Below are 144,179 nucleotides of genomic sequence, written 5' to 3'. Positions count from 1 at the left end.
ATAACATGTCATACAGTTAAATCTCATGACCAAAACACATAACCAGACCAAGATAATTATCACAAAGACAATCATCTTCTAAATACCCCTTTTTGGTGGGCCGGCATTGTGGCCTTAGACCCACCCCTACTGGAAGGTAACTCACCTCAATGTCGTGCAGTGTTTGAATTATCCTCGGCTCATAAGTCGACTCCCTTCGACTCCTCGATTGCTACACGACAACCTTCAAGTCAACACACAGCACGTGCAACCCTAAACAGGGTTAGTCCAAGTCCAGTCAAAGTCAACTTCAAGTTGACCCGACTCGCCGAGTTGGGCCATCAACTCGTCGAGTCCTTAACCCTTTACTCGTCCTTATCCACGTCTCGACTCGTCGAGTTTGGCATTGACTCGACGAGTTCCTCTCTTGTATGAACATCGCATGAAACTCATCCGACTCGCCGAGTTGTATGAACACTCATCGAGTCCACCTTCATCTGATGAACAAGTCCTATCCTCGACTCACCGAGTTGCATGAACAACTCGTCGATTTCATCTTCAATCATAAGAAGATTGCGTTGGACTCGCCGAGTATGTTCTAGTACTCATCGAGTCCCATGAACTCTAGGTCTAAAATTACATCCAATGCGTTGGGTCACTCTTTCTGTCCGGTTACAACCCTTCTAACAATCAACTGAGTTCTTCTGACCTTCAACAGATATGGGACTCAAAACCCTGGACTCGTCGAGTCCCAGGAACGGACTCGCCGAGTCGATCACGTCCATACTCTAAATCCTCGATTTTTGATGTACAACCTTTGATCAAAAGATAGATCCAAGCTTCTACAATCAATCTAGCTTGTAAAGTTACAAACTTTACGTGCATGCATGGGACTTTGAGCTCAAAAAGAGATAAAACAAGCTCTTAAGATGCATGGGACCTTTCATGGGTGCAAAAACAGTCCCCAACTGCCTTGTGACTCCCTTAATGATGTGATTCAGAAGCTATAACCCCCAACCATGTTTTCAATCATGGTTGGCCATAAAAATGGCTTATAAAAGCCCTAAACCTCCCCAAAAACGGATCTAACAAATGAAAGAGCAAGGTTACAGCTTTTTACCTTCAATGAATTGAAGAAGGTGCACAAACTCGGGTTCCCTTGGTCTTTACTTGCTTCCTCAAGCTTTTCTCCTTCCTTCTTAAAACCACAAGCACGAAAATCCACCAACAAGGCTTAGATTGCTTCAATAATTGCTAGGGTTTCAATGAGAGGTGTTCTGGGAGCATAAGGGATGTTGTGGCCGACATAACATTGTTTAAATAGGGTGCAAGCGCTCGGATTAGGGTTTTTTTCTAGACAGGGTCTACTCGTCGAGTCCGGGACCCGACTCCTCGAGTGCATCACTTAAATCCCGCGTCCCGTCCTGCTTCTACTTGGCGAGTTGATCCTTCAACTCGCCGAGTCCAAGTAAAAAATGCAAATTACTTAGAAAGAAATAGGTACCAAGACCCAGGTGCTACAAATTGTTTCGTATGTTCATCGACTATAGGGAGCTGAAAAAACTTACCGTCAAGAATCGTTACCTTCTACCCCGCATTGGCGACTTATTTAATCAACTTCAAGGAGTAAACTACTTCTCGAAGATAGATCTAAGATCCGGGTATCACCAGTTACGAGTGTTAGAGGAGTATGTCCCCAAGACAACCTTCCGAACTTGTTATGGTGTGTTATCCCCAATTTCACGGCCAAAAAAGACCGATTTGTTTATGCTTTGTTTTAAAATCAGAGTTATATTTTAAAGAAAACAGTTGTATAATTTGTCCTAAAAACAAAATATGATAACCATTTATCAAAATATTTCTCAAAAAGAATGTATTTTTATTAAATAATAAAACCTCGGGATGTGATGTTTCCATACAAATCAAAAACATAAACAATACAAAATAGACCTTACAACAGTCATTTATAACCACTGATTTATAATCCAAAATTTCTGGTCAAGTCCACCAACTTATACTCTTGTGCCATTACTTTTAATGCAAAGAAAACTGAGTGGGTCAGGCTTGGGAGCCTGGTGAGCATATAGGGTTTTCAACCCACAATAATATATTTATTATATTCAGTCATCAAACAATCAACCCAATTACCCATCCCCATTATCTTCTTTATTTCTTAAGGTTTTACCCTATGAATCGACTATACTTTGTTCATTCATTCCTAAGGATTTACCTAAGGAACTGCCACCAAGTCCATTTGCTACCACGGTTTATACAACAGGCATTACATTGCATAGTCACCAGGGTTCATACAATTGGCACTACGTCACATAGTCACCAAGCTTTACACAATAGGCACTACGTCTCATAGTCACCTGGGTTCACACAAAAGGCACGAATTCACATCATCACCAAGGTTTATAAAATAAACACGAAGTCGCATCGTCACGAAGGCTTACTTAATAGGCACGAAGTCACATCGTCACCATCTATTCCATCTACGCATGTTCTACCCAACATTTTTGTAGATATAAATACAAATACAATTTAAATCATTTAACACCCATATAAAAACATCAATTCCAAGTCCATCTCAAATAGATAATTAATATATAACACATAGCACGTATTTCATAGCTAATACTTTATATTTATGTGTTAGAAGAAAGTAACTATGCATTCACGCATATAAACAACAATATATATATACACATAACACGTATTTTATAAAATACTTCATATCTATGTATAAGATGAAAGTGACTATACACTCACATGATCAGAAGATGATCAGACAGCACTACTGTTGGATAAGGTGTCTAAGTCCATAACTATTTCGGGCTTGTACTTGACCCGACCCGGCATGGTCCATTTGGGTTGCATGGCACCATGCAATTGGATAGACTAAATGAGAGAAATAACACTTGGAGATTATTAATATATTATAAGTTCTAATATATTAATAATATTATTTAATTAGTTGATCAAAGAATTAATTTGGAATTAATTAAGTGATCAAAGGATAACTAATTAAATATATGGGTTGGTTATGTAAATCATCCATATCTTGTATAGTGGGCTAAAAGGCTCCATGGATTATCAAGTTGGGTTCTACCCATTGGATGCTCCATGGATGCTCCATGGGAGTTACAAACCCATGGGTCATGGAAATGAAGAGTCATGACACATTAGGGTTTACATGGTGTAACCCTAGATGTGCCAACACTATATAAGAATCATATTCTCCACCAAAATCGGCTAGACATAAGAAACTAGAGGGCTTGGCTGATTTTGAGAAGTGTGTGTTATCTCAAGAGTCTTTCCAAGAGCATTTGGTGTTGTGTGAAGCATTTGAGGCATCACACTTGGGGTGCTAGGCTCACAAGGTTTCAAGGAACTCAAGCAACTACAAGGTAAGTTATTCTATCTATGATTCAAGTTAAAATTGTTCCCCATGTATGCTAGATAGGAATATAACCGTGGAATTCAACTTTGCATGATAATTAGACAAACATAGATCCAAGGTTATTAGGGTTGCATGTACACTTAGGAAGTGTTAGAATGCTCAAAACCCATCAGTGGTATCAGAGCCTAGGCTTGTTTGTTTGTTATTTGTGCTTAAAAGTTGAAGAAAGTCGAAATTTCTGTTGTCTGACTGATGGACTCGGCGAGTCCATGGGGAGGACTCGTCGAGTTCATGTGTATCTTCAACCTACTCGGCGAGTAGGTTTATGCACTCGGCGAGTAGGGTCGACAGAGTGCAGAATTTCGACTTGAGTTGCTGGAAATGAATTAGAATCATTACCCTAAAATGTTTTGGTACTTGAAAACTTATTTTAGAAGGTGTAATGTCTTTTCTAACTCATTTACAACAACTAGTTATCAAAATTACAAAGATTAAATGTGATTTTGATTCTTGAAAGTGTTCATATTCATATTCTTGTTCTTATGATGTTTAGATGATCATAGGAATTATTTGTAACCTATGTGGTAGATTAATTCATGATCATAATGTGTTTTAATGGAGTCCATAACTTGTCCTCAAGTTATGGAAAACCAAAAGTCTCTTGGGTTAAAAAACCATTAAAAGAACACAAGAGTTAGGAAAACTGAAAAGTCCTCATTTTATTACTCTATTAAACTCATAAGTTACAAGAAATGAAAAGTTTTGAAAGTTTACAAAACTTGCCCTCAAGTTTTGGAACAAGTAAAGTTAAGTTAAAACTTTAGTTCCAACCCCTAGAATTTTAAAAGTTAAAATTCAACCCTTATACTTATATTATTATGATTTAATAATTATATATATATATATATATATATATATATATATATATATATATATATATATATATATATATATATATATATAAGAACAAAGTCGTCTTACCGCTAGTACGCCTCATTCACGAAGCTGGTCTATAAGGTGGGTATAAGGTTGTTGCCTATAAAATGGTGACTTAATGGGTGTCCACTCTCACCCACCGCTTGCTTGATCGGTGGAGGGTCGTTAGCCGAACGGGTAAGACAAGGACTTATTAATTCTCATTCAAAGTATGATGAATATTATAAAGTAACTAAATGTTTTATTAAATTCCCAATCTTAGTTACTTTAGGAAAAATGTGAATAAGGTGCTATTCCATGAAATTACACTTTACACTTTGATTAAGTCGTTGGTGGAGCGTGTGTGGTTAACCGGCACACTAACTTGGACTTAACAAGGTAGGTAAAGGGTGACTTAGGGTTTATTATAGTATCGATGGAGCGTGTGTGGTTAACCGGCACATCGATTGAGTGATAAACTTTAAGGGTACCAAGTGATTTGCATGGTTACTTCACACCTCGTTTTGTGATCTTCGGTATCCCAGTCACAAAACTTGGAGGGCACACTCGAGATTGAAACATGCCTTTGAAAAGTTCATTGAATCTCAAAGAATCTAGGAATTTCTAAGAACCATTCAAAAACCTAATACTAAAATATTGCGGTTTTCGTGGTGGAAATTGGTGAATCGTCATTCACCTACCTTTCAAATATGATATAGCTTAGATTACGACATACCTCTTCTAAGTTATATTATATTGTGATTGGATCCTAGCCTTAATACTACATTTGGGTGTTTTATTAAGGACTCTCTTATATCTAAACTAATCTTGTCCTCCTTCCTTCAGATGTCTTTCAACAATGCTTCTGGCTCTAATCCTAATGGCTCCTTTACCCTTATGAACCTGTGTGGGAAAGTCACCTTTGATGGATCCAACTTCAATGAGTGGATCAGAAACATCAGGATGATTACCCGCTACGAGGACAAAGAATATGTCCTTGACAAGGAGCTTAAGGAGATTGATGAGTCCACTGCAACTCCTCAGGAGATCGCTGAATTTCGGGCACATGAAAGGGATGCTACGAAAGTGGCGTGCATCATGACGGCCACGATGACAGCGGAACTCCAAAAGTCTTATGAGGATTTCTAACCTTATGACATGCACCAAGATTTGATGGAAAGATACCATCAAAGTGCAAGACAAGAGAGGTATGAAATCATCTGCTCCATGATAACAACCATGATGAAGGACGGGGAATCCGTCACGAGCCACATGCAGAAAATGCAAAGGTATGTGGATCGTTTGCTGAAGCTTAATGTGAACTTCCCGGAGGATCTTGCAATAGATATTATTTTGCATTCCTTACCATCGTGCTATGATCAATTCCGCATGACATATCACATGAACAAGGAAGAAGTCACCCTCAGCAAACTTCAGGGACTTCTCAAGACCGCAGAATCAGGTCTTAAGGGGAAGTCGGTTGCTATCACTCCTACTCAAAACTCTACTCCGGTTTTGGCAATTGGGAAGAATCGATGGAGGAAGAGAAAGAGATCTTCGAAGGGTACCAAGGCTCGGACCCTTGATGGCTCTTCTTCAAGTGGAACCAAGAAAGGTTTCATTACTCCTTCTTCTGACCCAAAAGAGGCTGAATGCTTCTATTGCCATGAAAAAGCTCACTGGAAGCGGAACTGCCCAAAATACCAGCAAGATGTGAAGGATGGGAAAGTTAAACCCAACCATGCAGGTATCTACACTATCATTTCTAATAACTCACCCCATTCTAATTCTTGGGTCCTTGATACCGGGTGTGGTATTCACATTTGTTGTGACTTGCAGGGACTAAGAAGAAGTGAGGATGTGGAGCAAGGAAGGATAAACTTGATCATGGGGAATAGGAAAGCTATACCTGTTACCAAGATTGGAGTTTATACTTTATCGCTAAGTAGTGGGTTTAGTTTAGATCTGAATAAGTGTTGTTATTCGCCATGAATGGCAAGAAATATTATTTCCTTTCATGCTTTGTACAAACAAGGGTTTACCTTTTCATTTAATAATGAAGTTGGTTCTATTGATGCTTTCTTTAATAATGTTCTTTATTTTAAAGCATTACCTTGTGATGGTGTGTATGAAGCTGTATCTGTTGTAGATAACTTAGGAAATAATGTTTTGTGTATTGATTCTACTAATAATAACTTGGATGAAGCATCATTATGGCATTGTCGTCTTGGACATATAAGCAAGAAGCGCATAGGCCAACTCCAAAAGGATGGAGTCTTGGAGTCGTTTGACCTAAAGTCAGATGATAGTTGCGAATCATGCTTACTTGGAAAAATGACAAAGTCACCCTTCACAGGTTCGTGTGAGAGGGGTGAAGGTTTGTTGGACCTTATACACACGGATGTGTGTGCACCATTCAAACATGCCACAAGGGATGCTAATCGTTATTATTTGACTTTTACTGATGATTATAGTAGATATGGATATATTTACTTGATCAAGCATAAGCCAGAGACTTTCGAGAGGTTTAAGGAATTTAAACAGGAAGTCGAGAATCAATTGGGCAGGAACATTAAGATGCTTCGATCCGATCGTGGTGGTGAGTATCTTAGTTCAGAGTTCCTCGACTATCTAAGGGAATGTGGGATAGTCTCACAATTGACACCTCCCAGGACACCATAGTTGAATGGTGTGGCTGAGAGGCGCAATCGAACCTTGTTAGATATGGTTCGTTCCATGATGAGTCGAGCTACGCTACCAATCCATTCTGGGGGTATGCCTTAGAGACTGCCGCCCATATTCTTAATCTAGTCCCTACAAAGAAAGTTGCCAAAACTCCTCACGAGATGTGGACTGGTAAAGTACCTAAACTAGACCACATCAAGATTTGGGGTTGCGAGGCTTTCGTGAGACGCGAGACTCATGATAAGCTCGAACCTCGAAGCGAGAGGTGTATTTTCATCGGTTACCCACAGCGATCCTTTGGTTACCTCTTCTACAGACCTAGTGACAATGTGGTCTTTGTAGCAAGAAGAGGAGTCTTTCGAGAGAGAATTTATAAGCCAAGGAGACAGTGGGAGGCAAATTGATCTTGAAGAAATTCAAGAATCAAGCGGTGAAGGAACTTCAAACTCTAGCCCTCAACCTGAGGAGGAAACTCCTGTTGAGCCAACTGACAAATCTGTACCTCTGAGACGTTCCACGAGAGTTAGGAGTGCACCTGAGCATTACTATGGATTCCATATTACTGCAGAAGGTGAGACACTTATTAGTGATGAAACACTAGTAAGTCAAGATGACCCTAACAGCTACGAGGAAGCCATGGCAGGCCCCGAGTCTGCTAAATGGAAAGAGGCTATGGATAGCGAGATACAATCCATGTATGACAATCAAGTTTGGAACTTGGTTGAAAATGTACCAGGTCGTAAGACAGTAGGGTGCAAATGGGTCTTCAAGAAGAAGACCGACATGGATGGTAATGTACACACTTATAAGGCTAGACTGGTTGCAAAGGGCTTCTCTCAAATTCCTGGAGTGGATTATGATGAGACCTTTTCTCCGGTAGCCAAGATTAAGTCTATTCGGGTTCTGTTAGCCATAGCTGCATTTCATGACTATGAAATATGGCAGATGGATGTCAAAACCGCTTTCCTTAATGGAAAGTTGGCTGAAGATGTTTACATGAGTCAGCCAGAGGGTTTTGTCAGCAACGAGTACCCTAATAGAGTGTGTAAGCTTGAGAAATCCATTTATGGATTGAAGCAAGCACCTCGCAGATGGAATCTTTGCTTTGATGAAAAGGTCAAGGAATTTGGCTTTTCTAGGAGTGAAGATGAATCTTGTGTGTATGTCAAGGCTAGTGGGAGTATAGTTAGCTTTCTGGTATTGTATGTGGATGACATACTACTCATAGGAAACGACATTCCAACCCTGCAGGAAGTAAAGTCCTGGCTTGGGAAGTGTTTCGCTATGAAGGACCTTGGTGAAGCTGCCTATATTCTAGGGATAAGAATCTTGAGAGATCGGAGTAAAAGACTAATTGGACTTAGTCAGAGTACCTACTTGGATAAGGTGCTGAAGAGATTCAGCATGCAGGATTCCAAGAAAGGAGAGTTACCCATCCAGAGTAACACCAGATTGAGTAAGACACAAAGCCCTAGCACTGAGGCTGAGATAGCAGAAATGAGTCGAACACCTTACGCTTCGGCTGTAGGATCGATCATGTATGCTATGACGTGTACTCGACCCGATGTAGCTTTTGCCTTGAGCATGGTTAGCAGGTATCAGGCGAACCCTGGCAAGGCACACTGGACTGCGGTAAAGAATATCCTCAAGTACCTACGGAGGACTAAGGACTGGGTTCTTACCCTCGGTGGGAGTGATGACTTGAGAGTTGTAGGGTATAGTGATGCTAGCTTCCAGACTGATAGGGATAATTTCCGCTCTCAGTCGGGTTGGGTCTTTACCCTAAACAGAGGAGCAATTTCTTGGAAGAGTTCCAAGCAAGAGACAGTGGCAGATTCTACTTGTGAATCAGAGTATATTGCAGCTAGTGAAGCAGCAAAGGAGGCGATATGGCTGAAGAACTTCATTGGAGACCTTGGAGTTGTACCAGCTATTAAAGAGCCAATGGAAATTTTCTGTGATAGTGAAAGTGTTGTTGCCTTAGCCAAGGAACCAAGGGATCATGGGAGATCCAGACACATCGACAGAAAATACCATTTCATCAGACATCGGATCGAAGAAGGACTCCTCGTGGCAAAGAGGGTATCATCGGATGAGAACCCAGCAGATCCCCTCACGAAGGGACTGAGTAGGGTTAAGCATCTTCAGCATGCTCGGAGCATAGGGCTGAAGGATGATATAAGTTTTAGTAGTTAGATAACCCGGAAATTTGTAAAGTGTAATTGACATTTGATGATGAATAAAAGGTGTTTTATTTATGAGTAAAGTGTTGCTATCTCTTGTCAATCGTTTACTATATTTCTTTTGCATGTTTTGACTTCCAGAATAATTTTTGTTTGGTATAACATATTATTCAAACCTCCACAGTCGGTCATATGTTGGAAGTAGATATGAATCAAGACTGTCGTGTTTGGTTGTAGAGGTCTAAGGTGTTGGACAAGGCTACAACAATCATGAGTGCTCATAAGTTCTGAGCATTGGACACAACCCACGCTCACTGGAATCACTTCATGGAATTTTATCTCGAGTGATCGTGAGACGGTAATATCATATAAGTCTTCAAACCTAGAGATATGATTTGTTACTTACAAGTTGGTTATGCATTGACTGTACGAAACCGCATTGGTAACTCGATGTTATAAAACGTACTTTTGTGTGTAATTCAATAAGTGGTAGAACAAACATATGAGTCGAAGTTTATCTGTTCCTTCTTGGATTAGAAGCTGGTATCTGGGCCCCTCGATGATTTTGTTTTGACCCATGTACCGGGCCCGGTCAGAACTAAGTTGATGTGTTCAATTAAGTTCTATGTCAAACAAATCGGAAATCGGGAAACAAATGTTGGACAATAAGCAAGACATGTTCCATGTATTTGTCCGGCTGATATCTAGAACAGAGGATTATATGATCACTTATCTTAAATGGCGTATCATTATCTTCTCAGTTCCGAGAGACCTTGAAAGAGCTACGATTGCCGGTCGGTTCCTGAAGTACTAGAGATATAGTTATTAGACTTATCCAAGTGGGAGACTGTTGGATAAGGTGTCTAAGTCCATAACTATTTCGGGCTTGTACTTGACCCGACCCGGCATGGTCCATTTGGGTTGCATGGCACCATGCAATTGGATAGACTAAATGAGAGAAATAACACTTGGAGATTATTAATATATTATAAGTTCTAATATATTAATAATATTATTTAATTAGTTGATCAAAGAATTAATTTGGAATTAATTAAGTGATCAAAGGATAACTAATTAAATATATGGGTTGGTTATGTAAATCATCCATATCTTGTATAGTGGGCTAAAAGGCTCCATGGATTATCAAGTTGGGTGCTACCCATTGGATGCTCCATGGATGCTCCATGGGAGTTACAAACCCATGGGTCATGGAAATGAAGAGTCATGACACATTAGGGTTTACATGGTGTAACCCTAGATGTGCCAACACTATATAAGAATCATATTCTCCACCAAAATCGGCTAGACATAAGAAACTAGAGGGCTTGGCTGATTTTGAGAAGTGTGTGTTATCTCAAGAGTCTTTCCAAGAGCATTTGGTGTTGTGTGAAGCATTTGAGGCATCACACTTGGGGTGCTAGGCTCACAAGGTTTCAAGGAACTCAAGCAACTACAAGGTAAGTTATTCTATCTATGATTCAAGTTAAAATTGTTCCCCATGTATGCTAGATAGGAATATAACCGTGGAATTCAACTTTGCATGATAATTAGACAAACATAGATCCAAGGTTATTAGGGTTGCATGTACACTTAGGAAGTGTTAGAATGCTCAAAACCCACCAACTACGACTTGTAGAAGTAGTAATCTTGGGTACATCTGGAAGATCTTCACAAAAACCAAACTCCTCGCGGGCAGGGCTTCGGCTCAGGAATCTCACGTCTCGAGATCTTTGGGACTTCGGAACTTGTATCGGGGCTCGGGAATGATACCGGGGCTTCGGGATATAATTGGCACACAATTCGAGGCAAAAACTAGAAAGAAGAAAGAAAATGAGCAAAGAAAATGGCTGATCTCAATTTCTAATTATAGGCTGCTGGGACTGGGATTATGCTGGGCGTAATCTTCGTTACGTTTGGCGTACGATTCAGATAAGATTTGGTATGCATGCCACGATGTTCAAAAATTCATAACTTTCGCATACAACCTCCGTTTTCGACATTCTTTATATCCACGAGTAGGTGAGATTATACTCTATAACTTTCATTTAGACTCCGTTGGCTAATTTTGAAGTTATTTTTATTATATTATTTTTAGTAGACCGGGACATGAAAACTCCGTTATAAATTCACAACTTCTTCATCCGACGTCCGTTTTAGTCTATCTTTTTACCGTTAGACTACTATCAACAAGATCTTCGATTCTCGTTTAGATTGTTTCGACTAAAAACCGCTCGATCTCAAATCGAGTATTCAGGCTGCATACCGCTAAGTCGAAACTTAGAAAAATCAAAACTTTCTTATACGAAGTCAGATTCGGACGTTCTTATTATGCACGCTCATGGTTTAACGAACTCTACAACTTTTGTTTAGATCGCTAAGGCTAAATATCAATCTAATGTAAATTCACTTTCTACGTCATTCAGCGTCGTGTTGGTTCTGTCGCGAAACTTCGACAGGTCATAACTTCTTTGTTATGACTTGGATTTCAGCGTTATTTATATGCACGGAAACCTTGTGACATATACTATAAATTTAGTTACGATTATTAATTCTAAATAACCTTCTATCAAAAAGTCATTTTTGACGCTTATCGTCTCTAAATTGACTAGCCCTAATCTATGGTTGTTACAATTATCACCCCCTTAGGATGATTACGTCCCGGAATCATCAACGAAATAGGGCCTATAAAATGATTCCAATCTTCTGACTTACGTCAGATGTTTCATCGAACTTGGTTCTCACGTAACAAACTAATCATAGTCGGACTCAGTTTGATATGACCACTAGGGTTGAAATAACAACCATCTTACTAGTCATTACCGAAACAATGGTAATGACATACATGAATAAAACGAGACCAATCACTATCTTCTTGGTAACCATGTGACTTTCCCTCATCCAAGTGTGAGTCCTAAGCTTTCGGTAGTATATGCATCTAATACCTTTCACACCTACTCATACTCGTCCCAAGTATTGTCTCTGTTAGGGTGCAAAGTCACTCTTGGATGTAGTGTTTTAGGCTTACTCTCTTGTATGTGTAAATGGGTTGAGTCTTTCCTATAAATAGGAAGTGAGTGACTCCCATTATGTAAGGAACACTTATGAGAGCATTAGTTTAGAGAGAGAAATATTGCAAGACCCATTTGTACTCTTTCTATGAAACTAATGAGAGCTTAAAAAGAATTATTTACTTCTTGTGTTCTTGATTTTACATGATGATTCACTAGATCTTTCTAATTCCGCACATGCCATCATAATCAACACCACTACAATTGGTATCAGAGCGGGTGTTCTTGAATCTCATCAAGAATTGATCCTTGATGGCTATTTTGATTTGGTGATTCTTTTTGTTCATTGATCTTTGTGTTTAGAGAGTGTTTTTGTGTTCTAGAAGTCGAATTTTTCTTTGATTTGATCCATAATTCGACTTTCTCTCTCTAGAATACTTGTTTGTATCGCTTTATCTCTCTAGAAAACCCATTCAAAATCACTTTCTCTCTCTAGAAATCCTCAAGTTTTTGTGATCATGGTGGGTTTTCCATATGATTCTTGGATTGTGATCGTTAAAGAGGTGAAATACAAAGTCAATGAAGATCAATTTTATGGGTTGTTGTTAAGCAAATTGATTTCATGGGGTAATTTGGTTTCTTATGGAGGTTTGAATGATGATCATGGAAGCTTGGTATTTCAACCAATTTGTAAGATTACATGGTTGAATAAAATTGCCTTGTCCATATTAGTTCGTAGTAGAAATCAAAAAGAAGGAGAAGAAAGAGATTCGTTCAATAAGAAATATGTTTCTCTTATTGAAGACCCAAATGATCTTCGTGCTCTTAAATTTCTTGAAGTTCTTGACAATGGAGTTCAATGTGATGTTCTTGATGTTCAAGAAAAAGGAGTTCAAGTTGATTCTCATGATGAAAAAGTTTTTTGCTCAATTGGAGTTCAAACTGATGATATTTTGTGTTCTTGTGATTTGTTTGAAGGAATGATTCCTTATCGAAAGCCGGTGATCCAAGAAAATCACAAGTATCAAACTTCAAAAGATTTGATTCAAACTCAAAATGTTCATGTTGTTGAAAGTGGGTTTGTTCATGGAGTCAAGTCTTCAAGATGCAAAAAGATGAGAAAGAAAAAGAAGAAGAGGATGAATCGGAAAAACAAGCGGGTTTATTCACAAAAATCGTCATATGTTGATAAGCCAAAATCCGTGAAGCAAATTTGGGTTCCAAAGCAACAATCTCCAAAGGTTGCATTGAAATTGAAGTCAAAACCCAAAAGTGTTGGTGGTTCTTTTGAAGATGTTCTTGGATCGACGAAGAACACGAAGAACGAGTTGTACATCTCGCATGGTGGGTGGTACAATGTTTGATTTGGAGATTTTCTCATTCCGACAAAAGAACCAAGATCTTCCAAATTTGATTCGTTGTTTGAAAGTGGATCTCGATTCGTCAAAAAGGTATATCAAATTCTCAAATGGATTCCAAAACATCCATGATTTCGATTCGTACTCTACGTTTTTCATTTTTGATCGATTTGCCTCATTGGATCTAATCCGTTTCACCCCATTGTTGATCCAATTATTTTTTTTAGATCAAAACCATATTCAACTCATTTTGTTTAAATCTAATATTCATCTAATTTGATTCAATTGGAAAGCCCAAGTTATAATTCTTTACTGTTCATATATTCGGTTATTTGAGCCCAGATGACGATCTATTTACTATTCGTTATCATACACATTTGACCGAGCCCAATCTACTTCTATTCATCTATTCGATTTCCCTGATCAAAAGAGTACATCTATTTTTTTTTCTTGTTCATCAATTCGATTATCATCTGTTTGGCTGAAAAGTCAAAATTGAATACGGAAGAATGAGTAATTGAGAAGCGAAGGACGGACAGTTGATGTCGTTTTTTAGTGAGGTTCGATTGATGATAGTCGATTTTGGGAAGGATAGTTTGGAATCGATGTTGGTGTGAAGAGTCAATGCAGAAAAGTCGAGTAAAAAAAAATCAAAATCAATCAGAGTCGACAGCAGTTGAAGTCGATTTCGACTATTACCTGTAATCATTTGGTAACATTGGATTTGAGTGTTCAAAGTCAAAATCGAATCGAATAGGAAGATAGATTTGATAATCAGTGCTTGGGATCGAACACTTTGAGGTTGAGCGTATCGTGTTTGAAATCACAATCGAAAGCTTTAATAGTCGAATGTGAGGTGTTTGAAAGCCGATTTGTTTCTAGGTGGGTGTATCGCATCTAATTTTGATGGTATCATTTAGAATCAAGCCTTAATTCAAGATGATTGAAGTTTTGATTGATGTAGTTGCTTGGAGTTGAAATCGAATGTCTTAAGATTGAAGATCCTTTACTGGTAGTCGAAGGTTTGAAGGCTTGATTGTTGAGTAATGAAAGTTTGATTTTGAGAAATTGATTTGGGAGTTCAATCGGTGAACGATTTGTTTACGAATCGTTGAAACGTTGTTGTCGATGATTGATGATGAACAGGTTTTGCTTTAAGAATGAAATACAGTTTGATAACGAACTGGAAAACGAAGTTCTTGATTTTGGATGTTGATAATCGGGTTTGAGATGATATCAATTTGTGATGTTGATGTCGTTTTTGATCGATTGTCAAGGATCGATGTTCGATTTTTGATTATTGGAGCCGATTTTCGAATGTGTGAAGACGATTTTGATCAATGCTAGTCTAATTTCGCATGTTTGAGAATCGCTTATTTGTGAAATCGAGTTCGCATATGGAGTCGATGATCTGTAAAAGAAAATTTTGATTTGGGTTAAACTATGCAAAGTGAATCAGGGTATTTGCTGTTGTTGAATGAACGAACGAAGCCTTGGTTTCAGATCGATGATTTGGTTTCACATGAACATTTGAATCTCCAATCGTAATCTGGGCTTCAGTTCGCATATGAAATAACCTGAATTCGCATATGGATTTTTTTTGTTCGCATATGGGTTTGCATTTCATTCGCATCCGCCATGATTGTTCAATTCGCATTTGTGTGAATGAAGTTTGCATATGAGATCAAAACAATTATGTTCGCATCTGTGATATGGGATAAAGATGCGAAGTGTGCGAAGAGCAAAAAATGCGAAGAATTTTACGTGCGAAGTCTTTTACTTGATTTGGGGAAGAACACAAAGAGTTTCAGTTTGCACCCCTGATTTTTCCACGAAATGACAAAAGTAGCCCAAATTCGCAAGTTTGAAGAGCATGCAGAAATTTTCAAAACGAGTACCTGCAGTTTCGCATTTTTGGCAACAAATACCCAACTTCGCAAAATGGGTAATATAAGCTGAAAAATTGCAGAATTTTCAGTTTTGGTCCCTATAGTTTGTGTGAATTAACGCTTTATGCCCGGTTTCGCAAATGGGCTAGAGTTTCGCATATTTGACTGTTTTTGGCGCAACGGGTCCCTGCAAGTTTCAGAAAGTGACAATTTCTACCCGGATTTTGAAAAATCTTGCAACTTTCACTCAAGAAGTCAAAATTTTTCATAAATTGGAAATATTTTGTGGCTTTTTAGTGATTGTTTTTCCGTGCAAGATTTTTGGTGATTCATTTTTGATACACATCAAGGGGGAGTTTTGTGAAGACTATTCCTCGGGCGCTTCTCATCCTTAGTGGGTTTATAATCATTTTTTGATTATAAAAAGGGGGAGAATGATGGGTATTCGAAGCTTCTCGGGTTTATCGAATATTCATTCGCGGATTTGAAGACCGGTGTTACTTCGAGGGAGAGTTTGGTCTTGATTGCGCTAGCTCGTTGGAGATTAAAGCCGGACATCCAATCCTAACTTTGAGGGGGAGAAAGTTAGGGTGCAAAGTCACTCTTGGATGTAGTGTTTTAGGCTTACTCTCTTGTATGTGTAAATGGGTTGAGTCTTTCCTATAAATAGGAAGTGAGTGACTCCCATTATGTATGGAACACTTATGAGAGCATTAGTTTAGAGAGAGAAATATTGCAAGACCCATTTGTACTCTTTCTATGAAACTAATGAGAGATTAAAAAGAATTATTTACTTCTTGTGTTCTTGATTTTACATGATGATTCACTAGATCTTTCTAATTCCGCACATGCCATCATAATCAACACCACTACAGTCTCTCAGTCGAAGCAAGTCACTATACAAAAATCACACAATCATTTAACACATCAGGTATTAAAACCATAAATATCACATGAATATCAAAAGCAGGGTTTATATTATAACTTGAAACTATTGCACAAAAATTCAAGTTCACCCTATACTATGCCTTTAATTGGCTACATCATAAGTTGATCCTAGGATATAAATTCCTCATCCTTGATTCTCTTCGTCGAGGATCATGTGGAATGCCCTTGGCTGTGGCGTTGCGTTTTTCTTTGGGCAGTCTCTAGAAATATGACCTTCCTCGTTCCATTCGTAGCACACCTTTTTGTTGGATGCGCACTTGTTGGCGTAATGCCCCGTCTTCCCACATTTGTAGCAAGTCATCTGCTCGCTACACTTCCTGAAGTGTTTCTTTTTACACTTCTCGCACCACTTAGCTTCATCTCTTCCTCCAGATTTCGAGAATTTGGTTTCTTTGTTGATTATTGAAGATCCTTCATGTTTCCTTTTCTCTCCAACTTTGGCTCTCTCCATACCCTTTTCTTTTATTTGGGTCTCAACATTTTTGGCTGCCCAGATGGTGGCTTTCAGAGTGGTTGCTTGCTTGACTATCGGAGCAAATTCCGCTGGTAATCAATTGGCAAACTTGTTGACTTTGGAAAGTTCAGTTCGAATTAGGTATGGAATATGCTTCATGTTCTCCGTAAAGCTTGTAGCGTATTTAGCGACACTCAATTTTCCCTTCTTCAGATTCTGGAACTCATTGTTGACTTCCAGAACATCCTGCTCAGAGCAGTATTGCATTTTCAGTTGCACCACAAATTCTTCCCAAGACATCTTGCTAGCTTCCCCCTTGGGCATCGAACCAGCTAGTAACTTCCACCAGCTCAGTACTCCATATTTTAACAGAGGAATTGCAAGAGTGGTCTTTTGTCTGTTGCTACACTCGCAACATTCAGACATTGTCTCCATCTCAGAGATCCAGTCCATGACTTGCACCGATGTCGGGTTCCCAGAAAGACACGGTGGTTTGGATGCCATTGAATCCTTGTACTTGCATCCATGTCCGTCATTTCCTCCATCCTGGTTGTTTCGGCGAACTATTGGTGGGTTGCCTTAACCAACGGTCCCACTGTAGTTCCCTCCTTCCGAATTCCCTCCTTTTACTTCAGGCTCTTCACGATTTTGTTGAAGAAACCGCCTGGTCTCCTCCAATTGACGATCCAACATTGCCTGCATCATTGCTTGTACACCAGCCATCGTCATTGGCTTAGGTGTTGCAGCTACAACAGGTATTTGCTCAATCACTGATGGTTGGTTCCTGTTCTCATTTGCGTTTCCAACTCCGCTTCTAGTTCTTGCCCTTCTTGATCAATACACCAAATAAGGTGAATTTAGATCCTCATTCACGATAGATACATATATCATCCTTATCAGTCCGAAATGTTTACATGCTAGTTCTAATATCGTAGGCATACACTTAGAATCCTAAACACATAAGGTTTCCTGATCCGGTCGGCAACAGACCATAAATCCGAACAAATAATATCATATATGGCAATATATAACATTTAGCACATAAAAGAATTTTAGGCAACTTTCCTAAAATATACTAGTGCTCGTGACTTAAAATATGGTAGACACTCATCTCACAATCATTGCTTAGCATTCTAAGTTTAAGTCTAGAAATCCTACAAATTTCCTAGTTCGCTTAAACGAATGCTCTGATACCAACTGTGACATCCCCAATTTCACGGCCAGAAAAGGCCGATTTGTTTACGCTTTGTTTTAAAATCAGAGTTATCTTTTAAAGAAAACAGTTGCGAAATTTGTCCCAAAAACAAAATATGATAACCCTTTATCAAAATATTTCTAAAAAAGAATGTATTTTTATTAAATAATAAAACCTCGGGATGTCATGTTCCGATACAGATGAAAGCATAAACAATATACAATAGACCTTACAACAGTCATTTATAACCACTGATTTATAATCCAAAATCTCTCGTCAAGTCCACCAACTTATACTCTTGTGCCATTACCTGTAATGCAAAGAAAACTGAGTGGGTCAGGCTTGGGAGCCTAGTGAGCATATAGGGTTTTCAACCCACAATAAGATATTTATTATATTCAGTCGTCAAACAATCAACCCAATTACCCATCCCCATTATCTTCTTTATTTCTTAAGGTTTTACCCTAAGAGTCGAATATACTTTCTTCATTCATTCCTAAGGATTTACCTAAGGAACTGGCACACAGTCCATTTGCTACCATGGTTTATACAACAGGCACTACATCGCACAGTCACCAGGGTTCATACAATTGGCACTACGTCTCATACTCACCAAGGTTTACACAATAGGCACTACGTTTCATAGTCACCTGGGTTCACACAAAAGGCACGAAGTCCCATCGTCACCAAGGTTTATCGAATAGGCACGAAGTCGCATCGTCACCAAGGCTTACTCAATAGGCACGAAGTCGCATCGTCATCAACTATTACATCTACCCATGTTCTACCCAACATTTTTGTAGATATAAATATAAACACAATTTAAATCATTTAACACCCGTATAAAAACATCAATTCCAAGTCCATCTCAAAAAGATAATTAATATATAACACATAGCACGTATTTCATAGCTAATACTTTATATTTATGTGTTAGAAGAAAGTAACTATGCACTCACGCATATAAACAATAATATATATATATATATATATATATATATATATATATATATATATATATATATATATATATATATATATATATATACATAACACGTATTTTATAAAATACTTCATATCTATGTGTAAGATGAAAGTGACTATACACTCACTTGATCAGAAGATGATCGGACAGCACTACGACTTGTAGAAGTAGTATTCTTGGGTAGATCTAGAAGATCTTCACAAAAACCGGGCTCCTCACGGGCAGAGCTTCGGCTCGGGAATCTCACTTCTTGGGATCTTCGGGACTTCGGAACTTGCTTCGGGGCTCGGGAATGATACCGGGGCTTCGAGATATAATTGGCACGTAAATCGAGGAAAAAACTAGAGAGGAAAAGAAAATGATCAAAGAAAATGGCTGATATCGGTTTCTATTTATAGGTTGTTGGGTCTGGGATTACGTTGGGCGTAATTTCCAAGTACGCTGGGCCTAATCTTGGTTACGATGGGCGTTCGCTCCGGATAAGCTTTGGTATGCGTGCCACGATCTTCAAAAATTCATAACTTTCGCATACCAACTCCGTTTTCGACATTGTTTATATCCACGCATAGGTGAGATTATGCTCTACAACTTTCATTTAGACTCCGTTGGCTAATTTTTGCTTTATTTTTATTATATTATTTTTAGTAGGCCGGGACAAGAAAACTTCGTTATCAATTCACAACTTCTTTATCCGACATCCGTTTTCGTCTGTATTTTTACCTTTGGACTACTCTCAACAAGATCTTCGATTATCATTTAGATTGTTTTGGCTAAAAACCACTCGATCTCAAATTGAGTATTCGGGCTGCATACCACTGAGTCGAAACTTCGACAGGTCATAACTTCTTCGTTATAACTCGGATTTCAACGTTCTATATATGCACGGAAACCTTGTGACATATACTACAACTTTAGTTAAGATTATTCATTCTAAATAACCTTCTATCAAAAAGTCATTTTTGACGCTTATCGTCTCTAAATTGACTAGCCCTAATCTACGGGTGTTACATATGGACACTACGAGTTTGTAGTGAAGCCGTTTGGATTAACCAACGCACCAGTTGTATTCATGGATCTAATGAATAGGGTGTGTCATCCTTACTTGGATCAGTTCGTCATTGTCTTTATTGATGACATACTTATCTACTCTCGAAGTACGGAGGATCATAGTCAACACCTACGAAGAGTCTTATAAACATTACAATCGGAGAAGCTTTATGCAAAGTTCTCTAAGTGCTAATTTTGGATTTAAAGAGTCAAATTCTTGGGCCACGTTGTTAGCGAAAAGGGAATTCACGTGGACCCTTCGAAAATCAAGGCCATTGAGAACCGGTCAGCACTAAAGACACCTACCAAAATTCGACAATTTCTAGGTCTCGCTGGCTACTATCGCAGGTTCATACAGAACTTCTTTAGCATCGCTAAACCGCTTACTACACTGACCCAGAAAGATGTGCCCTTTGACTGGGAAGAGAAAAAAGAAAAGGCATTCCAATCGCTGAATTGAGCCTTATACACCGCACAGATACTATCCCTCCCAGAAGGAATAGAAGACTTCGTAGTCTATTGCGATGCATCCAACCAAGGGCTCGAATGTGTTCTGATGCAACGAGGTAAGGTCATCGCCTATTCCTCAAGACAGCTGAAGACACACGAGGTCAACTACACCACACATGATCTTGATTTAGGAGCAGTTGTGTTTGCTCTGAAGATCTGGAGACACTACCTGTATGGTACAAAAAGCACTATCTTTACAGACCACAAGAGCCTACAACATATATTTGACCAGAAGGAGCTCAATATGAGATAACGACGGTGGGTCAAGCTACTCAGTGATTACGAATGCGAAATATGTTATCATCCCGGTAAGGCCAACGTAGTAGCTAATGCCCTGAGTTGGAAAGAATACTCTGGTCGTAGAGTCAAATCATTGACTATGACTATCCATTTGCACTTATCCACGCAAATCAAAGAGGCTCAACTCGAAGCCTTAAAACCTGAAAATATGGTGAGTGAAACCCTGAGAGGGATGGATAAGAACTTGGTGTTGGGTTTTGAGCATTCTAACACTTCCTAAGTGTACATGCAACCCTAAATACCTTGGATCTATGTTTTCTCTATTATACATGCAAATAAGAACTTCCAAGGTATTATCCTAATCTAGCATACAAAACAATGAATGTAACAAGATAGAATACATACCTCTTGATGTAGAAAGTCTTCATGAAGCTTGAGTGCCTAGTGCCCCAAGTGTGACACCTCAAATGGTTCACACAACACCAAATACACATGGAATGACTTGAGAGAAAACCCACACTTCATGAAATCGGCTAGCCCTTCTAGTACACCCACTAGTGCCGATTTTGGTGAATAATATGATGCTTATATAGTATGTTACAATTAGAGTTACACCATGTAAACCCTAATTGTCATGACCTTTCATTTCGATGACCCATGGGTTATGTAACCTCCATGGAGCATCCATGGACCATCCTATGGGTTTAACCCAACTTGATTATCCATGGAGCTTTGGCCCACTATATAAGTTATGGATGATTTGCACAATCAACCCATATATTTAATTAGTCTTCTTTTGATCACTTAATTAATCCTAGATTAATTCTTGATCAATACTAATTAAATACTATTATTCTTATTATTAATATACTAGAACTTATAATATATTAATAACCATAAGTGTCTTATTTCTCTCATTTAGTCTATCCAAGTGCATGATGCCATGCAATCCAAATGGACCATGTCGGGTCGGGTCAAGTCTTACCAATTATAGTTATGGACTTAGACATTAATCCAACAGTCTCCCACTTGGATAAGTCTAAAACTATTATTGCGTATGACTTCAAGAATCGACCGGCAATCCTAGCTCTCAAAATCTTATGTCGAACTCTGACCTTTTAGATGAACTCTGACCTTTGTCAGTGACTTGTCCAATAGATAAGGGATCATATATTCCTCCATTGTAGATATCATATGGACTGAGACATGGATTATAAACATTCTCTCTGTCCATTTGTTGTTTCCCGATTTCCGATTGATGACGACTGACTAATTGAACAAATCAAATCAGTCCTGGCCCGGCCGAGCACTTCCATTTGTCATCATCAAATCATCGAGGGGCCCACAGATATCGCTTTTATCCCGAAGGTAAAAGGAATGGATAAACTTCGACTCATATGGCTTGTTCTACTACTTGTTGAATCATACACAAAAGCACGTTTTATAGCACCGAGTTACCAAATGCGGTTTCGTGCAATCAATGTACTATCAACTCATAGTAACAACTCATATCTCTAGGTTTGTAGAATATAAGATATTATCGTCTCATGATCACTCGTGATAAAATCCATGAAGTGATTCCAATGAGCGCGGGTTGAATCCAATACTCAGAACTTATGAGCACTCATGAGTGTTGTAGCCTTGTCCAACACCTTAGACCTCTACAAGCCAACCCATGACAGTCTTAATTCATATCTACTTCCAACATATGACCGACTGTGGATGTTTTGAATAACTTAGTCATTCCAGAAGAATAACCCAGTTTATTCGGGAAGTCAAAACATGCAAAGTGAAACACAATAATAATTGAATCCAATATGGTCTCATAACTTATGAATATAAATAAAACACCTTTTATTTATCACCATATGATTACACATTATTCATTGTATACTGTTTCAGCTATCAACTTTATTCTTGAATTTAAAACAATAGTTGTCCCATGCTCCTAGCATGTACACTATGTTTTCTAAACACTAGTCATGCCATACACCAAGTATGCATACTATGTTTGTCTATGATATTTACTTTGTGAACTAGATCAATTGAACATTACTTCAATGATTCTTTTTTCACACTCCCAAATCCTTACTGCAAATGCAAGAATTCCAAATTCATGCCATTTACTGAAATCTGGTAGATTCTAAACTTATATGCATTGATCCTCTCGTAATGATTATGCACAAAGTCATAAAGACTTGGCAACAATCATTACAGAGTATTCCAAAGGAGATCACCTCCTTGGAAATATCCTTTTTGCATTAATTTTCCTTAATCTTACACAGATTGAAAATTCTAACTTTGAAACATTTCCAGATTCCATTTTGACTATCACTTCTGAACAAGAGTTGCCTCCTTACAGATGATGTCAATATGGTCTTTCCAGAATTATCACTATACTTCCAATTGTCCTTGAGTAACCAATCTTTGGTAAACCTTAGATTGTCCTCGACAATTGTTTAATCCTTTTAGTCATATCCAGTTCTAAACCTTTTCCCTTCTTAATGCCCCAAGCATTTGGAAAATTTTAGAACGGATGATTATAGCACATGTAATCGATCCTATATCCGAAGCATATGGGACACGATTCATGATGTCTTACATAAAGACTAAACCAATCTTTTGCTATAATATGTCCATTTCAATTTGCCAAGTTCTCATAATTCAGATTATGAAAAGGGATGCCGTAATCATAATCGAATTTTAGAACGCAAATAATGGACTCATATACAGAATTTCCTTATGTTGAGCCATTCCAACATGAAATTCATATATATATATATCCTTGACTAAATGATTAAAACCTCACGATCTAAGCTTATAGATTTGAGATGAAGTATAATTTCCTCTCCCTTAATTATAGCAAAACAACTCTTTCCCAGTTGAAACTTTTGTTTTCTATAATTAACATTGCTAGCTTGCAATACTTATCTTAATTATCATGCTCCCACTAACATGATGATTATTAGCATAACACTTATGCTCCCACTAGCTTTGACATGTACTCAGAAATCAGCTGGACTTCTAGAAATCAATACTTTAGTGACTTTCTTACCAAAGTTCAGGTTTCTGATACTAGATTGTTTTGATAAAACTTTATCAAAATCATACACCTTCCCTTAGATAGCACACTTGTGTATCTAAACAATTATGAAGAGGGATGCCGTAATCATAATGTTTAGACCTTTTTGCCACTTCTCATAAGTCCATATTAGTGTGCCGGTTAACCACACGCGCTCCACTAACGACTTTGAGAATGCAAATATCACAATTGCTATCTAGCTAAAATCTACTTAGTGAAAGTGTTTCCTCACCATCATTTTCATGAATCGGAGAGAAACCTTATGACACTTAGATTTAATGGTGTATGAGTTCCTACCCATATGAATTTGTCAAAACCATAATCACAAGACAAAGATAATGACATATCCAAAACCATATGGATTGAACTCAATCTTAACTTCTTGCCACCTGGCAGCTCAAGGGCCTGCCATTGCTTCCAAGTTGTTATGCAACAAACTGAGAAATCTAAGAACTCATATGCAAAGGCAACTTTAACTGGAATGGGCACAGAATATGTCAACACGATAGGTTATAAACCTCAAGTCGTGTGCTAGTGAAGAACTTCAGGTTCTATTCTTGATTAGTTCTTGAGACTTTCAAGACCTTTAAGACTCCCACTGTCCTCTTGACATATCAGACTTCCTTGTCAAACATCCAAGAGATAGTGCGGATTCTAATCAAGACAAACACTTCACACAATTGGCCTAAGTTGGTCTTTGTTTTATCCAAAACATCACAACTTACCAATTTCAAATGTACAAGAGTAGAAAACTTTTACTCTTACATTTGACAAGTGTTTTAAACCTTCTTTAAGACATGTCACTCAAGTTATTATCTTGGAGTATGACTCTAAGACTTGAATTGGAACGAAGTATGACTCATCTTCTTGATTTAACCACTTCAACAATTCAAGTTCCTCTTCTTAGTCATAAGAATGCACTAAGATTTTCCTTAGAGAACTAATTGTGCTATGGTTTCTTAATCATTAAGATGATCACAAAACAGATACTAAAGTACTCTCCCATCTTTTCAGATTTGAGAAACTTTTATCCTTCTGCCTAATTTGATTCTACTTATTCGCTCTGTCATACATTGGAACCTTTTTCCAATGTCTCAGAGTTACACTTAAGCTTGTAAGTATAATCATATTTACTGAACTTAAGTAAATCATGACGAATAGTCTTATCAAACTTTTGTGGTGGACTTGACCAGTGCACACGAATGTGTACTCGATCCCTTAGTCCTTTACTTGACTCACACATCCATGTGAACGAGTAATTAGTCTTGATTTTTCCAAAACTTGAAAGTTCTCATTCATCATACTATATAACTTGCACGATTCCAAGTTCTGGTCCAATTGAAACTTGGGTGATGAGAATCTTTCTTTATTTGGTAAATCTAGACATTACCACAAATGAAAGAATCAATTTCATATTTCCACTCTTGCCATTAATGGAATCATATAAGCAACAATTTTCCCTCAAATGCCATTGTAAGGATATTTTAAAATAAATAAAATCAAAAACTTCCTTTTATTTTAAAAACTTTGCGGAAAAACTTATCCTTACAATCCATATGAAAACTTGTTGTTATCTACTCCTTAGCAATATATCATAACTCCTAAGAAGTAGCTCAAGAATCCAATCTTCAAAAATGCGATAGAAATCCATCTACGCCATCTGATTCAGCATATTCTTTCTTTAAGTTTCTTCACTTTTCTTTGATTCTTAAAACATCACCATGTGACCCAGTCACATCATGTATCAAGAATCTCAGAATAGAAACTTAACAGAGTTAGATAGTGGAATTTACCTGAAGTAGAGTCAAACTTATTGACTTTAACATCCTTAGGTAAATTTGGCAGCTTCGCAACCAATGCCCCTTCCTTTGGCAATATAAACATATGGGCCCTTTGATAATGGTACACGGGACTATCACTGACTTAGTTTTTCTCTTTACCATTTGGTCAACCGAGTTGACTATGGCCGATCCCTTTCCATTGGAAACAGAATGCTTTACTGGATATCCAATGTCATCATTGTCAATGTCCATAAAGTTTTAGGAAGTTGATCTTAACAAATAGATAAGATCATTAAGGGTCTTGTCATAGTTTGTTTCATAGGTGTTCCAAAAGAACTCACTATGTGACTTAGAAAGTGATTGAACCACCAACTTTCTCAAGACTTTGACACCCAACTCTCCCGGCTTGTCAATATGTGACTACATCTCCAAGATGTGTTCACACCTAGACCTTGCCTTGCCAATAGGGCTTGAGTGACCTTAAACTTGTGGGTTAGGGAGAATAATTGGATGAGGTGAAAGAAGTATGATATCCCTGGGACATCATCTTCATTAGGAAACCTTGTTTCAAGAGATTTGGGAAGATCATAAATGTCTAAACCAGACATCTTTTGGGAGATATTCAAGATAGTTGATTAAAGTCCTTAATATGACACCCAATATGAAATATTAAGGCTAGGACCCAACAAACTATTTTATAACTTAGAAGAGGTATGCCGTAATCCAAGCTATAAAATATTTGAAGGTAGGTGAATGACGATTCACCAATTTCCACCAAGAGAAACGAAATGTATTATTTTTTAATTGGTTTTTGAAACTCCTAGATCTTTGAGATTCATTGAACTGTTCAATGGCATGTTTCAATCTCGAGTGTGCCCTTCAGGTTTTGTGACTGGGATGCCGAGGATCACAAAACAAGGTGTGAAGTAACCATGCAAATCACTTGGTACGCTTAATAAATTACCCCTCAATCGATGTGCCGGTTAGCCACACACGCTCCATTGATACTATGATAAATATTAAGTCACCCATTACCTACCTTGTTAAGTCCAAGATAGTGTGCCGGTTAACCACACACGCTCCACTAATGACTTAGACAAAGTGTAAAGTGTAATTTCATGGGTTAGCACCTTATTCACATTTTTCTAAGTAACAAAGATTGGGTATTATTAAGAGTTTAGTTACTTAGTATTATCATTAATACTTTTAATGAAGGGAGAATTCTAGTCCTGTCAAACCCGTTCGGCTAACGACCCTCCACCAGTCAAGCAAGCGGTGGGTGAGAGTGGACACCCATTAAGTTGCCATTTTATAGGCAACAACCTTATACCCACCTTATAGACCGGCTTCGTGAATGAGGCGTACTAGCGGTAAGACTGACTTTACTCTTATACATATATATATTATTAACTTATAATATTATAAAGTATAAGGGTTGAATTTTAACTTTTTAAAATCCTAAGGGCTAACTTGGAATTAAAGTATTCATAAGGAAAACTTTACAAATTCCAAAAACTTGAGGGCAAGTTTTGAAACTATTCAAAACTAATTAATTTCATAACTTATGTGTTTAAAGTAGTTTTAATCCAAAAACTCTTCAAGTTCCATAACTTGAGGACAAGTTATGGAAGACTTTAAACTAATAAAAGAACTAACTTTTCCTTTATTTTATAACTTATGGATTTAATTATGGTTACATATTTTTTCTTTTAATGAAGTGACTCTTGAACTTTCATAACTTGAGGACAAGTTATGGAGTCATAAAAAAATTATTCAATGACACAAGACTCTTCATTTTGTAACCATTGCCAACTTTATGAATATTATGAGTCTTTAATGTGACTTTTCATGTAACTTGAGGACAAGTTACACAAACACATTTTATACTCAACTCTTAGATTAAAATGGATTGAAAATAACTATTTCAATTAACTTTTCTATTAATCTAAGCAACTCATAAGAACAAGATAATTCAAATCAAACTTTTTCATGTAATTAGTCTAAACCTTAAACTAATACAAAACATGAATCTATTGACAATTATCTTTGAAAATGGATTAGCATGAACATTACCACATCAAAAACAAGTTTATAAGTTCAAAAACAACTTAGGGTAATGTTCCTAGTCAATTTCTAGCCAAAAAAACTCGAAAATATGCTGTCTGGGGGTCCAACTCGTCGAGTGCATGAACAAACTCGGCGAGTTGGATCGAATTGATCACTTTTAAGGCATGGACTCGCCGAGTCTCCTGATGGACTCGCCGAGTCTGATGGCCAGACAGCACCAGATTCGTTTTTTCAGCTTCTATTGCAGGTATAACAAGAAAACAAGCCTAGGCTCTGATACCACTGTTGGGTTTTGAGCATTCTAACACTTCCTAAGTGTACATGCAACCCTAAATACCTTGGATCTATGTTTTCTCTATTTTACATGCAAATAAGAACTTCCAAGGTATTATCCTAATCTAGCATACAAAACAATGAATGTAACAAGATAGAATACATACCTCTTGATGTAGAAAGTCTTCATGAAGCTTGAGTGCCTAGTGCCCCAAGTCTGACACCTAAAATGGTTCACACAACACCAAATACACATGGAATGACTTGAGAGAAAACCCACACTTCATGAAATCGGCTAGCCCTTCTAGTACACCCACTAGTGCCGATTTTGGTGAATAATATGATGCTTATATAGCATGTTACAATTAGAGTTACACCATGTAAACCCTAATTGTCATGACCTTTCATTTCCATGACCCATGGGTTATGTAACCTCCATGGAGCATCCATGGACCATCCTATGGGTTTAACCCAACTTGATTATCCATGGAGCTTTGGCCCACTATATAAGTTATGGATGATTTGCACAATCAACCCATATATTTAATTAGTCTTCTTTTGATCACTTAATTAATCCTAGATTAATTCTTGATCAATACTAATTAAATACTATTATTCTTATTATTAATATACTAGAACTTATAATATATTAATAACCATAAGTGTCTTATTTCTCTCATTTAGTCTATCCAAGTGCATGATGCCATGCAACCCAAATGGACCATGTCGGGTCGGGTCAAGTCTTACCAATTATAGTTATGGACTTAGACATTAATCCAACACTTGGAAGTCAAGGGTGGCGGAGACTTATATCACATGGACCGAATCTGGACACCGAAACACGGTGACTTTAGAGACTTGGTCATGACCGAAGCGTACAACACTCAATATTCCTTCCACCTAGGTTTGTATAAGATGTATCTGGATCTTAAAAAGTTATACTGGTGGCCTAACATGAAAACAGAGATTGCTACCTTCGTGAGTAAATGTCTTACTTGCGCCAAGGTCAAGGTCGAATACCAGAAGCCCTCAGGTTTAGTACAGCAACTAAAGATACCGGAATGGAAGTGGGAGCGGATCACCATGGACTTCATAACCAAGTTGCCCAAGACAACGGGTGGTGTCGATACCATTTGGGTAATCATTGATAGGTTAAAACAGTCCGCACACTTCCTGCCCATCAAGGAGACTAACAAGATGGAGAAACTTACAAAAACTTATATTCGGGAGATCGTACGACTACATGGTGTTCCAATATCTATTATCTCCGATAGAGATAGTAGATTCACTTCGAGGTTCTGGAAGTCGCTACAAAGTTCCCTAGGAACGAGGTTGGACATCAGTAGAGCCTACCATCCACAGACCGACAGACACTGTGAGGGAACTATCCAACCCTTGTAAGATATGTTACGAGCCTGTGTAATTGACTTTGGGAAGGCATGGGATACTCATTTACCCCTTGTCGAGTTTTCCTACAACAATAGTTATCACACGAACATCAAGGCTGCTCCATTCGAGGCCCTCTATGGCCGGAAGTGCAGATCCAATATGTGCTAGGCTGAGGTGGGTGACACGCAGTTAGCTAAAGGACGAGTTCTTGACATCACTCTCACAGGTCCAGAGATCATTCGAGAAATGATAGAGAAGATCGTTCAGATTCATGAACGAATGAAAGCCTCTAGAGACCGACAGAAAAGCTACGCAGACAAGAGAAGGAAACCCTTGGAATTTCAGGTGGGAGACCGCGTTCTTTTGAAAGTCTTAACCTAGAAGGGCTTGATATGCTTCAGAAAGCATGGAAAGCTAAATCCAAGATACATAGGGCCTTTTGAGATTCTCGCTAGAATCGGCCCTGTTGCTTACAAACTCAACCAACCTCGTGAGTTTAGTAACGTACATTCTACTTTCCACGTCTCGAACTTGAAAAAGTGTCTATACAACGAGACTCTCATAATCCCACTCGACGAGATCGAGATCAACGAGGGCCTCAACGTCGAGGAAAAACCTGTAAAGATCATGGACCGAGAGGTCAAGCAAATGAAGCAAAATTGTATCCCGATACAGAAGGTTCGTTGGAACGCCAAGCGAGAACCTGATGTCACTTGGGAGCGCGATGATCAAATGAAATTGAAATATCCTCAACTTTTCGCTTAGTTATTTGTAACGACTTAATTGCTTAAACTCTAATTTCCATACGAAATTCTCTCTAAAGGGGGGATGATGTGACAACCCGAAATTTCTATCTTGTACAACCATTCACTTCAATCAAAGTCAGACTTGTTCCTGCTAACTTTTAGTACTGTTTGGAGTCTGTTTATGTGTTCTAAATCCTAGTACCTTCAAGTGGTAATTATAGGAAGTATACTCTAGAGTTTGATGTGCATCATTCATGTCTCAAAACTCAAAGAATTGGAGTTTACGGCCATAAAATGGAGTTTATGACCGTAAACTCTATGGTATACATATGACACTTAATCATTTTTAGTCACTTTTACCATTTTAAGCCAAAGAACTCATTCTCTCTCAAGTAGCATCCGATTTTTTACTAAGATTTTCAATATTGTAAGTGTTTCTTCCCTTGATTTGTTGATATCCTTCAATATCTAGTGATTGTACATGATTTCATCCATGAAATCTCCTTATTTTGATAGATCTTCAGGTGTTCTTCATTTCACCAAGAACACACACTAGTGTTCTTGGACCTTAATCACCCTTACAAGCTTCTATATTGTAAGTACCTACGTCCTATACTTGAAAACATCAAGAACTCAAGAACAAAAGGTGTTTACGACCAAGGCAATCTCCTTGGGTCGTAAAACCTAATTGGAGGTGTTTATGGCTAGGCAGAGTGCAGACTTTCAATTATTGCTGCTGGAAATGGACTAGAAACATTACCCTAAACTGTTTTGGTGTTGTAAAACTTGTTTTAGATGGTGTAATGGTTGTTCTAATCCATTTACGATGGCTATTATCAATTTTTCATGATTATATGTTTTCATATGTTGTTGAAACTTTGATATGAATATTCATGTTTTGATGAGTTTTTGATAGATCATAGGAATTACTTGCTTAAATGTTTAATTCATGATCTTTATGTGTTTTAATGGAGTCCATAACTTGTCCTCAAGTTATGGATAACCAAAAGTCTCTTTGTGTTAAAAACCATTAAAAGAACACATAAGTTATAAAGTGAAGAGTCTTCATTTTAATAAGTCATAAGTTATGAATGTGAAAGGTTTTGTAAAGTTACAAAACTTGCCCTTCGATTTTGGAACATGTAAAGTCACTTAACAAACTTTAGTTCCAACCCCTAGATTTTTAAAAGTTAAAAATCAACCCTTATACTTTATAACATTATATGTTTTATATATATATATATATATATATATATATATATATATATATATATATATATATATATATATATATATGCGTGTGTGCATTAGAGCAAGTCGTCTTACCATTAGTAGGCCTCACTCATGAAGTCGGTCTATAAAGGGGGCATAAGGTTGCTGCCTATAGAATGGTAGCTTAATGGGTGTCCACTCTCACCCACTATAACATCCCGAAATTCAGGTACAGCTATTTAACCCTTCTCTTTTGTCAGGTTGTCAAGATTAGCCCTTGAGTGGAAGATATTGCAAATGAAAACGTTGGGCGTACTGGATAGTATGATGCGCGTCCTCATGTGCTTAAGTTGGATGCAGACTCGCCTAGGTACATTGGGCATACCCAAGGTTACACTGGGCATAGTGGGCCCATATACAAACCCTAATTGTGGCTTATGCACTATAAAAGGAATGCTAAGGCCTTATCCTCAGCCACCATTTCAGAGAGTGAAACCCTAAAAGAGCATTTCCTTTGTCCTAAAGCTTGTGTGTGAGTGTTTTGAGCTAAAGGTGCATTTGTGTGTTTGTGAAGAAGAAGGAGAGGAGCTTGTGGAGGCTAGGGTTTGAAGTTTAAGCTTAGATCTGAGTTCTTCAGAGGAAGGAGATTCACTTTGAGGTAAAAAGCTCATAACTTTCCTCTTTATTTTGGTTTGGTGTTTTATGGTCCATTTCTAGGGTTTAAGTCCCAAAGGTGGAGACTTTATGAACAAGAGGGGATCCATGGACCTAGATCTGTCCCATTTTGGTGTTATGTTTGATGTTGATCCATAAAAATCCCAACTTGGTCGTTGTTATGGAGTCATGCTTGAGTTATGAGCTTTTAAGTGATGGAGATTGAATGTTGTGGGTGTTGGTGACTTTTACAACCATGCAAAGGCTTAAAGTCCCAAACTTTATGGATTAAGAGGTTTAGGGGTTGTCAGATCTGAAATTTGGACATGGGTCTTAACCGTTTCAGACCCCAAAAGCTAAGGAGTCTGAAACTGGGAGTTACGTGGGGCATAATCCCAGTACGCGCAGCGTAGGAGGTCACGTTCCCCATTTCTGTGAGGTTGCCGGGTATAGCCAGCGTACAGGTTTGGTACGCACAGCGTAACCCGAACAGTTGACTTTTGGTTGACTTTTAGGGGTTAGTCAATGTTAGGGTCTTTGAGCCATGAGAGGGGTAAAATGGTCCTTTACCCTTCTGAGAGTGATAAGGGAGGGATTAGTCAAGCCTTGAGAGTTGTATTGATTACAGTGCTTACTCCATGTGATTAGGCGGAGGCTAGACCAGAGTTTACTGAGTTCGAGATTACCGAGTTACCCGAGGTGAGTCTTCTTACTATACTTTACCAAGAGTGGTAATTAGAGTTATATGACATAGTATCTTGTATGTTATTTATGTGATTGTGATACACTTCATTATTTCTATGTGATTCATGCCGTGTATGTTCCAGATCTTACAGAGTTAGAACCAGAAGGTTCACAGAGTTACAACCGGAAGGTTTACAGAGTTAGGACTACAGGGTCCATAAAGTTAGGACCGAAGGGTCCACAGAGTTATAGCCTCGAGTGGCTATTATGTGTTATATGTGGTATTTTCGGGAACTCACTAGGCATTTATGCTTACAGTGTGGTGTTATGTGTTTCAGGTACTACTGAGGATCGCAGGAAGGCGTCGGCATGATCAGTACACACATGAGGAGTTTTTATACATTATGATCTTGGGTTGTGTTTCTACGGATAGATATGTGATACAATGACATTTTTTTAAGATTTATGAATGAAAGTGTGTTTTTAAAATGTGAAAAATTGTTTGAAAATTTAGGTGTTACATGTTGGTATCATAGCCTTGGTTTGAGGGATTCAGGTCCACCTTCAGGCGTATCTGAACTCAAACTGAGGATTTGAGAGATTTTCAAAATAAAATCAGAAATTTTTTCTCAAGGAGTAAAAAGTTTTTGAAAAGAGCAGAGCAGAGCAGTGTGTACGATCAGCTAGCGCCCGAACGCTGATTTCCCAAAATACCCTTATATTATGTGCTATGAGATATGAGATAATTGTTGGGTTTTGAGCATTCTAACACTTCTAAGTGTACATGCAACCCTAAATACCTTCGATCTATGTTTTCTCTATTATACATGCAAATAAGAACTTCCAAGGTATTATCCTAATCTAGCATACAAAACAATGAGTGTAACAAGATAGAATACATACCTCTTTGATGTAGAAAGTCTTCATGAAGCTTGAGTGCCTAGTGCCCCAAGTGTAACACCTCAAATGGTTCACACAGCACCAAATACTCTTGGAATAACTTGAGAGAATTCTACACTCATGAAAATCAGCTAGCCCTTTTACTTCACACACTAGTGGCCGATTTTGGTCAAGAATAAGATGCTTATATAGTTAGGGTTACACCATGTAAACCCTAATTCACATGGCCTTTCATTTCCATGATCCATGGGTACAAATACACCATGGAGCATCCATGGACCATCCTATGGGTTTTTGCCCAACTTGATTATCCATGGAGCATTAGCCCACTATATAAGTATGGATGATTTAGATAATCAACCCATATATTTAATTAGTCTTCTTTTGATCACTTAATTAATCCTACATTAATTCTTGATCAATACTAATTAAATAATCTTATTATTCTTATTATTAATATACTAAAACTTATAATATTTTAATAACTATAAGTGTCTTATTTCTCTCATTATAGTCTATCCAAGTGCATGATGCCATGCAACCCAAATGGACCATGCCGGGTTGGGTCAAGTCTTACCAATTATAGTTATGGACTTAGACATTAATCCAACAGTCTCCCACTTAGATAAGTCTAAAACTCTTATTGCGTATGACTTCAAGAACCGACCGGCAATCGTAGCTCTCAAAAGCTTCTATCGAACTCTGACCTTGTAGATGAACTCTGACCTTTGTCAATGACTTGTCCATAAGATAAGGGATCATATATTCCTCCATTCTAGATATCATATGGACTGAGACATGGATTATAATCATTCTCTCTGTCCATTTGTTGTTTCCCGATTTCCGATTTATGACGACTGACTAATTGAACAAGTCAAATCAGTCCTGGCCCGGCCGAGCACTTCCATTTGTCATCATCAAATCACCGAGGGGCCCACAGATATCGCTTTTATCCCGAAGGTAAAAGGAATTGATAAACTTCGACTCATATGGCTTGTTCTACTACTTGTTGAATCATACACAAAGACACATTTTATAGCACCGAGTTACCAAATGCGTTTTCGTGCAATCAATGTACAACCAACTCATAGTAACAACTCATATCTCTAGGTTTGAAGAATATAAGATATTATCGTCTCATGATCACTCGTGATAAAATCCATGAACTGATTCCAATGAGTGCGGGTTGAATCCAACACTCAGAACTTATGAGCACTCATGAGTGTTGTAGCCCTTTGTCCAACACCTTAGACCTCTGCAAGCCAACCCATGACAGTCTTAATTCATATCTACTTCCAACATATGACCGACTGTGGATGGTTTGAATAACTTAGTCATTCCGGAAGAATAACCTAGTTTATTCAGGAAGTCAAAACATCCAAAGTGAAACACAATAATAATTGAATCCAATATGGTATCAAACCCTATGAACATAAATAAAACACCTTTTATTTATCACCATATGATTACACATTATTCATTGTATACTGTTTCAGCTATCAACTTTATTCTTGAATTTAAAACAATAGTTGTCCCATGCTCCAAGCATGTACACTATGTTTTCTAAACACTAGTTATGCCATACACCAAGCATGCATACTATGTTTGTCTATGATCTTTACTTTGTGAACTAGATCAACTGAACATAACTTCAATGACTCTCTTTTCACACTCCCAAATCCTGACTGCAAATGCAAGAATTCCAAATTCATGCCATTTACTGAAATCTGTTAGATTCTAAACTTATATGCATTGATCGTCTTGTAATGATTATGCACAAAGTCAGAAAGACTTGACAGAAATCATTACAGAGTATTCCAAAGGAGATCAACTCCTTGGAAACATCCTTCTTGCATTAAGTTTCCTAATCTTAAACAGATTGAAAATTCTAACTTTGAAACATTTCCAGATTCCATTTTGACTATCACTTCTGAACAAGAGTTGCCTCCTTACAGATTATGTCAATATGGTCCTTCCAGAATTATCACTATACTTCCAACTGTCATTGAGCACCCAGTCTTTAGTAAACCTTAGATTATCCTCGACAATTCTTTAATCCTTTTTGTCATATCCAGTTCTAAACCTTTTCCCTTCTTAATGCCCCAGGCATTTGGAAAATTTTAGAAAGGATGAATATAGCACATGTAATCGATCCTATATCCGAATCATATGGGACACGATTCATGATGTCTCACATAAAGACTAAACCAATCTTTTGCTATAATATGTCCATTTCAATTTGCCAAGTTCTCATAATTCAGATTATGAAAAGGGATGCTGTAATCATAATCGAATTTTAGAACTCAAATAATGGACTCATATACAACATGAAATTCATATATATCCTTGACTAAATGATTAAAACCTCACGATCTAAGCTTATAGATTTGAGATGAAGTATAATTTCCTCTCCCTTAGTTATAGCAAAATAACTCTTTCCCAATTGAAACTTTTGTTTTCTATAATTAACATTGCTAACTTGCAATACTTATGATAATTATCATGCTCCCACTAACATGATGATTATTAGCATAACACTTATGCTCCCACTAGCTTTGACATGTACTCAGAAATCAGCTGGACTTCTAGAAATCAATACTTCATTGACTTTCTTACCAAAGTTCAGATTTCTGATACTAGATTGTTTTGATAAAACTTTATCAAAGTCATACACCTTCCCTTAGATAGCGCACTTGTGTGTCTAAACAATTATGAAGAGGGATGCCGTAATCATAATGGTTAGAGCTTTTTGCCACTTCTCACAAGTCCAGGTTAGTGTGTCGGTAACCCACACACGCTCCACTAATGACTTTGAGAATGCAAATATCACAATTGATATCTAGCTAAAATGTACTTAGTGAAAGTGTTTCCTCACCATCATTTTCATGAATCGGAGAGAAACCTTATGCCACTTAGATTTTTATGGTGTATGTGTTCTTATCCATGTGAATTGTCAAAACCATAGTCACAAGACAAGGATAATGACAAATCCAAACTCATATGGATTGAACTCAATCTTAACTTGTTGCCACCTGGCAGCTCAAGGGCCTGCCATTGCTTCCAAGTTGTTGTGCAACACATTGAGAACTCTAAGAACTCATACGCAAAGCCAACTTTAGCTGGAATGGGCACAGAATATGTCAACACGATAGGTTATAAACCTCAAGTCGTGTGAAGAACTTCAGGTTTTATTCTTGATTAGTTCTTGAAACTTTCAAGACCTTTAAGACTCCCACTGTCGTCTTGACCTATAATACTCCCTTGTCAAACATCCAAGAGATAGTGTGGATTCTAACCAAGACAAACACTTCAACCAATTGGCCTAAGTTGGTCTTTGTTTTATCCAAAACATCAAAACTTACCAATTCCAAATGTACAAGAGTAGAAAACTTTTACTCTTACATTTGAAAAGTGTTTTAAACCTTCTTTAAGACATGTCACTCAAGTTACAATCTTGAAGTATGACTCTAAGACTTGTATTGGAACGAAGTATGACTCATTTTCTTGATTTAACCATTTCAACAATTCAAGATCCCTCTTCTTAGTCATAATAATGCACTAACATTTCCTTAGAGAACTAATTGTGCTATGGTTTCTTAATCATTAAGATGATCACAAAACTGATACTAAAGTACTCTCCCATCTTTTCAGATTTGAGAAACTTTTATCCTTCTGCCTAATTTGATTCTTCTTATTCTCTTTGCCATACATTGGAACCTTTTCCAATGTCTCAGAATTACACTTAAGCTTGTAAGTATAACCATATTTACTGAGCTTTAGTAAATTATGACGAATAATCTTATCGATCCCTTAGTCCATTACACAAGTAATTAGTGTTAATTTTCCAATACTTGAAAGTTCTCATTCATCATGCTATACAACTTGCATGATTCCAAGTTCCGGTCCAATTGAAACTTGGGTGATGAGAATCTTACCTTATTTGGTAAGTTTAGACATTACCACAAATGAAAGAATCAATTTAATACTTCCACTCTTGCTATTAATGGAATCTTATAAGCAACAATTTTCCTCAAATGCCATTGTAAGGATATATTAAAATACATAAAATCAAAAATTCTCTTTTATTTTAAAACATTGCGGAAAACTTATCCTACAATCCATATGAAAACTTGTTGTTATCTATTCCTAAGCAATATCTCATAACTCCTAAGAAGCAGCTCAAGAATCTGATCTTCAAACTACACGATAGAAATCCATCTATGCGATCAGATTCAACATATTCTTTCTTTAAGTTTCTTCACTTTTTCTTTGATTCTTAAAACATCACCATGTGAACCAGTCACATCATGTATCAAGAATCTCATAATAGAAACTTAACACAGTTAGATAGTGGACTTTACCGGAAGTAGAGTCAAACTTATTGACTTTAACATCCTTAGGTAAATTTGGCAGATTCATAACCAATGTCCCTTCCTTTGGCAATATAAACATATGGACCCTTTGATAATGGTACACGGGACTATCTCAGACTTAGCTCTTCTCTTTACCATTTGGTCAACCGAGTTAACTATGGCCGATCCCTTTCCATTGGGAAGAGAATGCTTTCCTGGATTTCCTGTGTCACTATTGTCAATGTCCATCAAGTTTTAAGGAAGTTGATCTTAACAAATAGATCAGATCACTAAGGGTCTTGTCATACTCTGTTTCATAGGTTTTCCAAAAGAACTCACTATGTGACTTAGAAAGTAGTTGAACTACCAACTTTCTCAAGACTTTGACACCCAACTCCCCCGGCTTGTCAATATATGACTACATCTCCAAGATGTGATCACACCTAGACCTTGCCTTGCCAATAGGGCTTGAGTGACCTTGAACTTGTGGGTTAGGGAGAATAATTAGAGGAGGTGAAAGAAGTATGATTTCCATGGGACATCATCTTCATTTAGGAAAGCTAGTTTCAAGAGATTTGGGAAGATCATAAATGTCTAAACTAGACATGTTTTGGGAGACATTCAAGATAGTTGATCTTAAGTCCTTAATATGACACCCAATATGAAATATTAAGGCTAGGACCCAACAAACTAGTTTATAACATAGAAGAGGTATGCTGTAATCCAAGCTATAAAATATTTGAAGGTAGGTGAATGACGATTCACCAATTTCCACCAAGATAAACGAAATGTATTATTAGGTTTTAATTGGTTTTGAAACTCCTAGATATTTGAGATTCATTGAACTGTTCAATGTCATGTTTCAATCTCGAGTGTGCCCTTCAGGTTTTGTGACTGGGATGCCGAGGATCACAAAACGAGGTGTGAAGTAACCATGCAAATTACTTGGTACCCTTCAGTGTTTACCCCTCAATCGATGTGCCGGTTAACCACACACGCTCCATCGATAATATGATAAATATTAAGTCACCCTTTACCTACCTTGTTAAGTCCAGGTTAGTGTGTCGGTTAAGCACACACGCTCCACTAACCGACTTAAACAAAGTGCAAAGTGTAATTTCATGGATTAGCATCTTATTCACATTTTCCTAAGTAACTAAGATTGGGTATTATTAAGAGTTTAGTTACTTAGTATTTATCATTAATACTTTTAATGAAGGGAGAATTCTAGTCCTGTCAAATCACGTTCGGCTAACGACCCTCCACCAGTCAAGCAAGCAGTGGGTGAGAGTGGACACCCATTAAGTTGCCATTTTATAGGCAACAACCTTATACCCACCTTATAGACCGGCTTCGTGAATGAGGCGTACTAGCGGTAAGACTGACTTTACTCTTATACATATATATATATATATATATATATATATATATATATATATATATATATATATTATTAACTTATAATATTATAAAGTATAAGGGATGAATTTTAACTTTTAAAATTCTAAGGGCTAACTTGGAATTAAAGTATTCATAAGAGAAAACTTTACAAATTCCAAAACTTGAGGGCAAGTTTTGAAACTATTCAAAACTAATTAATTCCATGATATATGTGTTTAAAGTAGTTTTAATCCAAAAACTCTTCCAGTTCCATAACTTGAGGACAAGTTATGGAAGACTTTAAACTAATAAAAGAATTAGTTTTCTTTATTTTATAACTTATAGAATTAATTAAGGTTACACTTTATTTATTTATTTATTAATGAAGTGACTCTTGAACCTCCATAACTTAAGGACAAGACACTTCATCTTTTGTAACCATTGCCAACTTTTATGAGTTTTATGACACTTAAATGTGACATTTCATATAACTTGAGGACAAGTTACAAAAACACATTTTAGAATCAACTCTTAGATTAATTTGGATTGAAAACAACTATTTCACTCAACTTTCTATTAATCTAAGCAACTCATAAGAACAAGATAATTCAAATCAAACTTTTTCATGTAATTAGTCTAAACCTTAAACTAATACAAAACATAAATCTATTGACAATTATCTTTGAAATTGGATTAGCATTAACATTACCACATCAAAAGCAATTTTATAAGTTCAAAAACATCTTAGGGTAATGTTCCTAGTCCAATTCTAGCCAAAAAAGTCGAATTTATGCTGTCTGGGGGTCCAACTCGTCGAGTGCACGAACCAACTCGGCGAGTTGGATGCTTTTTACCTTGGACTCGGCAAGTCCATTCATGGATTCGGCGAGTCAGCTTGGCAGACAGCATCAAAACTCGTTTTTTCAGCCCCTTTTGCAAGTATAACAAGAAAACAAGCCTAGGCTCTAATACCTGTAACAGCCCGGAATTTCAAATATTGATATAACTATGATTTTGGGGGTGTTTTAAGAGGGGACTCGGCGAGTTGGTGCCTAGACTCGCCGAGTAGGATCGCAGACCGGGTCGAGGGTTTGCGACTGGACTCGACGAGTCCAGATATGGACTCGGCGAGTCTGCGCTGATTGGCGAAAACCCTAACCGTTCAGGTTTGGGACGTATAAGAGGCACTTATTGGCCGTCATTGTTCATTTTAGCCTTCTGAGAAGAACCCTAAATCGATTGGGTGCATCTGGAGCAAAGTTTAAGGGCCATTGTTGATCTTGGAAGGGTTGTGGTGCAAGGAAGAGAAGGGCTTGGCTAAAGGAACAGCAAGGGAGTCACGTTCTGAGGGTTTGGGGACACAGAGGGCACATTATTCAGGTAAGAATTCGAATTATGCTCTGCTATGTTGATGTGTCATAGAATTAGGGTTTATGGAACCCCTTTGTGATTAGATTAAGTGTTACCCTAGTACCCTAAACGACTATAACCTTGTATTAGGACCTTAGAGGTCCAGAAGGTCCCATGCTTGTGTATTTCGGGACAATACTTATCTCAGGAAGCAGTTTGATCGACTGCATGGCATGGACTCGACGAGTCCGATGAACAGACTCGGCGAGTAGCTTGAAGAATAACTGGGACTCGTCGAGTTGTACTTTAGACTCGGCGAGTTGAGTCGGGGTGGCCCCGCGATTCTTCCAGGAGGAACTCATCGAGTAAAAAGGGGATACTCGACGTGTAGAAAAGGAATCCGAAGGAATCGGTGAGTCAAGGGTGAGTGGACTCAGAGTCGTTGAACTCGGCGAGTCTTGGGGTGACTCGGCGAGTTAGGTCGCGGGTTAAGTGAAGTTCTGAGTATGGGGACTCGGCGAGTCATAGGGTTGACTCGGCGAGTAGGGTCAGTCAGGGGTTGACTTTGACCTTGTCTTTGACCAAGGATTGACCCGTGGTTCCAGAGGTATCTTGGTAATTGTTGTTATTGTTTGAGTTCAGTGCATTGGTGACTGTCCAGAGGTGGAGATCGTATCAGTGATCGGAGCAGCTTGAGCTATCTGTTCAGTCGGCAGTTTCAAGGTGAGTTATCCTCACTATATCGCTAGGGTTTATGGCACTAAGGCCGACCCTTTTATCAGATGGAAATCCGGGTAGTTGTCATTACATGTTATGGGCTGGAAGGCATTGCTATGTGGACCGGAAGGTCATGGCCTGGAAAGGCGTATGTATGCATTTAGTATGTTGACTGATTCATAGAGTAATGTTATGATAGTGACCGGCTAGACCGGTATCTTGTTAGAGTAATACTATGATATGTAATATGTTGATCGAGTGTTTTCTATGAACTGCTATATGATTATTCGTTATGTTGTATATGCATTTTATGTTTATGGGCCGGAAGGCAATATATGTTATGGGCCGGAAGGCAATATGTTATGGGCCGGAAGGCAATATGTTATGGACCGGAAGGTCAGGGCCTGGAAAGGCGTATATGTGGTTGGTATTCTGGGGGTATCTCACTAAGCTTTCGGGCTTACAGTTGTGGTTATATGTTTCAGGTTCTCAAGAGTATGTGGCAAGGCAAAGGCGTGATCGTACCGTTCCACGCGTTGGTGTTTTATGATATGAACCTGGGAAATTACTCTGTTTAATAATGTATTGAAAACCTTTTTGCAACAATGTTAATAAAATGGGTGAGTTTGAAAAGTTTTAATTGTTTTGAAATTCAGGATGTTACAAGTTGGTATCAGAGCCTTGGTTTGAGTGAATTGGGGAAACATTTGTGTGACTCCAGTCTCAAATCGAGGAGGATTTTAAAAAGAGAAATTAAAATGAGAAATTAAAATGGTTTTCAAATTAAGTAAAAGGAGGACGCGGAGGTACGATCAGTCAGAGCCAGTAAGTAACCCCAAGATACCATACATGATATTTATTATTTGAGCTTGATAGAACAGCATGCTAGAGTTAGGCTAGGGATCTTCAGGAATTCATGATAATGTAGCCTGATATATGATGCCTGTAGCCTAGGGTCCCCTATGGGATGTTCTCAGTGTTTCTCTAGTGGTGAGGGTTGATAGTTGTTATGCACGTTCCCTAGGGTATTGTGGTAGTACTTCATACAAATATGGGTAGGTGTGGAAGGTAGTATGGGCCCGTACTACTGAAAGCACAGGACCCATACGCGTATCAGGGAAACCATGGTCTCTGGGGTAGGGCTGCAAGAGTTGGATCCCAGGATTTTGGGAAGTGTCTGAGATTGGTAGGGTGTCTTCATTATGGAGATCTCGAGGCATGATGATAGTGGATCCGGACCAGGATCGGGAGCCGGAGAGCGAGTTCCGGGTGGATCGGTGCCGTCGAAGGTTATCGATCGGACGAGCATGAGCGAGCGGGATGCGAGGATTCGTGAGATCCTGCGTGATGGGGTTGCTGCATTGTTTCGGGCTGAGTTGCCGGAGTTTTTTGGGTCGATCAAGACCGCCATGATTGAGTATTTCGATGAGCGATATGCGGCTCTCGCAGAGACGGTTGCCGCGGCAGCTACAGCGGCTGTAGCAGCGGCAAGGGGAGGAGCTAGTCGGGGTTTTCAGTATCGGGACTTCTATTATACGAAGCCTCCCACATTCGATAGGGTTCAGGACCCGATTGTTGCTATGAGATGGTTATCAGACGTGGAGGGGTATTTCTCCACGAGTTTATGCCCTGCTGATCAGAGGGTGAGGTGTGCTCTGAATCTGTTGAGGCTAGGAGCGAAGGATTGGTGGAGATTGACTACGAGGTCATTTTCCGATGCGCAGAGGGCTGCGGTTTCATGGGATCAATTCAGAGAGACGTTCAGTACTCGCTATGTTCCGTGGGATGAAAAGGAGAGATTGGCTCGGGAGTTCCTTGAGCTGAAGCAGGATTTGGAGTCGGTGACTGAGATCACCAGGATGTTTATTGAGAGGGCGATGTTTTGCCCTGAGTTCGCTTCGGAGCAGGCTCAGATGTCCCGATATCTAAGTATGCTCAAGGGGGATATCAGACAGTTCGTGTCTGCGCAGAGGTGCGAGACTTGTTGGTGTTGCAGGAGGCCGCCATGCGACGTGAGTTAGAGGTTGAGTTGCAGTTGCATGAGCTGAGGCAGGCTCCGATGCAGTCGCAGCCAGCACCGGAACGGTCCAGTACCGTTGATGTTAGAGTGGGGGATCGGAGCGGCCACACTTGTGGGAAGTGTGGGAGGGGTCACACCGGAGTTGCTGGTCCGGTGGTGCATGCCGCAAGTGCGGAAAAGAGGGGCACTATGCGCGGGACTGTCGACAGTCAGTGCCGATTCGGGATTCGAGGATTTGATATCATTGTCAGCAGGTTGGACATTTGAGGGTCAACTGTCCACAGCTTCCTGCAGGACCGGTGCAGGCTCTAGCACCGGCCACCTTGAGGAATTCAGGAGGAGGACAGGATGGAGCGGAGCCCCAAAGGCTCAGGATCGTGCTTATTAGTTTGCGGCAGAGGGAGACAGAGCAGTGCCGGAGGTAGCTGCGGGTATGATGCTTTCTTGATGTCTTGATTGTCTTGTGTTGATTGTGGCGTATTGTTGGTGCTGGTATCTCGTGTGGATTTCGATGCGGTATTCGTTGTTTTGCGGGTTTGGCATGGTTATGGATTGGTGCTTCAGGTTTTCGCTTTGGCATTCGTTGTTTCCCTGATGGTTTGGTATGGTTATAGTTTGGTGTTTTGGTGCCGGTAGCCTTGTGCGGTTTTCGATGCGGTATTCATCCTTTGGCAGGTTGTGGGTTTGGTTACGGGTTATTGTTGGGAATTCCGCTGGTTATCATTCGTGAGGGTTGTTAGTGGGGATGCGGCACCGGGTTGAATGTCAGGCAGCATCTGCAGTCGTAGAGTGGATAATTGGAAGACCAGATTCTTTTGAGTGGATTGATCAGGGAGGAGATGTGTTTTGCTGAGGGTTGCTTATGCTTGTAGGAAGCAGTCAGTGCGTAAATGTCCTCTTTGTGCAAGGTTTTTCTGAAAGGTCGTTAATGACGATCGGTGGCAGTTAGTCGGTGCTTTAGTGGGGGAGAATTGGAGAATTCTCCGGGAGATCATTGAGTATGTGAGGGTGCTTAGCTACCGGGATTCAGCAGTGTTTGTTAGCTCAGAGTATAGGCCGACGAGAGCGAGTGTCGGGTATGCGGGGCGGGATACAGACCTAGGGCATTTGATTGTGGAGGCCTGAGAGAAGGCCGGGATCAAGTTTGAGTAAGTAACCGGGGTTATGCGATCAGAGTATTTGTATGTTTGAGGTACGTGATGGGTTGTACTGCATTAATCCCACGGGATTATGTTGTGCATGATTCTAGAGCTGGAACCGGAAGGTTCCCAGAGTTAGAACCTAAGGGTTCGCAGAGTTTGGGTGTACGGACCCATAGAGATATATCCTCGAGTGGCTAGTATGTGTTATGAGAGTCGGTTCAGTCATGCTGGAGGCTCTGTTGGTATTGCTGGATCAGTCTGAGATTGCGGATCGTGTATGTTGCAGTGTAATTGCCTTGGAAGGTCTGGCCCCGGGTTTAGTGATCTTGTTTAGCTGAGGCAGTGATTTTGATGAGTGGAGAGAGTGCATGGGATTGAGAGCCCCTGCAATGAGAACCAGAGTATGTGAATAGCGGTTACGTAAAAAGGGTGGTGTCGCTTGGGGCAAGCACCATGGCACCGGTTGGAGTGGCATTATGGCCAAGAGAGTCCCTTGGAAGGAAAAGAGAAAGGTGTGAAACTCCGAAGGGAGTGCAAATTCACGAGAATGGAAGCCGCAGAGCGGAGTTATGGTTAGAGTGTTTCGAGTATGCCTTCGAGCATCGTGTTCGCGGCAGCGAAGTAGGAACCCATCCGGTTTGGGATGCCTGTTGAGGCTCAGAAGAGATGCAGGGAGAGAGAGAATCTTAAATTCTCAGTGTGATTCTGATCAGAGCGTAGGGTGGATGTAGTGGTTCATGTTGGGAGATGTTCGAGGATATCATCAGTGTATCGGGCCTTTCAACCTGCGGGTGTTGGGACTAGCTCAGTATGTGTATGTGATGGCAAGAGGAGAACTTGTGAGAGTTGCTCTGAGAGTGAGAATGGATCTCTCAGTCAGTCCGGAATGGACGAAGTGGGCTTTGGATCAGGGATCCGGTGGTTCATGCTTTTCTAACCTTTTGGGTCGAGTGATTGTTGAGATTTAGAGCAGAGTGGCATCTTGGGTAATTCTCGGTTCCAGAGAGTGATGTGCAGTACAGAGGTCGTGCTTCAGTCGACAGAGCAGGTTCAGCAGATTAGACAGAGGTTATTTACCGCCCAGAGCCGACAGGAAAGTTATGCAGACAGACGCCGGTCCGAGCTTGAGTTTCAGGTCGGTGACTTCGTATTCCTGCAGGCCTCTCCTTGGAGAGGAGTGATTCGATTCAGGATGAGGGGCAAGTTGGGGCCCCGGTATGTCGGACCTTTTCATGTGATTGTGGGGGTAGGCCGGGTGGTCTATCGTTTGGTGTTGCCCACGAAATTGGGACAAATCCACGATATTTTCATGTGTCGCAATTGAGGAAGTATATAGCCGATGAGTCGGCAGTGGTTCCATTAGAAGACATTCAGGTGGATGCGAGCCTGAATTATGCCGAGAAGCCAGTGGTCATCGGAGAACGGAAGATCGAGGTTCTGAGGAATAAGGAAATACCTCTGGATTAGTTCAGTGGCAGCACCGGAGGGGATCGGAAGTGCTGTGATCTGGAACGTGATATGTGGGAGCAGCATCCGGGGCTATTTTCAGAGTGAGACTTCGAGGGCGAAGTCTAGTTCTAGTGGGGGAGAGTTGTAACAGCCCGGAATTTCAAATATTGATATAACTATGATTTTGGGGGTGTTTTAAGAGGGGACTCGGCGAGTTGGAGCCTAGACTCGCCGAGTAGGATCGCAGACCGGGTCGAGGGTTCGCGACTGGACTCGACGAGTCCATATATGGACTCGGCGAGTCTGCGCTGATTGGCGAAAACCCTAACCGTTCAGGTTTGGGACGTATAAGAGGCACTTATTGGCCGTCATTGTTCATTTTAGCCTTCTGAGAAGAACCCTAAATCGATTGGGTGCATCTGGAGCAAAGTTTAAGGGCCATTGTTGATCTTGGAAGGATTGTGGTGCAAGGAAGAGAAGGGCTTGGCTAAAGGAACAGCAAGGGAGTCACGTTCTGAGGGTTTGGGGACACAGAGGGCACATTATTCAGGTAAGAATTCGAATTATGCTCTGCTATGTTGATGTGTCATAGAATTAGGGTTTATGGAACCCCTTTGTGATTAGATTAAGTGTTACCCTAGTCCCCTAAACGACTATAACCCTGTATTAGGACCTTAGAGGTCCAGAAGGTCCCATGCTTGTGTATTTCGGGACAATACTTATCTCAGGAAGCAGTTTGATCGACTGCATGGCATGGACTCGACGAGTCCGATGAACAGACTCGGCGAGTAGCTTGAAGAATAACTGGGACTCGTCGAGTTGTTCTTCAGACTCGGCGAGTTGAGTCGGGGTGGCCCCGCGATTCTTCCAGGAGGAACTCGTCGAGTAAAAAGGGGATACTCGACGTGTAGAAAAGGAATCTGAAGGAATCGGTGAGTCAAGGGCGAGTGGACTCAGAGTCGTTGAACTCGGCGAGTCTTGGGATGACTCGGCGAGTTAGGTCGCGGGTTAAGTGAAGTTCTGAGTATGGGGACTCGACGAGTCATAGGGTTGACTCGGCGAGTAGGGTCAGTCAGGGGTTGACTTTGACCTTGTCTTTGACCAAGGATTGACCCGTGGTTCCAGAGGTATCTTGGTAATTGTTGTTATTGTTTGAGTTCAGTGCATTGGTGACTGTCCAGAGGTGGAGATCGTATCAGTGATCGGAGCAGCTTGAGCTATCTGTTCAGTCGGCAGTTTCAAGGTGAGTTATCCTCACTATATCGCTAGGGTTTATGGCACTAAGGCCGACCCTTTTATCGGATGGAAATCCGGGTAGTTGTCATTACATGTTATGGGCCGGAAGGCATTGCTATGTGGACCGGAAGGTCATGGCCTGGAAAGGCGTATGTATGCATTTAGTATGTTGACTGATTCATAGAGTAATGTTATGATAGTGACCGGCTAGACCGGTATCTTGTTAGAGTAATACTATGATATGTAATCTGTTGATCGAGTGTTGCCGGAAGGCAATATATGTTATGGGCCGGAAGGCAATATGTTATGGGCCGGAAGGCAATATGTTATGGACCGGAAGGTCAGGGCCTGGAAAGGCGTATATGTGGTTGGTATTCTGGGGGTATCTCACTAAGCTTTCGGGCTTACAGTTGTGGTTTTATGTTTCAGGTTCTCAAGAGTATGTGGCAAGGCAAAGGCGTGATCGTACCGTTCCACGCGTTGGTGTTTTATGATATGAACCTGGGAAATTACTCTGTTTAATAATGTATTGAAAACCTTTTTGCAACAATGTTAATAAAATGGGTGATTTTGAAAAGTTTTAATTGTTTTGAAATTCAGGATGTTACAATACCACTGTTGGGTTTTGAGCATTCTAACACTCCTAAGTGTACATGCAACCCTAAATACCTTGGATCTATGTTTTCTCTATTATACATGCAAATAAGAACTTCCAAGGTATTATCCTAATCTAGCATACAAAACAATGAGTGTAACAAGATAGAATACATACACTACTTGATGTAGAAAGTCTTCATGAAGCTTGAGTGCCTAGTGCCCCAAGTGTGACACCTCAAATGGTTCACACAACACCAAATACTCTTGGAATAACTTGAGATAATTCTACACTAATGAAAATCGGCTAGCCCTTTTACTCCACACACTAGTGGCCGATTTTGGTCAAGAATAAGATGCTTATATAGTTAGGATTACACCATGTAAACCGTAATTGACATGGCCTTTCATTTCCATGATCCATGGGTACAAATACACCATGGAGCATCCATGGACCATCCTATGGGTTTTTGCCCAACTTGACTATCCATGGAGCATTAGCCCACTATATAAGTATGGATGATTTACATAATCAACCCATATATTTAATTAGTCGTCTTTTGATCACTTAATTAATCCTAGATTAATTCCTGATCAATACTAATTAAATAATCTTATTATTCTTATTATTAATATACTAGAACTTATAATATATTAATAACCATAAGTGTCTTATTTCTCTCATTATAGTCTATCCAAGTGCATGATGCCATGCAACCCAAATGGACCATGCCGGGTCGGGTCAAGTCTTACCAATTATAGTTATGGACTTAGACATTAATCCAACAATAATATGTTATGCATGCTAGAGTAGGCTACGTATTCTTATTAGGACTAGAGTGGCCTGATTTGTGATGCCTTAGCCTAGGGGTTTTGCTCCTAGGGGATGCTTGAGAGTGAATAGATAGCAGCGAGGAGCTTATGAGAGATCTACTAGAGAGTAGACTATGCATAGTGAGAGTAGAGTACATGGGATTTGGGATCCAAGGAGGAGGACTTGGGGTGAAGACCGATGCGGTGTGGACGGTAGTATTGGGCCCGTACTACTGACGACACCGAAGCAGTGGGCAAACCAAGTAACAATCCTTGGGGTACCAGGGAACGAGTAGGGTTGAGTTATTGAGTCCGAGTATGCTCGAGAGAGTCTATGATATTGTATGTTGTATTTCATAGACATCATGGTTGGGGTACGCCACACACCTAAGAGCAGTGGTGTTAGTGATGAGGAGATCCGCAGATTGATTCATGAGGAGATGGCTACGGCCATCCAAGCCGAGATACCAGAGATGTTTGGGTCTATCAAGACCACCCTAATCGAGACTTTTGATGAGCGTTATGCTTCTCTTACCGATGTTGTTTTTGCTGCGGCCACCACAACTGTCGCTGCTGCGAGGCCACAAGGGGGGGTGACTCGTTGCTGTACCGAGAGTTCAGCAACACGATGCCACCAGAGTTTGATGGGATGCAGGATCCGATCGCTGCGATGAGATGGATTTCTGGTATTGAAGGATGCTTCTATACGTGTTCTTGTCCGGAGCATCTGAGAGTTCAGTTCGCGCTGAGCCAACTTCACTTGGGGTGAAGGACTTGTGGAAGTTTCTGACAGCACACTATTCTTCGGTAGAGCTTGTTGCGGTGACCTGGGAGAGGTTCACCGCTATGTTTCGTCATCAGTACGTTCCCCTGGTGGAAAGGAATGTTTGGCCCAGGATTTCTTGACCCTCAAGCAGGGTACCGAGTCTGTAACAGTGATCACCAGCATGTTCCGTGAGAGGGAGATGTTTTGCCCTGAGCACGTGTCTTCCGAGCAGGCACACGTGAGTCGGTATTTGAGCATTCTGAAGAGAGACATGTTGCGTTTTGAGCATTCTAACACTCCTAAGTGTACATGCAACCCTAAATACCTTGGATCTATGTTCTCTCTATTATACATGCAAATAAGAACTTCCAAGGTATTATCCTAATCTAGCATACAAAACAATGAGTGTAACAAGATAGAATACATACACTACTTGATGTAGAAAGTCTTCATTAAGCTTGAGTGCCTAGTGCCCCAAGTGTGACACCTCAAATGGTTCACACAACACCAAATACTCTTGGAATAACTTGAGATAATTCTACACTAATGAAAATCGGCCATCCCTTTTACTCCACACACTAGTGGCCGATTTTGGTCAAGAATAAGATGCTTATATAGTTAGGGTTACACCATGTAAACCGTAATTGACATGGCCTTTCATTTCCATGATCCATGGGTACGAATACACCATGGAGCATCCATGGACCATCCTATGGGTTTTTGCCCAACTTGATTATCCATGGAGCATTAGCCCACTATATAAGTATGGATGATTTACATAATCAACCCATATATTTAATTAGTATTCTTTTGATCACTTGATTAGTACTAGATTAATTCTTGATCAATACAAATTAAATAATCTTATTATTCTTATTATTAATATAGTAGAACTTATAATATATTAATACCATAAGTGTCTTATTTCTCTCATTATAGTCTATCCAGGTGCATGATGCCATGCAACCCAAATGGACCATGTCGGGTCGGGTCAAGTCTTACCAATTATAGTTATGGACTTAGACATTAATCCAACAGTCTCCCACTTGGATAAGTCTAAAACTATTATTGCGTATGACTTCAAGAATCGACAGGCAATCCTAGCTCTCAAAATCTTATGTCGAACTCTGACCTTGTAGATGAACTCTGACCTTTGTCAATGACTTGTCCATTAGATAAGGGATCATATATTCCTCCATTCTAGATATCATATGGACTGAGACATGGATTATAATCATTCTCTCTGTCCATTTGTTGTTTCCCGATTTCCGATTTATGACGACTGACTAATTGAACAAATCAAATCAGTCCTGGCCCGGCCGAGCACTTCCATTTGTCATCATCAAATCATCGAGGGGCCCACAGATATCACTTTTATCCCGAAGGTAAAAGGAATGGATAAACTTCGACTCATATGGCTTTTTCTACTACTTGTTGAATCATACACAAAGACATGTTTTATAGCACCGAGTTACCAAATGCGTTTTCGTGCAATCAATGTACAACCAACTCATAGTAACAACTCATATCTCTAGGTTTGAAGAATATAAGATATTATCGTCTCATGATCACTCGTGAGAAAATCCATGAAGTGATTCCAATGAGCGCGGGTTGAATCCAATACTCAGAACTTACGAGCACTCATGAGTGTTGTAGCCCTTTGTCCAACACCTTAGACCTCTACAAGCCAACCCATGACAGTCTTAATTCATATCTACTTCCAACATATGACCGACTGTGGATGGTTTGAATAACTTAGTCATTCCGGAAGAATAACCTAGTTTAATCGGGAAGTCAAAACATGCAAAGTGAAACACAATAATAATTGAATCCAATATGGTATCAAACCGTATGAACATAAATAAAACACCTTTTATTTATCACCATATGATTACACATTATTCATTGTATACTGTTTCAGCTATCAACTTTATTATTGAATTTAAAACAATAGTTGTCCCATGCTCCAAGCATGTACACTATGTTTTCTAAACACTAGTCATGCCACACACCAAGTATGCATACTATGTTTGTCTATGATCTTTACTTTGTGAACTAGATCAACTGAACATAACTTCAATGACTCTCTTTTCACACTCCCAAATCCTTACTGCAAATGCAAGAATTCCATATTCATGCCATTTACTGAAATCTGTTAGATTCTAAACTTATATGCATTGATCGTCTTGTAATGATTATGCACAAATTCAGAAAGACTTGACAGCAATCATTACAGAGTATTCCAAAGGAGATCAGCTCCTTGGAAACATCCTTCTTGCATTAACTTTCCTAATCTTAAACAGATTGAAAATTCTAACTTTGAAACATTTCCAGATTCCATTTTGACTATCACTTCTGAACAAGAGTTGCCTCCTTACAGACTATGTCAATATGGTCCTTCCAGAATTATCACTATACTTCCAACTGTCCTTGAGCACCCAATCTTTAGTAAAACTTAGATTGTCCTCGACAATTGTTTAATCCTTTTAGTCATATCCAGTTCTAAACCTTTTCCCTTCTTAATGCCCTAGGCATTTGGAAAATTTTAGAAAGGATGAATATAGCACATGTAATCCATCCTATATCCGAAGCATATGGGACACGATTTATGATGTCTCACATAAAGACTAAACCAGTCTTTTGCTATACTATGTCCATTTCAATTTGCCAAGTTCTCATAATTGAGATTATGAAAAGGGATGTCGTAATCATAATCGAATTTTAGAACGCAAATAATGGACTCATATACAAAATTTCCTTATGTTGAGCCATTCCAACATGAAATTCATATATACTTGACTAAATGATTAAAACCTCACGATCTAAGCTTATAGATTTGAGATGATGTATAATTTCCTCTCCCTTAATTATAGCAAAACAAGTCTTTCCCAATTGAAACTTTTTTTTTTCTATAATTAACATTGCTAACTTACAATACTTATGATAATTATCATGCTCCCACTAACATGATGATTATTAGCATAACACTTATGCTCCCACTAGCTTTGACATGTACTCAGAAATCAGCTGGACTTCTAGAAATCAATACTTCATTGACTTTCTTACCCAAGTTCAGATTTCTGATACTAGATTGTTTTGATACAACCTTATCAAAGTCATACACCTTCCCATAGATAGCGCACTTGTGTGTCTAAACAATTATGAAGAGGGATGCCGTAATCATAATGGTTAGACCTTTTTGCCACTTCTCACAAGTCCAGGTTAGTGTGCCGGTAAACCACACACGCTCCACTAACGACTTTGAGAATGCAAATATCACAATTGCTATCTAGCTAAAATCTACTTAGTGAAAGTGTTTCCTCACCATCATTTTCATGAATCGGAGAGAAACCTTATGACACTTAGATTTTTATGGTGTATGTGTTCTTATCCATGTGAATTGTCAAAACCATAGTCACAAGACAAGGATAATGACAAATCCAAACTCATATGGATTGAACTCAATCTTAACTTCTTGACACCTGGCACCTCAAGGGCCTGCCATTGCTTCCAACTTGTTGTGCAACACATTGAGAACTCTAAGAACTCACACGCAAAGCCAACTTTAGCTGGAATGGGCACAAAATATGTCAACACGATAGGTTATAAACCTCAAGTCGTGTGTTAGTGAAGAACTTCAGGTTTTATTCTTGATTAGTTCTTGAAACTTTCAAGACCTTTAAGACTCCTACTGTCGTCTTGACCTATAAGACTCCCTTGTCAAACATCCAAGAGATAGTGTGGATTCTAACCAAGACAAACACTTCAACCAATTGGCCTAAGTTGGTCTTTGTTTTATCCAAAACATCACAACTTACCAATTCCAAATGTACAAGAGTAGAAAACTTTTACTCTTACATTTGAAAAGTGTTTTAAACCTTCTTTAAGACGTGTCACTCAAGTTACAATCTTGGAGTATGACTCTAAGACTTGTATTGGAACGAAGTATGACTCATTTTCTTGATTTAACCATTTCAACAATTCAAGATCCCTCTTCTTAGTCATAATAATGCACTAAGATTTCCTTAGAGAACTAATTGTGCTATGGTTTCTTAATCATTAAGATGATCACAAAACTGATACTAAAGTACTCTCCCATCTTTTCAGATTTGAGAAACTTTTATCCTTCTGCCTAATTTGATTCTTCTTATTCACTCTGCCATACATTGGAACATTTTCCAATGTCTCGGAATTACAGTTAAGCTTGTAAGTATAACCATATTTACTGAGCTTTAGTAAATTATGACGAATAATCTTATCGATCTTTTGTGGTGGACTTGACCAGTGCACAAGATTGTGTACTCGATCCCTTAGTCCATTACACAAGTAATTAGTCTTAATTTTCCAATACTTGAAAGTTCTCATTCATCATGCTATACAACTTGCATGATTCCAAGTTCCGGTCCAATTGAAACTTGGGTGATGAGAATCTTACCTTATTTGGTAAATTTAGACATTACCACAAATGAAAGAATCAATTTAATACTTCCACTCTTGCTATTAATGGAATCTTATAAGCAACATTTTTCCTCAAATGCCATTGTAAGGATATTTTAAAATACATAAAATCAAAAATTCTCTTTTATTTTAAAACTTTGCGGAAAACTTATCCTTACAATCCATATGAAAACTTGTTGTTATCTATTCCTAAGCAATATCTGATAACTCCTAAGAAGCAGCTCAAGAATCCGATCTTCAAACTACGCGATAGAAATCCATCTATGCGATCAGATTCAACATATTCTTTCTTTAAGTTTCTTCACTTTTTCTTTGATTCTTAAAACATCACCATGTGACCCAGTCACATCATGTATCAAGAATCTCATAATAGAAACTTAACAGAGTTAGATAGTGGACTTTACCTGAAGTAGAGTCCAACTTATTAACCTTAACATCCTTAGGTAAATTTGGCAGATTCGTAACCAATGTCCCTTCCTTTGGCAATATAAACATATGGACCCTTTGATAATGGTACGCGGGACTATCTCAGACTTAGCTCTTCTCTTTACCATTTGGTCAACCGAGTTGGCTATGGCCGATCCCTTTCCATTGGGAAGAGAATGCTTTCCTGGATTTCCTGTTTCACTATTGTGAATGTCCATCAAGTTTTAAGGAAGTTTATCTTAACAAATAGATAAGATCACTAAGGGTCTTGTCATAGTCTGTTTCATAGGTGTTCCAAAAGAACTCACTATATGACTTAGAAAGTAGTTGAACTACCAACTTTCTCAAGACTTTGACACCCAACTCCCCCGGCTTGTCAATATGTGACTACATCTCCAAGATGTGATCACACCTAGACCTTGCCTTGCCAATAGGGCTTGAGTGACCTTGAACTTGTGGGTTAGGGAGAATAATTAGAGGAGGTGAAAGAAGTATGATTTCCATGGGACATCATCTTCATTTAGGAAAGCTTGTTTCAAGAGATTTGGGAAGATCATAAATGTCTAAACCAAACATGTTTTGGGAGACATTCAAGATAGTGGATCTTAAGTCCTTAATATGACACCCAATATGAAATATTAAGGCTAGGACCCAACAAACTATTTTATAACTTAGAAGAGGTATGCCGTAATCCAAGCTATAAAATATTTGAAGGTAGGTGAATGACGATTCACCGATTTCCACCAAGATAAACGAAATGTATTATTAGGTTTTAATTGGTTTTGAAACTCCTAGATCTTTGAGATTCATTGAACTGTTCAATGGCATGTTTCAATATCGAGTGTGCCCTTCATGTTTTGTGACTGGGATGCCGAGGATCACAAAACAAGGTGTGAAGTAACCATGCAAATTACTTGGTACCCTTAAGTGTTTACCCCTCAATCGATGTGCCAGTTCACCACACACGCTCCATCGATACTATGATAAATATTAAGTCACCCTTTACTTACCTTGTTAAGTCCAGGTTAGTGTGCCGGTTAACCACACACGCTCCACTAACCGACTTAAACAAAGTGCAAAGTGTAATTTCATGGATTAGCACCTTATTCACATTTTCCTAAGTAACTAAGATTGGGTATTATTAAGAGTTTAGCTACTTAGTATTTATCATTAATACTTTTAATGAAGGGAGAATTCTATTCCTGTCAAACCCGTTCGGCTAACGACCCTCCACCAGTCAAGCAAGTGGTGGGTGAGAGTGGACACCCATTATGTTGTCATTTTATAGGCAACAACCTTATACCCACCTTATAGACCGGCTTCGTGAATGAGGCGTACTAGCGGTAAGACTGACTTTACTCTTATACATATATATATTATTAACTTATAATATTATAAAGTATAAGGGATGAATTTTAACTTTTAAAATTCTACGGGCTAACTTGGAATTAAAGTATTCATAAGAGAAAACTTTACAAATTCTAAAACTTGAGGGCAAGTTTTGAAACTATACAAAACTAATTAATTCCATGATTTATGTGTTTAAAGTAGTTTTAATCCAAAAACTCTTCAAGTTCCATAACTTGAGGACAAGTTATGGAAGACTTTAAACTAATAAAAGAATTACTTTTCTTTATTTTATAACTTATGGAATTAATTAATATTACACTTTATTTATTTATTTATTAATGAAGTGACTCTTGAACCTCCATAACTTAAGGACAAGACTCTTCATCTTTTGTAACCATTGCCAACTTTTATGAGTTTTATGAAACTTAAATGTGACTTTTCATATAACTTGACGACAAGTTACAAAAACACATTTTAGAATCAACTCTTAGATTAATTTGGATTGAAAACAACTATTTCACTCAACTTTCTATTAATCTAAGCAACTCATAAGAACAAGATAATTCAAATCAAACTTTTTCATGTAATTAGTCTAAACCTTAAACTAATACAAAACATAAATATATTGACAATTATCTTTGAAATTGGATTAGCATGAACATTACCACATCAAAAACAAGTTTATAAGTTCAAAAACATCTTAGGGTAATGTTCCTAGTCTAATTGTAGCCAAAAAAGTCGAATTTATGGTGTATGGGGGTCCAACTCGTCGAGTGCACGAACCAACTCGGCGAGTTGGATGCTTTTTGCCTTGGACTCGGCGAGTCTGCTGGGCAGACAGCATCAAAACTCGATTTTTCAGCTCCATTTGCAAGTATAAGAAGAAAACAAGACTAGGCACTGATACCACTGTTGGGTTTTGAACATTTTAACACTCCTAAGTGTACATGCAACCCTAAATACCTTGGATCTATGTTTTCTCTATTATACATGCAAATAAGAACTTCCAAGGTATTATCCTAATCTAGCATACAAAACAATGAGTGTAACAAGATAGAATACATACCTCTTTGATGTAGAAAGTCTTCATGAAGCTTGAGTGCCTAGTGCCCCAAGTGTGACACCTCAAATGGTTCACACAACACCAAATACTCTTGGAATAACTTGAGAGAATTCTACACTCATGAAAATCGGCTAGCCCTTTTACTCCACACACTAGTGGCCGATTTTGGTCAAGAATAAGATGCTTATATACTTAGGGTTACACCATGTAAACCCTAATTGAAATGGCCTTTCATTTCCATGATCCATGGGTACAAATACACCATGGAGCATCCATGGACCATCCTATGGGTTTTTACCCAACTTGATTATCCATGGAGCATTAGCCCACTATATAAGTATGGATGATTTACATAATCAACCCATATATTTAATTAGTCTTCTTTTGATCACTTAATTAATCCTAGATTAATTCTTGATAAATACTAATTAAATAATCTTATTATTCTTATTATTAATATACTAGAAGTTATAATATATTAATAACCATAAGTGTCTTATTTCTCTCATTATAGTCTATCCAAGTGCATGATGCCATGCAACCCAAATGGACCATGCCGGGTCGGGTCAAGTCTTACCAATTATAGTTATGGACTTAGACATTAATCCAACAATAATATGTTATGGATGCTAGAGTAGGCTTGGTATTCTTATTAGGACTAGAGTGGCCTGATTTGTGATGCCTTAGCCTAGGGGTTTTGCTCCTAGGAGATGCTTGAGAGTGAATAGATAGCAGCGAGGAGCTTATGAGAGATCTACTAGAGAGTAGACTATGCATAGTGAGAGTAGAGTACATGGGATTTGGGATCCAAGGAGGAGGACTTGGGGTGAAGACCGATGCGGTGTGGACGGTAGTATTGGGCGCGTACTACTGACGACACCGAAGCAGTGGGCAAACCAAGTAACAATCCTTGGGGTACCAGGGAACGAGTAGGGTTGAGTTATTGAGTCCGAGTAAGCTCGAGCGAGTCTATGATATTATATGTTGTATTTCATAGACATCATGGTTGGGGTACGCCACACACCTAAGAGTAGTGGTGCTAGTGATGAGGAGATCCGCAGATTGATTCATGAGGAGATGGCTACGGCCATCCAAGCCGAGATACCAGAGATGTTTGGGTCTATCAAGACCACCCTGGTCGAGACTTTTGACGAGCGTTATGCTTCTCTTACCGATGTTGCTGTTGCTGCGGCCACCACAACCGCCGCTGCTGCGAGGCCACAAGGGGGTGACTCGTTGCTGTACCAAGAGTTCAGCAACACCATGCCACCAGAGTTAGATGGGATGCAGGATCCGATCGCTGCGCTGAGATGGATTTCTGGTATTGAAGGATGCTTCTATACGTGTTCTTGTCCGGAGCATATGAGAGTTCAGTTCGCACTGAGCCAACTTCACTTGGGGCGAAGGACTTGTGGAAGTTTGTGACAGCACACTATTCTTCGGTAGAGCTTGTTGCGGTGACCTAGGAGAGGTTCACCGCTATGTTTCGTCATGAGTACATTCCCCTGGTGGAAAGGAATGTTTGGCCCAGGAGTTCTTGACCCTCAAGCAGGGTACCGAGTCTATAACAGTGATCACCAGCATGTTCCATGAGAGGGAGATGTTTTGCCCTGAGCACGTGTCTTCCGAGCAGGCACACGTGAGTCGGTATTTGAGCATTTTGAAGAGAGACATGTTGGATTTTGAGCATTCTAACACTCCTAAGTGTACATGCAACCCTAAATACCTTGGATCTATGTTTTCTCTATTATACATGCAAATAAGAACTTCCAAGGTATTATCCTAATCTAGCATACAAAACAATGAGTGTAACAAGATAGAATACATACCTCTTTGATGTAGAAAGTCTTCATGAAGCTTGAGTGCCTAGTGCCCCAAGTGTGACACCTCAAATGGTGCACACAACACCAAATACTCTTGGAATAACTTGAGATAATTCTACACTCATGAAAATCGGCTAGCCCTTTTACTCCACACACTAGTGGCCGATTTTGGTCAAGAATAAGATGCTTATATAGTTAGGGTTACACCATGTAAACCCTAATTGACATGGCCTTTCATTTCCATGATCCATGGGTACAAATACACCATGGAGCATCCATGGACCATCCTATGGGTTTTTGCCCAACTTGATTATCCATGGAGCATTAGCCCACTATATAAGTATGGATGATTTACATAATCAACCCATATATTTAATTAGTCTTCTTTTGATCACTTAATTAATCCTAGATTAATTCCTGATCAATACTAATTAAATAATCTTATTATTCTTATTATTAATATACTAGAACTTATAATATATTAATAACCATAAGTGTCTTATTTCTCTCATTATAGTCTATCCAAGTGCATGATGCCATGCAACCTAAATGGACCATGCCGGGTCGGGTCAAGTCTTACCAATTATAGTTATGGACATAGACATTAATCCAACAATAATATGTTATGCATGCTAGAGTAGGCTAGGTATTCTTATTAGGACTAGAGTGGCCTGATTTGTGATGCCTTAGCCTAGGGGTTTTGCTCCTAGGGGATGCTTGAGAGTGAATAGATAGCAGCGAGGAGCTTATGAGAGATCTACTAGAGAGTAGACTATGCATAGTGAGAGTAGAGTACATGGGATTTGGGATCCAAGGAGGAGGACATGGGGTGAAGACCGATGCGGTGTGGACGGTAGTATTAGGCCCGTACTACTGACGACACCGAAGCAGTGGGCAAACCAAGTAACAATCCTTGGGGTACCAGGGAACGAGTAGGGTTGAGTTATTGAGTCCGAGTATGCTCGAGAGAGTCTATGATATTATATGTTGTATTTCATTGACATCATGGTTGGGGTACGCCACACACCTAAGAGCAGTGGTGTTAGTGATGAGGAGATCCGCAGATTGATTCATGAGGAGATGGCTACGGCCATCCAAGCCGAGATACCAGAGATGTTTGGGTCTATCAAGACCACCCTGATCGAGACTTTTGACGAGCGTTATGCTTCTCTTACCGATGTTGCTGTTGCTGCGGCCACCACAACCGCCGCTGCTGCGAGGCCACAAGGGGGTGACTCGTTGCTGTACCGAGAGTTCAGCAACACGATGCCACCAGAGTTTGATGGGATGCAGGATCCGATCGCTGCGCTGAGATGGATTTCTGGTATTGAAGGATGCTTCTATACGTGTTCTTTTCCGGAGCATCTGAGAGGTCAGTTCGCGCTGAGCCAACTTCACTTGGGGCGAAGGACTTGTGGAAGTTTCTGACAGCACACTATTCTTCGGTAGAGCTTGTTGCGGTGACCTGGGAGAGGTTCACCGCTATGTTTCGTCATGAGTACGTTCCCCTGGTGGAAAGGAATGTTTGGCCATGGAGTTCTAGACCCTCAAGCAGGGTACCGAGTCTGTAATAGTGATCACCAGGATGTTCCATGAGAGGGAGATGTTTTTCCCTGAGCACGTGTCTTCCGAGCAGGCACATGTGAGTCGGTATTTGAGCATTCTGAAGAGAGACATGTTGGGTTTTCAGCATTCTAAAACTCTTAAGTGAACATGCAACCCTAAATACCTTGGATCTATGTTTTCTCTATTATACATGCAAATAAGAACTTCCAAGGTATTATCTTAATCTAGCATACAAAACAATGAGTGTAACAAGATAGAATACATACCTCTTTGATGTAGAAAGTCTTCATGAAGCTTGACTGCCTAGTGCCACAAGTGTGACACCTCAAATGGTTCACACAACACCAAATACTCTTGGAATAACTTGAGAGAATTCTACACTCATGAAAATCGGCTAGCGCTTTTACTCCACACACTAGTGGCCGATTTTGGTCAAGAATAAGATGCTTATATAGTTAGGGTTACACCATGTAAACCCTAATTGACATGGCCTTTCATTTCCATGATCCATGGGTACAAATACACCATGGAGCATCCATGGACCATCCTATCGGTTTTTGCCCAACTTGATTATCCATGGAGCATTAGCCCACTATATAAGTATGGATGATTTACATAATCAACCCATATATTTAATTAGTCTTCTTTTGTTCACTTAATTAATCCTAGATTAATTATTGATCAATACTAATTAAATAATCTTATTATTCTTATTATTAATATACTAGAACTTATAATATATTAATAACCATAAGTGTCTTATTTCTCTCATTATAGTCTATCCAAGTGCATGATGCGATGCAACCCAAATGGACCATGCCGGGTCGGGTCAAGTCTTACCAATTATAGTTATGGACTTAGACATTAATCCAACAGTCTCCCACTTGGATAAGTCTAAAACTATTATTGCGTATGACTTCAAGAACCGACCGGCAATCGTAGCTCTCAAAAGCTTCTGTCGAACTCTGACCTTGTAGATGAACTCTGACCTTTGTCAATGACTTGTCCATTAGATAAGGGATCATATATTCCTCCATTCTAGATATCATATGGACTGAGACATGGATTACAATCATTCTCTCTGTGCATTTGTTGTTTCCCGATTTCCGATTTATGACGACTGACTAATTGAACAAATCAAATCAGTCCTGGCCCGGCCGAGCACTTCCATTTGTCATCATCAAATCATCGAGGTGCCCACGGGTATCGCTTTTATCCCGAAGGTAAAAGGAATGGATAAACTTCGACTCATATGGCTTGTTCTACTACTTGTTGAATCATACACAAAGACACGTTTTATAGCACCGAGTTACCAAATGCATTTTCGTGCAATCAATGTACAACCAACTCATAGGAACAACTCATATCTCTAGGTTTGAAGAAGATAAGATATTATCGTCTCATGATCACTCGTGATAAATTCCATGAAGTGATTCCAATGAGCGCGGGTTGAATCCAATACTCAGAACTTATGAGCACTCATGAGTGTTGTAGCCCTTTGTCCAACACCTTAGACCTCTACAAGCCAACCCATGACAATCTTAATTCATATCTACTTCCAACATATGACCGACTGTGGATGGTTTGAATAACTTAGTCATTCCGGAAGAATAACCTAGTTTATTCGGGAAGTCAAAACATGCAAAGTGAAACACAATAATAATTGAATCCAATATGGTATCAAACCCTATGAACATAAATAAAACACCTTTTATTTATCACCATATTATTACACATTATTCATTGTATACTGTTTCAGCTATCAACTTTATTCTTGAATTTAAAACAATAGTTGTCCCATGCTCCAAGCATGTACACTATGTTTTCTAAATACTAGTCATGCCACACACCAAGTATGCATACTATGTTTGTCTATGATCTTTACTTTGTGAACTAGATCAACTGAACATAACTTCAATGACTCTCTTTTCACACTCCCAAATCCTTACTGCAAATGCAAGAATTCCAAATTCATGCCATTTACTGAAATCTGTTAGATTCTAAACTTATATGCATTGATCGTCTTGTAATGATTATGCACAAAGTCAGAAAGACTTGACAGCATTCATTACAGAGTATTCCAAAGGAGATCAGCTCCTTGGAAACATGCTTCTTGCATTAAGTTTCCTAATCTTAAACAGATTGAAAATTATAACTTTGAAACATTTCCAGATTCCATTTTGACTATCACTTCTGAACAAGAGTTGCCTCCTTACAGACTATGTCAATATGGTCCTTCCAGAATTATCACTATACTTCCAACTGTCTTTGAGCACCCAATCTTTAGTAAACCTTAGATTGTCCTCGACAATTGTTTAATCCTTTTAGTCATATCCAGTTCTAAACCTTTTCCCTTCTTAATGCCCCAGGCATTTGGAGAATTTTAGAAAGGATGAATATAGCACATGTAATCGATCCTATATCCGCAACATATGGGACACGATTCATGGTGTCTCACATAAAGACTAAACCAGTCTTTTGCTATAATATGTCCATTTCAATTTGCCAAGTTCTCATAATTCAGATTAAGAAAAGGGATGCCGTAATCATAATCGAATTTTAGAACGCAAATAATGGACTCATATACAAAATTTCCTTATGTTGAGCCATTCCAACATGAAATTCATATATATCCTTGACTAAATGATTAAAACCTCACGATCTAAGCTTATAGATTTGAGATGAAGTATAATTTCCCCTCCCTTAATTATAGCAAAACAACTCTTTCCCAATTGAAACTTTTGTTTTCTATAATTAACATTGCTAACTTGCAATACTTATGATAATTATCATGCTCACACTAACATGATGATTATTAGCATAACACTTATGCTCCCACTAGCTTTGACATGTACTCAGAAATCAGCTAGACTTCTAGAAATCAATACTTCATTGACTTTCTCACCAAAGTTCAAATTTCTAATACTAGATTGTTTTGATAAAACTTTATCAAAGTCATACACCTTCCCTTAGATAGCGCACTTGTGTGTCTAAACAATTATGAAGAGGGATGCCGTAATCATAATGGTTAGACCTTTTTTCCACTTCTCACAAGTCCAGGTTAGTGTGCCGGTAAACCACACACGCTCCACTAACGACTTTGAGAATGCAAATATCACAATTGCTATCTAGCTAAAATCTACTTAGTGAAAGTGTTTCCTCACCATCATTTTCATGAATCGGATAGAAACCTTATGACACTTAGATTTTTATGGTGTATGTGTTCTTATCCATGTGAATTGTCAAAACCATAGTCACAAGACAAGGATAATGACAAATCCAAACTCATATGGATTGAACTCAATCTTAACTTCTTGCCACCTGGCAGCTCAAGGGCCCGCCATTGCTTCCAAGTTGTAGTGCAACACATTAAGAATTCTAAGAACTCACACGCAAAGCCAACTTCAGCTAGAATGGGCACAGAATAGGTCAACACGATAGGTTATAAACCTCAAGTCGTGTGCTAGTGAAGAACTTCAGGTTTTATTCTTGATTAGTTCTTGAAACTTTCAAGACCTTTAAGACTCCCACTGTCGTCTTGACCTATAAGACTCCCTTGTCAAACATCCACGAGATAGTGTGGATTCTAACCAAGACAAACACTTCAACCAATTGGCCTAAGTTGGTCTTTGTTTTATCCAAAACATCACAACTTACCAATTCCAAATATACAAGAGTAGAAAACTTGAACTCTTACATTTGAAAAGTGTTTTAAACCTTCTTTAAGACATGTCACTCAAGTTACAATCTTGGAGTATGACTCTAAGACTTGTATTGGAACGATGTATGACTCATTTTCTTGATTTAACCATTTCAACAATTCAAGATCCCTCTTCTTAGTCATAATAATGCACTAAGATTTCCTTAGAGAACTAATTGTGCTATGGTTTCTTAATCATTAAGATGATCACAAAACTGATACTAAAGTACTCTCCCATCTTTTCAGATTTGAGAAACTTTTATCCTTCTGCCTAATTTGATTCTTCTTATTCGCTCTGCCATACATTGGAACCTTTTCCAATGTCTTAGAATTACACTTAAGCTTGTAAGTATAACCATATTTACTGAGCTTTAGTAAATTATGACGAATAATCTTATCGATCTTTTGTGGTGGACTTGACCAGTGCACAAGATTGTGTACTCGATCTCTTAGTCCATTACACAAGTAATTAGTCTTAATTTTCCAATACTAGAAAGTTCTCATTCATCATGTTATACAACTTGCATGATTCCAAGTTCCGGTCCAATTGAAACTTCGGTGATGAGAATCTTACCTTATTTGGTAAATTTAGACATTACCACAAATGAAAGAATCAATTTAATACTTCCACTCTTGCTATTAATGGAATCTTATAAGCAACAATTTTCCTCAAATGCCATTGTAAGGATATTTTAAAATACATAAAATCAAAAATTCTCTTTTATTTTAAAACTTTGCGGAAAACTTATCCTTACAATCCAAATGAAAACTTGTTGTTATCTATTCCTAAGCAATATCTCATAACTCCTAAGAAGCAGCTCAAGAATCCGATTTCAAACTACACGATAGAAATCCATCTATGCGATCAGATTCAGCATATTCTTTCATTAAGTTTCTTCACTTTTTCTTTGATTCTTAAAATATCACCATGTGACCCAGTCACATCATGTATCAAGAATCTCATAATAGAAACTTAACAGAGTTCGATAGTGGACTTTACCTGAAGTAGAGTCAAACTTATTGACTTTAACATCCTTAGGTAAATTTGGCATATTCGTAACCAATGTCCCTTCCTTTGGCAATATAAACATATGGACCCTTTGATAATGGTACACGGGACTATCTCAGACTTAGCTCTTCTCTTTACCATTTGGTCAACCGAGTTGACTATGGCCGATCCCTTTCCATTGGGAAGAGAATGCTTTCCTGGATTTCCTGTGTCACTATTGTCAATGTCCATTAAGTTTTAAGGAAGTTGATCTTAGCAAATAGATAAGATCACTAAGGGTCTTGTCATAGTCTGTTTCATAGGTGTTCCAAAAGAACTCACTATGTGACTTAGAAAGTAGTTGAACTACCAACTTTCTCAAGACTTTGACACCCAACTCCCCCGGCTTGTCAATATGTGACTACATCTCCAAGATGTGATCACACCTAGACCTTGCCTTGCCAATAGGGCTTGATTGACCTTGAACTTGTGGGTTAGGGAGAATAATTAGAGGAGGTGAAAGAAGTATGATTTCCATGGGACATCATCTTCATTTAGGAAAGCTTGTTTCAAGAGATTTGGGAAGATCATAAATGTCTAAAACAAACATGTTTTGGGAGACATTCAAGATAGTTGATCTTAAGTCCTTAATATGACACCCAATATGAAATATTAAGGCTAGGACCCAACAAACTATTTTATAACTTAGAAGAGGTATGCCGTAACCCAAGCTACAAAATATTTGAAGGTAGGTGAATGACGATTCACCAATTTCCACCAAGATAAACGAAATGTATTATTAGGTTTTAATTGGTTTTGAAACTCCTAGATCTTTGAGATTCATTGAACTGTTCAATGGCATGTTTCAATCTTGAGTGTGCGCTTCAGGTTTTGTGACTGGGATGCCGAGGATCACAAAACAAGGTGTGAAGTAACCATGCAAATTACTTGGTACCCTTAAGTGTTTACCCCTCAATCGATGTGCCGGTTAACCACACACGCTCCATCGATACTATGATAAATATTAAGTCACCCTTTACCTACCTTGTTAAGTCCAGGTTAGTGTGCCGGATAACCACACACGCTCCACTAACCGACTTAGACAAAGTGTAAATTGTAATTTCATGGATTAGCACCTTATTCACATTTTCCTAAGTAACTAAGATCGGGTATTATTAAGAGTTTAGTTACTTAGTATTTATCATTAATACTTTTAACGAAGGGAGAATTATAGTCCTTTCAAACCCGTTCGGCTAACGACCCTCCACCAGTCAAGCAAGCGGTGGGTGAGAGTGGACACCCATTAAGTTGCCATTTTATAGGCAACAACCTTATACCCACCTTATAGACTGGCTTCGTGAATGAGGCATACTAGCGGTAAGACTGACTTTACTCTTATACATATATATATATATATTATTAACTTATAATATTATAAAGTATAAGGGATGAATTTTAACTCTTTAAAATTCTAAGGGCTAACTTGGAATTAAAGTATTCATAAGAGAAAACTTTACAAATTCGAAAACTTGAGGGCAAGTTTTGAAACTATTCAAAACTAATTAATTCCATGATTTATGTGTTTAAAGTAGTTTTAATACAAAAACTCTTCAAGTTCCATAACTTGAGGACAAGTTATGGAAGACTTTAAACTAATAAAAGAATTAACTTTTTCATTTATTTTATAACTTATGGAATTAAATAAGGTTACACTTTATTTATTTATTTATTAATGAAGTGACTCTTGAACCTCCATAACTTAAGCACAAGACTCTTCATCTTTTGTAACCATTGCCCACTTTTATGAGTTTTATGAAACTTAAATGTGACTTTTCATATAACTTGAGGACAAGTTACAAAAACACATTTTAGAATCAACTCTTAGATTAATTTGGATTGAAAACAACTATTTCACTCAACTTTCTATTAATCTAAGCAACTCATAAGAACAAGATAATTCAAATCAAACTTTTTCATGTAATTAGTCTAAACCTTAAACTAATACAAAACATGAATCTATTGACAATTATCTTTGAAATTGGATTAGCATGAACATTACCACATCAAAAACAAGTTTATAAGTTCAAAAACATCTTAGGGTAATGTTCCTAGTCCGATTCTTGCCAAAAAAAGTCGAATTTATGCTGTCTGGGGGTCCAACTCGTCGAGTGCACGAACCAACTCGGCGAGTTGGATGCTTTTTGCCTTGGACTCGGCGAGTCCATTCATGGACTCGGCGAGTCTGCTGGGCAGACAGTATCAAACCTCGTTTTTTCAGCCCCTTTTGCAAGTATAACAAGAAAACAAGCCTTGGCTCTGATACCACTGTTGGGTTTTGAGCATTCTAACACTCCTAAGTGTACATGCAACCCTAAATACCTTGGATCTATGTTTTCTCTATTATACATGCAAATAAGAACTTCCAAGGTATTATCCTAATCTAGCATACAAAACAATGAGTGTAACAAGATAGAATACATACCTCTTTGATGTAGAAAGTCTTCATGAAGCTTGAGTGCCTAGTACCCCAAGTGTGACACCTCAAATGGTTCACACAACACCAAATACTCTTGGAATAACTTGAGAGAATTCTACACTCATGAAAATCGGCTAGCCCTTTTACTCCACACACTAGTGGCCGATTTTGGTCAAGAATAAGATGCTTATATAGTTAGGGTTACACCATGTAAACCCTAATTGACATGGCCTTTCATTTCCATGATCCATGGGTACAAATACACCATGGAGCATCCATGGACCATCCTATGGGTTTTTGCCCAACTTGATTATCCATGGAGCATTAGCCCACTATATAAGTATGGATGATTTACATAATAAACCCATATATTTAATTAGTCTTCTTTTGATCACTTAATTAATCCTAGATTAATTCTTGATCAATACTAATTAAATAATCTTATTATTCTTATTATTAATATACTAGAACTTATAATATATTAATAACCATAAGTGTCTTATTTCTCTCATTATAGTCTATCCAAGTGCATGATGCCATGCAACCCAAATGGACCATGCCGGGTCGGGTCAAGTCTTACCAATTATAGTTATGGACTTAGACATTAATCCAACAAGACATCCGTGAGTTCGTGGCGAACTTGTCGTACCGGATATTTTCCGATCTTTAGGAAAATGCCCGGAAGAGGGAGATTGATCTCGAGACTCAGGCCAGGGAGGAGGCGGAGTCTCAGGGGAAGGATCGGCAATCGCCACAGTCCAGCGGGCAGCAAATTGGGCTAAGCCCGCCGATTCGAGTTCAGGGAACCAGAAGGGCCGAACTTGTGGCAAGTGCGGCAAGAGTCATGAAGGGGTTTGTAGAGCAGAGTCTTGATACAAGTGTGGCAAGGAGGGGCACATGGCCAAGGATTGCCCCAAGGGGTTTGCAGTCTATTTTCACTACAGCCAGACCGGACACCGGAAGGCTGAGTGTCCTTAGTTGTTGGGGTCAGCACAGGGATAATCACAGGGATCTGCCCCTGCTGCCATATGAGCTGCGGAGAGTCGGCCAGTGAAGGTCGAGGCGCCAAAGGCTCACGGGAGATCCTTCCAGTTGACAGCGGAGGAGGTCTGTGCAGCGCCCGATGTTGTGGCTGGTATGTATTCTTTCATGTATTTAGTTTGAGTTTATGGTGTTATGCTTATTTTATGATATGCGTAGGTACATTTCTTATGAGTTATGTACCTGCTTTGGTGTTATTTGACTTGGGTGCGAGTCGGTCTTTTGTGTCGTTAGCCTTTATTCAGCACATCAATATCTGTTAAGAGGCGTTGAGTCGACCTTTGCAAGTTTCCATAGCTGACAAGAGAGTTGTGTATGCCACTGATGTGATTCGAGGATGTGTACTCGAGATATGTGGCGTTGAGTTTCCGATTGATTTGGTCCTGATTGCGATGGGAGATGTCTGTGTCATCGTGGGCATGGACTGGTTGAGCAAGTTTGGAGCGGTTATCGACTACGAGCGACAGTTGATGACCATACGAGAGCCCAGTGGGGGAGTTCTTACGGTTTATGGCGAGGGTACCTGTTCTGGATCAGGATTTTGTTCAGCCGCTAGAGCGAGGCAGAGCCTATAGCAGGGGCTGTAGCGGGTTTATGGCTTATGTGGTGGATATGAGAGTAGATGCAGAGAGACCGAGGTCGGTCGATGAGGTACCGATAGTGCGTGAGTTCCCAGACGTTTTTCCCGAGGAGTTGTCGGGAGTGCCTCCCGAGAGGCAGGTAGATTTCTGTATCGATTTGGTCCCGGAGGCAGCGGCTATCGCGATGGCGCCCTATCATCTTGCGCCACCAGAGATGTAGGAGTTATCCTCACAGCCGCAGAAGCTGCTGGGGAAGGCTTTTATTCGGCCGAGTAGCTCGCTGTGGGGAGCGCCGATCCTTTGTGTCAAGAAAAAGGATGGTTCACACAGGATGTGCATTGATTATCGGGAGTTGAACAAGATGACAGTCAAGAACCGTTACCCCTTATCGAGGATCGACGATTGGTTCGATCAGTTGTAGGGAGCGTCTTGGTTCTCCAAGATTGATATGAGGTCTAGATATCATCAGATGAGAGTGTGTGATGAGGATATCCAGAAGAAAGCATTCAGGACTAGTTATGGGCATTATGAGTTCGTGGTGATGCCTTCCAGGATCACCAATGCACCGGCGGCGTTCATGGATCTCATGAACAGGGTGTGTAGGCCGATGTTAGATCATTCGGTGATCGTGTTCATTGATGAGATATTGGTTTATTCGATATCCAGAAAGCAGCATGAGGAGCATTTAAGGGAGATCCTCGGAATTCTGATCGGAGTTGGCCGGTTATTATCAGAGATTTATCAAGGATTTCTCTAGGATTGCTGTTCCTCTCACCAGGTTGACCCGGAAAGGCATGGCTTTCAGTTGGGGCCCAGAGCAGCAGGTCTCATTCGAGACACTTTTCCAGAGATTATGCGAAGCCCAAGTGTTATCCTTTCCGGAGAGGACAGAGGATTTTGTGGTATATTATGACGCGTCGATATCGGGATTGGATGCGGTGCTGATGCAGAGAGGGCATGTGATAGCATATGCATTAAGGCACCTGATGCCTCATGAAATGAGGTATCCTACTGACGATCTGGAGTTGGGGGTTGTGGTGTTCGCCCTCAAGATCTGGCGTCACTAGTTGTATGGGGTTCGGTCTACCATATACACGGACCACAAGAGCTTGAAGCATCTGATGGATCAGCCTAACCTGAACATGTGCCAGAGGAGATGGATGGATGTGGTAAAGGATTATGAGTGTGAGATCCTGTACCACCCGGGCAAGGCTCACATTGTAGCTGATGCCTTGAGTCATAGGGCAGAGAGTGCCCCGATACGTGATGTTTGTATGAGGTTGACAGTGATGACTCCGGTGTTGGACACCATTCGGGAGGCCCAGGTAGAGGCCATGAGACCGGAGAACCGCAAGAGAGAACGGGTGACCGGGCAGGTATCTGATTTCATTATCGATAGCCGAGGGTTATGACCTGCCAGGGCCGGATTTGGGTGCCATTTGAGGGCGGGGCATGTACCATTTTGATGGAGGAGGCGCACAGGTCGAGGTTTTCGATCCATATCGGGGCCACTAGGATGTATTTGGACCTGAAGACAGACTACTGGTGGCCCTGTATGTAGAGGGACGTGGCTTAGTTTGTAGAGGGGTGCTTGACCTGTCGCAAGGTTAAGGCTGAGCACTGGTGTCCACAAGGCAAGTTGCAGCCACTTGAGGTTCCCCAATGGAAGTTGGGAACAAATTTCCATGGATTTTATCACCAAATTTCCGAGGACTGCGAGATGTGTCGATGCAATTTGGGTGATCGTTGACCGGCTGAAAAAGAGCTCTCATTTTCTTGCTATCAGTGAGAGCTCTTCCGTAGAGAGGCCGACGGAGGTATATATGAGGGAGGTGGTATCGCGGCATGGTGTACCGATCTCGATTGTGTCAGATCGAGATGTGTGTTTCACTTCTAGGTTCTGGAAGAAGTTCCACGAATAGTTGGGTACGAATCTGCATTTCAGTTCCGCATACCACCCACAGACGGACGGATAGAGTGAGCGGACGATTCAGACGCTCGAGGACATGCTTCGGGCATGTGTGTTGGACTTCAGAGGGAGTTGGGACACGTATTTGTAATTGGCTGAGTTTTCCTATAACAACAGTCACCATTCGAACATTGGTATGCCTCCCTTCGAGTTGTTGTATGGGAGGAGGTGTCGGACTCCCATCAGTTGGGGAGAGGTAGGGCAGCGAGTGATGGGCAGCACTGAGATAGTGCTTCAGATACATCAGGCTAGATAGCGGTTGTTGACGGCTCAGATTTGCTAGAAGAGCTATGCGGATAGGCGATGATCCGAGCATCAGTTCCAGGTGGGAGACCTCGTGCTCCTAAAATTGTCTCCTTGGAAAGGAGTGATTCGATTCAGGAAGAGGGGCAAGCTACGGCCCTGGTATATTGGGTCACTCAGGGTGACCGCGAGGGTGGGCAGGGTAGCATATTGTTTGGAGCTACCTACAAAGTTGAGCCGGATTCATGATACCTTCCACATGTCTCGGCTGAGGAAGTGTATAGCTGACGAGTCGGCAGTGGTTCCATTGGAGGATATCCAGGTGGATGCGATTCTGAATTGTCTTGAGAGACTGATCGCAATCTTGGACCGGAAGATCAAGGTTATGAGGAACAAGGAGGTGCCTCTGGTTCAGGTCCTACTGTCTTACGACCTGGTACACTTTCAACCAAGTTCCAAACTTGATTGTCATACATGGATTGTATCTCGCTATCCATAGCCTCTTTCCATTTAGCAGACTCGGGGCCTGCCATGGCTTCCTCGTAGCTATTAGGGTCATCTTGACTTACTAGTGTCCCATCACTAATAAGTGTCTCACCTTCTGCAGTAATATGGAATCCATAGTAATGCTCAGGTGCACTCCTAACTCTCGTGGAACGCCTCAGAGGTACAGGTTTGTCAATTGGCTCAACAGGAGTTTCCTCCTCAAGTTGAGGGCTAGAGTTTGAAGTTCCTTCACCACTTGATTCTTGAATTTCTTCAAGATCAATTTGCCTCCCACTGTCTCCTTGGCTTATAAACTCTCTTTCTCGAAAGACTCCTCTTCTTGCTACAATGACCACATTGTCACTAGGTCTGTAGAAGAGGTAACCAAAGGATTGTTGTGGGTAATCGATGAAAATACACCTCTCGCTTCGAGGTTCGAGCTTATCATGAGTCTCGCGTCTCACGAAAGCCTCGCAACCCCAAATCTTGATGTGGTCTAGTTTAGGTACTTTACCAGTCCACATCTCGTGAGGAGTTTTGGCAACTTTCTTTGTAGGGACTAGATTAAGAATGTGGGCGGCAGTCTCTAAGGCATACCCCCAGAATGAGATTGGTAGCGAAGCTCGACTCATCATGGAACGAACCATATCTAACAAGGTTCGATTACGCCTCTCAGCCACACCATTCAACTGTGGTGACCTGGGAGGTGTCAATTGTGAGACAACCCCACATTCCCTAAGATAGTCGAGGAACTCTGAACTAAGATACTCACCTCCTCGATCGGATCGAAGCATCTTAATGTTCCTGCCCAATTGATTCTCGACTTCCTGTTTAAATTCCTTAAACCTTTCGAAAGTCTCTGACTTATGCTTGATCAAGTAGACATATCCATATCTACTGTAATCATTAGTAAAAGTCAAATAATAACGATTAGCATCCCTTGTGGCATGTTTGAATGGTCCACACACATCCGTGTGTATAAGGTCCAACAAACCTTCACCCCTTTCACACGAGCCTGTGAAGGGTGACTTTGTCATTTTTCCAAGTAAGCACGATTCGCAACTATCATCTGACTTAAGGTCAAACGACTCCAAGACTCCATCCTTTTGGAGTTGGCCTATGCGTTTCTTGCTTATATGTCCAAGGCGACAATGCCATAATGATGCTTTATCCAAGTTATTATTAGTAGTAGAATCAATACACAAAACATTATTTCCTAAGTTATCTACAACAGACACAGCTTCATACACACCATCACAAGGTAATGCTTTAAAATAAAGAACATTATTAAAGAAAGCATCAATAGAACCAACTTCATTATTAAACGAAAAGGTAAACCCTTGTTTGTACAAAGCATGAAAGGAAATAATATTTCTTGCCATTCCTGGCGAGTAACAACATTTATTCAAATCTAAACTAAACCCACTACTTAGCGATAAAGTATAAACTCCAATCTTGGTGACAGGTGAAGCTTTCCTATTCCCCATGATCAAGTTTATTCTTCCTTGCTCCACATTCTCACTTCTTCTTAGTCCCTGCAAGTCACAACAAATATGAATACCACAACCGGTATCAAGGACCCAAGAATTAGAATGGGGTGAGTTATTAGAAATGATAGTGTAAATACCTGCATGGTTGGGTTTAACTTTCCCATCCTTCACATCCTGCTGGTATTTTGGGCAGTTCCGCTTCCAATGAGCCTTTTCATGGCAATAGAAGCATTCAGCCTCTTTTGGGTCAGAAGAAGGAGTAATGAAACCTTTCTTGGTTCCACTTGAAGAAGAACCATCAAGGGTCTGAGCATTGGTACCCTTCGAAGATCTCTTTCTCTTCCTCCCTCGACTTTTCCCGATTGCCAAAACCGGAGTTGAGTTTGGAGTAGGAGTGATAGCAACCGACTTCCCCTTAAGACCTGATTCTGTGGTCTTGAGAAGTCCCTGAAGTTTGCTGAGGGTGACTTCTTCCTTGTTCATGTGATATGTCATGCGGAATTGATCATAGCACGATGGTAAGGAGTGCAAAATGATATCTATTGCAAGATCCTTAGGGAAGTTCACATTGAGCTTCAGCAAACGATCCACATACCTTTGCATTTTCTGCATGTGGCTCGTGACGGATTCCCCGTCCTTCATCATGGTTGTTATCATGGAGCAGATGATTTCATACCTCTCTTGTCTTGCACTTTGATGGTATCTTTCCATCAAATCTTGGTGCATTTCATAAGGGTAGAAATCCTCATAAGACTTTTGGAGTTCCGCTGTCATCGTGGCCATCATGATGCAAGCCACTTTCGTAGCATCCCTTTCATGTGCCCGAAAGTCAGCGATCTACTGAGGAGTTGCAGTGGTCTCATCAATCTCCTTAAGCTCCTTGTCAAGGACATATTCTTTGTCCTCGTAGCGGGTAATCATCCTGATGTTTCTGATCCACTCATTAAAGTTGGATCCATCAAAGGTGACTTTCCCACACAACTTCATAAGGGTAAAGGAGCCGTTAGGATTAGAGCCAGAAGCATTGTTGAAAGACATCTGAAGAAAAGAGAACAAGATTAGTTTAGATATAAGAGAGTCCTTAACAAAACACCCAAATGTAATATTAAGGCTAGGATCCAATCACAATATAATATAACTTAGAAGAGGTATGCCGTAATCTAATCTATATCATATTTGAAAGGTAGGTGAATGACGATTCACCAATTTCCACCACGAAAACTGCAATATTTTAGTATTAGGTTTTTGAATGGTTCTTAGAAATTCCTAGATTCTTTGAGATTCAATGAACTTTTCAAAGGCATGTTTCAATCTCGAGTGTGCCCTCCAAGTTTTGTGACTGGGATACCGAGGATCACAAAACAAGGTGTGAAGTAACCATGCAAATCACTTGGTACCCTTAAAGTTTATCACTCAATCGATGTGCCGGTAAACCACACACGCTCCATCGATACTATAATAAACCCTAAGTCACCCTTTACCTACCTTGTTAAGTCCAAGTTAGTGTGCCGGTTAACCACACACGCTCCACCAACGACTTAATCAAAGTGTAAAGTGTAATTTCAATGAATAGCACCTTATTTACATTTTTCCTAAAGTAACTAAGATTGGGAATTTAATAAAACATTTAGTTACTTTATAATATTCATCATACTTTGAATGAGAATTTGTAAGTCCTTGTCTTACCCGTTCGGCTAACGACCCTCCACCGGTCAAGCAAGCGGTGGGTGAGAGTGGACACCCATTAAGTCACCATTTTATAGGCAACAACCTTATACCCACCTTATAGACCGGCTTCGTGAATGAGGCGTACTAGCGGTAAGACGAATTTGTTCTTATACATATACATATAATTATTAAATCATAATAATATAAATATAAGGGTTGAATTTTAATTTTTAAAATTCTAGGGATTGGAACTAAAGTTTTGACTTAACTTTACTTGTTCCAAAACTTGAGGGCAAGTTTTGTAAACTTTCAAAACTTTTCATTTCCTATAACTTATGAGTTTAATAGAGTAATAAAATGAGGACTTTTCATTTTTCCTAACTCTTGTGTTCTTTTAATGGTTTTTAATCCAAGAGACTTTTGGTTTTCCATAACTTGAGAACAAGTTATGGACTCCATTAAAACACATTATGATCAAGAATTAAACTACCACATAGGTTACAAATAATTCCTATGATCATCTAAACATCATAAGAACAAGAATATGAGCATGAACACCTTCAAGAATCAAAATCACATTTAATCTTTGTAATTTTGATAACTAGTTGTTGTAAATGAGTTAGAAAAGACATTACACCTTCTAAAACAAGTTTTCAAGTACCAAAACAATTTAGGGTAATGTTTCTAATCCATTTCCAGCAACTAAAGTCGAAATTCTGCACTCTGTCGACCCTACTCGCCGAGTGCATAAATCTACTCGCCGAGTAGGTTGAAGATACAAGTGAACTCGACGAGTCCTCCCCATGGACTCGCCGAGTCCATCAGTCAGATAGCAAGTTTTTCGACTTTCTTCAACTTTTAAGCACAAATAACAAACAAACAAGCCTAGGCTCTGATACCACTGATGGGTTTTGAGCATTCTAACACTTCCTAAGTGTACATGCAACCCTAATAACCTTGGATCTATGTTTGTCTAATTATCATGCAAAGTTGAATTCCAAGGTTATATTCCTATCTAGCATACATGGGGAACAATTTTAACTTGAATAATAGATAGAATAACTTACCTTGTTGTTGCTTGTGTTCCTTGAAACCTTGTGAGCCTAGCACCCCAAATGTGATGCCTCAAATGCTTCACACAACACCAAATGCTCTTGCAAGAACTTATGAGAGAACACACACTTCTTGCAATCGGCCAAGCCCTCTTGTTTCTTAGTGTAGCCAATTTTGGTGGAGAATGGGATCCTTATATAGTGTTGACACATCTAGGGTTACACCATGTAAACCCTAATGTGTCATGACTCTTCATTTCCATGACCCATGGGTTTGTAACTCCCATGGAGCATCCATGGAGCATCCTATGGGTAGAACCCAACTTGATAATCCATGGAGCCTCTTAGCCCACTATACAAGATATGGATGATTTACATAATCAACCCATATATTTAATTAGTTCTCTTTTGACCACTTAATTAATTCTAAATTAATTATTGATCAAACTAATCAAATATTATTATTAATATATTAGAACTTATAATTATTAATAATCTCCAAATGTTATTTCTCTCATTTAGTCTATCCAATTGCATGGTGCCATGCAACCCAAATGGACCATGCTGGGTCGGGTCAAGTACATACCAGAAATAGTTATGGACTTAGACACCTTATCCAACAGTTTTATGGTCCATTTCTAGGGTTTAAGTCCCAAAGGTGGAGACTTTATGAGAAGGAGGGGCTCCATGGAGCTAGATCTGTCCCATTTCAGTGTTATGTATGATGTTTATCCATAAAAATCCCAACTTGGTCGTTGTTATGGAGTTATGCTTGAGTTATAAGCTTTTAAGTGATGGAAATGGAATGTTGTGGGTGTTGGTGACTTTTACAGCCATGCAAAGGCTTAATGTCACCAACTATATGGATTAAGAGGTTTAGGGGTGGTCATATCTGAAAGTTGGACGTGGGTCTTAACCGTTTAAGACCCCAAAATCTAAGGAGTCTGAAAGTGGGAGTTACGCGGGTGATAATCCCAGTACGCGCAACATAGGGGGTCATGTTCCCAATTTCTATGAGGTTGCTGGGTACGCCCAGCGTACAGGTTTGGTACGCGTAGCGTAACTCGGAGAGTTGACTTTTGGTTGACTTTGAGGGTTTGGTCAATGTTAGGGTCTTTGAGACATGAGAGGGGTAAAATGTTCTTTTACCCTTCTGATAGTGCTAAGAGAGGGATTAGTCTAGCCTGGATAGTTGTATTGATTAGAGTGCTTATTCCATGTGATTAGGCGGAGGCTAGACCAGATTTTACCGTGTTCGAGATTACCGAGTCACCCGAGGTGAGTCTTCTCACTATACTTTACCGAGAGTGGTAATTAGATTTATGTGACAGAGTATCTTGTATGTTATTTATGTGATTGTGATACACTCCATTATTTTTATGTCATGCATGTCGTGTATGTTCCAGAGCTTACCGAGTTAGAACTGGAAGGTTCACAGAGTTAGGACTAGAGGGTCCACAGAGTTAGGACCGGAGGGTCCATAGAGTTATAGCCTCGAGTGGCTATTATGTGTTATATGTGGTATTTTGGGGAACTCACTAACCATTTATGCTTAAAGTGTGGTGTTATGTGTTTCAGGTACATGTGAGGATTGCGGGAAAGCGTCGGCATGATCAGTACACACATGAGGAGTTTTTATACATTATCATCTTCGGTTGTGTTTCTATGGATTGATATGTGATACAATGAAATTTTTATAATATTTATGAATATAAGTGTGTATTAAAAATGTGAAAAATTGTTTGAAAATTTCGGCGTTACACCCACCGCTTCCTTGATCGGTGGAGGGTCGTTAATCGAACAGGTAGGACAAGGACTTATAAATTCTCATTAAAAGTATGATGAATATTATAAAGTAACTAAATGTTTTATTAAATTCCCAATCTTAGTTACTTTAGGAAAATGTGAATAAGGTGCTAATCCATTATATTTCATTTTTTTAGGTAGAAATTGGTGAATCGTCATTCACCTACCTTTCAAATATGTTATAGATTAGATTATGACATACCTCTTCTAAGTTATAATATATTGTGATTGGATCCTTGCCTTAATATTACATTTGCATGTTTTATTAAGGACTCTCTTAATATCTAAACTAATCTTGTTCTCTTCTTTTCAGATGTCTTCCAACACTTCATCTGACTCAAACCCTACTAGCTCTTTTTGCCTCATGAACCTATGTGGGAGAGTCATCTTCGATGGTTCCAACTTTATGGATTGGATCCAGAACATTAGGATGGTGACTCGCTACGAGGACATGGAATATGTCCTCGATAAGGAGCTAAAGGAGATCGATGAGTCCACTGCTACTCCCCAGGAGACCGCTGACTTCCGGACTCATGAAAGAGATGCCACCAAAGTGGCTTGCATCATGATGGCCACCATGACTAGTGAACTGAAGAAGTCCTATGTGGACTACTACCCTTTTGAGATGCACCAAGATATGATGGAAAGATACCATCAGAGTTCTCATCAAGAGTTGTATGAAATAATCTCCTCCATGATAACAACCAGGATGAAGGATGGAGAATGCGTCACAAGCCACATACAGAAAATGCAAAGGTATGTGGATCGTTTGCTGAAGCTTAATGTGAACTTCCCCAAGGAGCTTGCAATAGATATCACTTTTCACTCCATACCCTCGTGTTATGATCAATTTCGCATAACATACCACATAAATAAGGAAGAAGTCACACTCAGCAAACTTCAAGGGCTCGTAAAGACCGTAGAAAGGTTTCGGCATTCCTTCTTCTGACCCAAAAGAGGTTGAATGCTTCTATTGTCATGAAAAGTCGCACTAGAAGCGGAACTGCCCAAAGTACCAGCAAGATGTGAAGGATGGGAAAGTTAAACCCAACCATGCAGGTATTTACACTATTCTATCTAATCACTCACCCTATTCTAACTCTTGGGTCCTTCATACTGGATGTGGTATCCATATATGTTCTAATTTGCAGGGAATAAGAAGAAGTGAGAATGTGTAGCATGGAAACATAAACTTGATCATGGGGAATAGGAAAGCTTCACCTGTCACCAAGATTGGAGTTTATTCTTTCTTCCTAAGTAGTGGGTTTACTTTAGATTTGAATAAATGTTGTCATTCGCTATAAATGGCAAGAAATATTATGTCCTTTCATGCTTTGTACAAACAAGGGTTTACCTTTTCTTTTGATAATGAAATTGGTGGAATAAATGCCTTCTTTAATAATGTTCTTTATTTTAAAGCATTACCTTGTGATGGTGTGTATGAAGCTGTATCCATTGTAGATCATCTAGGAAATAATGTGTTGTGTATTGACTCTTCTGATAATAATAACTTGGTTAAATCATCATTATGGAATTGTCGTCTTGGACATGTGAGCAAGAAACGCATAGGCCAACTCCAAAATGATGGAGTCTTGGAGTCATTTGACCTAAAGTCAGACGATAGTTGTGAATGATGCTTACTTGGAAAAATAAAATAGTCACCCTTCACTAGTTCTTGTTGTAGGGGTGCAGGTTTGTTGGATCTAGTGCACACGGATGTGTGTGGACCCTTCAAATATGCCACAAGGGATGCTAATCGTTATTATTTGACTTTTACTGATGATTATAGTAGATATGAATATGTCTATTTAATCAATCATAAGTCAGAGACTTTTGAAAGGTTTAAAGAGTTTAAACAGGAAGTGGAGAATCAATTGGGCAGGAACATTAAGATGCTTCAATCCGATCGTGGTGGTGAGTATCTTAGTACAGAGTTCCTTGACTATCTTAAGGAATGTGGGATTATCTCACAATTGACACCTCACAGGACACCACAACTTAATGGTGTGGATGAGAGGCACAGTCGAACCTTGTTGGATATGGTTCGTTCCATGATGAGTCGAGCATCGCTACCAATATCATTTTGGGGGTATACCTTAGAGACTGCCACCCATATCCTTAATATGGTTCGTACAAAGAAAGTTGCCAAAACTCCTCATGAGATGTGTACTGGTAAAGTTCCCAAACTAGACCACAACAAGATTTGGGGTTGTGACGCTTTTGAGAGGCGCGAGACTCATGATAAGCTCGAACCTCCAAGTGAGAGGTGTATTTTCATCGGCTACCCACAAAAATCCTTTGGTTACCTCTTCTACAGACCTAGTGACAATGTAGTCTTTGTAGCAAGGAGGGGTATCTTTTGAGAGAGAGAGAGAGGGAGTTCATAAGCCAAGTAAATAGTGGGAGCCAAATTAACCTTGAAGAAATTCAAGAGTCAAGTGGTGAAGGAACTTCAAACCCTTGCACTAAAGCTGATGAGGAAACTCATGTTGAGCCAATTGACAAGTTTATACCTCTGAGGCGTTCCACATGGGTTAGGAATGCACCTGAGCATTCTTATGGTTTCCATATTACTGCGGAAGGTGAGACAGTTACCAATGATGAGACATTGTTAAGTCTGGATGAACCTAACAGTTATGTGGAAGCCATGGCAGGCCCCGAGTCTACCAAATGGAAAGAGGTTGACAATGTACCAGGTCATAAGACAGTTGGGTGCAAGTGGATCTTCAAGAAGAAGACCGACATGGATAGTAATGTACACACATATAATGCGCGACTAGTTGCAAAGGGCTTTTCTCAAACTCCGGGAGTTGCTTATGATGAGACCTGTTCACCAGTAGCAAAAATGAGTCGAGTCTGCTATGACTTGTACTCGTCCTAATGTAGCCTTTGCCTTGAGCATGGTTAGCAGATATGAGGGGAACCCTAGAAAGGCTCACTGGACCGCGATAAAGAATATCCTCAAGTACCTGCGGAGGACTAAGGGCTGTGTCCTTACCCTCAGTGGGAGTGATGACTTGAGAGTTGTAGGGTATAGTGATGCTAGCTTTCAGACAGATATGGATAATTTCTGCTCTCTGTTAGGCTGGGTCTTTACCTTAAACGGAGGAGCAATTACTTGGAAAAGTTCCAAGAAATACACAGCGGATGATTCAACTTGCGAATCAGAGTATATGACAGCAAGCGAGGCAGCAAAAGAGGCGATATGGCTGAAGAACTTCATTGGAGACCTTGGAGTTGTACCAGCTATAAAGGAGCCAATGGAAATTTTATGTAATAGAGAAAGTGTATTTGCCTTAGCCAAGGAACCTAGGGATCATGGGAGATCCATACACGTCGATAGAAAATACCATTTTATCAGACATCTAATAGAAGAAGGACTCCTCGTAACAAAGAGGGTATCATCAGATGAGAACCCAACAGATCCCCTCACAAAGGGACTGACTCGGGTTCAGCATCTCTAGCATACTCAGAGCATAGGGCTGAAGGATGATATTAGTTTTAGTAGTTTGATAATTTTGAAATTTGTAAAGTGTAATTGGCATTTGATGATGAATAAAAGTTTTGACTTCCAGAATAATTATGTTTGGTATATCATATTATTCGAATCTCCACAGTCGCTCATATGTTGGAAGTAGGTATAAATCAAGACTGTCATGAGATGGTTGCAGAGGTCTAAGTTGTTAGACATGGCTGCAACACTCATGAGTGCTCATAAGTTCTAAGCATTGGACTCAACCCACGCGCACTGGTATCACTTCATGGAATTTATCTCAAGTGATCGTGAGATGGTAATATCATATAAGTCTTCAAACCTAGAGATATGACTTGTTCCCTATGAGTTGATTATGCATTGATCGTACGAAACCACATTGGCAACAATTATAAACCATACTTTTGTGTGTGATTCAACAAGTAGTAGAATAAGCATATGAGTCGAAGTTTATATGTTCCTTCTTGGATTAGAAGTGATATCAGGGTCCCTCGATGATTTTGTTTTGACCTATGTATCGGGCCTGGTCAGAACCAAATTGATGTGTTTAATTTAGTTCTATGTCAAACAAATCGGAAATCGGGAAACAAACTGCTGGACAATAAGTAAGACATTGTTCCATGTATTTGTCCGGCTGATATCTAGAACAGAGGATTATGTGACCACTTATCTTAAATGGCACATCATCATCTTCTTAGGGTTTACCTGGTGTAACCCTAGATGTGACACACTATATAAGTAAAATTTTCTCAACCAAAATCGGGTACACTAAGTTACAAGAGGGCTAGGCTGGTTTTTTACAAGTGTGTACATTCTCTCAAAGTCATTCCAAAGCATTTGGTATTGTGTGAAGCATTTGAGGCATCACACTTGGGGTCTAGACTCTCAAGGTTTTCAAGGAATCAAATAAACTACAAGGTATGTAATTCTAGCCATCTTTTAGAATAAAAGTTCCCCATGTATGCTAGATAGGATTATGAACCTTGGAAATCATATTTTGCATGTATTTTAGACAAAAATAGATCTAAGGTTTTCTAGGGTTACATGTACACTTAGGGGTGTTAGAATGCTCAAAACCGATCAGGAAGACCATAGGACTTTAACACACAAAATAGTACAAGTTACCATGAGTTTACGGCCTTAAACTCATTGGGCCATAAACCCATGGGCCGTAAACTCATGGGAGTCTTACCATTTGGGCCGTAAACTTCTATGTGAGGCCCTACACCCCTTATATGCAACCCTATGTGGTTTAACACTTCATAACAAGTGTTTCCAAGTCCCTAAGGTTGTTCCATTTCATGATTAGATGTTATAAACACTAATTAGATACACATATGTGTCATTATATGCTAAATAGGATCCGTGTGTGCTCAAGCCTTCACTTGACACTTAGCAATCCTTGTCGATCTTACATTCGAGTTACTCACTACAGGTGAGTTCACACCCCTTAACTTATATTTTATGTGATTTTAAATGCTTTTGTGGGGGGGGGGGGGGGGGGGGAATACAAGTAGAAAACATCTTAGTTATATAATCAATCACATGTGATTTATAACTATGTTTGAAATAAAGGATTAAATTTACTTCAAACTGTGTTTCAAACAAAGGATTTCTTATACTTTAAAACTGTATTATCAAACAAACGGCTTTTAAATCGTTTTATAAACTGACATCAAGTCTTTACTATTTGTTGTTAAACTCTTTAAATGTATTACAAAACCTCTTTTAAACACATATATTGTCAAAAGCGTTTCTATATATGTATAGTTATATAAATAGTGTTTAAAGGACTTAGGACTGCTAAATCGCCTTATTTCCTTTTCCTTGTTTGTATGTGGACTTAGAGTATCGTTTATTTGTCTAAAGGTTGTCTAAATATTAGATATATATTATGTATACATATGTAGATATAAAAGTACTATCAATCAGTTCAGTACCTTTGGGTAACAAAGGTATACATTCAATCATTTATTCAATTACAGAAATCACTAGTAAACAATAATAAGTATAGTTTATGAGAATACTATCATATACAATTACTATAACAGAGAATACTATAACAGAGAATACTAGCCAGAGAATACTATAGAAAGGATACTACACATAGAATACTATTACTATAACAAGTATGGTGTAACAAGGTTTAGAAATAACTTAATGTGAGATACGACTTCATGACACAGCGACCATTTCGTTGTGTCACGTTTTGTAACCAGAATCTCCTGGAGGGAGAGCATGAGTTTCCATATAGATCTATACTGAATTTACTATCCTACACCTTGTTGTTCAGTACAGTGGGACTTGCAATTCTACGGGTGCCAAATATCATTTCTTCCGATGTCTTACATCGTCGTGTTATAGTCGGTTTAGTATGGTAACAACCTCATCACATTTTACCTTATCTAAACCTTTGGTTTAAGGTAGTTATTACTATAGTAGTTACTACATGTATTACGGCAGTACACGTACAGCTTCCCATTATATTCAAATTGTGATCTTCTCACATAAAGGGTAGTATAAAACTATATTTTAGTAATGATAGTCATACTTGGGAAAAACATCCACTTTTATAGAGAAACAAACATACAAAACAGTCGGGTCTTGGCAGAAGACGACTTTTTATACTAGTAGAAAATATAGGATTTTCTAGGAGTTTTCAATCATATACAAACATTTACATTGAACATTTCCAAACATTTTTCATCAAGCTTATATGAACATTGACACTATATACTTATGAACTCACCAGCTTAAATGCTGATCTACGCTTTCAAAATATCTTGTATTCTCAGGTCAACAGTAGACAGGTACAGTTAACCAGGTTTTCAGAAGATGGGGCACGTTCAAGACTTGTCTCTTATTTTGATTATTCATTTTGGTGTCTTACTACTTTCAAAGAACACACTTGTATTAGATTATACTATTAATGCAATGGATGATGTTGTTGCTTGTTTACTACTTTGCATTGTTATGATACTGTACATGACGTCCTCCGCCCCCGAACATTTCCGCAGTTCATGTTTTGGGGCGTGACATCCCAGATCGGCATCAGAGAATGCTTGAAAAAAGAAGCCAGTTTTCGCAAGGTACCAAAGACCGATAGACGAGGTTCGTTTCAAATACCTGAAGATATTCTTCATAGCCACCATATGAGACTCTCGTGGATTAGCTTGGAACCTGGCACAATAGCAGACAGAAAATTAAATATCTGGTCTACTAGTTGTTAGATACATTAGAGACCCTATCATCTGACGATATAGTGTCATATCAGCAGCTGGTTTCTCCAGAGATGGTGTTAACATCGTTCCGAATGCCATTGGAACCTTTACTTTAGAATCTCCCATCATACCGAACTTCGCCAGTAGAGTCTTTGTGTAAGCCTCCTGATTGATTAATATTCCTTCTGGTCCCTATCTTATGTTCAGTCCAAGGAAAAAGTTAATTGGACCCATTGAGCTCATCTCATACTTAGTCTCATATGTTCAGTCCAAGGAAAAAGATGATGTCATCAACGTAAATATGGACGATCATTAGGTGTTCAACCTCTTTCTTGCAAAACAAGCTTGGGTCAACCGAACCTTTTTTAAATTTATAAATTTTTAGAAAGTGAGTTAGTGTTTCATACCAGGCTCTCGGGGATTGCTTCAGACCGTAAACTGCCTTGTCCAGAATGTAGCGATGATTAGGACACTTGTTGTTCACAAATCCAGGTGGTTACTCAACGTAAACAATCTCTTCTAGTTCTCCATTAAAGAATGCACACGTGACGTCCATTTGAAAGACTTCGAAATGCTTGTGATTAGCGTATGCCAGAATTATCCGAACTGATTCTAACCTTGTTGTAGGAGTGAATGTTTCTTCATAGTTTATCCCTTCTTCCTGATAATATCCCTTAACCACTAGCCTTGCCTTTTTGCGTATCACGTTCTATTCTTTGTCCATCTTGTTCCTGAATACCCATTTCAATCCAACCAAAGAGGCATCCTTTGGTGTGGGAATTAGTCTTCTAACTCTGTTTCGCTTGAACTCATTTAGCTCGTCTTGCATTTCCTGTACCCAATCAGAGTGATCAAGTGCAGAATTGACTATTTTCGGCTCAATCATGGAAACAAACGAATTAAACATACAGAATTCTACTTGAGAGAATAAAGCAGTTTGCTTCACTTTTAATTGAGAGCGTGTAAGAACTCCCTCAGATGATTCACCAATTACTTGAGTTGTTGGATGATCTCATGTCCATTTTGTGAATGGAGGGTAATTCAGATCGTAAGCGGGATCCAATTCAACATTTATTTCTTCTTCAAATTTTGATTGAGTGTCGTCAGCATTCGTATTACCATTCTCCCCATCGAATGATGAAACAATTTCAAACTCAGGTTCAAAATTCTCCACCTCAATTGGACTTTAATGTTTCTTCGTTGGAAATGAGTTCCCCCCGTGGGAAGGCAAACTAGGTTGCCTTCGTGTGGACGAATCCTCCCCATGGAATGTGGTGCGGTCATTAGTGGGTTCGCTTGGAACTTGAGGTTCTCTTGGACCTTGAGGTTCGCTAGGATCTTGAGATTCACGAGGATCATGAGGTTCGCTTTCCATAGCTTTTGCAGCCTCTTTGATTATCTACTTCAGGTTGTCAACCTTGTTATCATCCGCTTTCGCTTCAGAGAGAATTGCATTTTCCGGTTCATCAAAGAGCAACATGTACTCGTCAAACATATTAGATATATGAGCCATGACACGACGTGTTTGTGGAAAGATCTCCTCCATTGGACTTTCGCTGGATTGAAAGTTCTTCACGTAATTGTCATCAAAAGTGACATAATAGGTTTCTTCTATCTTCTTTGATCTTTTATTTAGCAGGCAGCTGCAATCGCATCAGCCTAGAAGTACAGAGGTAAATAAGCGAAGCTGAGCATGGTTTGGGTCACTTCACATAATGAATAGTTTCGCCTTTCAATGACACCATTTTATTGTGGAGTATAGGTAGCCGATAAGTTGTGAGACACTTCCTTTTCAGTAAGAAATTCTTCAAACTCTTGGTTTTTGAATTCCAACCCGTTGTCACTTCGGACGTTTCTAACCACCTTTCGCAGTTGAAGCTCCACTTTCTTTATAAAGTTTTTGAGCTTTGGAGTCACCTCTAGTTTATGTTTAAGAAAGAAAACCCAGGTGAAACGTGAAAAATCATCAACTATTACAAGAATGCACTTACTACCACCGATACATTCTATGGCCGATTGACCGCGTAGATCGATGTGTAGAAGCTCGAGAGGTTTGATGATCTCTGTGTTAACACGTATGGGATGACTCTTTCGGCTTTGCTTTCCTATTTCACATGAAGCACACAAATATTCCTTGTCAAACTTTATAAGTGGCACACCTCACACATGATCACCAAGAACTAGCTTGTTGATGTCTTTGAAGTTAAGGTGCAAGAGTCTTCGATGCCACAGTCAGCTTTCATCAGAATGAGCTTTCGTTAAAATACATACATCACGCTTCCCTCGTATCGGATTCATATTTAATGGATACATTTCTCCTTTGTGCGGGGACTTCAACAGAACTGTCTTTGTTTTCTTTTCAATGATCTCGAATCCTTCATCATCAAATGTGACCTTCAAGCTAGTCCTTACAACCAATTGCGAGACACGTATGAGATTGTGTTGCAATCCTTCCACGTATGCCACCTTTCGAATCGAAAAATCTCCGTTTGTGATCATGCCATAGCCTTTTATTGTTACATACGATTTTTTACCATATTTGACACATCTACCATCTTTTAGAGCCTGAAACTCCCTCAACTCTTACCGTCTCCCTGTCATCTGACGCGAGCAGCCACTATCGATATACCATTCGTCGTCGAACTACTCATCACTGATAACCTGCAAAAATCAAGCAGGTTTAGGAACCCAAAGTTATTTGGGTCCACGTGAACCTTTTACAGAACAGGGAATAGCAATGGAAAGATCAACCAAATATGTTTGTTTTATTAAAGTGGTTTCGTCTTTCCTTTTGATAGTGAAAACCTTAATTTTGTTAGCTTTCCTTTCGTTTGAATCAGGCTGTGGAATTTTATTTTGATTCTTAACAAACTTCTTTTCTAGAGTTAGATTTCGTCTTCTTCATTTGCGTTTCGTATTCTTAGACGAGCTTTCGTTTTCCCTTGACATCCTTGTGTAGATTTTGCTTTGAGAATGAGGAGGATGAAATTTAGGAACGAAACTGTTTCTTCGGTTCGTTTGACTGCAAGATTGGCAGTGAGTGCAGGAATCGAAGTTACCCTTTGATCTTTCTTTCGCCTTGAGATTGGACGCCTTTTCTGTGTGAACATAATTGGAGTTTTGGCACTTCCAAAACTACTTCCTTTCATTGAGATTCTTTTGATATCTCCTGTTTCGCTGGCGTTTTTGTTCGGCAAGTTGCGTTTGAGATTGTGCATGTTTACTCATGGCTTCGATCTCTCAGCATAAGTTTCACTCTTCAATGAAGAGGTTTTGGTTGCCGCCTTCGCTGGTTCGCTTGGAATTTCTTTAGTACCACTTGTGCTTGGTACATCAAAGCTTGTTGGCTTATTGAGTGGTTCTACCACGTATCTTCCTTTGACTCTCCATGAAGTTCTTTCCGATAAACCGACAGTTTCGTCTGCATTGTGAATTGGAGCAAACCAAAAATAGTTATCATAGACGCATGTGTTGTCTTCGTTTACTATGGTTGTATGTTCGGCTGTCTGTTTCTGAGTAACTCCTGTTGTGGTGTATACCAGATTTGGTATCGTTTGTATCATTTGATATACCACAACCTTCTGTTTTTAGAACTTTGGATTTATCTTGGGACATTCGAGCAAACTCAACTGAATTTTCAGATAATAGACCTTTGGTAGGTTCAGTTTCGTTTTTGACAAATTTTGAATAGTCAACGTCATCCTCTACAGATATTTCACTAATATCACTGTCCTCGTCAAATTCAGAAGTAATTTCCACATTTATCTTGTTTTCTGAACTCAACTTAGTACTCAATGAGTTAAATTTCTACATGGTTTTGGTCTTGATTTTCAATTTAACGTTTCGTCCATAAGTTTTTTAAGCATGTCCTATGGTCTTTGGACTTAATAATGGACTCTATTTTGTCTAGACCGATCTTGTAGGCGTCAAAAATTTAATCTGAAGAAACAATAGATTCACAGTTATAACCATAAATATCGACTTCGTCCTCCTTTCATTCCAGGAAGGGCAAAATCATTTTATGAATCTTTTTACCAATCTCACAATCTAAATGCAATTGGGTGATATTTGTATATAAACATTTAGCAATCAATCAAAAAATGGTTCTTTATTTCAGAAGCATCAAATTATCACATTGCAAATAAATTACTTCATCTTTCACCCTAACTAACTCCACTTCCTTCTTCTCTATCCTCATCCTTCTCTCCTCTCTCTTTGAAGACACCTTGTTGAGTTGATCAATTAGGTTAGTGTTGGAATAGTGTCTAAGGACGCAACTATACTAGGCAAGTATTTGACCCGGTTGTGCATGGTCCTTTTGGGTTGCCTTCACCATAGCAACTTGATAGAATGATTTACTATGAGAGAATATATATTATTAATATATTATGAGAATAATATAAGGAATAATAATATTGTTATTTCATTAATATAAGTCATAAATTAATTAGTATTAATTTGGTGACTTAAAGAGATTAATTAAATAAGAGGGTATAAACTGTCAATTATTTGATAATTACACTTTAGACTGTAAATCCTTAAGTGATAAGGGTTGGATGAATTCTAGGGCTTGGGATAGCTCAAAATCGTCCAAGCCTTATCTATGGTAAGGATTTGGATTGCTTTAAGGAAAGATTATCCAACTAGGGTTTAAAGGTGAAACCCTAAGGAGTCTACAAGTATAAATAGACCCCTAGAGCAAGGGGATTCGACATCTCCTCAAAGGAAAAGAAACCCTGGCCAAATTTCATCCCTCTCCTCTCTCTCTCAAATCATCCTCCTTGCTAGTTGGTTTTTGTAAGCCATTAGAAGAGTGACAATTGTGACTCTAGAGCTCCAAGACAACAAGATCAAACAAGAGATTCAAAGGTAAACTTCTAGATCTGATTTTGTATTGTTCTTATACCTAATTAGTCATTAGAAGTCTTGGATTCAAAGCATGTTTAATTAGAAAGCCTAGATCCAAGCATTAGGGTTTTGCATGCGCACATAGGAAAGTTCTTATGGCTAAAACCCATCAGTGCTATCAGAGCCTAGATTGGTTTCTATTAAATTATTGCTTGTTTGTTTGAATCTTGCTTGAAAAATTCGAATTTTATGTTTTTGTGTCATGAACTCGACGAGTCCCATGGTGGACTCGACGAGTTGGCTTGACTCGACGAGCCAGGTTGGGAACTCGACGAGTTCTAGCGTCAGGAAGAGCAAAAATCGGGATTTCTTGATATTTATCTTATGGAAACTTGCCTTAATCATATTAGATCAACCCTAATCCGATTTTTTGATATATATGACTATAATCTTGATCTAATTAAATATATTTATCAACTAATAAAATATTTAATTTCCTTATATGATAATTAATTAATTATTTTGATTAAATTGGTAATTATCTTGCAAGAAATCTTGAATAAATCAAATATGGATGATTATGGAATTAATTGTTAATTAAAATTATTTGTTATTTGATCCTCCATGTTTTAAATGTTTTAAAACGTGTCCTCAAGTTTTGAAATTTATGTTTTGTGATTAAAAGTTTTAATTTAGACAATTTAAATTTCAAACCCTAGATTTTAAAAGTTTAAAATACAACCATATCCTAATATAATATTATATGATTAATATATATATATATATATATATATATATATATATATATATATATATATATATATATATATATATATATATGTATGTATAACTAAAATGCTAGTCTTACCGTTAGTAGGCCTCATTCATGAAGCCGATCTATAAGGTGGGCATAAGGTTGCGGCCTATAAAATGGCGCTTAATGGGTGTACACTCACACCCACCGCTTGCTTGATCGGTGGAGGGTCGTTAGCCGAACTGGTAGGATAAGGCAACCTCATCATCTCATTAAAAGTATAATAAGAAATATAAAGTAACTACATATTTTAAAATTTCCCAATCTTAGTTACTTTAGGAAAAGTGAATTAATGCAATCCCATGAAATTACACTTTGCACCCTTGCTAAGAAGTTAGTGGAGCGTGTGTGGTTCACTGACACACTAATTGGTTCTAAGCAAAGGTGGCAAAGGGTGATTCATTGTTTATCATAGTTCGATGGAGCGTGTGTGGTTTACCGGCACATTGAATAGGTGATTGTTACAATGAAGGCACCATGTGAATTTTCATTGTAATTCACACCCGCTTTGTGATCCTCGGTATCCCAGTCACAAACAAGAGGGGCATATCGAGATTTAAACATGCCATTGAATAGTTTCAATGAATCTCATCCGAACCTAGGAATTCTCAATACATTTAGGACTTAAAGTTATGTTTTTATGGTGGAGAATTAGTGAATCGTCATTCACTTACCTTCATATTATTTGCATGTTGGATTACGACATCCCTTTTCTAATATGTAAATATTGTTGTTGGATCCTAGCCCTAATTTTTCTTATTGGGTGATAATTAGGGATTCATATTCTAATCTATCTTTGTCCTTTCTATTTGTAGATGTCAAACGCAAACAATGCTGCTGCTAGTTCTTTCACATTGATGAGCCTTTGTCAAAAGGTCACTTGAGATTGGAACGAACTTTAGCGAATGTATAAGATACATTCGCACCATTGCTCGCTATGAGGATAAGGAGTATGTCCTCGATGAGAAGCTCGAGAAGATTAACCCTGAAATCGCTACTCTGGCTGAAATGACCGCTTTTGAAACTCATGAGTGCGATGCAACGAAGGTACATTGCATCATGATAGCCACTATGAACTCCAAATTCCAAAAGTCCTATGAGGACATGTACCCGTACGAGATGCATCAAGACTTATTGTAGAGATACCACCAAAACGCGAGACAATAGCGTTATGAGATTTTCACTAACATGATTTCCGCTAAGATGGGTCATGGAGAGTCTCTTACCGTGTACCTGCAAAAGATGCAAAGGTATGTCGACCGCCTTCGCAAGTTAAATGTTGACTTTGGGGAAGACTTGGCGATCGACATGCTGCTTCACTCTTTGCCTCCGAGCTATAATCAATTTAGGATGACCTACCACTTGAAAAAATAGGAGGTCACCCTAAGCAAACTCCAAGGTCTCTTGAGGGTCGCTAAGAGCAACTTCAAGGACAAGTCTGCTGCACCAACTCCCAATCCACCCGCTGCTCCTGTCTGGGCTATTGGACAAGGAAAGGGAAAGAAGAGGAAGGCTTCGTCTAAGAACTATCGTAAGGTTAAAGCCCGAGATGGTGCCTCTTCTAGTGGGACAAAAGTTGATCCTGCTAAGCCCTACCCTAATCCAAAGGAGGCAGAGTGCCACCACTGCCACAAGATAGGACATTGGAAGAGAAGCTGCCCAGAGTACCTGCAAGCCATCAAGGAAGGAAAGATCAAGCCGTCTTTCACAGGTATATACACAATTAAATCTAACGATTCATCTCATGCTATTTCTTGGGTTCTTGATACCGGTTGTGGTTACCACATTTGTTCTAATGTGCAGGGACTAAGAAGAAATAGGGATGTGGAGGCTTGAAGAATAAATCTAATCATGGGGAACAGAAGATCGTTGCCTGTGACCAAGATTGGAGTGTATTCTTTAGTGCTTAGGAATGGTTTAAGTTTAGATTTGAACAATTGTTGCTATTCGCCAGAAATGGCTAGAAACATCATTTCATTTCATGGTTTGTTTAGACATGGTTTTAGATTTTCTTTTAATAATGAGAATAGTTCTATTTTAGCTTATCTAAATGGTGTCTTTTATTTTGAAGCTATACCATGTAATGGAATTTGTGAAACTGTTATGATTGTTGATAACTTAGGAAATGATGTTTTTGAACATAGATTCTTCCAATAGTATGGATAAGGCATCCTTGTGGCATTGTCGCCTTGGACATGTCAATAAGAAACACATAGCCCAACTCCAAAAGGATGGAGTGTTGGAGTCATTCGACCTTAGGGAAGATGACACATGCGAGTGTTGTTTACTTGGAAAGATGACTAAGTCACCCTTCACAAGTACATGTGAAAGGGGTGAGGGTCTATTGGACCTAATACATACCGATGTATGTGGGCCGTTTAGATCAACCACGAAGGATGGGAACCGCTTCTACGTGACTTTTACCGATCACTATAGTTGATATGGGTATATCTATTTAATCAAGCAAATGTCAAAAACCATTGAAAAGTTCAAAGAGTTCAAGAATGAAGTGGAGAATCAATTGTGCAGGAAAATCAAGATGCTTCGATCCGATAGTGGAGGTGAGTACCTAAGTCTTGAATTCCACGATTATCTCAAGGAGTGTGGAATAGTTTCACAATTGACGCCACCTAGGACACCACAATTGAATAGTGTGGTAGAAAGGCGTAATCGAACCTTGTTGGACATGGTTCGCTCTATGATGAGTCGTGCTTCACTACCTATCTCTTTTTTGGGGTATGCCTTAGAGACTGCCGCCTATATCCTTAACCGAGTCCCTACTAAGAAGGTTGCAAAAATACCTCACGAGATGTGGAAAGGGAAAGCTCCCTCGTTGGCACACATCAAGGTTTGGGGTTGCGAGGCTTTCATAAGATGAGATAATCACGAAAAGCTCGAACCTCGTAGTGAGCGATGTATTTTCATCGGCTACCCGCAAAAATCCTTTGGATATATCTTTTATAGACCGAAGGACAATGTTGTATTTGTTGCAAGGATAGGAGTTTTCTAAGAGCGAGAACTCATAAGCCAAGGAGACAGTGGGAGGCAAATCGAGCTTGAAGAGATTCAAGAGTCGATATGTGAAGGAACCTCTACCGCTGGCACTCAACCCGAGGAGGAAACTCCGGTTGAACCGATTTACGAATCCTTACCTCTTAGACGTTCCGAAAGAGTTAGAGTTCAACCCCAGTTTTATGGTTTTCATATTACTACCGAAGGGGACACGTATATTAGTGATGGTACACTAATAAACCTTGATGAACCTAATAGCTATAAGGAAGCCATGGTAGGCCCGGAGTCTGCGAAATGGAAAGAGGCAATGGATAGCGAGATCCAATCCATGTATGATAACCAAGTTTGGAATTTGGTTGATAATGTGCCCGGACGTAAGACCTTTGGGTGCAAATGGATCTTCAAAAAGAAGACCGACGTGGATGGAAAAGTACACACATATAAAGTGCAATTGGTCGCGAAGGGCATTACTCAAAATCCCGGAGTTGACTATGATGAGACCTTTTCACCAGTTGCGAAGATAAAATCTATTAGAGTGATTCTAGCGATTGCCGCATTTCATGATTATGAGATTTGGCAAATGGATGTCAAGACCGCTTTCCTTAATGGGAAGTTGGCTGAGGATCTTTACGTGGCTCAGCCAGAGGGGTTTGTGGATTCGAAGCATCCGAATAGAGTGTGTAAGCTTGAGAAGTCCATTTATGGACTTAAGCAAGCATCTCGCAGATGGTATCTTTGCTTCGATGAGAAATTCAAAGAGTTTGGATTTGTACGAAGCGAAGATGAATCGTGTGTATATGTCAAAGCCAGTGGGAGTATAGTTAGCTTCCTCGTTCTATATGTCGATGACATATTACTCATAGTAAACAACATCCCGACACTACAGGAAGTTAAGTCCTGGCTCGGGAAGTGCTTCGCTATGAAGGACCTCAGAGAGGCTTCCTATATTTTGGGAATAAGGATAGTGAGAGAAAGAAGTAAGAGACTAATAGGACTTAGTCAGAACACTTACTTAGAGAAGCTATTAAAACGTTTTAGTATGGAAAACTCGAAGAAGGGAGAATTACCGATACAAAGCAATGCCAAATTGAGTAAGACTCAAAGTCCGAGTACCGAAGCTGAAATAGCTAAAATGAGCCGAGTACCATACGCTTCCGCAGTTGGCTCAATCATGTACGCTATGACTTGTACTCGCCCTGATGTAGCCTTTGCTTTGAGCATGGTTAGTAGATATCAAGGGAACCCTGGCAGAGCACATTAGATTGCAGTGAAGAATATCCTTAAGTACCTTCGGAGGACGAAGGAATGGTTCTTAGTTCTCGGAGGGAGTGATGACTTGAAAGTGCGAGGGTATAGTGATGCCAATTTTCAGACCGACAGGGACAACTACCGTTCGCAGTCGGGATGGCTCTTTACCCTAAATGGAGGAGGAGTGACTTGGAAAAGTTCCAAGCAGGAAACCGTAACTGATGTAACATGTGAATCAGAGTACATTGCAGCGAGCGCAGCGTCGAAGGAGGCAATATGGCTGAAGAACTTCATTGGGGACCTTGGAGTTCTACCTGCCATAAAGGAGCCCATGGAGATTTTCTGTGATAATGAAGGAGCGGTTGCCTTGACCAAGGAACCGAGAGATCATGGTAGATCACGACATATCGACAGAAAATATCATTTCATTAGACATTGTGTAGAAGAAGGACAACTCGTAGTGAAGAGGATATCATCAGAAGATAACCCAGCAGATCCGCTTACGAAGGGACTGAGTAGGGTTAAGCACTTGCAGCATGCTAGGAGTATTGGGCTGAAGGATGATATTAGTATAGATTAAATAGTATTAGAAACGTGTAATAGATAAATGTAATTAACATTTGATGATTAAATAAAGGAGTTTTATTTATTAGTAATGTTACTGTCTTATGTTAATTGTTTAACTATTGTTTCATTTTTGCATGTTTTGACTTCCAGAATAATTAAGTTTATTAAGAATAATATAATTGTTCAAATTGTCCACAATCGTTCATATGTTGGAAGTAGATATGAATGAAGATTGTCGTGAATTGGTGTGTAGATTTTCTAAATGGTATTAGACATAGCAAAGGATTGCTGCAACGTTCATGAGTGCTTATGAACTGGTTTTGAGCATTGGAACAAACCCGTGCTTGCTGGAATCACCTTATGGAATATGATATAAAAGGGTGATCGCAAGACGATAATATCATATAGTCTTAAAACCTAGATATATGGTTTGTTATTTGTTAATTAGTTGTACATTGATAATGAAAACGCATCAGTAACTCGGTGTTATAAAACGCATTGTTGTGTATAGTTAATTAATGAATAAGTAAATGCATATAAGTCGAAGTTCATATGTAACTTTTATTCCAAGAGGGTAAAAGCGATATCTCGGCCGCTCGATGATTTGATTTGACTTATGTGCCGGGCCCGGTCAGAACTGAATTGATGTGTTTGATTAAGTTCTATGTCAAATAAATCGGAGATCGAGAAACCTAAATGCTTGACTAATCATTTCGTAGAATTGTCAGCATGATATCTAACAGAGGGCTGTACGATCCCTTATCTAAAGGACAAGATTGATTAGATCAGAGTTTGACAGCGTCTTAGAGAGCTACGATTGCGAATTAGATTGTACTTGTGCATATAGTTACTAGACTTATCCGAGTGGGAGACTGTTGGAATAGTGTCTAAGGTTGCAACTATACTAGGCAAGTATTTGACCTGATTGTGCATGATCCTTTTGGGTTGCCTTCACCATAGCAACTTGATAGAATGATTTATTATGAGAGAATAGATATTATTAATATATTATGAGAATAATATAAGGAATAATAATATTGTTATTTGATTAATATAAGTCAAAAATTAATTAGTATTAATTTGGTGACTTAAAGAGATTAATTAAATAAGAGGGTATAAACTGTCAATTATTTGATAGTTACACTTTAGACTCTAAATCCTTAAGTGATAAGGGTTGGACGAATTCTAGGGCTTGGGATAGCTTAAAATCATCCAAGGCTTATCTATGGTAAGGATTTGGATTGCTTTAAGGAAAGATTATCCAACTAGGGTTTAAAGGTGAAACCCTAAGGAGTCTACAAGTATAAATAGACCCATAGAGCAAGAGGATTCGGCATCTCCTCAAAGGAAAAGAAACCCTGGCCAAATTTCATCCCTCTCCTCTCTCTCTCAAATCATCCTCCTTGCTAGTTGGTTTCTGTAAGCCATTAGAAGAGTGACAATTGTGACTCTAGAGCTCCAAGACAGCAAGATCAAACAAGAGATTCAAAGGTAAACTTCTAGATCTGATTTTGTATTATTCTTATACTTAATTAGTCTTTAGAAGTCTTGGATTCAAAGCATGTTTAATTAGAAAGCCTAGATCCAAGTATTAGGGTTTTGCATGCGCACATAGGAAAGTTCTTATGGCTAAAACCCATCAGTTAGATGTTGATAGGCGGTTCTGTTTTAGACTACCACTTAAACTAGAAAACTTGAATTTCAGATCATTTAATTCCTTTTCGTAGTTTGTGACTAGTATTTTTAGTGATTCGAGAAAGGATTGTACCTTCTTGATCAACTGATTGCATTCGTTGATCTGCTCACCCATCGGTTTGGCAGTGAAGCACTTGTCTTCTCTTTGCTTCGCCTCCTCAACCCCGCCATCAGTTTTGTAGCCTCTCATTTGTGCCACTCCAGCAGTACCGATCAAACATCTTCCAGCAAATTTAGAGTTATCTTCTTTGCCACAAAATCCATGTAATGTGTGGGCTTGCGAACTTCTTCATCTTCGAAGTCTGTGGATCAGACTTCTATGCCTCCGAACTCATCATCAACAATGTTTTCCTACACAATTAAAGCATTCATATAATTTTTAGTGGTTTTCTTGTTCTTTATTTATTCCAGTTTGTGCAGGTGATTTTTGCAATGACAGAAATTGCAATCATATCCAGCGTGATCTCCTCTTTCGCCTTTTTAGAAATGTAGCTCCCTTGCCAGTTTTGGGTATTGGAGGTAGGGAACTTTTTGTGAGAAAACTTCTTTGGATTAGAGACCATCAATGCATATTCTTCGTTTTCTCATATCACATTCAGAAAGATCCAACTCTTCTTCTTCTTCAGCCACACTCTTGCCCTTTGAGAGAAGGGCCAACGATCCCATACTAGAAACCAAATTCATTTCCTTAGTCACAACGCTTTCATGTGACTTGAGTATTCCCACAAGCTTCGCCAGCGAATAGGTTTTGAACTGTTCATGAGCTTTTACAGTCGAAACCACCGCCATCCGTTCGGGTATCAGACCATTCATAAAAGTGACCTTCTATTCGATTACCTCTCTGCTAATTCCATGCTTGATCATCTTGTTGAGGAGATGATTGAAACGATCAAATGCATGAATGAGTTTTTATTCTGGCTTCTGCTTGAAGTCACCGAACTCAGAGAGCAAAAGAGTTTGTATCGAATGCTCTAAATCCTCATCTGTAGAATATAGCTCCTTAAGCCTATCCCATATTTTTTTGTTGTTGTGCATGTACTAACCAGACGAAAAGTATCATATTGTAAGGCAAATTTGATCATCCTCATAGTTTTGATGTTACTCATTAGTTTTTCCTTCTCGTCTTGAGGAACTTTCTCTACATCAATCATAAGCTGATTGTATTCCTTTTGCATCTTGATGGTTTTATTCGTTCCAGAAGGAGAAAATGGACCCACAGTAATCGCTTCCCAGATCAGATACCCATTTTCCTCTAAACCAAGAACATAATCCTCAAAGTGATGCGTGCAGACTTCATAATCATGAGTATATAAAATCAGGATTCTTGTGGTAGATCCGATACTGTTGGATATGTTGACGGGGTTTGAATGAGAGTCGTCATGTGACATGATGATTTGGTTTGATAACCTGCCAAGAATCAGACTAGTAAACTAAGTTTGTGTAAGATTGAGATCTAAGAGCAACTTCAACAACACGATGACGGCTCTAACAAAATCGATGATAGCGGAAACCCTAAAACTTTCTTCAACAGATGAGATGCGTATTGATTACACAGTCTCCTGCTCTAATACCAATTGGTGAGTAGAAAAACTCTGTTAAGATCATTTAGATTCTTAACAAGTAAATCAGGAAGTAAACAATAGTATGAACACACGATGGATCAAACAAGTGTTGAGTGATTAAAATTGCAACACCTCAAAAGAGCTCAACAAAGAACCTTCACTGTAGAGGTCTGCTAGGGTTACAGTACAATGAAAGAGATAATAATGAAGAAGCGTACAAAAGACGATGCATGCACGCACCATAAATACTAAACCCTAATATCAAAAACACAGTTGGACAGGCCCATACCGTGACAATATTGGACTGACTAAATAATCCCAATGACGCAACTCCTAGACTCAACACAAAGACAAAGATGAGAAACAAATTAAAAAAATTTTGATTAATGTGATGATGAAAATAAAATTTCGACAAAAAGGCAGTTAGATCCTAGGCAAGGATTGCTTCGCTAATTATCAAGAGAGATAATCAACAACTTGTGTGGTTTCCCGTGAAGTACAATTGAATACTTATTAAGAAGTATTGAAGGGTATCTTTTATAAGGATTTATTGGTGGGTAAAAATTTTGTTACATGTCACAACAAAACATAATTGTGTGAAATTGTAACCGAAATTACCCGTGTGCCCAATGTAGTCAGGGACAAGTATGCTTAGGAAAAACTTATCAAGTAGCAAGGAATTAGAAAGACACTCACACTGAAATCATATTCCATAAAGAAAAAAATTATTACTAGATCTTGTTTTGGAAAAAATGGCGTGGGTTTCGAACATTTTATCAAGATCACTCAAAAGGAAAGAATATGATTTGGAGTATCGAAAATTGGTACAGAAACAAATGTTTCGTTAAATTCTTGAACAAAGTTCCCCATCAATTCCTTATAGGTTTCAAAATATTGGGTTTCACTTTCATCACAGTTTCATGAATCCAGATCATTACCACAAAGTTTGTACATACCTATAACCTAGTTGGTTTATACCAGAGATATCATGGGTATATGTCATTGCGTGTGAACATGAAAGAACTTTTACATGAAAAGATTGGTTTAAAAGTCGCATGTACCTCTGTTATAAATGGACTAAGCAGTTAACTCTTAACTCCAATGAGAAGAGTAAGGTAGCTCATGAACAAATGTGAATACTACCTGATTGGAAAGGAATTCTCAGAAAGAGAAAACCATTAAGGCTTCGAAACACATTACGTTATGGAGGCTTTCGTCGACATGCTGCAACATGCTTCTAGGGACATCTTAACTAGTACAAGGTTTTGAAAGTTTACCTTTCCTTAAAGCATTAAGCATGAGACATGAAAAATCTTCATTGGAAGCTACATAAGAAAAAGTTAAACAAACAAAAATATTTTTGAATTTTTTGATTTTTGAATGAAAAATTACATAAGAAAATCTTTTTGGTAGTTTTAAATTTTGAAAAAGAAAGACAAAAATGAAAAATCTTTTTTGCTGTTTTTGTTTTTCAAAAAAATATAACAAATCATAAAAAAAATGTACCTAAGTTGCGAAATTATGAAATTGTCTAAAGTAAAACCAGTATGCATGATGTCGAAAGCGAAGCATGTCGAAGCGTTGACTATGAACACTAACTGTTGAATCATGAACAATAACCGCTGAATCGACATCTTTCCTCCTCTTTATCATTCCATCGAAATTAGTCCCAGAACGGAATTCGCATCGATCATTCCCAAACCATTCAGAGATCTCACAAAAGCTTTTTTATCTAAGGGTTTTGTAAAGATATCAGCTAGCTGATCAGTGGTCTTTACAAAATGAACTTATATGTTTCCATTTCAATGTGATCTTTTATAAAATGATAATGAAGATCTATGTGTTTAGTTTTCGAATGTTTCACTTGGTTATGGCAGATGCGAATGGCACTTTATGAGTCATAGTACAACGAAATCTTCTTCATGTTGATTGCATAATCACGTAGTTGACTTTGTATCCATATGATTTGCTAAGTGCAAGCTGCAGCAACAACATATTTTACTTCTGTTGTGGAAATCGAAGCACATGTTTGCTTTTTCGATTGCCAACTTACAAGCTTCCCATCCATGAGTTGAGATCTGCCACTTGTGCTTTTGCGAGCAAATTTACAACCTTGCAAATGATCATCTGCGAATGCTTATATGAAAAAGCCTATCTTTGAAGGATACCACAGTCCTAACGAAGTTGTTCCTTTGAGATAATGAAATATGTTCTTCACTGCAATTATATGAGGTTCCCTGGGAGTTGATTGGTACCTAGCACAATTGCACATAAAAAACATAATATCAGGTTGACTTGCTGTGAGGAAAAGCAACGAACCTATCATGCTTTGATACAATGTGAGATCAACAGCTGGTTTATCCAAGGAAGGATTAAGCCTTGTTCCAACAGCCATTGGTATTCTTGGCATTCTGCTATTCGTCATTCCAAAAGTTTCCAGCAGATTTCTTGTATACTTTTCTTGATTGATAAATATTCCCTCTCTACTCTGACGAATATTTAATCCCAGAAAATTGTTTATTTTCCGCATCATACGCAATTCAAATTGTCTTTTCATCAGTTTTTCGAATTCTTTTGACAAAATAGGGTCAGTAGAGCCAAAAATAATATCATCGACATAAATTTGAACAAGTATAAGTTGATTCCCAACTTTCTTTCAAAAGAGTGTGGGATCAACTGATCCTTGTTTAAATTTCGATTGCTTTAAGAAAATTGATAAGAGTTGCATACCAGGCTCTTGGTGCTTGTTTTAACCCATAAACAACTTTGTCTAAGATATAACAATGATCAAGATATTTTTTGTAAATAAAGACCGGGGGTTGTTCAACCTACACCGTCTCTTCAAGTTCACCATTGAGAAACACAAATTTGACATCCATCTGGTACACATCAAAATTCTTATGCGTGGCATATGCTAAAAATATTCGAACCGAGTCGAGTCTTGTTACAGGAGCGAAGGTTTCCTCATAGTCTATACCTTCTTGTTGTGAATAACCTTTAACTACTAGCGTAGCCTTATTTCGAACAACATTGCCTTCTTTATCAGTTTTATTTTTAAAAAATCATTTTAATCCGATCACTGACACATCTTTTGGTTTAGGAAATAGACGCCATACTTTATTTCTTTCAAATTCAGCCAACTCAGATTGCATAGAAACAATCCAATCAGGATATTCCATAGCAATCTTGAATGTTTTTGGTTCTATTTTCGAAATAAAGACATTGAACATGCAAAATTCTTGATTAACATTTAGTACCTCATTTTTAGCATGAAATTGAGCTCCGGTCAAAACTCTATCTTGAGGATTACCAAGAACTTGTTCCTTTGGATGACTTCGAGTCCATTTTTCCAATTATGGATATGCAGTATCAAACTCTAATGGTGCATCTTCGAATGTTTCATCATTCTCGGAACCTGCAATAGACACATTTGTTGGATTAGGTGTCTAATCCCATAATTATAACTGGGATGTACTTGACTCGATAGTAGCATGATACTTTTGGGTTGCCTTCACCAGTGCAATTTGATATGATAGAATTTTGAGAATAAGGTTATTTTTAATTTATTAATATAGTTTAAGTATAATATATTATTTGAAAAATCATATTATTTAATTGGTATTGATCAAAAATTAATTTGGAATTAATTTAGTGATCAAAAGTGACTAATTAAACATACAGGGACTGATTAAGTAAATCAATGACTCTAATAGTGTGGGCCAATGATCCATGGTTAATTAGCATGGGCTAAACCAACATGGATAGTGATGAGTTTTATGCATAAGAACAATCCTATGTGGTCATACAAACCCTAATGCTTGGATTTAGGTTTCTCTATTGAACATGCTTTGAATCCTAGACTTGCAACCCTAGATCTATCATATATAATTCAAAAATAACATCATAAGAAGAGATCAAAGTTTTTACCTCTTTCAAACAACTTGGAATCCTTGTAGTCTTCTTGATCTTGAGCTTAGAGTCACAATTGTAACTCCTCTAATGCTTCACAACCCCACAAGCACGAAGGCGATATGAGAGAGGGTGAGAGATGCTAATTTCGGCCCGAGGACTCTCTTGGAATTAAGTGTAGCCGATTTCCATAGCCTAGGGGTCTTATTTATACTGTAGGCTGCTAGGGTTTCAGTCTAAACCCCTAATGGATAGCTTAGCCACCAAGCAGCCTAAGGAGCCTTCTGGAATAAGGCCTTCGACGAAAATATGATGGATCCCCATCATAATTTTGTTCCCCTTAAGTCCATTAGGTTTCGCAGCCCAAAACGCAACTATCATACATTTGACAGTTTATGCCCCCTTTATTTAATTAATCTCTTTTAGTCACCAAATTAATTCCTAATTAATTTATGACCAATATTAATTAAATAAATATGATTTATCCTTTAATATATTATTCTTATAATATATTAATAAACCATAATATTCTCTCTCTCTCTCTCTCTCTCTCTCTCTCTCTCTCCTTAAATTACCTTGTCAAGTTGCTTTGGTGAAGGCAACCCAAAAGGACCATGCACAACCGGGTCAAGTACATACCAAATATAGTTACGGGCTTAGACACTAATCCAACAGTCTCCCACTTGGATAAGTCTAGTAACTATATCTCATATATGTCTTCAGAATCCGATTAGCAATCATAGCTCTTATACATTGTTGTCAACTCTGATCAGCAAATTGTCCTTCAGATAAGGTATCGTAAAATCCTCTTTTCTAGATATCATGTTGACAATGCTTATCGTCCAACATTTGTTTCTTGATTCTTGATTTGTTTAACATAGAATTTAGTTGAACACATCAACTTCATTCTGATCGGGCCCAGCACATAAGTCAAACCAAATCATCGAGTGGCCAAGATATTGCCTTTATTCTCATAGAATAAAGGGAACAAATTAACTTCGACTCATATGCATCTATTATCTACTAATTAAATCATGCACAATAATGTGTTTTATAGCATCAAGTTACTAATGCATTTACACATTATCAATGCATAACCAAAGAGCAAACAACATCCATATCTCTAAGTTTTAAGACTATATGATATTATCGCTTTCCGATCACTTAAGGTAAAACACCACGAAGTGAATCTAGTAAACACAGGTTTATTCCAATGATCAAATCATATTCATAAGCACTCATGAACTTCGCAGCAAACCTTTGATATGCCCAAAGCTTTTGGACAATCTACAAACAAATCATGACAGTCTTCATTCATATCTACTTCCAAAATATGAATGACTGTGGATTGTTTGAATAATCCTAACATTCAGGAAGTCAAAACATGCAAAATTGAAACAATAGATAAATAACCAACACAAGATATTAGCTTTACTCATAAATAACACAACTTTATTTATTCATCAAATGTTAAGTACAAAATATCTATTACACGTTTCCTATCTAATCCAAACTTAAATCATCCTTAAGTCTAATGCTCCTAGCGTGTTGCAAGTGTTTGACCCTACTCAGTCCCTTCGTAAGGGATCTGCTGGGTTTTCTTCTGATGATACCCTCTTCACAACGAGGAGTCCCTCTTCTACCCGATGTCTGATAAAATGGTATTTTATGTCGATATGTCGAGATCTACCATGATCTCCTGGTTCCTTGGTTAAGGCAACCGCTCCTTCATTATCACAGAATATTTCCAATGGCTCCTTTATGGATGGCATAACTCCAAGGTCTCCAATGAAGTTCTTCAACCATATAGCCTCCTTTGACGCTTCGCTCACCGCAATGTATTCTGATTCGCACGTTAAATCAACTACGGTATCTTGCTTGGAAATTTTCCAAGTCACTACTCCTCCGTTTAGGGTAAAGACCTAGCCCGACTGCGATCAGTAATTATCCCGATCGGTCTGAAAAGTTGTGTCACTGTACCCTCGTACCCTTAAGTCATCACTCCCACCGAGGACTAGAAATCATTCCTTGGTCCTTTGCAGGTACTTAAGAATATTCTTAACTGCAATCCAATGAGCTCTACCAGGGTTCCCTTGATATCTGTTGACCATGCTCAAAGCGAAGGCCACATCAGGGCGAGTACAATTTCATAGCGTACATGATAGAGCCTACTGCGGAAGCGTAAGGTACTCAGCTCATATCAGTTATCTCTGCCTCTGTACTCGGGCTCTGAGTCTTACTCAGCTTGGTATTTCTTTGGACAGGAAACTCCCCTTTCTTGGAATTTTCCATACTAAAACGCTTTAATACTTTATCCAAATATGTATCCTGACTGAGTCCTATTAGTCTCTTTTCCCTGTTTCTTACTATCCTTATTCCCAAAATTTAAGCAGCTTCTCCGAGGTCCTTCATAGCAAAACATTTCCAAAGCCAGGACTTGACCTCCTGCAAGGTTGGGACGTTGTTTCCTATGAGCAGTATGTCATCGACATACAATACAAGGAAGCTATCTATACTCCCACTGGCATTGACATATACACAAGATTCATCTTCGCTTCGCAGAAAGCCAAACTCTTTAACTTTCACGTCAAAACAAAGATTCCATCTGCGAGATGCTTGTTTCAATCCATAAATGGATTTCTCAAGCTTGCATACTCTATTTTGATGCTTCGCATCGAAAAACCCTCTGGTTGATTCATGTAAAAATCCTCAGCCAACTTTCCATTAAGGAAAGCGGTTTTCACGTCCATCTACCATATTTCATAATCATGAAACGCAGCTATTACGAGCGTTACCCTAATAGACTTTATCTTTGCAATTGGTGAGAAGGTCTCATCATAGTCAACTCCGGGAGTTTAAGTAAAGCCCTTCGCAACCAATCGTGCATTATAAGTATGCACTTTCCCATCTATGTCCATCTTCTTCTAGAAGATCCACTTGCACCCGACTGTCTTACGACCCGGTACATTATCAACCAAATTCCAAACCTGGTTGTCGTACATTGACTGAATCTCGTTGTCCATCACCTCTTTCCATTTAGCAGACTCTGGGCCTGCCATGGCTTCCTTGTAGCTGCCAGGTCGTCCAAATTCATTACTGTTTCATGACTAATAAACGTATCCCCCTCACTAGTAATATGAAAACCATAAAACTGGGGTTGAACACGAACCCTACTAGTACGTCTAAGAGGTAAGGACTCGTTAACGGGATCAACAGGAGTTTCCTCCTTGGGTTAAGTGCCAGCACAGAGGTTCCTTCATCGCTTTGATCTTGAATCTCTTCAAGTTCAATTTGCCTCCCACTATCTTCTTGGCTTATCAATTCCCTTTCTTGGAAAAACTCCTCTTCTAGCAACGAAGACAACATTTTCACTCGGTCTAAAGAAAAGATAGCCAAAAGACTTCTACAGATAGCCGATGAAATAACACATCTCACTATGAGGCTCGAGCTTGTCGTGAGTCTCTCCTCTTACGAAAGCCTCGCAACCCCAAACCTTAATGTGTGCCAACGAGGGAGCTTTCCCTGTCTACATCTCGTGAGGAGTCTTGGAAACCTTCTTGGTAGGAACTAAGTTAAGGATATGGGTGGCAGTCTCTAAGGCATACCCCCAAAAAGCTATTGGTAATGAATTCCGACTCATCATAGAACAAACCATGTCCAAAAAGGTCTGATTACTTCTCTTAGCCACACCATTCAATTGTGGCGTCCTCGGAGGCGTCAATTGCGAAACACTTCCACATTCTTTTAGATAGTCGTGAAACTCAAGACTTAGGTATCGTCCTCCTCGGTCTGACCGAAGCATCTTGATTTTCCTGCCTAGCTAATTCTCCAGTTCATTCTTGAACTCTTTGAACTTTTCAAAAGTTTCCGACTTTTGCTTGATTAAGTAGATATATCCACATCTGCTATAATCATCCGTAAAAGTCACGTAAAAGCGGCAAGCATCCCTTGTTGTGGATCTAAAGGGCCCACACACATCGGTGTGTATGAGATCCAATAGACCCTCACCCCTTTCACAAGTGCCAGTAAAGGGTGACTTGGTCATCTTCCCAAGTAAACAAGATTCACATGTGTCATCGTCCCTAAGGTCGAATGACTCCAACACTCCATCCTTTTCGAGTTGGGCTATGCGTTTCTTGTTGACATGGCCAAGGAGAAAATGCCACAAGCATGCTTTATCTAGGCTAGTACACAAATCAATATTCAAAACATCATTTCCTAAATTATCAAAAATCATCACAGATTCATAAATCCCATTACAAGGTAATGCATTGAAATAAAAGACACCATTCAAATAAACATTAATAGAACCATTGCTATTATCAAAAGAATATCTGAAACCTTGTCTAAACAATCCATGAAATGAAATAATGTTTCTTGCCATATCTGGCGAATAACAACAATTTTTTAAATCTATCCCTAACCTATTACTCAACACTAAAGAATAAACTCCGACTTTGGTCACAGGTGACGATCTTCTGTTTCCCATAATCAGGTTCATCTTTCCATGTTCCACTTCCCTACTTCCTTTTAGGCCCTGCATATCAGAACAAATGTGGAATCCACACCCTGTATCAAGAACCCATGAAGCAGAAAATGATGAGTTGTTAGATTTAATAGAATACATACCTGCAAAGGTGGGCTTAATCTTCCCATCCCTTATATCTTGCAGATACTTTGGGCAGCTTCGTTTCTAGTGGCCCTTTTCGTGACAATAGAAGCACTCTACTTCCTTGGGATCCGAGGAGGATTTAGCGGGGCCTGATTTTGTCCCACTTGAGGATGAACCATCACGGGGATTCCCCTTTTGGTGGCTCTTACATGGAGCCTTCCTCTTTTTAACCTTTCCTTGACCTATTGCCATCACAGGAGCGGCCACAATAGGGGGCGATGCAATGGATTTGTCTTTGAGGTTTCTCTCAGCAGTCCTCAAGAGTCCTTGGAGCTTGCTCAAGGAGACCTCCTCCCTGTTCATGTGGTAGGTCATTCTGAACGGGTGTTAGCAAGCTGGCAAGGAGTGGAGGAGTATGTCGATAGCCAAATCCTCATCAAACTTAACATTAAGTTTGAGAAGACGATCAACATACCTCTGCATTTTCTGCAAATAAGAGGTTAGGGATTCTCCACTCCCTATCTTAGCAGTGATCATGTTAGTAATGATCTCATAGCGCTCTTGCCTTGTGCTCTGGTGATACCTATCCAGCAAATCCTGATGCATTTCACACGGATACATGTCCTCATAGGACTTTTGGAGTTCGACGTTCATGGTGGCCAGCATGATGCAATGAACTTTCGTAGCATCATGGTCATGGGCCTCAAAGGCAGCCAGCTTTTCAGGAGTAGCAACATCTTGGATGATATTTTCAAGCTTTTCATCAAGGACACATTCTTTGTCCTCGTGGCATGTGATCATGCGAATGTACCTCATCCACTCGTTGAAGTTTGATCCATCAAATGTCACCTTTTGACATAGGTTCATCAACGAGAATGACCCAGAAGCATTGTTGTTGTTGTTTGCAGACATCTGAAAAAAAGGAATAAAGTTTGATTTGAAATGAGTCCCTATGTAACGCCGTAAATTTCAAAACAAATTTTTACATTTTTAAAACATATTTCCATTCATCACTATTATAAAAATCTCATTGTTTCACAAATCAATCCATAAACACAGCCCAAGATCATAATGTATAAAAAAACTCCTCATTTGTGTACTGATCATGCCGGCGCCTTTCCGCGATCCTCACTGGTACCTGAAACACATACACCAGACATTGTAAGCATAAATGCTTAGTGAGTTCCCTAGAATACCACATACAACATATATTAGCCACTCGTGGCTATAACTCTGTATAACCCTCTAGACAAAATGTCTCAGTGGGATTAGTATCTAAGGCTGTAACTATATTTGGTAAGTACTTGACCCGGTTGTGCGTGGTCCTTTTGGGTTGCCTTCACCATAGCAACTTGACAAGATGATTTGTAAAGAGAGAAGAAATATTATTGTTAATATATTATAAGAATAATATATTAAAGGATTAATAATGTTATTTGATTAATATAAGTCATATATTAATTTAGAATTAATTTAGTGACTTACAGAGGTTAATTGAATAAAGGGGCATAAACTGTGTGATAGTTGTGTTTTGGGCTATGTATCCTTATAGATAAATAGGGGTGGACGAAATTTAGGGTTCGGGAACCTTAAATTCGTCCAAGCCTACAATCTAGAAGGATCTTGGATTGCTTAGGACCTAAGTTATTCAATTAGGGTTAAAGGTGAAACCCTAGTATCTCATAGTATAAATAAATCCCTAGGGTGAGGGAAATCGGCACTCATGCAAGGCAAGAAACCCTAGGGCCGATTTCTCACCCTCCTCACTCTCTCTCAAATCATCTTCTTGCTAGTTGGTGTTTGTAAGCCATTAGAGGAGTGAAAATTGTGACTCTAAGCTCCAAGAAGAAGAAGTATCAAGCAACTAATCCAAGGTATTGTTCTAGAACCTAATTCGTATGCTTAGAATCAATTGTTTACATTAGATCTAGTATTGAAAGTCTTGGATACAATGCATGTTTGATATGTGTATTTTTATATATATTTTTATGCATTATATCTTAATATTTTAGCCTCTATTATTCTCTTTTAGAACTAAAAAGTACTTATAATGCTTTGAATTATGATTTGCAGCTATTCGTTGACGATAGAGCACAAAAGAAAAGACTGGAGCGGAATTAGGACTTCGAAGCTAAAAGAAAGAAAAATGTTGGAGGAGCCAATTACGCCCCGCGTAATTCACAAGTACGCTTAGCGTAATGTTACGCCCAGCGTATGCTATATGTACGCCCCGCGTAACTGCTTGCATTCAGATTTCCTTATCGCGCATTAATCTTCAGTACACCCAATGTAATTTGACTTACGCCCAGCGTACGTAAGTCGGTTAGAAGGGTTATAAAAGGCGATTATCAGCTAACCAGAGGGGGGGATTCGACTTCTAACCTAATTTGGTCGATAATTAACTTTTGTTAAGCCGTTTTGAGGGTCTAGAAGGCGGCCGGAAGGCCGTTAAGCTAACGGGAGCAGAGATCAGAAGGATTGGAGAGCCGATACATGTCGGTAATCATATGGGTTGTTAACGTTACCATGTTTAGCATTCCATTGTGATACTATTATGTGTTTAGTTTCTGATTTAGGTGTAAAAACCTTTTACTTTTTGTTTATAATTGAATGAAACCTTGATTATTGGACTAATTGCTATATTGAATTGTTTGTTTATGTTTAATTTATCTTGCCAAGCTTGTTAAAAGATCCTTACGTGTTAATGATAATTATTTGCTGTTAATTATTAAGTAAATTGAGTCGTATGAACATCCGCTTGATTGCTTGTCTCTTATGATTCTGATAACTATCAAGATTATAAGTCTAGGAATAACGAATGTGAAACTAGGATTAAATTGGGAATAAGTAAGTTAATGTGTGAGCATTGTTTGATAACCATCAACAAGAGGTTAATTGAACGACCAATTTGATTAACTATTATTACAAGTCTTGCTTGATACGAACTAAACACTAGGAAACATGTTAGTTTAATCAACTGATCACTATTTGAATTGACTTGTTTGCTAAAGGATTAGTTATAGTGAACACGAATCTAATCATTTTAGGAATCGGTGAACATGAATAAATGAATTTGTGTATGCAATTGTCTACGTTTTTAAAGTATAAATTATCTAAACGAAAGTACCTGAAGTGATTTGCTTTCCTGTCAGTTTATCGAGAGTTGTTAATTAATTGTTCGTCTAAGAATTAATACACCATTTCTTTACTGTTTTCGTGTGTCCTGTAAACTATAATCAAATATTTTAAATTAATTCACCATTGTTCCATGTGATCGACACCCGACTTACCTAAGCAATACTGTAATCTGACTAGGTACACTGCCTATAAGTGCATAGTTAGTCTAAGTTTGTTAGGTTATAAATATTAAAATTAGTGGGTACTTTCGTGCACATCAATTTTTTGCAATTAGAGAAACCTAGATCCAAGCAATTAGCGTTTGCATGTACACATAGGAAAGTTCTTATGGCTCAAACCCATCAGTGGTATCAGAGCTTTGATTGATTTCTATTGAATTGATGCATTGGTTAATTGCTTGTTGCTTGAAAAATTCGATTCTTGGTCTTCTGCCTGATTAACTCGGTGACTTCCACTGTGGACTCGGCGAGTAGCTTAATATATATATGTATGATTACCAGTTTAAAATTCAACCCTATACTATTATATGATTACAAGCTTAATATATATATATATATATATATATATATATATATATATATATATATATATATATATATATATATGTATGAGTTAAAATATGCTACTCTTACCGTTAGTAGGCCTCATTCACGAAGCCGTTCTATAAGGTGGGTATAAGGTTGTTGCCTATAAAATGGCGCTTAATGGGTGTACACTCACACCCACCGCCTGCTTGACTGGTGGAGGGTCGTTAGCCGAACGGGTAGGATAGGGAAAACCTCTTCTCATTAATAAGTATAATGGATCCATATAAAGTAACTAAACTATTTTATAAATTCCCAATCTTAGTTACTTTAGGAAAAGTGAATTGATGCAATCCCATGAAATTACACTTTGCACCCTTGTTTAGATGTTAGTGGAGCGTGTGTGGTTAACTGACACACTAATTGGTTCTAAGCAAAGGTGGCAAAGGGTGATTCATTGTTTGTCATAGTTCGGTGGAGCGTGTATGGTTTACCGGCACATCGAATAGGTGATTGTAACAATGAAGGCACCATGTAGATTTGCATGGTCATTCACACCCGCTTTGTGATTCTCGGTATCCCAGTCACAAACTAGAGGGGCATATCGAGATTTAAACATGCCATTGAAAAGTTCAATGAATCTCAAAATCTAGGAATTCTCAATACATTTAAAACTTAAAGATTATGTTTTTCGTGGTGAAGAATTAGTGAATCGTCATTCACTTACCTCCTAATTATTTGCATGTTGGATTACGGTATCCCTTTTCTAATGTGTAAATAATGTTGTTGGGTCCTAGCCCTAATTTTTCATTTTGGGTGTTAATTAGGGACTTAATTCTAATCAACTTTGTTCTTTTCTACTTGTAGATGTCTAACGCAAACAACACTGCTGCTAGCTCATTCACGCTAATGAGCCTTTGTCAAAAGGTGACTTTCGATGGATCGAACTTTAGCGAATGGATGAGATACATTCGCACAATCGCGCGTTACGAGGACAAGGAGTATGTTCTCGATGAGAAGCTCGAGAAGATCCATCCAGAAACTGCTACTCCCAAAGAGATGGTTGTGTTTGAAACACATGAGCGTGATGCAACAAAAGTCCATTGCATCATGATAGCCACTATGAACTCCGAATTCGAAAAGTCCTATGAGGACATGTATCCTTATGAGATGCATCTAGACTTGATGGAGCGATACCACCAAAGCGCGAGACAAGAGCATTATGATATCATAACAAATATGATCATAGCTAAAATGGGAAGTGGAGAATCTCTTACCGTGCACTTGTAGAAGATACAAAGGTATGTCGATCGTCTTCGCCAGTTGAATGTCAACTTTGGGGAAGATTTGGCTATCGACATTGTTCTCCACTCCTTTCCCTCATGCTACAACCAATTTAGGATGACCTACCACATGAAAAAGGAAGAGGTCACCCTAAGAAAACTCCAAGGGCTCCTAAGGACTACTGAGAGCAACCTTAAGGACAAGTCTGTTGCACCATCTCCCAATCCGTATGCTGCTCCTATCATGGCTATTGGGCAGTGAAGGGGCAAGAAGAGGAAGGATTCTTCGAAGAACCACCGCAAGGGAAAGTCCCAAGATGGTTCCTCTTCTAGTTGGACCAATGTTGATCCTGCTAAGCCCAACCCTAACCCAAAAGAGGAAGAGAGCCATCATTGCCACAAAATAGGGCATTGGAAGAGAAGCTGCCCAAAATATCTACAAGCCATCAAGAATGGAAAGATCAAGCCATCTTTCGTAGGTATATACACAATTAAATCTAATGATTCATCCCATACTATTTCTTGGGTTCTTGATACAGGGTGTGGTTACCACATTTGTTCATATTTGCAGGGACTAGGAAGAAGTAGGGATGTGGAGCTTGGATGAATAAATCTAATCATGGGGAACAAAAGATCGTCGCCTGCAACCAAGATGGGAGTGTATTCTTTAGTTCTTAGAAATGGATTGAATTTAGATTTAAATAATTGTTGCTACACGCCAGATATGGCAACAAACATCATTTATTTTCATGGTTTGTTTAAACAAGAATTTAGATATTCGTTTAATAATGAGAATGGTTCGATTTATGCTTATCTAAATGGTGTTTTATAATTTGAAGCAATGCCTTGTAACGGAATTTATGGAACTGTTATGGTTGTAGATAACCTAGGAAATGATGTGTTGTGTATGGATTCTTCCAATAGTATGGATAAAGCATCTTTGTGGCATTGTCGTCTTGGACATGTCAACAAGAAGCGCATAGGCCAACTCTAAAAGGATGGAGTGTTGGACTCATTCGACCTTAGGGAAGATGAGACGTGCGAATCTTGTTTACTTGGAAAGATGACCAAGTCACCCTTCACTGGCAATTGTGAGATGGGTGAGGATTTATTGGATCTCATACATACCGATGTGTGTGGGCCCTTTAGATCTACCACAAAGGATGGGAACCGCTTCTATGTGAATTTCATAGATGATCATAGTAGATATGGGTATATTTACTTAATCAAGCACAAGTCAGAAACGTTAGAAAAGTTCAATGAATTCAAACATGAAGTGGAGAATTAATTGTGTAGGAAAATCAAGACGCTTCGATTCAATCGAGGAGGAGAGTACCTAAGTCTTGAATTCCACGACCATCTCAAGGAATGCGGAATAGTGTCGCAATTGACGCCACCTAGGACACCGTAGTTGAATGGTGTGGTAGAAAGGCGTAATCAAACCCTGTTGGACATGGTTCGTTCTATGATGAGTCGTGCTTCACTACCTATCGCATTCTAGGGGTATGCCTTAGAGACTGCCGCCCATATCCTTAACCGAGTCCCTACAAAGAAGGTTACCAAAACACCTCACGAGATGTGGACAGGGAAAGCTCCCTCGTTGGCACATATCATGGTTTGGGGCTGTGAGATTTTCGTAAGACGAGAAACTCACGACAAGCTCGAACCTCGAAGTGATCGATGTATTTTCATCACCTACCCGCAGAAATCCTTTGGATATCTCTTCTATAGACCGAGTGACAATGTTGTCTTCGTTGCGAGGAGAGGGGTTTTCCGAGAGCGAGAACTCATAAGCCAAGGAGACAGTGGGAGGCAAATCGATCTTGAAGAGATTCAAGAGTCGAACAATGAAGGAACCTCTAACAATGGCGCTCAACCTGAGGAGGAAACTCCGGTTTAACCAATTGACGAGTCCTTACCTCTTAGACGTTCCGAAAGAGTTAGAGTTCAACCCCAGTTTTATGGTTTTCATATTACTACCGAAGGGGATAAGTATATTAGTGATGGTACACTAATAAATATAGATGAACCTAATAGCTATAAGGAAGCCATGGCAGGCCAGAGTCTGTAAAATGGAAAGAGGCGATGGACAGCGAAATTCACTCCGTGTATGATAGCCAAGTTTGGAATTTGGTTGACAATGTGCCCGGACGTAAGACGGTTGGGTGCAAATGGATCTTCAAGAAGAAGACCAACGTGGATGGGAATGTGCACACGTATAAGGCACGATTGGTGGCGAAGGGCTTTAATCAAACTCCTAGAGTTGACTATGATGAGACCTTCTCACCAGTTGCTAAGATAAAATCTATTCGGGTGATGCTAGACATTGCTGCATTTCATGATTATGAGATATGGCAGATGGATGTCAAGACCGCTTTCCTTAATGGGATGTTGGCTGAGGATGTTTATATGGCTCAACCAGAGGGTTTCGTCGATCCGAAGCATCCCAATAGAGTGTGCAAGCTTGAGAAGTCCATATATGGACTTAAGCAAGCGTCTCGCAGATAGAATCTTTGCTTCGATGAGAAAGTCAAAGAGTTTAGATTTGTACGAAGTGAAGATGAATCATGTGTATATGTCAAGGCTAATGGGAGTATAGTTAGCTTCCTTGTTTTGTATGTCGATGACATACTGCTCATAGGGAACGATGTCCCGACTTTGCAGGAGGTTAATTCCTGGGTCGGGAAGTGTTTCGCTATGAAGACCTCGGAGAGGCTTCTTATATTTTGGGAATAAGGATAGTGAGAGAGAGAAGGAAGAGACTAATAGGACTTAGTCAGAATACTTACTTAGATAAGGTACTAAAACGTTTTAGTATGGAAAACTCGATGAAGGGAGAACTACCGATACAAAGTAATGCCAAGTTGAGTAACACTCAAAGTCTGAGTACCGAAGCCGAGATAGATGCGATGAGTCGAGTACCGTACGCTTACGCAGTTGGCTCAATCATATACGCTATAACTTGTACTCGCCTTGATGTGGCCTTTTCTTTGAGCATGGTCAGTAGATATCAAGGGAACCCTGGCAGAGCTCATTGGATTGCTGTCAAGAATATACTTAAGTACCTTCGGAGGACCAAGGAATGGTTCTTACTCCTCGGAGGGAGTGATGACTTAAAGGTGCAAGGGTATGGTGACGCCAGCTTCCAGACCGACAGGGACAACTATCGTTCGCAGTCGGGCTGGGTCTTTACCCTTAATGGAGGAGTAGTGACTTGGAAAAGTTCCAACCTAGAGACTGTAGCTGATTCAACGTGCGAATCAGAGTACATTGCAGCAAGCGAAGCGTCAAAGGAGGCGATGTGGTTGAAGAACTTCATTGGTGACCTTGGAGTTGTGCCTGCTATAAAAGAGCCTATGAAAATTTTATGTGATAATGAAGGAGCGGTTGCCTTGACCAAGGAACCGAGGGATCATGGTAGATCTCAACATATCGACAAAAAATATCATTTTATTAGACATCGAGTAGAAGAAGGACACCTCGTAGTAATGAGGGTATCGTTGGAGGATAACCCAGCAGATCCTCTTACGAAGGGACTGAGTAGGGTTAAGCATTTGCAGCACGCTAGGAGCATTGGGCTGAAAGATGATATTAGTTTAGATTAGAGAGTTTTGAAACATGTAATAGATAAATGTAATTGTCATTTGATGATTAAATGAAAGAGTATTATTTTGACTTCCTGAATAATTAAGTTATTAAGTATAATCGAATTATTCGAATGGTCCACAATCGTTCATATGTTGGAAGTAGGTATGAATGAAGATTGTCATGAATTGGTGTGTAGATTGTCTAAAAGAGTATTAGTCATAGAAAAGGTTTGCTACAACGTTCATGAGTGCTTATGAACAAGTTTTGAGCATTGGAATAAACCCGCGCTTGCTGGAATCATTTTTTGGAATGTGACACAAGTGATCGCAAGATGATAATATCATATGGTCTTAAAACCAAGATATATGGTTTATTGTTTATTAATTGGTTGTGCATTGACAATGCGAAACCGCATCAATAAATTGATGTCATAAAATGCATTGTTGTGTATAGTTGATTAGTAAATAGTAAATCCATATAAGTCGAAGTTTATCTGTTACTTTCATCCTGAGAAGATAAAAGCGATATCACGGCCGCTCGATGATTTGATTTGACTTATGTGTCGGGCTCGGTCAGGACTGAATTGATGTGTTCAATTAAGTTCTATGTCAAATAAATCTGAGATCGAGAAACCAAATGCTGGACAATAAGTTCCATAAGATTGTCAGTATAATATCTAAACAGAAGACTGTACGATCCCTTATCTAAAGGATAGGAGATTGATAAGATCAGAGTTGACAACGTCTTTGAGAGCTATGATTGCTAATCGGTTTGTGTTTGCATATATAGTTACTAGACTTATCCTTGTGGGAGACTGTTGGATTAGTGTCTAAGGCTGTAACTATATTTTGTAACTACTTGACCCGGTTGTGCATGGTCCTTTTGGTTGACTTCACCATAGCAACTTGACAGGATGATTTCTTAAGAGAGAAGAAATATTATTGTTAATATATTATAAGAATAATATATTAAAGTATTAATAATGTTATTTGATTAATATAAGTCATATATTAATTTAGAATTAATTTGGTGACTTACATAGGTTAATTTAATAAAGGGGCATAAACTGTCAAATGTGTGATAGTTGTGTTTTGGGCTATGTATCCTTATAGATAATGGGAGTGGACAAAATTTAGGGTTTGGGAACCTTAAATTCGTCTAAGCCTACAATCTAGAAGGATCTTGGATTTCTTAGGGCCTAAGTTATTCAATTAGGGTTAAAGATGAAACCCTAGTATCCCATAGTATAAATAGATCCCTAGGGTGAGGGAAATCACCACTCATGCAAGGCAAGAAACCCTAGGGCCGATTTCTCACCCTCCTCACTCTCTCTCAAATCATCTTGTTGCTAGATGGTTTTTGTAAGCCATTAGAGGAGTGACAATTGTGACTCTAAGCTCCAAGAAGAAGAAGTATCAAGCAACTAATCCAAGGTATTCTTCTAGATCCTAATTCATATGATTAGAATCAATTGTTTACATTAGATCTCGTACTGAAAGTCTTGCATACAATGCATGTTCAATTAGAGAAACCTAGATCCAAGCAATTAGGTTTTGGATGTGCACATAGGAAAGTTCTTATGGCTCAAACCCATCAGTTTTACTACAAATGTTTTGCAAACCACTTAATTTAAATGAAATTTTTGGGCGTGAAAATTGGGTCGTTACAAGTTGGTATCTGAGCCTTGGTTTGAGGGATTCGGACACACCTTCGGGGGCGTCAGGACTTAAACCAAGGGATTAAAAGATTTTATAAGAAAGTGGTTTTCTAAAGAATAAGACAGAAGAGTTTTTGAGAAACAACAAGTGTGTGATGTGCGCGACCGGCCGAGCTCAAGTAAGTATTCCCCCAAAGTACCCATACAATGTTATACTATGTTTATCAGATTCAGTAGAACAGCATGCTAGAATAGGATTAAGGATCTAGGAATGATGCCTTATGTGCCTACTTTATGTGCTTCAGCTTATGAGAATTGCATGCTAGTATTGAGTAGACAGTAGTAGGATAGCATATTTAGGTTATGCCTGGTAGTATGAGCTTAGCATTATATGTTAGTTCTGCTTCTCATTATGAGGATATATTTGCTTGAGTAGTTTTCCTACGTCAGAATGCTGCTTGCTTTGTGCTTTGTGCGACTCTGAGTGATGGGAGTTAGTCATTAGGTGAATACGTCACATTACATGTGATCAGGGTTGAATAATCTCAGAGTGTTGGATTTGTCTCTATTGCGTAGCTCTTGTTTGAGTCCAACCATTGTAGGGACGAGTATGTTACTCGAAGGATTATCTAAGCCTCATCACATGTGATGGTATTTAGGTAATAGCTAATTGGCATTACAAGGAGGCCTTCAGCAGCTGAGGACCGGTTTGGGTGGAGTCAAAGATTTTCCCTACGGCAAGCCTAGAATGGGAATAGCAGAGGATCAGTAGTGGTGAAAGGGATCTGGTGGAGTCAAAGTTACCCTTGAGGAAGGTACGGATAGATGTGGAAGGTAGTATGGGCCCGTACTACTGAAAGAAGAGGATTTGTACCCAAATTAAGGAGGGCAGAGCAAGACCAAGGAACTTGTAGCAGATGTGATCCCTTTAGAGGTATCAGTAACACTAATGGTTGCTTGTATGTATTGCAGAATGGTGGTACTACGTCCAAGGCCAGCAATTGGCAGCTCAGGAGAGGGATCGGGTTTGGGATCAGGTTCCGAGCCAGTAGATGAGAGGTTACGTGAGTTCATCGCGTCAGAGATTACCAGAGGCATCCTTGAGTCCACCCCCATCATTTTTGGGTCGATCAAGGAAGGGATAGTTGAGCTGATGGAGAACCGCCTCAGGGCGTTCAGGAGTGAGATGGCATCTGGCCAGTCAGGATCTCACACATTGTCCTTTAAGGACTTCAGGGGCAGTGGTGCGCCAGATTTCCATGGGGCGAAGGACCCATTGCTTCCAGAAGATGGATTGTGGACATTGAGTCCGCACAGCTGACCAACTTCTACGTCGAGGGGTCGAAGGTGAGATATGTAGTAGGGTGTTTGAGAGACAGAGCTAGAGACTGGTGGGAGTCTGTTGGTGACTAATTGCGAGCCTCGACTGTTGAGACTATGACATGGTCGGATTTTGTGACCCGGTTCCGAGCGGAGTGTGCGCCAGCGGTAGAGCTTCAGCAACTGGCCAGAGAGTTTTTATACATGAGGCAGACTATGGAGATTGTGGCCGAGATCACCGCCAAGTTCCGGGAGAGGGCATTGCTGGTGCCCCAGTATTCAGGGGATGAGGATATGAGGTGGACCCGCTATCATGCCATGCTGCGAGCCGACATTCGGGAGCATGTTAGTTTTTCAGCTTGCCCTACCCTGGAGTCCATGATTGTCAGGGCAAGCGAGAGGGAGATCGATATGGAGCATGTTCGAAAGAGGAAAGTAAAGGAGGGGCAGTCAATTGGGGCTTTGGGGAAGAAGCCCAAGGGATGAGATGGCAGCCGAAAGGCTACTCAGGACTGGGCCGCTGCAGGAAATGCGGCATGCCACATGAGGGGGGCGTGTAGATTAGGATCGTCGGATTGCTTCAAGTGCGGCAAGATGGGGCATTTTAGCAGGGATTGTACTGCCCCTTCACCGGTTACTCAGATGTCTGAGTTGCTGTGTTTCCGCTACAACCAGAGGGGCCACAAGAAGGCCAATTGCCCCCAGTTGACAGCAGCATCAGCGCCAGTGAAGGTGCCAGCTCCAACGACCCTGCGGATCATTGATGGCCAGCAGGGCAAGGCAGAGGCTCCAGTGGTGAGGAGACGGGCATTCCAGTTGACTACCGAGGAGGCATGCGCTGCACCCGATGTGGTGATGGGTATGACTTCTTATTTATGCTGTTATGATATGCTGTTGTGATTTTGATATGTTATGTATGTGCTCTGTTTAGGATCGTTCCATGTGAATGGTATCCCAGTTAAGGTATTGTTTGATTCGGGTGCTATCGGATCGTTTGTTTCTCTTGCGCTCAACAAGAGATTTTCCGAGTCTTCAGGCATGTTGGATTGCCCTCTAGATGTAGAGATTGCAGATGACCGTTCCGTGCGAGCATCGACGGTATTCTGAGATTATGTGCTGAGGTTATTCGAGGAGCGCTACCTGGTGGATCTGGTTCCAATACCTTTACGGGGGAATAAGGTTATTATCGGTATGGATTGGTTAAGCCCCAATAAGTCAGTGATCGACTATGCGCAGCAGTTGTTGCGGATCAGGACCCCAATTCGGGGAGAGCTGGTGATTCAGGGCGAGAGGCGACAGCGAGGACCAGCCCTATGTTCAGTAGCGAGAGTTAGGCTTTACCTCCAACAGTGTTGCACAGGTTATGCCGCGTATGTTATGGATACCCGAGAGGCGCGTAGGGCGATGGTGGGCGAGGTGCACGTAGTACTAGAGTTCGCGGACGTATTCCCCAAGGAGCTGCCTGGGATACATCTGGAGCGCCAGGTGGAGTTTAGGATCGACCTAGTACATGGTGCGGCTCCGATACCGAAGGCACCATATTGGTTGGCTCCTCCCAAGATGCAGGAGTTGTCTACGCAGATGCAGGAGCTGCTAGACAAGGAAATTATCAGGCCAAGTAGTTCACCTTGGGGAGCCCCGATTCTGTTTGTGAAGAAGAATGATGGGTCGCATCGTATGTGTATAGACTATAGGGAGTTGAATAAGGTAATGGTGAAGAACCGTTACCCACTCCCGAGGATTGACGACCTCTTTGACCAGCTATAGGGAGCATCTTGGTTCTCCAAGATTGATTTGCGTTCAGGGTATCATCAGATGAGGGTCAGAGAGGAGGATGTGCAGAAGACGGTATTTCAGACACGCGTTATGGCCATTATGAGATCGTGGTGATGCCTTTCGGGCTCACCCATGCTCCTGCCGCATTCATGGGTCTCATGAACCGCGTGTGTAGACTAATGTTAGACCGGTCTGTGATTGTGTTTATTGATGATAACTTGGTTTACTCCAAGACACGAGAGCAGCATGAGGAGCATCTGTGAGAGGTTCTAGAGACTTTGAGGAGGGAGAGCTTGTATACCAAGTTCTCCAAATGTGAGTTTTGGTTGCGCGAGGTGCAGTTTCTTGGGCACCTTCTCAACCAGAATGAGATTTCGGAAGACCCGGCCAAGGTGGAGGCTATGATGATATGGGAGGTTTCGAAGTCTCCATCAGAGATTCGGATTTTCCTGGGATTAGCGGGCTATTATCGTACATTCATCCAAGATTTCTCCAAGATAGTCGTACCTTTGACCATGCTAACAAGGAAAGCCGTGGTCTTTCGTTGGTGGCCTGAGCAGTAGACAACGTCCGAGACACTGAGACAGAGATTGTGCGAGGCGCCAATCTTAGCCTTACCATAGGGCATGGGGAATTTTATTGTGTACTGCGATGCGATGCATCCATCTCAGGTTTGGGCGCAATATTGATGCAGAGAGGGCATGTCATCGCCTATGCGTCGAGGCAACTGAAGCCTCACGAGGCGAACTGCCCGACGCATGACTTGGAGCTAGGGGCTGTTGTGTTCTCCCTCAAGATTTGACGTCATTACCTCTATGGGGTTCGTTGTACCATTTACACAGACCACAAGAGTTTGAAGTACCTCATGGATCAGCGAAATCTGAACATGAGGTAGCGCAGGTGGATGGATGTGGTAAAAGATTACGACTGCGAGTTGCTTTACCATCCGGGGAAGGCCAACATGGTGGCCGATGCGCTTAGCCGTAAGGCGGCGCCGATCTGGGATATCTGCATGCGGATGAAAGTGGTGACTCCGCTATTGGAGCGGATTTGGGAGGCCCAGCAAGAGGCCATGAAGGAGGAACATCGGAAGAGTGAGCGCATAGTGGGTCATGTTTCCTCCTTCGACTATGACATCAGGGGATTATTGACATTACACCGCAGGGTGTAGGTTCCATACCTAGGAGGCGTGCGCCAGATCCTGATGGAGGAGGCGCAAAAATCCCGATTCTCCATTCATCCCGGGGCGACGGAGATATATATAGGGATCTTCGTCTAGACTATTGGTGGCCCTGCATGAAGCAGGATGTGGCATGGTACTGTTGGATTAATGTCTAAATCCATAACTATATTTGGTATGTACTTGACCCGACCCGGCATGGTCTATTTGGGTTGCACTTCACCGATACAATTTATATGGATAATCTTTTGAGAATAGTATGTTTATGATTAATATTAATATATTATAAGTTCTAATATATTAATATGGAATCATATTATTTAATTAGTATTGATCAAGAATTAATTTATAATTAATTAAGTAATCAAAAAGGAACTAATTAAATATGGACTCTTATATATATGGAATGGGCCAAGTTCATTTAGGTTGGGCTAAGCTTTCATGGATAGTCCATGGAGTGTTTAACCCATGGATCCTAGGAAATGAAAGGTCATGGGTATTAGGGTTTAACCCTAATCCTCAACACTATATAAAGATGTCATTGGTTGGTGAAATGGGCACTAGTGTGGCACACTAAGAAGGGCTAGCCAATTTCACTAGAGAGAACCAAGTATCCATATTCTCTAAAGTCTTCCAAGGTGTTTTGGTGATTTGTGATTCCATTTGAGGCTTCCACACTATTGGGGCTAAGCTCTTAAAGCTTGAAGACATCAAGCTACATCAAAAGGTATGTCATCTAACTAGTACTTTGTATTATAAGAACTTCATAATATGCTAGTTAGGATTAAAGCCTTGGAAAGTTCTTATTTGCACGTATTATAGAGAAAACAGAGATCCAAGGTTTATAGGGTTGCATGTACACCATAGGAGTGTTAGAATGCTCAAAACCCAACAGTGGTATCAGAGCCTAGGCTTGTTTTCTTATTATACTTGCAAAACTGCTTAAAAAATCGAAATTGTAGCTGTCTGATCATCAGACTCGGCGAGTCCATCAAGAGACTCGGTGAGTCCATGCCTAAAAAGTGTTCAAATCGATCCAACTCGCCGAGTTGGTTCATGCACTCGACGAGTTGGACCCCCAGACAGTATAAATTCGACTTTTTTGGCTGGAATTGGACTAGGAACATTACCCTAGGATGTTTTTGAACTTATAAACTTTTTTTTGATGTGGTAATGTTCATTCTAATCCAATTTCAAAGATAATTGTCAATAGATTCATGTTTTGTATAAGTTTAAGGTTTAGACTAATTACATGAAAAAGTTTGATTTGAATTATCTTGTTCTTATGAGTTGCTTAGATTAATAGAAAGTTGAGTGAAATAGTTGTTTTCAATCCAAATTAATATGAGAGTTGATTCTAAAATGTGTTTTTGTAACTTGTCCTCATGTTATATGAAAAGTCACATTTAAGTTTCATAAAACTCATAATAGTTGGCAAAGGTTACAAAAAACGAAGAGTCTATTTCTAATTAAATGGTTTTATGACTCCATAACTTGTCCTCAAGTTATGGAGGACCAAGAGTCTCTTCATTAAATAATAAATTAAAAAAAAAGTGTAACCTTAATTAATTCCATAAGTTATAAAATAAAGAAAACTTAATTCTTTTATTAGTTTAAAGTCTTCCATAACTTGTCCTCAAGTTATGGAACTTGAAGAGTTTTTGGATTAAAACTACTTTAAACACATAAGTTATGGAAGTAATTAGTTTTGAATAGTTTCAAAACTTTCCCTCAAGTTTTGGAATTTTTAAAGTTTTCTATTATGAATACTTTAATTCCAAGTTAGCCCTTAGAATTTTAAAAGTTAAAATTCAACCCTTATAATTTATAATATTATAAGTTAGTAATATATATGTATAAGAGTAAAGTCAATCTTACTGCTAGTACGCCTCATTCATGAAGCCGGTCTATAAGGTGGGTATAAGGTTGTTGCCTATAAAATGGCAACTTAATGGGTGTCCACTCTCACCCACCGCTTGCTTGACTGGTGGAGGGTCATTAGCCGAACGGGTTTGACAGGACTATAATTCTCCCTTCATTAAAAGTATTAATGATAAATACTAAGTAACTAAACTCTTAATAATACCTAATCTTAGTTACTTCGGAAAATGTGAATAAGGTGCTAATCCATGAAATTACACTTTGCACTTTGTTTAAGTCGGTTAGTGGAGCGTGTGTGGTTAACCGACACACTAACTCGTATTTAACAAGGTAGGCAAAGGGTAACTTAATGTTTATCATAGTATCGATGGAGCGTGTGTGGTTAACCGACATATCGATTGAGGGATAAACACTAGGGTACCAAGTAATTTGCATGGTTACTTCACACCTTGTTTTGTGATCCTCGGCATCCCAGTCACAAAACCTGAAGGGCACACTCGAGATTGAAACATGCCATTGAACAGTTCAATGAATCTCAAAGATCTAGGAGTTTCAAAACCAATTAAAAACCTAATTATTATTTCGTTTTTCATGGTGGAAATTGGTGAATCGTCATTCACCTACCTTCAAATATTTTATATCTTGGATTACGGCATCCCTCTTCTAAGTTATAAAATAGTTTGTTGGGTCCTAGCCTTAATATTTCATATTGGGTGTCATATTAAGGACTTTAAATCAACTATCTTGAATATCTCCCAAAAGATGTCTAGTTTAGACATTTATGATCCTCCCAAATCTCTTGAAACATGCTTTCCTAAATGAAGATGATGTCCCATGGAAATCATACTTCATTCACCTCCTCCAATTATTCTCCCTAACCCATAAGTTCAAGGTCACTCAAGCCCTATTGGCAAGGAAAGGTCTAGGTGTGATCACATCTTGGAGATGTAGTCACATATTGACAAGCCGGGAGAGTTGGGTGTCAAAGTCTTGAGAAATTTGATGGTTCAATCACTTTCTAAGTCACATAGTGAGTTCCTTTGGGACACCTATGAAATAGACTATGACAAGACCCTTAATGATCTTATCTATTTGTTAAGATCAACTTCCTTAAAACTTGATGGACATTGACAATAGTGACACAAGAAATCCAGAAAAGCATTCTCTTCCCAATGGAAAGGGATCGGCCATAGTCAACTCGGTTGACCAAATGGTAAAGAGAAAAAGCTAAGTCTGTGATAGTCCCGTGTACCATTATCAAAGGGTCCATATGTTTATATTGCCAAAGGAAGGGGCATTGGTTGCGAAGCTGCCAAATTTACCTAAGGAGGTTAAAGTCAATAAGTTTGACTCTACTTCAGGTAAAGTCCACTATCTAACTCTGTTAAGTTTCTATTCTGAGATTCCTGATACATGATGTGGCCGGGACACATGGTGATGTTTTATGAATCAAAGAAAAGTGAAGAAACTTAAAGAAAGAATATGTTGAATCTGATCGTGTAGATGGATTTCTATCGCATAGTTTGAAGATCAGATTCTTGAGCTACTTCTTAGGAGTTATGAGATATTGCTTAGGAATAGATAACAACAAGTTTTCATATGGATTGTAAGGATAAGTTTTTCCGCAAAGTTTTAAAATAAAAGGAAAATTTTTGAATTTATTTATTTTAAAATATCCTTACAATGGCATCTGTGAAAATTTTTGTTGCTTATAAGATTCCGTTAATAGCAAGAGTGGAAATATGAAATTGATTCTTTCATTTTAGGTAATGTCTAAATTTACCAAATAAGGAAAGATTCTCATCACCCAAGTTTCAATTGGACCGGAACTTGGAATCATGCAAGTTGTATAGCATGATGAATGAGAACTTTCAAGTATTGGAAAATTAAGACTAATTACTTGTTCACATGGATGTGTGAGTCAAGTGAAGAACTAAGGGATCGAGTACACATTGTTGTGCACTCGTCAAGTCCACCACAAAAGATTGATAAAACTATTCGTCATAGTTTACAAAAGCTCAGTAAATATGATTATACTTACAAGCTTAAGTGTAACCCTAAGACATTGGAAAAAGGTTCCAATGTATGACAGAGTGAATAAGAAGAATCAAATTAGGCAGAAGGATAAAAGTTTCTCAAATCAGAAAAGATGGGAGAGTACTTTAGTATCAGTTTTGTGATCATCTTATTGATTAAGAAACCATAGCACAATTAGTTCTCTATGGAAATCTTAGAGCATTCTTATGACTAAGAAGAGGGATCTTGAATTGTTGAAATGGTTAAATCAAGAAGATGAGACATACTTCGTTCTAATACAAGTCTTAGATTCATACTCCAAGATTGTAACTTGAGTGACATGTCTTAAAGAAGGTTTAAAACACTTTTCAAATGTAAGAGTAAAAGTTTTCTACTCTTGTACATTTGAAATTGGTAAGTTGTGATGTTTTGGATAAAACAAGGAACAATTTAGGCCAATTGTGTGAAGTTTTTGTCTTGATTAGAATCCACACTATCTCTTGAATAACTAACAAGAAAGTCTTATATGTCAAGAGGACAGTGGGAGTCTTAAAAGTCTTGAATGTCTCAAGAACTAATCAAGAATAAAACCTAAAGTTCTTCACTAGCGCATAACTTGAGGTTTATAACCTATCGTGTTGACATATTCTGTGCCCATTCCAGTTAAAGTTGGCTTTGCATATGAGTTCTTAGAGTTCTCAATTGGTTGCACAATAACTTGCAAGCAATGGCAGGCCCTTGAGCTGCCAGGTGGCAAGAATTTAAGATTGAGTTCAATCCATATGAGTTTGGATTTGTCATTATCCTGTCTTGTGATTATGGTTTTCACAAATTCATATGGGTAGGAACTCATACACCATAAAAATCTAAGTGTCATAAGGTTTCTCTCTAATTTATGAAAATGATGGTGAGGAAACACTTTCACTAAGTAGATTTTAGTTGGATAGCAATTGTGATATTTGCATTCTCAAAGTCGTTAGTGAAGCGTGTGTGATTTACTGGCACACTAACATGGACTTGTGAGAAGTGGCAAAAAGGTCTAACCATTATGATTACGACATCCCTCTTCATAATTTTTTAGACACACAAGTCTGCTATCTAAGGGAAGGTGTATGATTTTGATAAAGTTTTATCAAAGCAATCTAGTATCAAAAATCTGAACTTTGGTAAGAAAGTCCGCTGATTTCTGGGTACATGTCAAAGCTAGTGGGAGCATAAGTGTTATGCTAATAATCATCATGTTAGTGGGAGCATGATAATTATGATAAAGGTTGCAAGTTAGCAATGTTAATTATAGAAAACAAAAAGTTTCAATTGGGAAAAAGTTGTTTTGCTATAATTAAGGGAGAGGAAATTATACTTCATCTCAAATCTAAAAGCTTAGATTGAGGTTTTAATCATTTAGTCAAGGATATATTTATGAATTTCATGTTGGAATGGCTCAACATGAGGAAATTCTGTATATGGGTCCATTATTTGCGTTCTAAAATTCGATTATGATTACGACATCCCTTTTCATAATCTGAATTATGAGAACTTGGCAAATAGAAGTGGAAATATTATTGCAAAAGACTTGTTGAGTCTTTATGTGAGACATCATTAATCGTGTCCCATATGCTTCGGATATAGGATCGATTACATGTGCTTTATTCATCCTTTCTAAAATTTTCCAAATGCCTGGGTCATTAAGAAGGGAAAAGGTTTAGAACTGCATATGACTAAAAGGATTAAACAATTGTCGAGGACAATCTAAGGTTTACCAAAGATTGGTTGCTCAAGGACAGTTGGAAGTATAGTCATAATTCTGCAAGGACCATATTGACATAATCTGTAAGGAGGCAACTCTTGTTCAGAAGTGATAGTCAAAATGGAATCTGGAAATGTTTCAAAGTTAGATTTTTCAATCTGTTTAAGATTAGGAAACTTAATGCAAGAAGGATGTTTCCAAGGAGCTGATCTCCTTTGGAATGCTTTGTAATGTTTGTTGTCAAGTCTTTATGACTTTGTGCATCATCGTTACAAGAGTATCAATGCATATAAGTTTAGAATCTAACAGATTTCAGTAAATGGCATGAATTTGGAATTCTTGCATTTGCAGTAAGGATTTGGGAGTGTGAAAAGAGAATCATTGAAGTTATGTTCAATTGATCTAGTTTACAAAGTAAAGATCATAGACAAACATAGTATGCATACTTGGTGTATGGCATGACTAGTGTTTAGAAAACATAGTGTACATGCTTGGAGCATGGGACAACTATTGTTTTAAATTCAAGAATAAAGTTGATAGCTGAAACAGTAAGCAATGAATAATGTGTGATCTTATGGTGATAAATAAAAGGTGTTTTATTTATCTTCAAAGGGTTGATACCATATTGGATTCACTTATTATTATGTTTCATTTTGCATGTTTTGACTTCCCGAATAAAGTGGGTTATTCTTCCGGAATGACTAAGTTATTGAAACCATCCACAGTCGGTCATATGTTGGAAGTAGATATGAATTAAGATTGTCATGGGTTGACTTGTAGAGGTCTAAGGTGTTGGACAAAGGGCTACAACACTCATGAGTGCTCATAAGTTCTGAGTATTGGATTCAACCTGCGCTCATTGGAATCACTTCATGGATTTTATCACGAGTGATCATGAGACGATAATATCTTATATTCATCAAACCTAGAGATATGAGTTGTTACTATGAGTTGATAGTACATTGATTGCACGAAAACGCATTCGGTAACTCGATGTTATAAAACGTGCCTTTGTGTATGATTTAACAAATAGTAGAACAAGCCATATGAGTCGAAGTTTATCCATTCCTTTTACCTTCGGGATAAAAGCGATATCTGTGGGCCCCTCGATGATTTGATGATGACAAATGGAAGTGCTCAGCCGGGCCAGGACTGATTTGATTTGTTCAATTAGTTAGTCGTCATAAATCGGAAATTGGGAAACAACAAATGGACAGAGAGAATGATTATAATCCATGTCTCAGTCCATATGATATCTAGAATGGAGGAATATATGATCCCTTATATAATGGACAAGTTCGTTGACAAGATTAGAGTTCGACAGCGGCTTTAAGAGCTACGATTGCCAGTTAGGTTTGAAGTCATACGCAATAATAGTTTTAGACTTATCCAAGTGGGAGACTAATGGATTAATGTCTAAGTCCATAACTATATTTGGTATGTACTTGACCCGACCCGACATGGTCCATTTGGGTTGCACTTCACCGATACAATTTATATGGATAATCTTTTGAGAATAGTATGTTTATGATTAATATTAATATATTTTATGTTCTAATATCTTAATATGGAATCATATTATTTAATTAGTATTGATCAAGAATTAATTTATAATTAATTAAGTGATCAAAAAGGAACTAATTAAATATGGACTCTTATATATATGGAATGGGCCAAGTTCATTTAGGTTGGGCTAAGCTTTCATGGATAGTCCATGGAGTGTTTAACCCATGGATCCTAGGAAATGAAAGGTCATGGGTATTAGGGTTTAACCCTAATCCTCCACACTATATAAAGATGTCATTGGTTGGTGAAATGGGCACTAGTGTGGTACACTAAGAAGGGCTAGCCAATTTCACTAGAGAGAACCAAGTATCCATATTCTCTAAAGTCTTCCAAGGTGTTTTGGTGATTTGTGATTCCATTCGACGCTTCCACACTATTGGCGCTAAGCTCTTAAAGCTTGAAGACATCAAGCTACATCAAAAGGTATGTCATCTAACCAGTACTTTGTAGTATAAGAATTTCATAATATGCTAGTTAGGATTAAAGCCTTGGAAAGTTCTTATTTGCACTTATTATAGAGAAAACATATATCCTAGGTTTATAGGGTTGCATGTACACCATAGGAGTGTTAGAATGCTCAAAACCCACTAGCTACGTATAGCGGTGCTTGACCTGCAAGAAGGTCAAGGCCGATCATCAAAGACCACACGACAAGATGCAGCCGTTGGATATTCTGCTGTGGAAATGGGAGGATATTACGATGGATTTTATCACTAAGCTTCCCAGGACCGCACGGGGAGTGGATTTGATCTGGGTCATAGTTGATCAATTGAACAAGAGTGCCCACTTTATACTGATTCAGGAGAGCATCTCGGCCGACAAATTGGCCGATATCTATATCAAGGAGGTGGTGGCGTGGCACGGAGTGCCAGTTTCGGTGATTTCAGATAGGGATGTACGGTTCACTTCCAGGTTCTAGAAGAAATTCCACGACGAGTTGGGTACTCGTCTGCATTTCAGCACCGCCTTTCACCCACAGAAGGATGGCCAGAGCGAGCGGACCATCCAGACTCGGGAGGACATGCTGCGGGCATGTGTTTTAAACTTTGGAGGTAGCTAGGATACTTACCTTCCGTTGGCAGATTTCTTGTATAATAATAGCTATCATGCGAGTATCGACCGTCCTCCCTTCGATATGATGTATGGGAGGAGGTGTAGGACCACGATATGTTGGGGCGAGGTTGTCCAGAGGGTCATGGGGAGCACCGAAGTAGTGCTCAAGAGGACAGAGAAGATTCAGCAGGTCCGTAGCAGGCTTCAGATTGCTCAGAGTTGGCAGAAAGGTTATGACGATATGCGTTGATCAGACCTGGAGTTCCAAGTCGGGGATATGGTTCTCCTGAAAGTGTCGCCTTGGAAAGGTGTCATTCGATTCAAGAAGCGGGGCAAGTTGGGCCCAAGGTATATTGGACCATTCAGGGTTATAGCCCGGGTGGGCAAGGTGGCATATAGGCTGGATTTGCCAGCAGAACTCAGTCAGATACACAACACTTTCCATCTTTCTCAGCTGCGAAAGTGTCTGGTGGACGACTCAGTAGTGGTACCCTTGGACAACATTCAGGTTGATGGCAACCTGAATTACATCGAGCGGCCTATAGCGATCCTTGACCAGAAGTTGAAGGATCTGAGGAACAAGAGAGTGGAACTCGTGAAGGTGCAATGGTAGCACCGGAAGGGGTTGGAGTGGACTTGGGAGCCAGTGGATGAGATGATGGAACATTACCCCTAGTTGTTTCAGGATCGAGCAGCAGACTTCGAGGACGAAGTCTAAAATAAGTGGGTGAGATTTGTAGCACCTGATTCTTGGTACATATTCTTTTGTTAAAAACATTACATTTTAGCCTTGTACTCGGCGCGTTGAAGATCCAACTCACCGAGTAGAAGTGAGAAGGGACACGGGACTCAAGCGGTGGACTCGGCGAGTCGGGTCCCGGAGTCGGCGAGTAGACCATGTTTGGACAAAAACCCTAATATGAGGGTTTGCACCCTATTTAAACGCCTTAAATCGGCCTCCTTCGTCCCATTTGCTCCCAGAAGACCCCCATAGCAAAACCCTAGCTGTTATTGAAGCAATCTAAGGCATTTGGAGTGACTTGGTGCTTTTGTGATCCAAGGAGGGAGGGAAAAGCTTGAAGGAACAAGAGGAGGCTAAAGGGATCCGAGTTTGTGCACCATTTTCAGCACATTGAAGGTAAAAAGCATGTACCTTGCTCTCCCATTTGCTAGATTCCATTTTGTGAAGTTTTGGGGCTTTTCTAAGCCATCTTGGTCACCAACCATGATTGCAAGCATGGATTGGAGTTGATGTTTCGGATCTAGGCCCTTAGAGGGGTTACAAGGCAGAAAGGAGTGGCTCTTGCACTCAAAGAAGGCCCCACGCTTTGAGAGGGCTTGTTTAAGGACCTTTTAAGCTTAAAGTCCCATGCAAGCACGTAAAGGTTGTAACTTTACGTGCTAGAACGATTGTAGAAGCATAGATCTATCTTTTGATCAAAGGTTGTACATCATAAATCGAGTTGTTCTGGAAAGGTTTTAAGGGGGTTCCAGGGAGTGTGGAAAGGTTTTAAGGGGGTCCCAGGGAGTGACCCAACGTTCTGGACTAAGCCATTGTTCTGGAAATTCATGGGACTCAGTGAGTGCATGAACAGACTCGACGAGTCCAAGGCAATCTTCTTAAGGATGAAGATGAACTCGACGAGTTGTTCATACAACTCGGCGAGTCAAGGAAATGACCTGTGTATTAGTTGATGATGAACTCAACGAGTTGTTCATACAACTCAGCGAGTCAAATGAGGATTCAGTCGATGTTCATTTAGAAGGAAAACTTGTCGAGTCATCGCCTAACTCGACGAGTAGAGACGGGTATGAGGTCCAATGGAAGGATAGGGACTCGGCGAGTTGGCGAGCCAACTCGGCGAGTTAGTTCAACTAGAAGTTGACATTGACTTTGACTTGGTCAGGGGTAAAATGGTCATTTTACCCTAAGAGTAGATGTCAGTTTCTGACTAAGTGTTTTGTGGCAATTATAGCCGGAGGATTTCCGGAGCAGCAGCGGCAGCAGTCAGAGGATTCCCTCACAGTTTAGCAGCTACTACGAGGTCAGTTACCTTCCAATAACGGTCGGTCTACGGCCACAATGCCGACCCACCAGTAGGGATCGTATGTTAGATGTTTGTCTTTGTGATATTCATCTGTGTTGCTTCTACCTAATATGTTATATGCTAGCTGATATGATATGTGATAGTGATAGAGTTCAGCTGTTAGGACCGAAGGGTAGGTTAGGCACTCCATATATGCCTAACAATATGTTACGATATGTTTAGCTGCTAGCATGATATGTTATATGAGATAGAGGTAGTAGGAGGGGGAATAGTCCCCGAGATTCGGTTGTTAGGACCGAAGGGTAGGTCGGACACCCCAGATATGTCTGACAATAAATTATGCTATGATATATGTGATAGTAGTAGTAGGGGGTGGAATAGTCCTCGAGATTCGGTTGTTAGGACCGAAGGGTAGGTCGGACACCCCAGATATGTTTAACAATGGATTATGTTATGATATATGTGATAGTAGTAATAGGGGGTGGAATAGTCCCCGAGGTTCGGTTGTTAGGACCGAAGGGTAGTCAGCACGCCAGAATGGCTTGACACGGGTAGGACGGCACCCCAGAATGGCCGTACGGGTAGGTCGGCACCCCATAATGGTCGTACGGGTAGGTCGGCTCCCCAGAATGGCCATACCCGGTAGGTCGGGCACCCCAGAAATGCCTGGCAGTATGTATGCTATATGATTGTATGGTATGTGGACGATGGGGGGGGGACTCACTAAGCTTTGTGCTTACAGTTTACAGTTTGGTTTTCAGGTACCTCTTCAGCGAAGGGGAAAGAGCTGGCGTGGTAGCGGCACATCATACACACACACCTTGGTTTTCCGCATTATGAGATGTTCTGGGATTGTACTCTAAAATTATTATTATTTTCATGCTTTGGTTTTCAGACACGAGATATGTTTTTATGAAATGATATGATCGGATGATGTTTTACTACAAATGTTTTGCAAACCACTTAACTTAAATGAAATTTTTGGGCGTAAAAATTGGGTCGTTACAACTAGCCTCCGCCTAATCACATAAATAATTACTCTAATTAATACAAATTCTACAGGCTAGGCCAACCCCTCTCTATAAGTTCTCTAAGAATGGGAAAAGACGATTTTACCCCTCTAATGGCTCATAAGTCCAAACACTGACTAAACCCTAAAAGTCAACCAAAGTCAACGGTCAAACTTTGACCCGACTCGACGAGTACATGCGTGTCCTCTTCGCCCCTGGTCCTCACTCGACTCGATGAGTCAACCCTGCACTCAACGGGTCATCACAAGTCGCGAATCGCGTGGTAACCCGACTTAACTCGTCGAGTCCCTTATGGGCTCAGCGAGTTCCTCCTATGGCAACACTCATCTGACCTCTTGAGGTTCGATCTACTTCTCTAATCTAGAAATCTGACTTCCCCACGACTAATAACCACATAAAGGTCGAATCTTGACCCACATGCAATGTGTACAAGGTTTATTTTGGTGAAATTCATTCTAATCATGGCAACCTAGTCTCTTTTCCTCCATAAACGATCATAAAAGCAGAATGGGGAAAGCCCTCTGGACCTCTATGGATCCAGATCTGAAGTCTAACATAGTAAGGGACCATAAAATTCACTTATCAAACCCAAAAAGGCCTATAGAAAACCCTATATCATGGATCTTAACCCAAAACAGAAAGGGAGTTCGATTTGATACCTCAAACATGTAGATCTGAACTTCAAAACCCTGGATCCACAACTCCCTTGACCTCTTCTTGCTGGACAATGACTTCTCCTTTGCTTAAACACACCAAAATCGATCAATATGGCGTTAACTCACTCTCAACTTGCTCAAGCTCTTAAGGGACACTCTCTCTGGACAGGTAGCCGCACAAGAGGGCTATAAGGTCCTTTAGATAGGGCTCAGGCCCAGGGATTAGGGTTTCAGCTTACAGCGCGGACTCGTCGAGTCCACTCTTCCCGACTCGTCGAGTCCGTTCATTAATCCAGTCAACATCCGCGGTCCTACTCGACAAGTCTACGACTCAACTCGTCGAGTCCATCTCTTTTCTTACAAATAAATGAATAATAATAATACCTGGAATAACGGATGTTACAATTCTCCCCCACTAGAATCAGACTTAGCCCTCGAAGTCTTACTCCACAAACAACTCTAGATGTTGCTCACAGATCTCTAACTCCGGCTCCCAAGTCAGCTCGGACCCTCTTCGATGTTGCCACTGGACTTGGACCAGGGGCACCTCTTTGTTCCTTATAACCTTGATCTTCCGATCCACAATCACAATTGGCCTCTCAACATAATTCAGACTGGCATCCACTTGAATATCCTCCGACGGTACCATTGCCGTCTCGTCGGCTATACACTTCCTCAACTGAGACACATGGAAGGTATCATGGATCTAACTCAACTCTGCAGGTAGCTCCATACGATATGCTACTCTGCCTACCTTCACAGTCACCTTGAAAGGACAGATATACCGGGGCCCCAGCTTGCCCCTCTTCCTGAATCGGATCACTCCTTTCCAAGGAGATAACTTCAGGAGTATGAAATCCCCCAACTGGAACTCAAGCTCGGATCGTCACCTATCCACATAACACTTCTGGCGACTCTAGGTTGTCAACAACCTCTGTCTGACCTGCTGAATCTGTTCAGTCGTCTGAAGCACTAACTCAGTGTTGCCCATCACTCGTTGCCCAACCTCTCCCCTGCATATGGGAGTCTGACACCACCTCCCATGCAACAACTCAAAGGGAGGCATACTGATACTCAAATGGTGGTTGTTGTTATAAGAAAACTTAGCGAATGGCAGATATGTGTCCCAACTTCCTTTGAAGTCCATCACACATGCTCGCAACATGTCTTCGAGCGTCTGAATCGTCTGCTCGCTCTGACCGTTCGTCTGTGGGTGGTATGCGGTACTAAAATGCAGACTTGTACCCAACTCCTCATGGAATTTCTTCTAGAATCTGGAAGTGAAACGCACATCTCGATCTGACACGATCGAGATCGACACTCCATTTAGTGATACCACCTCTCTCACATACCACTCTGTCAGCCTCTCAACATAAAAGATCTCATTGATAGCAAAAGAGTGAGCGCTCTTTGTTAGCCGATCAATAATCACCCAAATTGCATCGACTCCCCTCGCAGTCCTCGGCAATTTGGTCATAAAATCCATGGAGATTCGTTCCCACTTCCACTCGGGAACCTCAAGTGGCTGCAACTTGCCATGAGGACGCTAGTGCTCGGCTTTCACCCTGCGACAGGTCAAGCACCTCTCTACGAACCACACGACAACCCTCTTCATACAGGGCCACCAATACTACCTATGTAGGTCCAAATACATCTTAGTGGCCCCAATATGGATCGAGAACCTCAATCTATGCACCTCCTCCATTAGAATGGTACGTGCCCCGCCTTCATACTACACCCAAATCCGACCCTGAAAGGTCATAAGCCCACGGCTATCGGCAATGAACTCAAATATTTGTCCGATCACCCGCTCTCTTTTGTGGTTCTCCGGTCTCATGGACTCTACCTGGGCCTCCCGAATGGTGTCCAACACCGGAGTCATCACTGTCAATCTCAAACAAACATATCGTATCGAGGAACTCTTCGCCCTGCAACTCAGGGCATCAGCTACAACATTAGCCTTGCCCAGGTGGTACAGGATCTCACACTCATAATCCTTTACCACATCCAACCATCTCCTATGGCAGCATATTCAGGTTAGGCTGATCCATCAGATACCTCAAGCTCTTGTGATCCGTGTATATGGTCCACTGGATCCCATACAAATAGTGACGCCAGATCTTGAGGGCGAACACCACCGCCCTTAACTTCAGATCGTGGGTGGGATATCTCATCTCATGAGGCTTCAACTGCCACGATGCGTATGCTATCACATGACCTCTCTGCATCAGCACCACGCCCAACCCCAATATCAACGCATCACAATACACCACAAAATTCTCCATCCCCTCCGGAAGGGCTAATATTGGAGCGTCACACAATCTCTGGCGAAGTGTCATGAATGAGGCTTGCTGCTTTGGGCCCCAACTGAATGTTACGCCCTTTCGGGTCAGCCTGGTGAGAGGAATAGTAATGTTGGAGAAATCTATGATAAATATTCGATAATAGCCGGCCAACCCCAGAAAACTCCTGATCCCTGAGGTAGATCTCGGCACCTCCCAACTCATCACTGCCTTAATCTTGGCCGGAACGACCAATATCCCATTCTGGTTGACGAGGTGTCCTAAGAACTTGACGTCTCATAACCGGAAATCGCACTTGGAGAATTTGGCGTAAAGCCTCTCCGATCTTAGAACTCCAAGGATCTCCCTTAAATGCTCCTCATGCTGCTCTCTAGATCTCGAATACACCAATACGTCATCGATGAACATGATCACTAAACGATCCAACATCGGCCTGCACACCCTGTTTATGGGATCCATGAACGTCATCAGTGCATTGGTGAGCCCGAAAATCATCACCATGAACTTGTAATGCCCATAACGAGTCCTAAATGTTGTCTTCTGGATATCTTCCTCACGCACTCTCATCTAATGATACCCAGACCTCAGATCAATCTTGGAAAAGCAAGACACTCCCTGCAACTGATCGAATAAATCGTCGATCATCGGCAAGGGGTAGCAGTTCCTGACCGTCAGTTTGTTCAACTCTCGGTAATCAATGCACATCCGGTGTGAAACATCCTTTTTCTTGACAAAAAGGATCGGCGCTCCCCACGGTGAGCTACTCGGTCGTATAAACCCCTTCCCCAACAGCTCCTGAAGCTGCGAGGACAACTCTTGCATCTCTAGAGGAGCAAGGCGATAGGGCGCCTTGGCGATAGGCGCTGCCCCCGGAACCAAATTGATACGGAACTCTACCTGCCTCTCGGGAGGCACACCCGGAAACTCCTCGGGGAAAACATCCAGGAACTCACGCACTATCGGGACCTCATCGACCAACCTCGGTCTCCCTGCATCTACTCTCGTATCCACCACATACACCACAAACCCACTACAGCCCTGTTGTAGGCTCTGCCTCGCCCTAGCGGCCGAACAAAATGTTTACCCAGAACGGGTACCCTCGCCATAAATCATAAGAACTCCCCCGCTAGGGTCTCGTATGGTCACCTGCTGGCGCTCGCAGTTGATAATCGCTCCAAATCTACTCAACCAGTCCATACGCACGATGACACAGACATCACCCATCATAATCGGGACCAAATCAATCAGAAACTCGACACTAAAGATCTCGAGTACACATCCTCGGGTCACATCAGTGGCATACACCACTCTCTCATCATCTATGGAAACTCACAAGGGTCGACTCAATGCCTCTCGACCGATAATGATGTGCTAACTAAAGGCAAACGACACAAAAGACCGACTCGCACCCGAGTCAAATAACACCAAAGTAGGTATAGAACTCACAAGAAATGTACCTACGTAAATCATAATATAAGCATAACACCACATACTCAAAATAAATAGATGAAACAATTCATACCAGCCACAACATCTGGCGATGCGTGGACCTCCTCCGCTGTCAATTGGAAGGCTCTCCCACAAGCCTTTGGCGCCTCGGCCTTCACTGGTCGACTCTCTGCATCTCGGATGGCAGCAAAGGTAGATCCCTGTGATGCCCCCTAGGATGACCCCCACAACTGCGGACACTAGGCCTTCCGGTGTCCAGTCTGGTTGCAGTAAAAACAGATTGTAAACCCCTTGGGGCAATCCTTGGCCATGTGACCCTCCTTGCCACACTTGTAGCAAGACCCTGCTCTGCAAACTCCATCATGACCCTTGCCACAGTTGCCACAAGTGCGGCCCTTTTGGTTCCCTGATCTTGAATCGGCGGGTTGGCCCGCTTGGCTGCCGACCGGGAATGAGCCGGTCGTCGATCCCTCCCCTGAGACTCCGCCTCCTCTCTAGCCTGAGTCTCCAACTCCTCTTCCGAGCATTTTCCTGGAGCTCGGCAAATGTTCGCTACGAACTCTCGTATGTACCTCTTCAGAATACTCAGATACCAACTCATACGTGCCTGCTCGGTCGACACCTGCTCAGGGTAGAACATCACCCTCTCATAGAACATCATGGTGATCATAGTAACAGACTCAATACCCTGATTGAGGGTTAGAAACTCCTAAGACAATCGCTCCCTCTCCATTGGGGGAACGTACTCATCACGGAACATGGCGGTGAACCTCTCCTAGGTCACCGCAGCAAGATTAGCACGTGAATAGTGCGCTGTAACAAACTTCCACCAGTCCCTCGCTCCCAAGCGAAGCTGGTTCAGCGCGAACCGAACCCTCAGATGCTTCGGACATGAAGATGTATAGAATCATCCCTCAATATCAGAAACCCCCCTCATCATAGCAATCAGATCCTGCGTCCCATCAAACTCTGGTGGCTTCGTGTTGCTGAACTCTCGAAACAACAACGCACCACCACCCTGAGGTCTGGCAGTAGCAACAGCTGCGGTAGCTGCAACGGTTGCAGCCTCTGTAACCACTGCATATCTCTCATCAAAAGTCTCAATCTGCATGGTCATAATAGACCCGAACATCTCTGTAATCTCTGTGTGGATGACAGCAACCACTTCCTCATGAATCAACATGCGGATCTCCTCATCACTAACACTGCTGCTCTCAGGTGTATGGTGTGTCCCAACCATGACGTCTCTTTGAAATACAACACAAAATATCAGAGACTCGCTCGAGTGTACACACACTCGATATCCCATTCCTACTCGATCCGTGGTACCCTAAGGATTCTTACATGGGTTGCGTACTAATCCGGTGTCTTCCGTAGTATGGGCCTAATACTACCGTCCACACCACATCAGTATTCACCCCAAGTCCTCCTCCTTGGATCCCAAATCCCAAGTACTCTACTCTCACTATGCATAGTCTACTTTCTAGCAGATCTCTCATAGCTCGTCGCTGCTATCTACTCACTCTCAAGCATCTCCTAGCAGCAAAACCCTTAGGCTAAGGCATCACAAATCAGGTCACTCTAGTCCTAATAAGAATACCTATCCTACTCTAGCATGCATAACATATTATTTCATATCTCATAACACATAATATAAGGGTGTATTGGGAAATCACCGTTTGGGCGTTGGTTGATCGTACACACTGCTCTGCCCTGCTCTTTTCAAAACTTGTACTCTTTGAGAAAAAAAATTGTGATTTCATTTGAAATTCTCTCAAATCCTCAATCTGAGTTCAGATACGCCCGAAGGTGCACCCAAATCTCTCAAACCAAGGCTCTGATACCAACTTGTAACACCGTAAATTTCAAAATAGTTTTTCACATTTTTAAAACATATTTCCATTCATCACTATTATAAAAATCTCATTGTTTCACAAATCAATCCATAAACACAACCCAAGATCATAATGTATAAAAAAAACTCCTCATGTGTGTACTGATCATGCAGGCGCCTTTCCGCGATCCTCACTGGTACCTGAAACACATACACCATACACTATAAGCATAAATGCTTAGTGAGTTCCCCAAAATACCACATACAACATATATTAACCACTCGTGGCTATAACTCTGTATGACCCTCTGGTCAAAATGTCTCAGTGGGACCCTCCAGTCCCATAACTCTATGGACCCTTTGGTCCTAACTATGTGCAACATTCTGCCCTAACTATGTAAACTCTGGATCACATATAACATAGAATCAGATAGATAACACATAGCATACAGTATACTCTATCATATAACTCTAATTACCACTCTAGGTAAAGTAAAGTGAGAAGACTCACCTCGGGTAACGTGGTAAACGTCAAACTCTAAAATACTGCACTAGCCTCCGCCTAATCACATAAATAATTACTCTAGTTAATATAACTTCTACAAGCTAGGCGATCCCCTCTCATAAGTCCAAACACTGACTAAACCGTAAAAGTCAACCAAAGTCGACGGTCAATCTTTGACCCGACTCGTTGAGTGCACTCGCGTGACTCGGAGATTATATCCGTGTCCTCCTCACTCCTTGTCCTCACTCGACTCGCTGAGTCAACCTGCACTCAACGGGTCATCACAGTTCACGAATCGCAGGGCAACCCAACTCAACTCGTCGAGTCCCATATTGACTCGACGAGTTCCTCTCACGACAACACTCATCTGAACTCTTGAGGTAAGATCTGCTTCTCTAATCTATAGATCTGACTTCCCCACGACCAATAGCCACGTAAAGGTCGAATCTTGACCCACATGCAACGTGTACAAGTCTTATTTTGGTGAAATTCCTTCAAATCATGGCAACCTAGTCTCCTTTCGTCCATAAACCATCATAAAGCAGAATAGGGAAAGCCCTATGGACCTCTATGGACCTAGATCTGATGTCTAACAAAGCAAGGGACCATAAAATCCACTTATCAAACCCAAAAAGGGCTATAGAAAACCCTAGATCATGGATCTTAACCCAAAACAGAAAGGGAGTTCGATTTGATTCCTCAAACGTGTAGATCTGAACTTGAAAACCTTGGATCCACAACTCCCTTGACCTCTTCTTGCTGGAAATGACTTCTCCTTTGCTTAAACACACCGAAATCGATCAATACGGCCTTAACTCACTCTCAACTTGCTCAAGCTATTAAGGGACCCTCTCTCTAGACAGGTAGCCACACAAGAGGGCTATAAGGTCCTTCATATAGGGCTCAGGCCCGGGGAATTAAGGTTTCAACTTACAGCATAGACTCGTCGAGTCCACTCTTCTCGACTCATCGAGTCCGTTCATTAATCCAGTCAGCATTCGCGGTCCTACTCGAGGAGTCTACAACTCAACTCGTTGAGTCCTTCTTTTTTCTCACAAATAAATGAATAGTAATAATACCTAGAATACCAGATGTTACACCCTCATTAAACACCCAAAAGAGAAATTAGGGCTAGGATCCAACAACATTATTTACAACTTAGAAAGGGATGTCGTACTCTAAAAGTAAATAATTTGAAGGTAAGTGAATGATGATTCGCTAATTCTCATCATGAAAAACAAAAAAATAGATTTAGGTTTTAAATGCATTGAAAACTCCTAGATCTTTGAGATTCACTGAACTTTTCAATGGCATGTTTAAATCTCAATATGCACTTCAAATTTGTGACTAGGATACCGAGGATCGCAAACAAGTTATGAATAACCATGCGAATCAACATGATGCACTCAATGTCTCTATTACCTAATCAATGTGTCGGTAAACCACACACGCTCAATTGATATATGACAAACATCGAGTCACCCTTCGCTACCAACGTCATTCCCAAATTAGTGTGTCGGTTAACCACACTTGCTCCACGAACGATTTACAAGGGTACAAAGTGTAATTCCATGGATTAGCATCATTTTCACATTTTACCCTTAAGTAACTAAGATTTGGAATTTGTAAAACATGTAGTTACTTTGTCTCTTACATTATACTCTTAATGAGGAGAGGATTGCCCTATCCTACCTGTTCGGCTAACGACCCTCCACCAGTCAAGCAAGCAGTGGGTGTGAGTGTACACCCATTAAGTGCCATTTTATAGGCAACAACCTTATACCCACCTTATAGAATGGCTTCGTGAATGAGGCCTACTAACGGTAAGACTGGCATTTAAAGTTATACATATATATTAATTAAGCTTGTAATAATATAATAGTATAGGGTTGAATTTTAAACTTGTAAAATACTAAGGGTTTGAAATTTAAATTATTCAAAATTAAACTTTTAATCAGAAAATTCAAATTTCAAAACTTGAGGGAAAGTTTTGAACTTTTCAAAACAAAAGGGATCAAATAACAAGTAATTTAAATTAAACAATTAATTTCATAATTATCTATGTTTGATCTAATCCAATTTTAGACATAAGATAATTACCAAATAATTTTAAATAATCCGTATTTATCATATAAACCACTAATATTTAAAAGATTTGAAATTATCTATTATTTTGGTAGGGATAAACATAAAAATAATATAAAATTCGAATTTTATCTTTCAAGAACAATTTAGGCATTAATCTCATGACAAAACAGCAACAAAATCCCAAAAATCTTTCTGTCTGACGTCAAAACTGTCACAAATCGAAATTTTGCGTCATGTAATCTATACATTCAAGCTAATGTGAATCAAAAACTTCAATCAAATACATTATACAAGTACCACAAGTAGTCATCAAACAATTGGAAAACCCTAGAAGTTCTTGTTTAAGTCCATTTTGGACTAGGACTTCCTTATTGGATCCAAAAGGACCAATAAGCTTCCAATTAGACTATCATGGGCTTAGAACCCTCATTGGGCTCTAATTGGACCCACACTAATTTATTTCAATATTATGGGCCATATTGGGCCTAGAATGAAATAAATTGAAAGCTTTGATCCATAATTAACCTAATTTGACCCCAACAAGTTATAAAAATCACCTTTATATTTATTTGGACCAAAAATCACTCAACTTAACCATGAGAATTGGGCTTAAGCATTTAAAGCCCAAAATTTTCTTTTCCCTTCCAAAATCTCGGCCCAAGGCCCAAATCCAAGAAAGAGTTGACTTTCAAGTGACACCTCATAATTAACCAAAGGACTTCCATGCAATATATCACATACCTCCATGCAAGTATCACTTCATGGTCTATTTCTCCCTTCTCTCTCTCTTTCGGCCGAAAACACACACACACACACCACAAAAATCTATTCCAAACTCTCCAAGTCTTGAAGAACAATCCTCCCTCCTCCTTCAAAAATTTCGTGAATCAAGGGCTTCACAAGGAAAATCCATCACCAAAAATCATCATCTAAGGTAAGTTGATGACTAATCCATGATCTAGCTACTTCATTTCATCAAAAATCTCTTCTAAATCTATTCCAACTTGTGATCATGCACCTTAGAAGTCACCAAACTCGAGATCTACCAAGGAAGGGTGCTAAGGCCAAAAATCACTTCATTTTCCTTCCATTTTCTTTGCAAAACCGAGCCCCCACACCCAAGGTGAGCTTCATACCCCCTATTTTATGTTTTTATGAGTTTTGTGGGGGGGGGGGGGGAAATACAAGTGAAAGTGTAGATCTATATGTGTTTATATGCCTTGTATGATTTCCATGCTTATATGTATGCTTTTATGTGTTTTAATGTTGGATCTAGCCATAAAACTCCTCAAAACCGAGATATAACTTATGTTATATGATTTTAGCATGAAATGTATTTCTACATACAAAGTGTTTCAAGAAAGATAGCTAAATGGTTTAGTAACAATTTTCTTTAAGCTAAAAACACAAATTTTGGGCCAAAAATGTGAAAAATACAAAATTAAGGGCCCAAATCGACATTTCACAGATTCTGATGGATGAAGTGTGCCAAAACAGTTTCCATAAAACTATTTCTGGAATTATACTCAATTAGAGGATTAAAAACATGAATTTCAAGCCTAATGGGCTAAAAATGAAAATTTCGGCCCAATGAGGCCCATTATGCGAATTTTCCTGTTTTGGAGGGCCAAAACTGTGATTTTCTGTAAAACAGTGGACCATAAGTGATCCAAGTCCTTTTCAAAGGTTTAAAATGATTTTTAAATTTAAAAAGGACCAAAGTTGCAAAAATTTTACAATTTGGGCCAAAATTGTCAAAATTGCGAAAAGAAGGGTATTAACCGAGAAAACTGAAATTTCAGGGACTTAAGCTGTTTTCTATGAAAAATATGCTGGAAAATGTTTATTTCAATAATTTTTGGTGTTAAAATGTCAAGAAAATTGATTTAAGGACCAAACCGGAAAATATTTTAAATAAAGGGTTGAAAAAGTAAATTTTACAAACAAGGAGGGGCTGAAAACAGAAAATTTTCATGACTAATTCAATACATACAATTTGACCAAGTAATGGTACTACAACTATCGACAAAATACAATACGCTACAACACCAAAAGTCGTTGTTAAACGAATTGGTTCGGTCTCGAACCAATAAAAATCCGAAACCACTAACACAACGATACTATGATACTACAATACTATGATTCATACAAATAACGATTCGGAATTCATTATACATGTGCACAGACGTCTACGCACTATCTTTGGGCCCCACAAGTGTAAAATCTTGTTCGTTGAGCCTAGCTAGCCCGACGACCTGATCTTAAGGCCCAAAGACTTCATCTTACGAAGTGTTGGGTTTTACCAATCCGACACGACGTAACCGGACTTTCAATGGCTGTAGACTACTGGTCCCCAAGGGTCCTTTAGTGTCGCTAGTAGAGTCTGCCTTTTTGCGAGGCGGGTCTGGGACCCCTCGTACCTTTTTATCCCCAACCGGCTAATGGAGTCGTCGAGGCCTTCGTGTCCTCCTTCTCTTCGGATGTGGGACTACAGGATGGTTGGATAACGTGATTAGTACGGACGACGCCTTCGGGATCGTTAGTATTGCTATAGACTAGTCGTTTGTGTAACGCGTGTTTGTAGCGGATAATCATGCTCAAAAATAATCCAATGTCGCCTGGAATGATAACTTCATGCGTTGCAATGGTTTCAAGAAACTTCATGGAATTCAAAGAATTAGGAAAACATCAGGTTTTCCTAGGGTTTTCAATACATACAATTTCAGAATACATACGATTTCAACAAACAATATTTTACAAGTATAGAAAACAAACAAGCATACTTATGGATCTTCACACCTTTTTGACTATACTATTTTCAGATAATATCGGATTTTCTGGCGGTTTTCAAACGACACGAAACATTGTTTTTTTTAAAATACAACTTATGAACTCACCAACATTTCATATGTTGACGTTTTTCAAAATACTTGTATTCTCAGGGAACCAGTGAATCAAAGGAA

Source organism: Lactuca sativa, chromosome 8 (genome assembly GCF_002870075.4).
Source record: "Lactuca sativa cultivar Salinas chromosome 8, Lsat_Salinas_v11, whole genome shotgun sequence".
Lineage (NCBI taxonomy): Eukaryota > Viridiplantae > Streptophyta > Magnoliopsida > Asterales > Asteraceae > Lactuca > Lactuca sativa.
The sequence above is the reverse complement of the archived record's forward strand: the minus strand, read 5'-3'. Positions refer to the sequence as shown.